This window comes from Pseudomyrmex gracilis, unplaced genomic scaffold (genome assembly GCF_002006095.1).
Source record: "Pseudomyrmex gracilis isolate BER0280 unplaced genomic scaffold, ASM200609v1 scaffold_34, whole genome shotgun sequence".
NCBI lineage: Eukaryota > Metazoa > Arthropoda > Insecta > Hymenoptera > Formicidae > Pseudomyrmex > Pseudomyrmex gracilis.
Window position 1 is genome coordinate 252057 of NW_018020618.1, and position 141760 is coordinate 393816.

The 141760-nt window shown below is 38.5% G+C and overlaps 10 protein-coding genes across 17 annotated transcripts in view; 4 read left to right on the top strand and 6 right to left on the bottom strand.

The window, feature by feature from the left end:
* Positions 1–33505: 33505 nt before the first annotated feature.
* On the bottom strand, positions 33506–43078 carry LOC109852742. Of its 2 annotated transcripts, XM_020424181.1 has the most exons (4): positions 42449–43078; positions 37773–38040; positions 35163–35240; positions 33506–34591 (listed from the first exon to the last, which is right to left on the bottom strand). In XM_020424181.1, exons 2-4 carry the CDS (start codon positions 37917–37919, stop codon positions 33524–33526), a joined length of 1293 nt encoding a protein of 430 aa, XP_020279770.1. In that variant the 5' UTR covers positions 37920–38040; positions 42449–43078; the 3' UTR covers positions 33506–33523. The 2 variants fall into 2 exon arrangements, with proteins under 2 accessions (XP_020279770.1, XP_020279771.1); XM_020424182.1 differs by lacking the exon at positions 37773–38040.
* A 3595-nt stretch (positions 43079–46673) lies between these two features.
* Positions 46674–54755, top strand: LOC109852739 (trimethylguanosine synthase). Of its 3 annotated transcripts, none has more exons than XM_020424178.1 (9): positions 46674–46970; positions 48117–48252; positions 48358–48655; positions 48741–50157; positions 51298–51604; positions 53343–53616; positions 53869–54000; positions 54067–54365; positions 54447–54755. In XM_020424178.1, exons 1-9 carry the CDS (start codon positions 46864–46866, stop codon positions 54552–54554), a joined length of 3078 nt encoding a protein of 1025 aa, XP_020279767.1. In that variant the 5' UTR covers positions 46674–46863; the 3' UTR covers positions 54555–54755. The 3 variants fall into 3 exon arrangements, with proteins under 3 accessions (XP_020279767.1, XP_020279768.1, XP_020279769.1); XM_020424179.1 differs by having other exon boundaries at positions 48358–48652; XM_020424180.1 differs by having other exon boundaries at positions 46675–46970; positions 51316–51604.
* A 980-nt stretch (positions 54756–55735) lies between these two features.
* LOC109852724 (zinc finger protein 665-like) lies at positions 55736–59272 on the bottom strand. The gene is made up of 8 exons (XM_020424159.1): positions 59114–59272; positions 57932–58577; positions 57703–57810; positions 57397–57602; positions 57149–57324; positions 56609–57061; positions 56332–56538; positions 55736–56239 (listed from the first exon to the last, which is right to left on the bottom strand). The coding sequence occupies exons 2-8, from the start codon at positions 58493–58495 to the stop codon at positions 55815–55817; spliced, it is 2139 nt and encodes a 712-aa protein (XP_020279748.1). The 5' UTR covers positions 58496–58577; positions 59114–59272; the 3' UTR covers positions 55736–55814.
* Positions 59273–59543: 271 nt separating this feature from the next.
* LOC109852733 (leukocyte receptor cluster member 1 homolog) lies at positions 59544–60941 on the bottom strand. Its single transcript, XM_020424168.1, has 3 exons — positions 60673–60941; positions 60508–60607; positions 59544–60397 (listed from the first exon to the last, which is right to left on the bottom strand). Exons 1-3 carry the CDS (start codon positions 60693–60695, stop codon positions 59612–59614), a joined length of 909 nt encoding a protein of 302 aa, XP_020279757.1. The 5' UTR covers positions 60696–60941; the 3' UTR covers positions 59544–59611.
* A 513-nt stretch (positions 60942–61454) lies between these two features.
* On the top strand, positions 61455–62244 carry LOC109852727 (small nuclear ribonucleoprotein F). 2 transcript variants are annotated; one of them, XM_020424165.1, is made up of 2 exons: positions 61455–61560; positions 61761–62244. In XM_020424165.1, exon 2 carries the CDS (start codon positions 61782–61784, stop codon positions 62046–62048), a length of 267 nt encoding a protein of 88 aa, XP_020279754.1. In that variant the 5' UTR covers positions 61455–61560; positions 61761–61781; the 3' UTR covers positions 62049–62244. The 2 variants fall into 2 exon arrangements, with proteins under 2 accessions (XP_020279754.1, XP_020279753.1); XM_020424164.1 differs by having other exon boundaries at positions 61467–61618.
* On the bottom strand, positions 62243–63082 carry LOC109852726 (chromosome transmission fidelity protein 8 homolog). 2 transcript variants are annotated; one of them, XM_020424163.1, is made up of 3 exons: positions 62866–63082; positions 62695–62776; positions 62243–62604 (listed from the first exon to the last, which is right to left on the bottom strand). In XM_020424163.1, exons 2-3 carry the CDS (start codon positions 62712–62714, stop codon positions 62271–62273), a joined length of 354 nt encoding a protein of 117 aa, XP_020279752.1. In that variant the 5' UTR covers positions 62715–62776; positions 62866–63082; the 3' UTR covers positions 62243–62270. The 2 variants fall into 2 exon arrangements, with proteins under 2 accessions (XP_020279752.1, XP_020279751.1); XM_020424162.1 differs by having other exon boundaries at positions 62695–63081.
* A 502-nt stretch (positions 63083–63584) lies between these two features.
* LOC109852722 (calcium uniporter protein, mitochondrial) lies at positions 63585–116737 on the bottom strand. Of its 2 annotated transcripts, none has more exons than XM_020424154.1 (7): positions 116469–116737; positions 99220–99415; positions 68633–68809; positions 68409–68527; positions 67904–68050; positions 67024–67227; positions 63585–66944 (listed from the first exon to the last, which is right to left on the bottom strand). In XM_020424154.1, exons 1-7 carry the CDS (start codon positions 116571–116573, stop codon positions 66618–66620), a joined length of 1275 nt encoding a protein of 424 aa, XP_020279743.1. In that variant the 5' UTR covers positions 116574–116737; the 3' UTR covers positions 63585–66617. The 2 variants fall into 2 exon arrangements, with proteins under 2 accessions (XP_020279743.1, XP_020279744.1); XM_020424155.1 differs by lacking the exon at positions 116469–116737 and adding an exon at positions 115960–116118.
* Positions 71301–97798, top strand: LOC109852721 (ERC protein 2). Of its 2 annotated transcripts, XM_020424153.1 has the most exons (8): positions 71301–71613; positions 72200–72318; positions 75237–75487; positions 91017–91238; positions 92309–92612; positions 93379–94239; positions 94748–95715; positions 96135–97798. In XM_020424153.1, the coding sequence occupies exons 3-8, from the start codon at positions 75408–75410 to the stop codon at positions 97153–97155; spliced, it is 3456 nt and encodes a 1151-aa protein (XP_020279742.1). In that variant the 5' UTR covers positions 71301–71613; positions 72200–72318; positions 75237–75407; the 3' UTR covers positions 97156–97798. The 2 variants fall into 2 exon arrangements, with proteins under 2 accessions (XP_020279742.1, XP_020279741.1); XM_020424152.1 differs by lacking the exon at positions 72200–72318.
* Positions 116738–117135: 398 nt separating the features above from the next.
* LOC109852725 (ammonium transporter 1 member 3-like) lies at positions 117136–119864 on the top strand. Its single transcript, XM_020424160.1, has 2 exons — positions 117136–117989; positions 118243–119864. The coding sequence occupies exons 1-2, from the start codon at positions 117264–117266 to the stop codon at positions 119578–119580; spliced, it is 2064 nt and encodes a 687-aa protein (XP_020279749.1). The 5' UTR covers positions 117136–117263; the 3' UTR covers positions 119581–119864.
* Positions 119865–123061: 3197 nt separating this feature from the next.
* Positions 123062–141760, bottom strand: part of LOC109852720 (bifunctional heparan sulfate N-deacetylase/N-sulfotransferase) — a 111993-nt gene continuing 93294 nt past the window's right edge. Inside the window, exons 4-13 of the mRNA XM_020424150.1 lie at positions 133180–133432; positions 131600–131794; positions 126554–126897; positions 125723–126011; positions 124920–125048; positions 124640–124822; positions 124321–124541; positions 123968–124246; positions 123526–123823; positions 123062–123430 (exon numbers count right to left, since the gene is read on the bottom strand). Coding sequence (XP_020279739.1) covers positions 123320–123430; positions 123526–123823; positions 123968–124246; positions 124321–124541; positions 124640–124822; positions 124920–125048; positions 125723–126011; positions 126554–126897; positions 131600–131794; positions 133180–133432 — 2302 coding nt within the window. The 3' untranslated portion in view covers positions 123062–123319. The remainder of the gene's footprint in view (positions 123431–123525; positions 123824–123967; positions 124247–124320; positions 124542–124639; positions 124823–124919; positions 125049–125722; positions 126012–126553; positions 126898–131599; positions 131795–133179; positions 133433–141760) is intronic.

Here is a 141760-nt window from a genome sequence, read left to right on the forward strand (position 1 = left end):
ATAAAAGAGGTACACTGTTCTGGAATAGGAACCTAAAACCTCAATAGACGTCGATAGCCATTTTCTTATTGAATGACACGGTAACTATACACGCCGTCTGTGAAGAGATCCATAAACTGCGTTCGGTGAACGAGCGCAATTATATCTCGATTAAAGGCGAAACGAGAATGCGCCAAGCTGCGCTTGAGTGTCCCGGCGATGGAAAAGCCGCGAGCGCGCACTGAAAACCGCAGGCTCGCTCGCAATATCGCGTTTCACGTTTGTTATCGTTATTACTCCCGCGCGACTGTTACTTTCAATAGCCCGAGCTCCCATCGGCGCCTATAGACGCTCGTAGAAACGCACATAAATTCCGGCGTCGATGACGATCGCTTCTCCGCGATGTACCTCGGCGTTCTTCGTCGCGCCGCGGTCACGTTATGCTCGCATACTTGCAAACGCGGCCGAGACGCTTTTTCTCACCGGCGAAAAACGTGCCGCCGCGGCTTCATCCATTACCGTGCAAATGTAATTATTATCGTCTCTCGAGCGAACGCGCAGAGAAGACCGCGCAAGAAGAGCAGTATACCTTATTCGTTTCTGCGCGCGACTCGCTAAAAACTGATTTTCAATTAGCGAACGGGAGGATAAAAAATAATACCGAAAGTTTTCGAAAGAAATCATCCGGCGACTTTGTATAAATATTTTGCTTGCAAAACGCAAACAAATTTATATTGTATACACAACAAATTTATATTGTATACTAAATAAATTTTTATTTTTTTAAATCAGTCATTAAATTAATAATTAATTTATAACGGGACCATGAACATATCTCTACAACTTAGATATCACATTATATTGCACTTTTCCCTTCTAAAGCTCGATTCAATGGATTATATGCGTCGTTACGTGCAAACATGCAAAGAAATATAAGGGTAATAACGGATGGAAGAGGAACATTTGAATATAAACGAATATAAAAAGAATTCATAATCGTGCGAGACAAGAGTGGCTCGTACACATGCGCAGTTCCAACGACAGCGATCGACGTGGTCGCGGTAAGCGTTCGTCAGGTGAAACCCACGAGAAAGGAGCAAGAAAAGGATATACACTCTCGAGCGAGAACGCGCGCGCGCGCGCGCACGAATCCTTCCCGTGCCTAATGGTCGTACCGGGCATGCGTGCGCACGATCCTGCGGGCGCCCGGCAATTACATTATTAATAGAGATATTACTCCCTACGCTCGGGCATTACGACATCGTAACGCGTCGTAAGAGAACGCGCGTAGTTCGAGATTGGATCCTCTTCTTCGAAGGAAGAGGACTGGACCGGCGAAGGGAGAAATAAAGGAGGACGAAACAACGCGTCGGCGAAGGTGAGAAGAAGAACGAGGGGAAGATGTAAGATGAAAAAGAGAGGTGGTGGGAGAGATAGACCTCGGATCGGCGCCCGTAGATTGATCGCGCCAATCTGTTTCTGCCGCGGACCACACATGACGCCCGACGGAAATTTTCAGCATTCACTCGTGACGGTGCGCGTCGTCGGATATAGGCGTCGCGAACGCTAACGCGCTAATATCGAAAACGTCGGACCGCGCGCGGCAGGTGGATGAACGGTGACGGAACGTTGCTGCCGCGAATAGAGAGGTCGGGGAGAGAATATCGAGGCGAAGCATACGGGAGTAATTGCGTTACTATAGGCGTTCGTTAAACAAAGCCGCGAGTAGACGCGAGAGACTTCCGCGTGTGCATTATGATCGATGAACGCCGATCGTTTATCAGTCCTCTCGCCCTCGAAACACTTCACGGCGTCATTACGAACGATGCGCTGTTTAGGTTTCTATTAAGTGATCGATAGTTCTCGCAATTATCTATCTCCGAAGAGAGAACTTAAGTTTTCACCTGCGGGTTGATAAATTCATCGTTTTTGAGGGGGAAGGGGGAAAGAGGAGCTTTGTAGAAATTATTTCAAAGCGAGTTATTTTCCGTAAAGATCAGCGATGTGATAACGGTGCGGTTCTTCTTCGATCGCCGATCTTCTCGTCGGGACAGATCTACGCGACGCCGACGGCCAGGGTGGTCGTTACGGCGGGGGCGGTGGTAGCGGTGATCGCGACGGCGGGGCGGGGTGGGGATCTCGCGCTTACCGAGACGGTAAGGATTATGGAAAGGAAAGGAATGGAAAGGTAAGGTAAGAATAAACTAGGCGCGGTGGGAGTGGGTCCGGATGGCCTCCATTCTCGTCACTGGCTGCGAAGAGGACGGCGCCGACCAATCGGCAAACGTTGCCTCCGGCCTCACCTCCCCTCGTCCTCCGCGTGCCGTGTGCTTGCGGATATCTCGGCGCGTGTGTACACATCACACGGAGAGGACCGTCTGAAAAATCGCGCCTCACCTGCCTCACGCGGGTCGGGGGTCACCATCGCCCGGTTACCCCTCCGCGCCGGGACGCATACACCGACGCGCGCGACGTGGTTTCGCGCACGAGCGCGCCCGTGATAGCCTGCGACGTGATATTGACGACTGTGAGACGAGGGATACCTGTGCTCAATCCGCCTATCTCCGCGCGACTACATCTTGCTGCAAAAACCGACACGCACACACCTCATTTATATATTCGCACATACGTGTGAACATTTAGTCCTCGTCCCAAGGACTTACCGCGCGCGTGATGCAGTTCGAGGTTCGGGTCATTTCTCGTTCTCTCGTGCCCTCTCCACCGCTTTCGTTTCTTCGTTTAGTATTATTGGCAAATCATCACAACAGACGTAACAATCGAAACAATGGAAAAGCAATATAATAAGTTTAATAAGTACAACGATATATCTTCGTTAACTTCGTTTTTACAACGCACCTAGAGGTTGTAAACCGCGCGAGAGTATAAGATGCGGCGATTATTTCGCTAACTGGCTCGAACACGTGAGCGCATAAAACAAAATGCCGTATAGGTTAATGAGACCGCGTTTGGATTTCCCTTCACTTCGATAATCGTCATCCTCGACGATGCTGCGAGGACGCAGTTGAGTGCGTCATATACATTGTCGTGTACATTGTCAATGTAAAAACTACATCGTGTACATTGTCAATGTAAAAACTCTTGAGATTCACGTATTGTCACATTGACTTTAGAACCAAATATTTTTAGCAAATATTGTGTTACGTGCAACGGGAATTGCGATATTGCCACTCATACTGCAGTATTAGCGTTTACTGTAATGTTGCTACACTTATTGCAATATTAACGCGATATTTATTATTTATTGCAGCTTGATCACATACTGCAGTACTGCAACTTGCTGCAATAAAATTGGCTACTTAAGAGATAAATTCAAAGCTGTGCAAATTACAAAAGCGTATGTTTTATGCGTAAATCCAGATAAAACCGATTTTATTCATCATATTAACGATAGACTCACTTAGTTGTTATCACGGTAAAATCCGATAATTACGATTTGCGAAGTGTTAACAAGTACATTACGAGTCAATCAAATCGCTCCATCGTACCGCGATAATGAAGATCGCATAATGCTGTGATGATCGATACTGAAACGATACAAAAAATCGCGAGGAAAATCGCGCCGTCGTTATAGTCATCTTTATCTTATTATACCTCCACTTCTCCGTGTATATATTTTCCCCTGCCGTATCGCGCGCGTCTTTTCCTCTCACTTCTCGCCTCTCATCAATATATCCTTCGCACCTGTGTGCTCGTCATCTTTCCTCACGATGGATTTTTTCTTCTTCCCGCGCCCGGTCACGCAGATTTTGCGATCGAGAGGCTACTTTTCACGAGAGCCTCTCGATTGCATTTCGACGGGAGAGGAATTGCAATCGCGAACAGGCTGCGATGTAAATTTCTGGAGCGAAGGAAAGGGATGAAGAACGAGAGAAGTAGATGGAGAGATTATTTATAGTCGCGCGTGTTGCGCGAAGTTTAGCGAAGCAGACGTGCACCACGTACGTAGTGATTACTTCCTCCCACACTAGCCTCATCTCGCACGCGAATCTTCGCGCGATAGACAAAAGCGCGCCACAGCGAGCCGCAACGATCCGATCCGATCGTAACCGTCGATCGATATCAATTGTGGCCGGATCGGGACGATTTTTCTCGGCCGCGGGCGCCGATCGCTCTTATCCTTCTCGTTGCCGACGATTCGTCGCGGCTCATTATGCGCACCGCGGCTTAGGCGCGACAGGAAAGTAAGAAAATGGAAGCGTGCGAGAATAGCGACGGCATCGCGAGATATTACAACAGAGATGGTTGCACTGTCGCGGCGGTTTAAATGTCAGCGCTACGCGACGTCTATTACCCCATCCACACAATGCGAGCATCACTAATTTATCTGTCGTTACCGCGCATGGCGAGTGCCCGATAGAGAGGTGTTGGTTAATCCTCCGTCCGCTATTACCCCGTCACACGTCGCGCGATAGGAAACGTATATAGTGACGCGCTGAATGGCGGTTTCGATATATTCCACTTTCTAACCGTAGTAAAAAAAAAAAAAAACAGGACGCCGCGTAACGAGATCCACGAAATTTATTTGACTTCTTTCTTCTTTAATCGCGCGCGTGAGATCGGTCGCATTGTGATAAATCGTCGGCGTAGACCCAGACACGACGAGGCGAGCAATATTTAACCGATTTATTCGCCGGCGGCGGGACAAAGAATAGTGCTTGTGTGCACGGGAATTTCGTGAAAGCAATAATAATCTTCGGGGATATCGGGACTGAATGTTGTAACGATTCGAAGAGAGCGCGTAAACAACGATATTGTTCTGAAATCACACTGCGCGGATTATCTTCAGACTTTAAGCATCGACCGGATTGAACATTTCGAAGAATAATCTTGTGATAATCTTTTACAAATTGTGTAATCCCGAGTTTCCGGACTAAAGCGGATCCTCGAAATTATTACGCTAATGTAACGCCGTGTCTATGACTTCAAATATAGCTTCGCGCGATCGGTATCAGGAAATCAACATTATGATAATCTTTAAACACGGAAGAATATAAGAAAGAATAAAGGAATTTGTGTGCGGAGACGTTCAGCCGCGTCCTCCGAGAGATCTTCTCGCAAGAGGACCCGATGGAGGTGGGACTGTGTAAGGTCGTTGCCGTCCCACCCGTGGTGATCTCTCGGTGACAGGAGCTTCGTGTTTTCCTCTTTTTATCGTTTGTCTTGTGTTTCGTGTCATTTCGAAGGGAAGCGTACGGCCGTGAAACGAGACCCCCGCGGAGACGCATCCGGGCCTTCTCTCCCTCTCACTCGCTCCTTCGCCTCGCTGCCGATTAATGGAGGGTATAAGGCTTTAATTGCCAACATCGTCGAGGGAAGCCAGCTGGTTGCCTAGGAAGAATGATCTTAATGCACGAGGAAAGCATCAAGAGAACCCGACCCACCCACCCCATGAATTTCCCCGACTTATTTAAATGGCTGCGTGCCGCAAATCGCCGCGGACTCTCTTCTCATTCCTTATCCCGAGGTCTCGTCGGAGATAAAATCGCGCCTCGCGCGCTCGCGCGCACATCGCTGAAACCCATCTTTCGAAATTCTTAATGATCCCTGGCGAGAAAGTACGTAAACAAGCATTCTTGAAATTCGACAAACATTAACTGCAGTCTTATTATACCTATCTTTGCTCTCGAGCGGTAATTTAGATCTCTCTCCCCTCTTCTCTTTCTCTCTTTCTCCGTGTAAAATTGTCGTTTGAATCGTCTCGTTAGTAAATCCGTTCTCACACTTATACTCTCAAGTTCGCGCGATCGCACAAGAAGTTGCTCCGAAATTGTTCCGGTCCACAAAGCGATACTCGATGACTAAGATGTTCGTCAAAAGGCGCCACACAGCGGGAGAAATCTCTCTCGCGGCACATCAATGAGATCGATCTGACAGTTTGGCATATCCGAGATCGCAATCGAGATGATATATCTAAATTGGTCATCGATACGAGAAATATAGACGGTGCGAGAACGTTTGGCGTTTAGAGTGCGGCCATCTCTTCGCCGATATATTCATCTTTTTTGCGGTACTTTTATATTAAATTAGCGATGGTCATCAGTTGATATTCGCTTAACGACTAGGCAAAACGAGAGGAAATCAAATGACGATGAATCGTTTTGCGGACTCTTCTGCCAATTTCGCGCGCGTATATGAGAAATAATTACATACATTTTTTATTCAGAGAATAAATATTTATATACCGTTAAAAAAAAAAACGCTCTCTAACATATTGAAATAAAAATTTTAGCATCACCTGAAAGAAACTAACTGATTTTTCACATGTTACAGCTATTTAACTATTTAATTGAAGGCGTGCGCGATTTATACATTCGGTCGATTATATTTACGACTGGAAATAATTTATTGCATCGGCATTTTTGCGAGGGGGAAGGCGCGAGAGATATAACGGTCGTTATGCCGCCACAAAGTTCAATCAGGCTTTAAAGGGTCTTGGCGGTGTGGTATTAAACCGGCATGTGTGAAAGCACGTCGTAGTCCCCTAGGTCGTGGCCGCGCGCGTATACCTTTTCACAACGCGAAAACGCGCGCGTTAACCGTCTTACAAAATTCCTAACGCACATCGACCGTCAATCAGCCGTTTGTTTTACGACTACGTTCGACAACTCGTCGTATAACGACGACGCCGCAATTCCTTTTCCTCGCATTCACTGTGTACCCGTCGTCGCAAATACTTTTCGCGTCTCTCCTCGCGAGACAGGACGCTCTCTAGACACTTTCTTGTTTGTTTCTCGAAAACAATAATTCATAAATTACGGCTACTCGCGCTTGGTTTTCACTTTCATACGTCAATAGACCCCTGCTTTAAGTTAATGAATTACGACGATTACTTTTGAATAGCGCGTGTCTGCTCTCTTTGTGCGCATAAGGCAGAGTCCACATTACAAAGTCAAACCTCGTCGTGAATCAATCGTAAGCATTCACGATTTATTTATTGTATTTATCGCAATATCACGCTGCATTATTATTGTTCACCGCAGCATCATCGATTACTGCAGCGTTATCGAATGGCGTGGTTATTTTGCGATGAAATTCGGCTTGGTTCGCTAATGTGAACTCTGCTTAACAAAGAATGATTAACGCGCCTCATGGAAACTTATATGTTTATCTAAATACACGTGATCGAATGCTGTAATAGGAAAAACGATTTGTTGCATCGTTCGATTATTCTTGAATAATCCTCTTTAAATACGAATGCGTTTGATTTATACTCGCCAAGTTCGACCATTAATTAAGTACTGTCAATAATATGTGTGAGATGTTTATCATAGTGTACTTGTACACATATATACACACATATATATATATACATATAAGAATACCTGTGTTCAAGATCTTTACCATATTATCACGAGCTACATCCCTTTCTAATTCCAATGTCGCTACATTGTTAATTTATGACAATGAGATACAATCCCCACACTCGTGCGCGGTGATCAATCTAATTGTCTGAAGTTGGAGCCGCATTTTTGTTGATTTGGTTTCTCCGAAACTTGTGTGAGATTTTATCGCATCGTACAAAATAAATGACCCCGACCCGATTTTCTTTCCCGATTACAAATTCTAAATGTGTATCGGTCTTTTGTGTCTGATTTCTCGATAGCATGTTCGCGGGCAATCGGTCTTCGCGATGCCGTCGTTTCATACCCGGTACCGACGTATATAATTTGGTGCCGGCTAATCGTACGCCGGCACCGAGCTTAATCACTGCTAATAAAACCTCGAGCACGACAAACGCCGTAAATCCCGCCTTCCGATCTCCGAACGGCGAGCGCAACCCCGACAAGCGATCGAACAAACGAACGAAACCGAACTCGCCCAACAACGCCGATTAACGTGGAAATTAATAAATCGTTCCGTTGTGGCGAACGAAAGGCGAGACGAATGAGAGATCCGAACCCGCTCGTTCGTATCGCGACACGAGAATGGCGGAGTAAGACGGAAATTTCTTTCGAATCCGCGCATAAGCTTTCCCCGGCGACGTTATCCTCTCTATGCGCGTTTCTCCTTCGAGGAAAGGGAATAGAGGAGGTGGAGGGTCGATTCTACTTCAAATACGAGCCACGCCCATCCTCCTCTACCCCGTTTCTTTCTCTTACGAGGTACCCGACCTCTGACCCGCGGGTGGTAACCCGTACTTCTCCACGCACTCTCAACACCGACCCCGCGCGCGCGCGCGGTGGTGGCACGCTCATGCGCGAACACGCACGTATGCACGCACGCACGCACGCACCGTGGAAGAGAGCGAGCGTTGAGCGAGGACGCGAGTAGAGGCGTAATTGAAGAATAGCGGATTTGAGCGTATATTATGCGCGCGCCGAGGGAACCTGAATTTTTCTTTGTCGTCGTAAATACGTTACGCGAGAATCCCATAAGCCGTTAATGCGAGTGAACGTCCTGCCTGTTGAGGCAGGCCCGCGAGAGGCCTGGATGCGCGAGAGACGCGAAATCGCGCGGGTGCAACGCGCACATATTGCGGCCGGCCGAGCGATAAGCTCATTACGATTTATATCTCGACCGAATTAATCGCGCGTTTCTTCCCTCTCTCTCTCTCTCTTCTGCTTAACCCTCCAGCGGTAGAATTAAATTCCAACAATAATGTTAGATCGAAGGATATTTTAACGGCAAAAAAACTGACGCTCTTAGATAGATTGTTGTTTTATTACGTGTATATGTACATAAAGTTTGTAAATATTTACTATATATACACTATAAATGCAGCAACACTTCGTCGTATAATTAATGCAACGCGTAAAAGCGGCGAATGGCTTGGAGAAAAGTATATTTATGGGCCGTAAAGAAGAAATTAATTAAAGCTTGCGTTGAGAGGAGTTGCTGCTTGGCCGCACAGAGAAAGTCAGTTTTTCATAATTACACGTTTACACGTGACCTTTCTTTTTCTATTTCTGCATAAATATTTCCCCGCAGAAACAAGAATGATCAAATCTCGAATCAACTCTTTTAACTTCATGGCGCAGCTATAGAGTCGGACTTGATTTGCACCGGCTCCTCAAGTCAAAGTTCACACTGACGTTTGATCGCCGGAGCGATGATCAACTTCGTGCGTGACTTCTGCCTATACAATTTTGTAGCGCAGCATAACTTCAAGTACCAAGATTGTTCTTATTTATGAGATGCTGTGTCTAGTTTACGAGAAGTAGGCGCGCGCTGAGATCGCGAAAAGTAACGCGCAGCACCCTCAGGCATTCGCTACATCGACGAGCTCAGAAAACGTGATCACGAGTAAGAGACACTTTCGCGGAAAAGGTCACGTTTACAACAGGGGAGGAATCGTTGCGTTTAAGAAGCGTGGCTACGTTTATTACGGGTAAATCGTCGGGTCCCTCGGAAGTACGGCCGTTAATCTCAACGCGTCCGACGCAACCGTCGATGAGACTTCTTACCCAGTACGCCTCACACTTTGTCTTTCTCTCTCTCTTCTCTATCTTTTTCCTTTCTCTTCTCGCTTCTCGTCTCCTTCACTATTCCGCTCTGCCGTTCTTTTTCCGTGTGGTTCGCGCCGGTCGAGCGCGGCGAAAATTAGCTTATTAAAATAACAATTATGGAGTTCCGTCCGGCTATTGTGCGTCGTGTCAGGGGTTAAGCGCCAGTCGCTGTAACTTAACGGAGAGATGCGGATACCCATCTCTTTTTCTCTTTCTTTTTCTCTCTCTTTCTCTCACGCGGACAGTACGCCGCGTAGGACTCGCGGAGTACTCTCGAGGGAAATCTTGAAAGCGAGACGCCTCTACGCGCCGAACCGCGCAGCATCGGCGACGACACGTCAGCGCACACCCGTGACGGGTGCTCTCTTCACGCGCACGAGTACGCTCAATCTCGCGCCGCCAACGTAGTATCGACGAGGTGATTTTTCGCTAGAGCTCTCACGCGGCTACTCAATAGTTTTCTACCGTCGATGGTAGTCGGTCACAGACTCTTGCCGCCGTCGCGACGATGATACTTCGCAATTTCACGGCGACATGACCGCCGATATTTCTGAAGTCCGGAAACAATCTTCTGCGAATTGCACACACATATATTTAGAATAAAGTTTTTAGTACTTTATATCTAGTATATATATGTATTTTATTTTTATTTTTATTTTTATTTTTAGCATTATTACATACATAGACACAATTAATTAATTTTTTTAAAATATTTTTATATTATATTATAAGCGTTACTTTGTTTCATTCTAACTGAACTCTCGGCGTTACCGTAATAGTATCGCATTTTTTAATCATCGCATGTGTGGATTCAGGCATGAAGAAGCTCCAGAGCGCGAGAGATGTGCGCAATCGTGTTCTGTTCCGTGGATCTTATTGATTTTTATCGAATTAGTTCGAGGTAATCGTCGACACGTAGAAGTCACTGGTGCGCAACAGTGTGGATATCCAGGCACGGGCTGTCCACTTGTCACGTCGGAGTTATGGAGAACTCTCGAGGAAAATCTCGAAGACGAGACGGCGCACTTGAGAATTCAGTGCGTAGAAGATCTCAAGGGGAGGTGAAACGGGGATGGAGAATGAACGAACTGCGAGAAAGTGCGTCACGAGAACGAGACTCGCCTTTTACGCACCTAATTCCATCCCGCCGACTGCGAGGTATAGATATATCTTTGACGTGCGATTTTTGATGAGCTGACATTCAGACACTAGAAGTTTGTTAACCGAGTACATTATTGATTCGTAGGTGTGTATTTCATTAACGAATAAATTTAGCCACGGTGAGAAAGAAGAATCTTAAACGGGCGATAAAATATACGACTCTTCGTGTGTTAAATACAATAAGAATTACTAATTTCTTAAATCTATTATCAGTTTCGGCTGTGAGCTTATTTTCAATCAAATGCGCGCGGAATAAATAACGGACACGCAAATGTCTAAGTGAAGTGAGATATTAGATATCTAAAGGGGATATCGAAATGAAAAAAATGTATTGTGCGCGCGCTTGTGAAGCACGTCGATTCTAGGCTCATGCCTAGCAGACTATAACAGAAGTATTGTTCACACACGGCGATTATCCAATTAAGCGAAACGTTGCGTTCTCCAACACGTATATTCGTGATATACTGACACACGCGTCCCATTGAGCAGGCGCGACGTTGTTCCGCTTTCAAGACGAAACTTTCGTCACGCTCACCTTTCTCCACTTCCCGTCGAACAATGCGGCTAACCGTCAAGGACCTCGTAAAAGCGTCCACTTGTGAGCGAACGAGCGGGATGAAATCGAGCCACGCGGAACTCGCTAATCGACCTTCCTCTCTTCGTTTCAGCGCCGTATAAGGTGGAACACCTCACGCAGACTCGCGCGTCGCTCTCGACTTCTTAAAGACGCCTTTAAGGAGCGTCTTTTGGCGCGGGCGCTGCTTGCGGTGTGGTCGGATGAAGGTGTTAAAAAGGGCGCTAAGGAGGGCGTGCCGTCTCGTCCATTAAAGAAGCGCTCAATGCATCGGCGGCTCTAAGTGGCGACAAGTCGCGAGCATTCGCGTGTAACCCTCGCTAATTTTCCGCCATAAAGCTACCGGACTGGCATCTCGGAATAAATAAACACGCGCGCGCTCGCGGGACACAGTGGGCACAGTTTATGCCGAGGTGCGAAGTGGGGCTGCGCGCGAGACCCGGTCGGACCCCGGCACGAACAACCCGCTTTACATGCCGCGCCGGACCGAGGGGCCCCATTGCCAATGCAAATTTGCGCGCGGCGAATATAAACGATAATTCATTTTGCGCCCGTTAACGCCCGGACACTGCCTCTGCCTTTTAAGTCCGTTTTCACCAGCCGACGATGAAAGCGCCCCCGAATTACTCCCGTCTTTCTGTGTCGCTAATTGGCAAATTCAATTCCCGCGGGACTATCGTCGCCGCCGCCGTCGCTGATACGGTATCCATTCACACACACGGGCAAAGGCTCTTTCAACCGTCTAATTAACTCTCTTCGCTTTGGAACGTGTACGATGTACTCGCGGTTAACGTTATTTAACAGGTTTTAGACTTGTAACTGTTAATTTAATGTTTTCTTTTCTTTATCTTCAACCGACTACGTTTAAGAATCTTCGGAATTACGACAAACCTATTGAGCACATATCTCGTGTTTATAGAGAACCAAAATTTGCAATAGAAATCTGTTTGCTCGCGCGTAATTGTATTATCATCTCTTTGTGATTAAAAATATAACGAAAATTGATCCTTTTACTTTGTGTGTATATTTCTCACAAATTTACGTTTAAAATTTTATTTATATCTTTGTAATGCAAACACGGAATCCGCTTATTAAAATCGCGCACGCGACCAAAAATGAGCGCCAAAACTTTCTCCACGCGAGGCACAAATGAATATAAATACGCTCGCATAATTGGATCTTCATAATCGGGTAGATGTTTTTCTGCGGCATCGCGTGTGCGTGATGTTTATCGGTGGTCGGGTCTGTAATTTGAGGGTCCTTTTTAGCGTCGATTACACACTGCCGCGTTAGCGCCAGTTCGGGCGCCAATGGATCCGATTAAACGTTATTCACCTCGACATTGAGTCAAACTTGGGGAAGAGAGTACACGAATATTCTCGTTTTACGATCTGTTGTCTAACACAATCATCTTAACTCGCAAAATACTTTCGATAATATTTTAATAGAGAATCTGCTCTTTTTTTTGTTTTAATTTAAAATGCGCAGTTGCAGAAAAGAAACACGACGATGAGATCGAAACGTGTGTTTCTTCGCGATGTTTAAGAATCATAAAGTATTCGTCGTGAGTACATTTGACGTAGGGTGTTCGCCAAGACTTTTTATATTCCAACGGCAACAGTCCATAAATGCCGTCGCGAAACGCGAAAAGACACGCGGTCCCGGCCATCCTCTTCTCCGTTGCGCGCGCGGCCTCTCTTCTACTTGCTTTCTTTTTCATCGGCGTCATCGCTCGTTTCCTTTCCCACCTTTCCTCATTATCCATTATCCAGGGCCGCCGTCGCGAACGGGGGCCCCGTAGCTTTTGATCCGCGAGATCTCAGGCTGTCCGCGAGATCCGAGCGGCGCGCGGCCACTTTCAGATATGATCGTCGTAAAGTAAATTGCCGCGACGCGCAAGATCAGCGTGGGAGTAAATTACGAGAATAAATAAAGCGTAAACGACCGTGAAGGAAACTTTGAACGTCCTCAAGTCTAGAAAATCCGAGTGTGGCCGCGGCGCCCACACTCAGGGTTCCTAGACCTTTAGATATTACGTTCCGGCATAGAACGTCGTTTTAAATGTATCGTGTCGAGAAGAGCGATCCAGTAATACGAATGAGAGACGACGCGAAGAATGCCGCGACTGAAAGCCACAAAGATTCAAGAGAGAGAGTTCAAGATTACACACATTTACATGTATGTGTACACATATAAATAAGAATTTTTTGAAAGTCGAAGCAAATAACACGAGCAAAACGTTTCGCATAAGAATGTCTTATCGTTAGAGAATGACATCGTAAAATTAAAATTTTACTGCGCGTTATCGAACGTAAGACAGAGCTACTGATAAACAATTGCTAGAGAACATCGGCGAAGCTACCACAACAAACGTCGACGCTCGCGCGCTATCTGTGCTTCTCTCGGTGTGTGCTCGATTCCCAGCGCGCCGGTCTTATCTGTCCGAAAGAAGCGCGAGATGCGAGCGATTCGGCCTCGCCATTTAATTCGCCGATCTGCGATACGGGCTGAGCGCGATCGTTAACGTCGATAGGTCGTACGGCCGCTAGATCTGAGCGACCGGCCCTGCCGGTATCGATAAAACCGCAATGATCCGGCGGTGATACTTCGGCGTAATCTGAACATCCGCGGCGAATGAGAGAACGTTCCCGAGGAGCGGGAATCGTTGGAATTGTGGCTGGGAACGGGGCGCGAGTGAAAGAGAGGCAGCGCGAAGGGAAGGTGAAGGTAGAAAAAGAGCGAGATAAGAAGTAGGGTGTTCCATCGAGTCGTCCACCAAGGTGTCGGCAAACAGGGCCGTTCGACGAGTGGTTCGACTCCGGTGGTCCACGACGGTAATGCCTTAGTTTCCATGCAAACTGGCCGTACGCCTCCATACCTTACGCATAACCGGATATTAACATGGGAAGTGGCCGACGCGGAGAGACAGACAGAGAGAGAGAAAGATTCTGCATACGGACCCCGTCGTCTCGATGTCCCCTTCTCTGCACCGTTCCTTTCCTCGGCTTTTGTGACCCTTCCCCTCTTGCCCCCGTCGACCAAGGTAGAATCGAGATCGTGATCTCGATCAATTCTACGAATCGTGTCTGCGGCACCGTTCCGACACCCGGTCGATCGCCGACGCGCGGTTAAAAGAACGGCTATTCAGATCTATTCCAAAGATAGACGTATATTCTTTAGCGATCGTGTAGATCGCGCCTGCTAATCGATTGCTGCTGCAACGGATCGATCGTGAGCGCGTTCAAGAGAGAGATATACAACGGCTGCGTTTCTCCGGGTTTATACATCGACCTATACGTGTCCGGCTGCGATGCGACCGGTGACAAATGGTTTCTCGGAATGTTACGGTCGAACTCGCGCTCTATCGAAAGAAAAGAGAAAACATCTCTTTCTTCGTTCTCAGAAAGAGACGCTAAATAAATCACGCGGGTGTGAATTTCGATCGCGCAGCACAAAGTTTACGACACTCTCACGTTCTAGATTTCCAGTTAATTTCGGCACATTTCGATCTGTTTGCTTTTTTTGAGCGCATAATAAAAAAAAATAAAATTTGAATAGAATTTCCGTCAAACTGCGGTAATATATATCGCAATAAAATTTACAGCGATAAACAGTAATCAATGTATAACGCTGCGATAAGCAACAGAACTGTATAAGCGCAACAATATTCTGTCAAGTATTAAGATGAATGCTTCAAATGTGACTTTCGACGCGCCGACGACCCGGAATGACGCAACTCGCAGGTAAAAAGATCCATCTCGGAATGGAAAAAGCCGGAATCTATTTGATGCACATGTGGCTGATGCTCCTAATACGGAGCGGGGCAACGACGGCGCATCTCCGGCCGCGTCGATTCTTTGGCAAATTACCAGCACATTGGATACGGATTCGATCGAGGCTTATCATCGGAATCGATTTGTTTCGCGAGCGTATCCACATCTCCGATCTCGATCTAGATCTTCCCCCGTGCACGGTTGTCCGATTCTTGTTCTTCTTTCTCCTCGTGTGAGCTGATGCGCCGGCGTACGGCATACGTGTAAGAAGCCGACAGGTGAGGCAACCAACGAGTTCCCTGGATCATATGTCAGAGACAAACGACGCTCACGTAACAAGATGGCGTCATGCTTCTCGGGGAATCGCTGTACTTAGCGCTGATTGCTCCCCGAACACCTCGGCTGCGGTCGTACACTCTCCATTCAGATAATGCCTGCGGAGATCGTCGATCCCGTGTTTTCAAAACACCCACAGATCGATGTTATATGACGTCCACTATTTTTCTCTACTAATTGTAAGTTTATTAAATCTTTGTTATTTATCAAGTTTATGTTATTTTGATTGTTTCGAGGTAAAGGAGCCTTTTAAAGATTCATCACTCTGATGTAATTAAGGAGATAAACTGAAATTAACTACAAAATATTACAATTTTTCTAATATTTTTGTAATAACCTGTTTGTTGACAATGATATTATAGTAATCGGGTTTTGATATTAAGAAAATATCACACAAGACTAAAACCTCTCTAGATTATATGGATGTTTTTTGTATAATGTTAGAACACTACTTTATGTAAAGGGGGATGAACAAAATACATGATGTACAGCACTCACTTCGATCCTCTCCGCCACAAGATACAAAACGATAAAATGCCTGCAACACAGGAAGCGCGTTTTCACTTACCGCAGAAAAATCTTAAAGGAAGATACATCGCAACGAGGTGGATCACGAAGGGTTTTAGACGGCAACCGACCAAGAAGGGAGAAACGGGTAATGGTAATTGTTAAAGTAATTACGACACCTTTATTTATGATCGCAATACTTTGTTCCTATCATCTAGCGGTAGATCGCGTGCTTTGCGGCGGAATACGTATCGCGGCGTAATAAAAACTTCCGAGCTCACCGCAATTAAGCGGGCTCACAAATCTCTCGGTCACGCTATTTTTTTCAGCGATCATTCTTACCGCAACTCATCGACGAGTTTATTTCGAAAGAAACGCTCTTTTCACACGTAACCGAACGATCGATTTGTATGAAAGTATACGCACTTCTTGGAGCACCAGTTTGGCGATACCGATTTTCCCACGAGCGAGATCGAACTTTTCAAACTCATACGCTCGGCAAAGGAAAAGATTTCCCTATGAGAAATGTAATCACGTTGAAGTGCAACTTTCTTACATAGATCGCGAATAGATCGGTCGATCTTTTTGTAGATCGACTGTACGTAGGATCGGCGTGTAATGTCATTCGGGAGAACGTCGGTCACGTAGCCGACAGAGAAATGCCTCGGCAAAACGAGCGGTGTTCGCAGCGCTGGCCGACATCTCTCGCCTTTTGCTTAAGTGCCCAATCTCGGATTTAGAACGGAACACTGTGATCTCGGCATCGGTAAATCGCATGCATTCGCATCGCCGCGCACGCCGCGATCTCGATTATGATTCATCATAAATTCCTTCGCGCTCTCTCACGTCTTTCCTGCCCGTGATTCTTCTCTCTGTTGAAATGTTTTTCTCTCTTATTTCTCTTCACGCGCAAATTTTATATTTCTTAAAAATTAAACAATTAAATAAATACGTTTCAAATAAATATGTATTTTTTGTTGTTTCGATAACGTGTCTGAAAGATTTAATTGCGTTTAATTCTCAAATGTTATGCTATAAATAATGTAAATCTATATATCTAGAATTAATTGCGCATTGATCTAGAAGACCGAGTCGGCTTTTAAATGAGGAACATTCTCATTACAATAAATTTTCACACGTCAAAAAACGATTGGTTTATTTACGGTAATCTTTAATCTATGAACATATATCTATCGTTGAGACGGTACGAGGTCGACGTGAGAGTAGACGCCAGTCCGCGTCGTTTCTATAGACCCATAACAGGTCATCCTTTCCCGCTTTGCGCGGCAGTTGCGACAGTTATTAGTCAAGATTAGCTCTCGTGCGCGCGCGGGAGAGTAGCGTAGCTTCACGACGCGCCTGTATTTTGACAGAGCTCATCTTAGAATTAATCGACACTCGTTTCGTGGCGCTGGGATTACGATTTATCTGCATTATCCTCGTATAAGCGCTCCCGGGTCGAGATCTCACCTTCGCACTCTCTCGTATCTCTCATCCCCTTTTCTTCTCACATCTCTTTTCCACGTTTCTTCGCCGTTCTCTTGTTCCTGGTTCCCGGTCTCGGCGCTCTCTCGCCCGGTTTTCCTCCCATTCACTCTTCCAAGAATTAAGATTTCTGCGCCGTGAAATCCTCGCCGGGTTTCACCGTTGCACAGCGTCGTACAACTCGCAGGTATTGTGTGCGCACTGTGCGGTACCACCTAGGAGCGAGAAACTCGTGAGTACACGCATCGGACCACCGTTGTGTGATTAGGTGCGCCCGTGTCGTTCGTTCGACGTGACACGTGTTCGACGTTCCGTTCCTCGGGGAATGGGTTGCGGCTGATCGACACGAAGACTTGTGCGAACGAGAGAACGAAGAGGCCGTCGAGGTGAACTCGGCACAAATGCAATCCTACCGTCTCACCTCCACAAAAGAGACGTGTGAGCGTGTGCGTCACCGTTGTGTAAAATCTTTTTTTTCTCTAAACAAATTTTAACCACAAACTGCAATGTCGATGTGATTTCAAACGTAAACTTATTGATTAATTTAGAGTTAACTGTTCTTTCGAGCGAAAAATTAATTGGATAATGATCTGCTTTCAATTTTAATGCCTTATGATGTTTATTTTTTATAATTTGTTTATATATATATATATATATATTATATTTGCATGTAAATAATTGTGTTACATTAAATAGAAAAAATGGAAATTATTCTTAAATATGATGTTTCGAGTCGGTTATGGGAATTCACAGAAGATCGACGTAGCTAGACGAGCTTTATGGTGTCGCGCGGAAATGCAGAAGCGATAGGGAACATTTTGTGAAAATTCGATAACGATGCAGCGGCGTGTAGGTTGACAAGCGCAGCCAGGTAGCCGAGTCGCCGCGGGTAATACATCGCCGTGTTACCGCCAACCACAGAACGAGCAGAACGAGAAGTAGCAGCGAGAGAGAAGACGTAGCGGATACGTCGACGATGCGTATAACGGGGAACATGATTAGCGGCTGGTTCTCTCGGCGCAGCCGGCGCGAGAAACGCGGACCACCCCCGTAGATACGTATGCGCGCGTTCGCCGCGGCACGTATAACGCTCGTGCTACCCGCTTGTACACGCGGGGATTCATAAGATAGGCTACCTTACGGCTGGGGTGTCGCACTTCCGTCGTATCTCATCTTTGTATCGCTCCTTGCGCTTCTTCGACTAAACGATAAGAAGCCGATGGAAATAGGCGAAGCGCTGTTCCAACCCGCGACGCAGAATTTCTCTTCGACATTGCACGCCCGCGAGAACTCGTGCGCCAAAAGAAAATCTATTGTGCTAATGACAGTAAAAAAAAAAAAAAGACGTATTCTTGGATCGTATTGTAAAATACATTCTCGTACAGAAGTATCTTATCTGTGAGATTCATTTTTTTATTTGCGATGATTTTCCGACATTGGCGATCCGTGCGGACTCTTTGCATCGCGGTTGCATTACTAATTATATTGTAATTACAGAATTGAGTAAATTGGGATAGTACATTTGCGCGTACATAATAAATAGGTATCTCTGAAAATAATTTGACGAGATGTTTCTATTTTTGTGGACAAAAGCGCGCGCAGCAAACCGAGACTGCTTCACGGCTTCTCTCTTTGCTGCACATCGATTTATCTTAGGCTGATTATCTTCCTAGACTTACATGTATAAAGGCGGTAAAGAGTGCGCTCGCGAATGCAGCCTCCGCGTCGCGTCTGAGAGATCGCGAATTTATCGTGGCAGTAGTGCGCGTTAGAAGAAAAAAAATTTATTTATTCCTGCCTGCTACGTGATATATCAGCGTCCGGGTAAAGTGCGCGTAGTAAAGTATGCCGCCGTTTGGCGTGTCGACCTCGGCGGATTAATCGGAGGATGAGTAAGCTACTAGATATCCGCGGGGCGACGCGAAAGTGAGATCTCAAACGCGACAATGAGGGTCTCCCGCGCGCGCGCGGCCAGTCGGCCGGTCTATGTGCGCAGCCCTACGGCCCGATCTGTTGCAAATGCGAATTAATGAGGCGCATACGTCTTAGCGGGACATTACGGGTTTGATCTAAACTCGATAAAACCGAGACCATATCTCCTCCGTCCGTGCGCGTTGCAGCACCACAATGCAACAGACGTACACAAACGCGGCGCGCGCGGCATTAATTTATAACGGCCGCAAATGCACAAGGACTCGTTATACTTTCGTCCCGTAATATTCTCGACCTTCCTAACCGATTCTTATCGGAGATTGTAATAGATCCTCCGGTGTGTTGCCCTTGCGGTGGCCCCGTCGTGATAAAGCCGAACCGAAGATTTACGACCTTTCCCGGACATTAGTCGGCACGCCGTTAAAATCGCGCGTGAATCGCATTTGTTGCGAGATGCATAACGAAATGCATCGCAAACGTCATCAAAATGAGATCCGCGTTTGACGTTTTAAGAACAGTGCGCCGTTATAATCGCGTCGTTTTATGCGCCGCGCCGCGTGATTTGTGTCCGCCGTCCCGAAAGTGTTAACGATCCCCCGGCATACTTTCGAGACCGGACAAGAGCGATTCCAACTGATATTTTTAGACTGCCAAGGCAGATCCGATATCATCGGAATAGCTCGGTGGTTACCACTCCTGTACGTCATTTGTCTCGGGCTCTTTTACGCCCCCGTCTCATACCGCGCTACGTACCGGGTGAAACCTTGCCGTAAATCTACTTGACTATTATTTAAAAAAGCAGCATTGTACGTTCTCGTAAAGCGGGATCCACATTAGCGAAACAAATCTCGAGCCGAATCCCAAAGTAAACTTTGCCGCGAGCATTTGGAGAGAATATTATTTCTATTCTTCTGGAGTATCATTGTTCTTTGCTTTTTTTTTACGTGCCAATACCTTTCGCAAGCATCTTTCGTCCAGCACGTCGAGTTCGTGAACCACGCATCGCACATGGTAGCCAGATTCTCAAGCTATATCGCCATTTTTTCTGGCGACGCCGCTACCTCTCGACGCCGGGCTCCCGCAACGACGTCATAAAATACACCCCTTTGCGAGTCGACGGAAGCGATACGCCGTGGCTGCTTTCGATACCAAGCTGGATGCATCAGCGACGATACGTCGATCCGAGAATCCGCAACGGGAATCCTCGAGACACCGGGTAGCCACGGCCAAAGAGTAAGGTTACAAGCGCGTACCCGTGGCCGAGACCACCCACGGGTTGAATCGATCAGCAACTGATATCCCCGAAGACGTGAACGTAAGGAGAGAGACAGAGGTGGAAGGAGGAGAAACGGAGGAAAAGGGAAAGGAGAGAGAAAGAGAGTGAGAAAGAGGAAAAGAGAGAGGACTTACAGGTGTACCGGGGCTGCTTATGCGCCCGCGGGACGCGCGCCTCAATTCACGATAACGGCGCGAGCGCTGCAGGGACCTATCGGGGCGCGGGAGCTTTTGAGAGTCGATTTTATCGCGGCGGAGACTTACGACTGGCGCGCGAACTCCACGGCGATTCCGGCCGAGAAACAAATCACGCGATCGGTCGTTGGTGCGGAGATCGAACAAGCACTTCTCGGACTGCCGAATTCTTTACCGCGCACACAGCATAAACTCGAAAAAAAAAACTTTTACTCTCTCCTCACATGTAAAGAGGAACGCAATACTGTTTCCTTCGAGATAAGATAACGTGTAGTAAGTGCTAACTGAAACTCGCTTCCGTATTGCTTGTGCGTGCGCAAGTGTGTATCTCCGTGGTATTCTCCACACTTCGGTCATTTAGTTCAGCACAAAATTTCCGTTATAATGTACAAGTGACGTCAAAAAAGCGACGAGTAAAATTTTCAGCAAATTGGAGCGCCGCTGAATCACGAATTTCAGCGAGCTCGCGAATTCCGGTGCGATGAGACACTGTGAGAAGAGACTGTGGCCAACCGTCCCGGGACGCGAATGCTCGACGTGAGGTCCGACGATATCGTAAATTCCAGCAATTATCCTTAATTAATAAGTATTCAGTTAATCGGAGAGGGACGCGCGCATTCAGTTTCGCGGGCGCGAGCAAGTCGGAGGCACGAATTTAATGCCGAGCGCGGAAAATTTAGGTGAGGAGCTCGAGCGCTGCCAGCTCGGCGCATGCCGTAAAGTACGCTTTTTATTGGCGGAGCAACGAAATGCGCGATTCGACTGGCACTTTTATTACTCTCTTTCTAATTGCCCGCCATTTAGGCGAACGTGCGTATCGTAATCCGAAGTTTGCTCGCTCGCGTCACCGCGCTCGGAACATCCGATCGTGAGAATCTCAATCGGAGAAAACAGACTTTGAACTGTTCTTGGCTTCTGATACACGTGTCTCCGAATCATGTTAATTGCGCGCAATTTTTCAGAACACGACTAATTTTTTTTATACAGATTTAATACAAAATATATTTTAAAAACTATCGTATTTACTTAAAATTCACTTTTATTTATAATTTAAAACAAATATGTTTTAAAAACTCTTAATATCTCATTTGATGATGAACAATGACTTATTCGCACAAAAGCAAAACTAGATTTAAAAAAGTTGATGCATCACGTTCTTTTTTTATTCGATTTTAACAATTTTGAATAAAACTACAAAATTTTAGATAAACGTAGACACGTACACGTTTGTCGTTTAACGCAATTAACACCATTCCATGTGACATTGTTCGCCCTCTGCGGCTAGACAAACACGCCGGTTTCCACGGAATCGCCAAATTACCACCAATTCTCGTTTTCACGTCCAAAATCCATACGTAGGTACAGTTGCGTCGTCCTCGTCGGTTATTCCTCCCCGCTGCCTCGAGTAGCGAGAAGGACCGGGACATCTCTCGTCGACGCGCGCGCGCTACTCATTGAAATTCAAATGTCAATCTCAAGAAGGTACACACACATACACGCACATACATGAGCGTATATTACCAAACGGGAGTGGCAAGAGAGACCCGAGGAACGGTGGCACTAGTGAATACGGAGTGCTCCTCGTGACTCCTCACGATGTCGAAAACGGTCGCCGAGTTCGCGCCCATGTTTGCTCTCAAATTCTGTTCGATGGACGAGAATCTCAAGCCCCAAGGCTGCGCCTCCGTCGGTGTTGTTTTATAGCCGTATGCCGGACAGGCAAACACGTCTAGCTTTCGGGGCAGATCTCTTCTTCTGTCGCGTCCGCTACGACCTCCACGACTGGTACTAAACGTACGTGTCGCCATCGAAGATATACAAGAACGTGTGACGCCAAAGGCTATGAAACTACAGATGTTGAAGAAAGAAGCGGACAAAAGTGCTCATTATGTGTCAATAGAATCACAAGTGGATGAGATTAGCCTTCTCTTCGATCAGAAAAAGTTTGAGAATTGAGAAGAAATGGTAAATATGAGAAGTATATTTGTGTGTAATGGAGAGGAGAATCTCTTCACACCGCGCTTCTCAATGACATAGGAGAAACCGATTAGCTAATTTAAAATGTCGACGTTTCTAGCTTCCGTCATCCGAATGAAAATGTATTCTCTATGAGAAATGAATGTCACAATAAGATGTATTTATTATAATTTATGGCCTAAAGACTTGTTACAACGCAAAACATTATAATTTAGAAAAACTGCAAGAGAGAGAGAGAGAGAGAGAGAGAGAGAGAGAGAGAGAGAAGAAGTGCGTCTGAAGAGTTTTATATAAATTTACTCACATTATTAAAATTCTTTTCGCGAAAAAAAAATAAATAAAATCTCTATCAAAAAAGTGACACGATCGCGTCGTTCGATAATAACGCGATGTTTTACCGCTATTGGTCGTAAGCGCCGCTACCGGTCGCAAAAGCGGTAAGACAATTAACTGATGAAATACACGACGTGTGGCGCAATGCGAATTTTGATTTACGCGCACATTAATTCCTGAAGCCGAAGAGGAAAACCACCGAGAGGGGAAGTATCGTACCCGTAGCGAGTTACTATCAGGGAAGGAAAGAATCTGAAAATGCATAATAATGTACGGCACCGAGTGACCGCATCTTGACCGGATAGAGGTGCGGTGACGGATTTATGACTCATACGCACTTTGCGTATAAACCAAAAAACTGCGTTATGATGAATTTTTTTACACATTTTTTAAAAACATTTTAAAAAATATATATTATTTTAAAGAAAATCGTTCTATTAATTACTAAATTGTCTAATATACTCACTTCTCCCTCACGCACATACACGCACATATTTTTTAGCATATTTTTTAACAACTGTCAGATATACAATATTACGAGATTCTAATACTCGTCTGGGTCATATTTTTTAACAACTGTCAGATATACAATATTACGAGATTCTAATACTCGTCTGGGTCATATTTTTTAACAACTGTCAGATATACAATATTACGAGATTCTAATACTCGTCTGGGTCATTTCCCGCAACTTGGGTACCGAGGATTGTGATATCCATCCACCGGGCTCTACTTCTGCGCGTCTATAAATCCGGCGTCGCCGGGGGGACGAACTCTCGCACGCGAATAATAAAGCGTCCGGCGTAATATTTCAAGATGGCGCGCTACGTGCTCGGTAGATGGCACAGCTCGATATTATTTAGCGTCCTGGGGTCGCACCCACTTAACCCCATCCCGCGGGCGAGCGAGCGAGCGAGCGAGCGCGCAAAAAGGGCGCCCACAAAGACAGAGAATAAGTTACCTTAGTCCGCGCGAAAGGACGCGCCGTAAGCATTCCCGCCGCGCGCAGCCTCGCACGGGTCCAGGACGCGGGACTTTAACGGCAGCGCATCGGTCGCGCCGCGGCATGCGGAGGGTCCTTATCGTGTGTTCGAGGCCCCGGATGTACCGTCTTATTAATGGTCGCGTTTCGCGAGTGAGAATTCGTTGCGGCGCGCGTCTCATCGAAATCGAGACCCGCGCGCGCACCCACGATCTCTTCTCTCAGCTAGCTCAAACCGACATTGGTCATATAACTTTTTATAAATATAGTAATCACATATAAAGTCTTTTAAAAATCCAATTTTTTGATCGAGAAAGAAAATAATTAATATATCTTTTTTTTTATAGCAAGATATTTGCTTGATTTGAAATCGTGAAAAATCGCAACGCGAAAGATAACTCTACGCGTCTCTGGTGCAATAATATTTTAGCGTCTCTCACGCAACCAATCGCGTTTGCATCTTCGCTTACGGAGACGTCCTCCTTTTTCACGCCTCGCACACTAGCACGCGCTAAATAATAAAATATTCCTCGGCTGTCATAGACTTTTCTTATCGTGAATACGACATCATTTTATTAATGGCCACGCACGGGCGTGCGATACCTCGAAAGCGGTACCCGCGCTCCTACGCGGTAACTTTCGATCGTGAAACTTTCGATGACGCGATCGCGCGCGTTATAAATTTAGTATCAAAACCAGAAAAATTTATTCAAGAAGATATATAAACTTTGAATTTTCATCACTGATTTCTCTACATATCAATCACAAGAATTATCTTGAACTTTCGCCATACATAGGATTTGTTTTTTCTCTTATCTCTGCTCTTTATATGTTATACATATCTTTATAGTGATATGTATATAACGTACATATGTTATATAAAATTTTAATCTGTATATCGACAAACTGCTTTATGAGAGTGCGCTCGCTTTGATCGTTAATGCGTTTTAAGCGTCAGTCCGTTTTCATTGCTCATTAAATATAGAACAAAGACAGACTGACGCCCAAAGCGAACGCACCTATAATATATTGCCAGTCGTGTAATTAATGAAGATAGTATAGTCAATAAATATTAATCGATTTTATTCAACTCGGGACATTGCAATTTGATTATTTAAGCAAAGTTATGTCCTGTTAAGTTGGAAGTTGCAATTAAGCATAAGATTGTACAAACTCATATTTTGACGGTGCGATTACAGATGTGACGTGTGTATATACAAGCGTCAGAGATATTTTGCGCCGAAGCATGCAAATGTTGCCAATAAAATTTGACAGAGCACAAATATCGTTACTAACAGTTAATTCATCCAAGTCGCGGACTCGCAGAGTCACGTTTTGAACGATAAATAATAAGATTTACCTGTTTTTTTTTTTTTTTTTTTGGCAAAATCACAGTTGACTAACTTTTATAGTCTGCGCTTGTGAGTATTATAACGAACAACGTTTTTCTCTCGCAATATTTCAGTATACGATCGATCGATTGGGAAAGACCGATGATAATTTTATGCGAAATGATAGCTCGACTCCTATCCCATTTTTCAAACGCCTACAAGTGTGTCGTAAGTTCCCTTTGGTCTAAAATAACAACTAGGCGAAATCTCCATAAGTTACTTTTATATCATAGCTGAAATCCTGAGTTAAAATACACGTGTGATATCCCATATATTTCACGTGCTAGAAAGTCTGAGAGAGTTTGAAGTTTAAAGATTTGAAGTTAAAAGATTAAATTTTCGCTCCGGGCACCTCAATTTACCATTATCACAGCGAAAGTAAATGACGCAATCAAGTTTTGCCATTTTGTGCGATTTGAATTCGATATATTGGAGACGTACAATCGCGGTTATTTTAGCGGTTCTTTTCATAAATTTTTGCAAGTGAAATCGACCGCGTAGTGTAATTTACTTTATGTTGAAATTGATTAACGGCTCCGTAACTCTCTGTTCTACAAATGAAATTTGTGTGTGCGCGATGCGCGTTATTAACGTCTACAATTCATATGAAATTTATGACGCAATGTTTTTTTAATTTCGGCAGTAATAATTGTGAAATTGGATTTTGCTGAAAACAGTCTCGCGTTTTCGATAAATAATCAATTTGACCTGAAGTAATTAATAGACGAATTCTCTCTGTTCATCAATCAGGTAGAAAATTGAATTTCTTAAAGGTTATATTGAGGTCATTAGTTTCAAGTATGAAACATATATATATATATATATATATATATATTTGTCAAGTTTCATACTTAATGACTCATTTATATGTTACGCAAATATAAATTACCAAAACTTCGAAATATTCTTGTCGATAATAAATAAATAACTGCGGGTGTGCGATATCAAATAAAAAATATAAATAAAAGCACTGATAATTACCTCATAATACATGCTACTCAGAGTAGTCTTGCAAAATTTTGAATTTAATCAGATATGCGAGACTTTACATCGCACCAGACAATGTTTCGTCTCTAGGAAAGCTGCTGCAGCGTTCGAGAACGAGAAGCCATGCATCGATGCGGAGAAACGCATCACGCCGAATCCCCATTAGAAGAGAAGAGCGACGCGTCTCTCTCTCTCTCTCTCTCTCTCTCTCGTCGCTCGCACAACGGCGACGCATCCCTCTTTTCATACACGCGGCGATATTGGGTTTACGTCCACTCAAGGATCCTCTTACGACGATGCGTGCGCAACGTACCCAATTAGCGGAGCCGCGCGCAAGAGAGCGACTTCTTCCCTTTCTCTCCTTCGCCTCATCTACACTCTTCCGCCTCCTCTACTTCCCGCGCTCCCACCGTACACTTAGGGTCAAACGCTCGTAAACGTCCGGCGAAACGCTCGCGGGACTCGACCGGACTCTCCGGCTCGACTCGTCTTGACTCCGGTAAGTCTCGACTCTCTCGACCCTACCCTCGTGGACGAGCAGCGGCGTCCGTGCGGGTCTTCTCCCGCGGTATCCGTGAAAAACGTATTATGAATTTCCCGGCGGCCAATCGGAGCGAGCACAGATAGCCTCGCTCAGTGACCCCGGATTGTCAACCTTATGCGTGCCCTCTCCTCTCCGTTTGCTCTCGCCTCTCCTTGTTCTCTTCCCTTCTTTTCTTCCCTCTCTCGCCCCCTGCGCCACCTCCTTTCTGTCTCCGTGCGCGGTCAAGCTTTTTCTATACTCTCTTGCTTCTCTCTTTCCCTCACGTGTGTCCGGCCAAGCCCACAGGCCACAGGTGTAGTAAACCTCTTTACCTCACGCACTCGCGCGTAATGGCCCCTCTTACACTCGTGCCGCGCATCTGCCGACCTTAGTATGTATCGTGCTACCTTCACCAGCCACGACTCGCGTTTACTTCTTCGTCTTCTTCTTGCCGTTCTTTTTTTCTCCTTGGTACTTCTTCTGCTTCTTTCCTTGCGATGGTCTTTCGACTATATACCTACCTATCTGACACACGCACGATCTGAACATTAGCACGCGGAATGCTCTATTGTCCGCGAGCTGAAAACTTCCTTGTTGTTCATATTGAGACAATCCCGCTCGCGGTGTAACATTATTTTCTCGTCAAAATAGTTCTAATACGATTTCAAGAAATACGCATAGAACTTAATCCTCTTAATCTTCTCTCCTTTACTCATTCCCTTTCAGATACAAGCGCGACAGTCGATGAACATTCGTTGCCAGCTCGTAGTAGATTCTCACAAATGTTTTTTTTAAAAATCGGTCGCGACGTTGTCGAGGTCGTGATATTGCTCAGAAAGAAGTGAGAACAAGTGGGAGAATCTGCTTAGAATTTCACGGGATTAAATATTAATCGGGAATCAGCTGTGCCCAAACCGGTGCGATAGATGCCGAAGAGCCGGTACCTCTGACTTGATATATTGTAAGCTTAATAGCTACTTGTTGTAGACTGAAGGATATGTTTTATCGAGTTACTGTTATTATAAATGATTTCGGAGTTGCGAAGACTGTTAGAGATTCGAAGACTCTTCTCACTTTAAAATATTTCATTCTCTACAAACAGGTCTGATGAATTAATCATCAATTTTGTCATTCAACAAATTATTTCGGTAAATGCAAAGAGAAAGCGATTTGGAAGAGGCTGATTTGTTCGAAGAAGAAACAAAAGCATTTGTTGAACGTGTGATGGTACTGCCGGAAATGAAGGCAAACGACAAAGCTGATTGTCCGTCAGACTCGATCATGATTGTCCTCAGCATCCGCGCATTAATCAGAGTCGCGAATTACAACTACGTCCTTGGCGAAGAAGAAGGGAGAGAAAGAAAGAGAAGAAGGACGACGACGTGACACAACCGTAACGTGAGTTCATGTGCACGAAAAAATTCGAGAGAGATCGCCGAGAGAGAATCCTCTTATTCTTGGCTCGTGAGTGTCCACCACCATTCACTCGCCGGGGGCCTTCGCCTCGTCAATGAACAAGCAACCGGTCCTCTTTCTCTTCCGGGCTCTCTCCTTCGTTTCTTCATCCCTTCCGCCCGTCTTCCTTCCCTTCGTGTTCGTCTGTCTGTTCGTTTCTTGCTCCCTTCCGGTTGTCACGTTGTTTTTCTGTCTCTCATTCTCTTGCCTCTTGTTCTCTGTTTTTCGAGAAAAAGAAAGAGAGAGAAAGAGACTTTTATTAATTTATGATAAGATAGAGGAGATCTCGTCGCGTACGGTTTTCTCGACAAGATTTATTGTACGTAACTCAACTAGAAGACGCGAGATAAAAAAGAAAGATGACGTTTAGCAATAGTCGAACGAGTCATTATGCTGTATACACTCTCGTAAATCCGAGAGACATGTCGTAGAAATATCGAACGGTTCTCGAGTGGTTAAAATAAAAGTGGCTAAATATAAAAAAAAAAAAAAATCAGATGCTTCTTTTTCTACCGAACGATGACGTGATCGAGACTTTTAGACCACTCGACAACACGAGAAGTGACCTCGAGACGGGGCCCATTTTGTCGCGCCGGTGTAACATCACGATTACTCGAGCAGGTGCGAATGGAAAGAGACACGATACGCCAGAATCGGATGACACGCCGTTGTCATTCTCGGTCATAAAACAGCGCGCCGCTGAAAAAAATCCGCGCAACAAAGGATACACCTGAAATAGCATAACAGACAGAGTCATGGGAATTATTAAGACGAGTCTGAATTTTAAGGCGCGAAGATTGTGCCAAAAGTGTGAATATTACGCACCATCGACGATAAAGAGCGAGTTTCTTTTTTGAAATACAAAAAAGACGAAGACATTCCTGTACAAGTAGATGTTTAATAGACGGATAAAGAAATAGAAATAAGTAGACAAATAAAAAGAGACATAAATAGATCAAAAATAAATAACGCGTCGCAGTGGCGCGTACATACAAAAAAAGCTAACACCTTATAAAAAGTTACATAGTGTAAAATCTTACTATAAAAATATACAAATATGTATTTTTTCAATACTAAAAGATATATCTAATTGAAATACACAGAAGAGACATAAGTTTCTGAGAATAATGTTGCAGAATAGAAACTGGTTGGCACATAAACCGTTGCGTCACCGCGTTAAATGCATCGTTGTACCGTATTCTGTTTATGTTTAATAAAGCAAAACTGTTTTTTTGAAGATACGAATAGAAAGTACTCGGAACAAAGATCGGTATCAGATAGAAAAGTGTGTAAGAAAAAATATAAACGAGATGTGCGGAATAATTAGCGCGTGATCCATCCTGAGAGAAGAACCAACAATTTTATTTAAAAAAAAAAGTCAAAGTAAGAATCAACACAGCTTTCAGAACGCGTGCGAATAATGCACATCCTCGAATATCACGTTCGACAAGGTGTCAAGAATGATTAAACGATCGAGTTCTTCGACAACGTCAATCCGATAGATGTGATTAATGATTTTGCCACGTGCACTTTACACGCTTTTCGATACTGTGAGCATTAAATATGATCGACCGCCTGATGTACTTTTCGGAATCGTCTTGATGATACGACATGTGTGCGTTATCGTCTTGACAAATTTTGACCGTCCACTCGACATGCGACACGCATGTCACTTCATCACTTGCCAGCGACTTAGTTATTCACTTTTTTTCTCAAATTGATTGACAAAAAAAAGATATTTTTACGTTATTTTCAATTCAAATGTAAATCTACGAAGATGTAAACAAACAAAAAACTGTTTGGATATTGATCTCAAAATATTTATGTACATTTATAAAACTAAAGAAGTAATTTTACTTACTAGCTAATCTATATTTTATACATTGTTTATTTAATCTATGAACTTGTTTGTTACGTTTGTAACATTTAGAATCTTATGTTCGGGATGTGTATGTAAAAGTTGCCCATCATTCAGATATCAGAAATAATGCGACAGTGACGTGTTGAGAATTTCAATGGAATTTGAAAAAATAGCCACGTGCGAGATCGCACACTTGTCACACTTTTTTCTCTTGTATCTTCCGAGGTCCGCCCCTTTCGAGAATACCTTGAATCGTCACGAGCCCCGACAGGAAATGCACGTGCGATGGACATCGAGTGGCCTCTCTCGTCCCACCTAAATCAACAAGACTCAACTCGCTCGGTATTTTACAGTCGCGGGGTTACGAGTGTGAGCGTGTCGCGTGAAGTCACGCAGGTGCTCGGCGAAGACGAAGTGCGTGCACACCACCCGGCATTGTGCAGTCACGCGTTACTCGCGAATTCTTTCACGAATATGCGATCACCGCGGAAAAGTCTTAAAAAATCGAAATGCGGAAACGCGAATCCCGAATAGCAGTTATTGAAAGCTCCCTCCACGAAGTTGCAACTTGTTTGTGACGGAAGAAATGGTCTCGCGCTCTCTAACTCGCGAACTGCGCGCTTAGATATGTTATTAAATGCGTAATGTAGTGATAATTGTAAGCTTCACGAATAACAGCGTTATTCTAAAATGTTCGCGACGATATTTGGAGCTTCTTATGCAAAAAATCTGTTTAACAACGCTGTTAGTATTTAACTCGGAAGATGAGAACAAAGAAGTTTTTTAAATTAAAAGCGATGTTATTCATATTATGTAAAAACTGGTATTAATAAAACGTCGTATAATATTAGTCATGTAAATTACAGTTAAAATTCGCGCGTGTGCGCTTCAAAAGGAATTGCGTCGAGGTGTTGCATTTCATGAATTTGGTACTAATTGTTCTGCACGACGAGAAACATAAATCGTTCTGTTCTTCCGCTGAGCGTATGCTAAAACATGCTCGCAATATGTATACGAAGCATTATTTGAGATTTTCAACTCTCAGGGAAGACCGAGAATATTGACAGAGAACTCGTGTCGGAACTCGCGCAAGCCGACAAACTTTACACGGATTTTATCAGACTTGCATATTTTGCTTTGCACAATTCGTGTTTTTTCAGACTTATTATGTCTTGATTTAACTTCGAGAATATATATAATCTTTTGCGATTACTCGCGAGTCTACGCACAAAGCTGCTACGCAAAATCTGAACAAATATCTATTAATATTTTACTGTCCAGTATAGTTTACTGCAGCGTAAAGTGTTCGATATGTGTTTGTCTAATGTTGAAGTCAGCTTGTCTTCAAGACTATCTTCTACACACACACACACACACACACACAGCATGCGTTATATTATTATAATAAAATTTTCAAAATTAACATTTTGTAGATAATTAAGCTGTACCTGTAAATCAAAATAGAAACGTTCCAAGACGAGTGAAAACTCTTCTCTGCAAGATAAATTTCTACAAAACAGTCGCGAATCCGACCGTGATCTCTCCGCGGCGCGGGTCCTACCGGCGACACGAATATTCATAAATTACGGGAGATCTATGCGCGAGAAGATGTTACGCGGCGACGGAAAACCGCCTCGCGAAGACTTTGCAGAGTAAACGTAATTAGCAATAAAACTTCCGCGCGCAAGAAGCACGCACTTCCTAGTGCGTAGTTAAGTACGTCGCTCGTGCGCTCGTCAAGCGGCCGTCTCCTTCGAGAAGCGTTTTTTTTTACCACGGAACTCCGGCTGACCTAGTCGAGCGACCTTAGGAGGAGAAAATCTTACGATCGATATACTCGCGTGTTTATTGCTGAACTTTTAAGAAAATTTATTGTCATGCGTTTTCGACTTGGGATAAGAATCTCGCATTATTCTTCCCCGCTAAGCGTCGCATCGTCGGCGCGAAACTATCGGGGAAACGTGTTTTGCGTAGTATATCAAACCGGACAAATTTATTGCTAGATAAATAACATTGCAGGTACGATGATACGCGTCTATACGCGCGCGCATGTATAACGCGGCGCGTCCGTAGCGGCGCGACGTGGAATGTGAAAGACGCGCCGAGACGAAAGTAATCGAATATCTTTTCGAGAGTTTGGGACGGTGTAGTAAGTAAGTACTCGCGCGAGATATCGAGGATTGATGAACGTTGAAGGGATTTAATGAACTGGCGAGCAAGGCAATCATATTCGGGTATATAATATTCTTTATTCAACTTCGCACTCCTGACTCGGACACGATGTCCGCGTCGTCTGCGCACATCGTCTGATCGTGGCTACCGCACATTTTCTCTTCTTTTTTTTGTACTTGAGCGGATCGGCACGATCGCAATGTCTTCTTCGCGCGTTCGTGTGATTCCTGTCTGTCCGAAAAGAGTTTCGAAAAATATATAAGTTACGCTAAAAGTACTTGGCATTCGCGAAATCACAATTTATATCCGACGTCCGAGTTATATCACATCAAACTCGATGAGCCGACATTTTGGCGTACGGACGGAAATGGAACCCCGTGCGGGGTTCGAGTATTACCAAATGATTCGTCGGCGCGAAGCACTCACTGGCCATCAGCGAATATTTATAATATATCGGTTAACATTAAACTATCACCGGCGGTTCATTTCGGCGCACTTTCCAAGGCACCGCTTATTAAGGCACAATTGTTCTGTCACACGTTTCTCTCCCCGACGAGAGAGAGAGAACGTCAACGTACACCTGTTGCCGCACGGGACGAGCAAAAGAGACTGTGTGTCGACTAATACCGAAAGGCTTGAGCAATTTTCATCGATCGGACGAACATCGATCGTAAAGCCGGCTGGCTAATACGTGCGGTACTTCTTCCTTTCCTTCAGCGTCTCCGGCTATTTTTTAACTCTGTTCTTTTCCTCCTCTCGTTTTTTTCACATGTCATCCCAACATAATCGTATTTGGCTACTTCTTTTTGTTCCTGGATCATCTTCTTGTTTCTCTTATGTTCCAAAGCATCTTTGACACCTGGCCTTCTCTCACCACGTTATTACAATGTATTTTTTCTCACTCTTTTTTCTGCCTTATTCTCTCTTTTTTCATAATTTGCACGTTCTTTTTTTCTTCCTTAGCATTTTTTTTTCGTCTTTTGTCACTTTTTCACTTGTTTATTTCTTTCTTTTCAGCCGGAGACTACTACCAGCCAACTACCATTGCTCGACGACACTTCTTCAGGTCATCCTTGAGAATGCTGAACAATACCGGCAACGATCCAGTCGGATCGAGTTTCTATTGAGCACCTATTGAGCACCGTCTTGCATCCGAGGTCATGTCTTCCGGGTGAGGTCCAGAGGCGGACCGGTGTCCTGCAGGAGTTCGGTTTCCTCGCTGCCGCTCGATCTATCCTCCTCCTCCTCTGCCAAGCTACCGGCGTCCACCTCCTGTCCGTCTGTTCGTGTCTCCTTCATGCTGAGGTCCATCGGTTCCTCTTGTACCGGTCCGAGAGATCGCAGGAACGCCACGCTCTTGTCGTACGCGACTTCTATCGACCCACCCCTCGGGCATCGATCCCGTTCAGCAACGTCGCGATCGATCTCGCGACACTCCCGATTCTCTTCGCTTCTCTTCGTCGGCGATGGTGTCGATCGTGGACTTACACTCTCGCTGGACGAGCTCGACAAGCCGGCGACCATCTGCGGCGGACCCACTTGATTCATGTAAGGTACGATAAAGCGCTGTTGGAACGGGAAAAACGGCGTGTTCAGCAACTGCATATGCGTCAGCGCCGGATGAAACAACGGCGGGCCTCGCCACATGGGAAACCTCGAGACTTCGGGCCTGAGCAGTTCGTGCGGACCTCTCGGAATATCTCCGGGCCTGAGGATCGCGTCCTGACTGGTCCTCGGTGGGATTTCCGGTGATCTCAGCTGCACTGGCATGTCCGGCGGCCTGAGCGCACTGTCCTCTCGTTTGGGCAATCGGTCCGGATGATGATGGTGCAAGTGATGATGGTAACTGTTCGCCGTGGTGGTCGCCGTGGTGACGATACCAACAATGTTGCCCGCGCTAGTATTACTGACATTCTCGGTGTTGTTGTTGTTGTTGTTGTTATTTGCAACGTCCAACGGGCCGAATGCCTTTTCGTACGCGGACTTGGGATCTTTGATCAAGCGATTTTGCGCCTGGTGCGACTGCTCTTGCAGCAGACAGTGTATCTTGAACCAATTGGAGCGCCGGCCGTAACGCGAGCCGGACTTGGACATGCCCACCATCAGGCACTTCCGCAAGCGACACGCCTTGCAGGCGGTGCGATTCTTTTTGTTGATCACGCAGACGCCGCCATTCTTGCACTCGGAGATGCTGCCCAGATTGTTGTAGGTACGTCCGAAGAAGGACTGTGCAACAGAAAGCGAAACAGACATGCTTCGGTCAGCGAATAAACAACTTGCACTTTTGCTCTATTAGAGACGCGCATTGAAATGAACACTTAATTAGCAAAAAGCTAGATTTAGTCGTCGAAAGTCCGCGAGACGAAGAGACTCTGATGCTAGTGGAGACATAATTAAACTTCTTAAACGCAACGACGCGCGCACGAAACTTGTTCCGCAACGCGTGCAATGATTTTTAATTTAACGGTAAATTACCGACGACTCCGATTGTTATTTTTACACGAGGATACGCTTTGCATCGCGCAACGACCAACGACGCGAGAGGTTTACAAAGGGCAAGTCGCGTCCGCGATAATGTTGTTCTTTGTCTCGACGCGCGCGATTCTACGCAATCTACGTAATTTCTCCCAGACGTAAATATCGCGCTTCGCGAGAAACGTAATGATCGTAGGTCGCCACTGTCCGTCTCATTCTTTTTCTTTGTCTTCTTTTTCTTCTTTTCTCTTCCGTTTTGTTACGAGAGAATAAACGATATGGATGAATAGCCGTAGAAGAATGGCGGCGCGAAGATACTGACCTTGCAGCCTTCGCACGTGAAGGCCCCGAAGTGAAAACCCGCGGCCGGCTCTCCGCAAACTCTACAGAGCTGATTCATCTGCAACAAAAAGATGCGACATGTGGTTACGCTCCGGACCCGAGGACGCGTTCAGAATGTGCTCGACAATCGCGTCTGATCCACGTACAATGTCTGCCAATCACGAAAAGGTTTCTCGATCCCGGTCTAATATACACGCGCTCTCAAAATGCAAGAACAACCAAAAGTATTGTGATAGAATGTAGATGTGACAGAGAGAATGATACGTGTTATTGGAAAATATGATTGCTTACAATATTTTACATTATAACGCGCGTTTTCGATACTTATAATCGTAGTTTCAAAAAATCAAGACAAGTTTGAATAAACAAATGTTTATACGAATTAGTTTTTGTACGTACCAAACTGATCGTTATGGAAAATGTGACGTATATAACACAATTTTTTCTCAACCTATAAGCTGGTTTTATATGACCGACCAGTTTGCAATTTGTGCGCACATTATAGTCGCTTGCGGATAACTCGTTTATCGGAGAAAAAATTTATCTTTCTTCATCTTTTGGTGTCCAACTACACATTTGCAATTTCAACATCGAAAAATTTTTTAAAAAACTATTCAGCTATATGTGTAAATTAGAAATTCCCAACCGTAAAATCTGTCGTCGAATATTTCGATTGCAGCTGATTCGCGCGCGTATTGCGCACACCTGTTCCGCGAAGAAGATCTTCCTCGACAATGACGTTGTGCGAGAGGAAAAAAAAAGGACCGTTTCTCGCGCGCAACGATTGGCGAGAAGCGCGCGCGGCGGTTTTGCCCGAGAAAGAGAGACCGCGTTCCTATTAAAACCTAGTTAGCCAGTCATTACCGGACTGCACAGCATCGTCCGCCGCGGCTTGGATACGCTTGGACGTCGCGAGAAAGGCGCGGGACGAGGGGAGAGATGACGTGTGTGTAGCGTGAGTGTATGGAAGCGCGGCGTGGACTCGAGCGGGTGAGCGTGCGGATTGTGCGCGCGGGCAAAGAGCGAGGATGTGACTCGCGCGGACTCGATTCCCACACGAAAAGGGTGAACTAAGGTAACGGCCTGTGCTTGAGCGGTCGCTGCTCTTTCGTAACGCGGCGAGAAGAAATTGATCGCGCGAGCAGAAATGATCGGAACTGATCACAACGCGCGCGAGCGTCGTCGCGCGGTCAATTAGAGCGCGTTTGTTCGTAAATATTTGAGTAAAATGAGAGTAATAATTATTGTAAACTATTGTTACAGGTAATTAATATTTTGATCTGTTGCGCGAATTCGTTTCGGTTACAAAATAATTATGCGATCGAACGCGTAGAGATTTTCACTTAGCGATCTGCAGTGTGAAATATTTCGACATGATACTGACAAATTACATTACATAATATCGGTACTGGTAAACGTAAAGACGGGAGACGTATCGGTACTGGTAAACGTGCAGAGAGACGAACGCTACTTTTCGAGCGTTTAGTCTGAAAGAGGTGAAATTAATCAACGGATATTTACAAATAATTTTAACGCGAACCGATTTCTACCGATCTATACGTAAGCGCTGAGACGCATCACGGACTCGCAGCAGCAGCGCGCGCAAGTATTTGAAAACGACTTTCGATCTCATTAACTTGGGAACGTATGCGCGGCTGATGACTTCTCACGGAAATGACGGCGAAAGAGCAACGACGTGCAGCCCGAGGTAGGAGGCAAAAAAGGTTAAACGTCCAACAGATGACGCGGCTGTGTCACCTCAGTTCTAATCCCCGACGGCCACAGACCGCCACACATCGACGGGAACAAAATAACGCGCTGCTCCCTCCGGTCCGTGCCGCGCTTCTTCTCGCATATTTACAAATAATCTACATCGCCGGTTTCTCTGCATCATTGTCGGTCTGAATCCTTTCCATCGCCCACCCACACGTCTCTCTCACGCGAAGATTGTCTCATTAAGCGTCGTCACGAGCGACGTTCGGTAAAAGAGCAGAGATGGCCACGTAATGTGTTTCTCTTTTTACATTACGAAAACGAGTGACACGCTCCTCCTATATTTCGGAGTAGGAGAAGGTTCTCTGTGTCGTTCTCTCAATTCCGTTATTTTCAGGTTTCAATGTAATTTAGCGAAGAATAATCCAATGTCCGCGTAAATACCAATCGTCTACAGCGCGAGCGTATAAACTCGCGCTATTTTCTGTGCGCGCTTTCAGTCCGATTCATGAAAAACACGGTAAGTTAATTGAACCGCGGAGGTCCGTGATTAAACACTAAATGCCACAGAAATATCATATATTCGAATAAAAGAAAGATCGTAAATGCCATGTGACACGCGAAACTCCCTCCGTCCTGTGTACGATGTACGGGTATTATTTCAGTCGACGAATATTGAGCAAGTGCTCTTTCGTACTAACAATAATAAGCGTAAAATGTAAGCGCGTAGTAATATGTTTTTGTTACATTATATTGTTTACTGCGACATATTCGGCGGTGAAATATAGTCATTGCTTTTAGATGAAAAAACCTCAAAGGAAGGTTCATTCATATTGCGGATCTATAATTGAACAGATAAACAGAAAGGAAGTCTCACCACGTCGGTATTGGCCGCTGCCGAGGTGATCGTCGACGTAGGCGTCCACCACCCTGGGGTGGCGGATGTCGTGTTGGCAATAATACCAACACCCGTCGCAACCGAGATGGATCCGCTCCCTACCAATCCCGCCGACAAATCGTCCATTCGACGCGCTTTAATTCCTTGCTGTCAGTCGTCCTAGTCTGATGTAACCCAACCTACCCTCCTTCCGTGTGACGTAAGTAATCAACATTTTGCGTACTTTTTCGTGTCACCGCGTTTATCACTGAAACATATACATGACAATACGTGTAATTTTTTTTAGTTTCAAATAAATACAGAAATATAATTGTAGATGTGTCACTGAGAAAAATCAATGTCTAACATTTCATTTTTATTAATAGTAGAATTAATAAGTATTTTAGTTTTATTAGAGTTTTTTTTACATCTCTGTGTATATACTTCTACTTTTTTTCTCTTTTGTGTGTCACATATTTTATGTAAATTCGACGATAATATCCTTCTTTTCTTTCTCTCGATTTTCATTCACTAATACATTGAGTGAGACAAGATATTTGTGTTGCGTACAAGTGCGTCTCTCTCCCCGAGACAGCAACGGAACACCCGAATATACGCTTAACGGTTATCTCCCACTATTAAAACGACGTTTTTACGGCGAATAGGCGCGCAAAGCTGGCGTATCAGCGCCGGTGCATAATAATTATTTCAGAAAACGAGCGCGCGGCGGCGAGTCGCAGGCGCGAAGGCAGGAGAAACGCAGTTCCACCGAAATATCGCGATCGGCGAGTGTTCTCTCCCTTGAGGCCCCCCAGGTTTGTATCGGCTCGAGATAACATGTCGTGTTTACAACGATGTAACGCCATTACCATGTTAACGCAGCCCGCCCTGCGAGGGACGCATAAATACGAGAGCTAATTACAGAGGCTGCCACGTATTAATTTTCGTCCCGTGCCCCACGTGGGAACTCCAGCCGGCGCGCTTCTGATTACCGCGAGATTTAATTTCAATTTGTCGGGGGGAGAGAGAAACTCACACACACGTAGCGTCGGCCGTGCTTACAACTCGAGACGAAACGGCTAACGTCGTAAATACGTCGAGCGAGTCGATATTTGTGTGTTATAAAATAATTCGAAAAGTATAAGAACGATCGTAATGCGCGTTCGTTTAACGATCGGTAGTCTGGAGAATCAATCTAGTGTAGCTGCGTATTTTGCTCACCCGAGCGATTCGAAAGTAAATGTTAATTGAGGATACGCACCGGGATTTTCTCAGTCCATTCACAAAGCCACGATTAGGAACGCAGTAATTGGCACGGCCACAGTCAATCTATGCGCGATCGCGTGCAGTATTATCGGCACATACTTGCAACACGCTCTCATAGAGAGCGCGAGAATCTATAGCAGCGAAGATTATGTACGAGATTTCAGATATTCATGGATTATAGGTGAAACGTATGATTGCGTTAAATATCGCGAATTTATGGTGGCGCGATATGAAAGTTGAATTGTAACATGTTACGACGCTACAAAGTTACAGCAACGTATATCGAACAAGTGAAGGCGATCTAATATGTACGTATTACACCTGTACTAATATATACAACGTACACTAATCAATAAGCAAACACAATTCATACAATTTTATTCACCAAATTGTGTAATTGTTTCGAAGTTGTCACAAAGTGCATACGAGAGACGCTTTACACCTAACAATAAATCAAGAAAACTCTTTTCTCTAAAGTTTTTTTTTCTAGCAATATTGTATAACAAGAGTGCGAATCTTGTTGAATAACCTGTGCAGTTGTATTACATTCAACCATACTTGCTGCATGCAATTGCGGAATGACATGTCGAGAATAACACACAACTCACAACTTTGTCGAGTATAATTATTACAATTAGCAACATGCCACGAAACATAAAAGTCGTGCTGGCACACAAAACCACAGATTTATCATGTATCTTCTCAATCTTTCGCGTCGTGCACAGTCTAACCTTCCTAAACAAAAGAGATACTCGCGTAAAAGTCTATAGTCCGTCACGTCGTTAACCAAAAGGCTAATCTTTATGTTTGATAGCTAAAAATTTAATCCTTTATACACTGTGTGCGCCCGTCTCTCGTTTAAAGAGTATATCTCTAGAAATCTTCGCAGAATATACCCTATTGGACGTAACCAGTAACCTTTGGTGTTAAACTCACGAGGAATTCCCGTTTATATAATTCATCATTATAGTTTGTAACGTGGGGTCGCATTCCGCGTGACCTACGATAATAATTACTATCCGATGCAGAAATGATACGACTCCCTCCTATTCAAGCGGCAATCAAGAAATCGTCACAATACGCGAATAAAACGACTGCTTTTGCGAGAGAGCGATATAAGCGCGCGTAATTGCTCTCGTGCGTGCATTAAATATCGGGACTAAAATATGTAATCGACGCAATTTCGCGACAAAGAAAAGACACGTTGCGCGGCAATGTTGCGATTACCGATAAATTTTATTACATGTCGTTTCTCTGTCTGTCTGTCTGTTTGTCTGTCTCTTTCTCTCTCTTTCTCTCTCTCTCTCTCGACTAATGACAAATTAATTAAGAAAGCTATGTATGACCGCGGAAGACCGGTTCCGCTGAATAACATCGCCGTCTCGCCTCCGCTCCGACTCCGATAAATCCTTGTTTTCATGGATTAACACGTAACGCAATTGTAACGCGGTGATAAACACGCGTCCTCGAGTTACGACGACGACGACGACGACGATGACGACAATGATGGCCAACGGTGGCGATTGACCGTCGGTGATGATCGCGGTTTTCCCTTTTTACGTTGTCGAGTTGCGAATCCACAAGCGTATATTTCATTAATCGACGCCATTCTCTTGTTTACACTTAAAACTTATTATATTACTGTCATCGCCGATATATGTTTTGACTGTCATTGTGCAACACAGAGAGATTTTACACGTCTCGGATATTTACGCGAATCGCGACATGTTTCCCCCAAGTCCTGAAAAACAGTGAGAACAAGAAATTGTTGTACCACAATAACAAGTGGTTTTGCGTAAACGATGGCTCGGATAATTTTATTGCGGCCGTAGCGAGTTTTGTTGTCGCACATAATATCGGTCGTGGGTTTGATTCGTAAAATAATTAGAGTATTAAAGCGTGTATAATTAGACACGACCGTAAGAGATAATGGTACCACGCGCATGTGGCACAGACACCATTAAATGCGTGTCGACAGTAATTTGTCCGTCGTGGCGACTATGTGATTTGACATTTGACGCTTAAGAATGTTTCTGCCGCACAGAAACGTGTTTTAAAGCATTAGCCGCGGGTCAAAGTTTGCTCGTTGGAAATCGACAGTCTGAAATTAATCACTTCATCTGGAGTCCGAAACTAATTATAAGAATAGTGTATAAACTCTCTTTTCACATTTTGTGACATCTCGCTGTGTATCTACGAACGCTAGTGTATAATGGCACGTATAATCCGTGAAAGTCCAACATACCAAAATACCTTTCGAGACAGGCAAATTTATTCTGCGGTAATATCTGGCAAATTTCTAACGACCTCCCGTGATGATTTCGTCGTCGTGTCGCTAATTTGTCTTCGCTAATTTATTGTTTTTCTGGTTCCTTTTGCTTTGCGAAAGCCACTTATTTCGCTGTGCTATTAATGATTCGATTGCGTTCGGTAATAATATTTTTTCTCCATGTGGCAGACGCGCACTGTGATCGCGTCCTCCGCTCGTCTTCGCAATAATAATGATTGAAAGATGAAACACACTCGCGTCAGAAGCATCGTCCATCGTTCTTTTTTTTTTTTTTTGCTGTTTCTCTTTTTCATCAGACGAACATTTCGATTGCTGCCAAGTCGTGTGGCAGCTAATGAATGACGAGCGAACTGCAACTTTGATGAACCGGTTATGAGCGGCACGTCACATGGATATCATACGGTTTCGGCTGCAGTCAATCGAAATCTTTTTCTTTTTTTTTTCTCTCTCTCTCTCTCTCTCTCTCTCTCTCTCATGCCTCCTCTCGCACTTGTGCCGTGACAAATTAATCGTAACTACCGTGCGAGGCTCGAATTGATTTTTCGTGTATCGGCCGTCGATCTTGCTCCGGACGCGTGTTATTAATTTGCAAACATTCGAAGTCTATTTCGACTGGCTATTTTTATATGCGAATTTGCAGGGTGAAGAGTATCTTACGCACAGACTCATAAAGTTATACAATTTAGATAATTAGATAGATAAGTCTTCGATAGTCTTACTTTATGAATTTAAATTTTGTGAATGTGTGACTAGATTATAATAAATTAATTTATTCAAGTGATAAACATCCTGTGTGATATATGTACAAAATGACAAATCTTACACGTGAGAGATATACACAATAATATTCATTCAAAGCTGATAAATGTAAAGTATTTTGATGTTACGCGGTCGATTCGCTGACTTCTTGTCAGAAGACGGTATTTTACTGCAAAGCATTGCTCTGTTTTTTTGTGCAACATTTTTACATTAACATTGATTGCTGCAAAACTCAGTGCACTTACGCACACACTGCTTATTGTTGCCGCGCTGCAGTAAAATGCCTGGGACTCTGACATTGAGAAAAAAAAAACTCAGAGAGCTACTGTGTGGAAAAGTATCTAAGTATCTCGGTACACACCTGTGTGCAATTTCTCTTCTACGCCTCCGTTTATCCCTCTTCGTTTCGTTACACCCTCCGTCTAGTCTTGTGCACTGTCGCGCCTATGACAGCGCCGTCAGTCTACCGTGACAGCGCACGTCATATCGTCACACGCCTTTTCCCAACACGGAAAACACACACGACGCACTGTTCCTCATCTACGCACTGTGTTGTCAAATAGTTTGCGATCGTCCTCGTCGCAATAAAACGTCATTTCACCAAACCATTCGTCTAACACGACGTCGAAGCGCACTCGTAACAGTTGAAAATATATCTCCTCCAGTAAAGAGAGGAAACGTGATTATTCGCTGGAAAAACCTCACAGTATCATTGATCGATAACTCACAAATATGTGTTTGAGTGTTTTCTCAATCTTTTCTTCGATTCCTCTCACCGCGCGTGTTCTGCGTCCCGGAGCATGTTGAAGGAACCACCACCGATCGCGTGCTGCTCGCTCGCGCTCGAAACTACATCGCGCGAAACTACTTTTCGACGGTTTCCGTCTAACAAAAAGAGACGACGGACGAACGCGCGAGGAACGGGAGGTAACACGGGATGATACGGGGGCGACGAAGAAGAGGACGGTATTCGTAGCTAGCTGGCTGGCTGGCTGGACCGCCGGCCGGCTCGGGGCGTGCGCTCGTGTAGCACGTGGCCGCGAGACTGAGTATCCCCTACCTTAGGCACCTTCGTCAGTCCGTTTGTCCGCCTCGTCCTTATCTCACCTAGCCAGCCGAGAAGGACTACCGCGGCCTTCTCTCGCCGTCTTTCTTGCACCTCGCGGACCGATCACTCTCGCGCTCTCGCTCCTTCTATCCGCGTATCCCTCTCGATCTCCCACCCCATTTCTCTCTTTCTCTCTTTATTTCTCCCTCTCGATCCGCCTCGGCGCAGCATCCGTCTCTGCATCGCGCACGGTGGAGGTAACACACGGTCCGCCAGCTGCTTCCCTCTCGCTCGTTCGCGCGCCTGTTTCTCTCCGTCATTCCAGCTGTTCGTTTCGTACTTTGTCCCTAGCCGTCTATCCGCGTTCGTCTCTTGTCCTCACCATCAACCTGCTCCTCTCGCAAGGAGTCGCAAATCTCTCGCGACCAAAGAGACATATCGTATGTATACACGCTGTCTTTCCCTTACAGTCCTATGCATTCAGTTTCAGCTTTTCTTTTGCTCATTCCAGCGGTAAACCCACGCAGATTATTCGCGAAACACAGTTTTATTTTCTTTTCTAAGCTTGTACAATTCTTATGAAAAATGCAAAATTATTTATGAGCGCAAATACACTTTCAGTCACGATTTTTCAGTAGTGAAGAACAGCATCGACTTGTCGCGTGTTGTCACAAGATATTTCTACCTGGAAAATTCGAGTAAGAGAAAGTACTATATTGGAGCGTTAAATTCTTCTTGTTGTATAGTATCAAGTAAATTAAATTAACTAAAAAAGCAAAAATAATAGATTCAAGAATTGTTGTAAACAGACAGGCGCGTAACGTACATTTAACGGTGGTTTGTGTAACTATAACAGTTAGCCACCTCGTAAGTGCGATCCAAGAAAGCGCTACAACGTCGTATATTAGAATACTTTATTGCCTCCGTATCTTTTTTTTTGTGCGCTCTACTGCAACCAGCTACTGCAAGCGTGTAGCTTCAAGTAAACGCAATCGCGCTGTAGCGCGGTGTAGGTTCAACCCGCAAATAAATGATTACTAAATAAGTCGTAAATTAATCAACGTGTTTCCACGATTTTCCAGAATATGTATTATAACACAGAGATCCAGAAAAATAAATGTCCATTATATCACAGAGTTTTCAAAATATACTGTTTATTATGAAATCTATGTGCAACTTTTTTCCTGGCGCATCGATAAATTTTATTGCTTTCATTATGTAACGTTAACGAGCTATTATAAGAATCAGAGTTAACAGAATTGTGAGAGCTAATCTCACACGATAAATCGGATATTTGAAGCGTATAATAAATAATAGATATATCTAATTATACTTTGCTGAGATAAGAGAGAAAAAAAGTAAAGTACGAATAAGCGTGCGTCGCCGTCTGTCTCTGGTGATTTCAACACATGATAGTGTCAGTGACTTCAATGCTCGAACGAGTAAATTCGGCTCGTCACTTGCTTATGCACAAATATTTTTTTAGAGATAAATGACGTTTTTATGATATGCATATAAAATTTATATATACGTGTACATATATAAAGAAGTAGATTTTTGCATGTATCTAATTTGTTTATATTCGGGTAAATAATCAGTAACATTGATGTGTACAATTGAAGTTACAGTTGAAGTTAATTATTACATTACTGACTTTACTATGTGCAAAATGTTTCACGATTCTAATTTTATTAATGATTACAATTAGTGAGATACATGTTGATTTTTATGGTTTTCAAAATATTATAATATATCACTCTAACGGTTTGATCAATCGTAAAATTCGCACGAGGAATAAACAAATTCAATCACGTGTGACTTAGTGATTCGTATAAAATCAGCAAAGTGGTATATCTGTGCAGTTTCGCATAAAATATTCGCATCCTATTATCGCCAGACTCCCGCCGACGCATGCAATTTGCAATCTCCGCGGCAATATTGCAATTGGTTCCTTCGTTTGTTTTGCTTCGTCTTAAGACGAGACAAATGGTATGCCGTTCTATCATCGTCGTTGTGCAAAATAAAGCCGGAGAGAGCCCCATTGTACGAAGTGGGAGGTACCCGATCAGCAACCAATAGAAAGAGCCGCACACGCGCGCTCTCCCTCTTTCCCAACCGCGAAGCAATAAAAATTAATTTATCATGGATCACACACATACACATACACACCGCCTACGCCATTGCTCTGTTCACGCATGCAGAATTTCGCAGCATCCCGCAAGATAGCGTTATCTGTCGGGTATTACACTCGTGTATTTTTGTGTTTATCTTTCGAAAATTATAACATGCTGGATTGTAATAGGCTAAAGTTTAATGATTTCATAATGTCTCTGCACAGAGATTTGTGTTAGAAATATATTTCATTTTAGAACTTTAGTTAAATTTGTTTTATCTGGTTGCATGATTTATTTGCACACCAATACATATTAATAATTAATAGAAAGTATATATTTAAAACAAGATTTTTAAGTAAATATATTGCATATTCTCTCTAATAATTGTAAAGTACCAAAATTGTGTGTATATAAATGGTGTCTGCTGTATCTTATGTAGATGACAGCACGTTCCACGTCCGTATCACCAGAGAGAAGACCGAGAGCAGCCAGGCCCATAAGAGTTTCTGCGATAGCTTCATCGACCCGTAAACAAGCGCACAAGTGGTGCACAATGGAACTACAATATAGACATATCGCACGTACCGACGTGTCGCTCGTGGACTGGCTGCGTAGTTCCAATGTGTACCACCCGTGGACATGCGCTAGTTTACGGGGCGGAAAAGTGATTACAAATTCTCTTAGGCCCGAATTCATAGTCGTCTCTCAGATCTCAGATTCAGATCTCATCTCTTTCCCTCTCTTTTTCTCTCTCTCTTTCTCTTTCTCTTGAGATCTGAGATCTGAGATCTGAGAGACGACTATGAATTCGGGCCTTATGGACCTGGCTGCTCTCAGGTTTCTCTCTGGTATCACATATACACATTCGAGAGAAACCTATAGCCTCTTGCACAATGGAAGGAATAGCGATAGCGATGAAATAACACAGTTTTAGACACAGAATTCCAACTCGTCGGAAATTTTATCGCTATTGCTTATTCTGTTTTTCTGATTTGCATTGATACATGTGTAATTTTTTATGTTAGATTTCGCTGTTCCTACCGTTATTTATAAATATAAACTCTTTACAACTGGTATTATTTCTATCGCTATCGTTATTCCGTCCATTGTGCAAGGGGCTTATTACTCGATACAGTCGATAATTTATTTTTATATATATTAATAAATATTTTATGAACACGCGAGATTTAAACCTGGAAAATAATCTACGGTTGACATTTACAATTAATTTTATATTTTATGTTATATATTAAGATAACTTAAGTTATCTTAAAATGTTTTTTATGAACTGTCTCATTGGCTATACAGACTACTTGAAGACAAACATGAGACAATCTTAAATACAAGTTACCGACTATACCGGCGATAGATTTCAATACTGGCAGTGAATATCAAAAGCCAGTGGCTGCGTGATTAGTTAATTTTTCTGTATCCCTATGGACGAAATCCCTCACTTTGTGGCAAACCTGTCAGGAAGTGAACAACCACGCGATGCTGCATGGTAAAAGGATTTGGCGGATTGTTTTTTCGCGGTGGTCGTGAAAATTCGGGGTGAGACATGCGGTATTTGTGACAATCGTCTGTAACGTAAACCGAGAAGATTCTGCTTTCGGAATGTGCGATAAGCATTGGGAGGCTTTAGCCGAAATCTACATCGCGGATAAAAACTCGTCTGATCCAGACGATTACATTTGTTGTCTGTGCAGCAGATTATATATCCGGTGAATATGTTTGCTCACTTATAAGTACGTTAACTTTCTCAGCAATGTTTGCAAAACAATATACCAACAGTGTTCACATATATAATTGGCTATAATAATTGACCATACGAAACTCCACGATAAATTAAGACATTTATTGATTAGTGTAAAATGTGATTTAACCTTGACACTTACTCTTTAATAATGAATAGGTCATGTTAGATTTTCAGTTAATCTTTTCAACATTTTTCCGTTTTATAAATTATAATCTCTTAAACAAAATAAAATTGTTGCTAAGCTGTTGTTTATGTACCAAAGAAACCAAAATAGGAAAACAAAATTTATAACATAAATATAAGAGCTTTAAAACTGACAATCTTTGATAATCTTTATTTATGAATAAATATTACAAAATTTTTGAATTGTAATAATATATATTACATTATTACAAAATATATTATATTATTACAAAATAAGAGAAATAACATGTGGTAGAGATAATAACTATATTATACTGGACTCACTTCAGTGTTTAGAAAACATTTATGTTGGAAAACAATAGATTTATTAACTATCTTTTTTTTATTTATGAACTTTGGCTAATTCTTTCTTATGTTTTTTTTTTGTTTTTGATAATTGATCATATTTCATTTAAAACTTTTCACTATTTAACTTTTTACTTTGCATTCTTCTTGTCTCTTGTTATTAATGGATTTCATAGAGTTCTATATACAGAAGTCAATAAGAAAGAAAACCCAATCGTATTGGTCAATTGAGCCAATCAATCAATGTGATTGTTCAATTCAACACAGAATGTTTGTTACTAAACCAGATTAGCATTGTTATGTAAACATAATTGATATTATTTTGTTGAATTTTTCTAACTTGTAAATAGAAGATAAAAATTCAATGTTTGTTTTGAACATTGTTTAGAATGTGAAAAGTTCTTTGACATGTAGTTCTAATAGATCTATTTGAAAGCTAAGCACAAGTATCTTTATCTTTTTTTCTCTTCTTTAAAGTAAACCATTGTTTTAATTTATTATATCTAACCATAAACTATCATTGAATTTTTTGTAATACAGACCTAAATTATTAATATATTAATAATTAATACATTAATCAGTTTTCTTGATTTTTCTGCTATTGATCTATTATTCTGTCAAGGACTTCTGAAACTCGCACAATTTTAGCTTCTGAAGATGCTAGTGAAGGGGAAGATATTGATGGGGACTGTGTGGGTGAGATGGTGGATATTGGCAAGGGATCAGGGATAGAGACACAATCTATAGAAAAACATGATGTATGATAGCTTTTCATTCACTAATATATGTATAAAGTATAGCAAATAGAAACTATCATTATTTGGTCTTACTGTGATAAATTAATTGTTAATTCTTTGATATAGGAAGAACCAGTAAGCTGTTATTGCAGTGCATCTCACACAGATAACTATTACTCTACAGATGAACATGATTCTGTACGTGATTCAGCTCACTGGCCCGCTGCACATTCCCTGACTCAGAAGCTTGGTCTGCATCAGTCTGATTCTGGTGCAGACCTATCTGAATATCACGATCAGCATGAGGCAAAAAGTATACAGAATCTTGTAGCATCTTATGGAAAAACTTTTCAAACCACAGAAACTATGATAGAAAATAATTATGAAAGTGTAGATGCAACTGAATATAAACATATATCAGGTAGTTTGTATTTTGTCATCAATTCTCAAATTGTGATCTATTTACTTTAAAAGAACAAGTTGTACTAAATTTATGTTATTTATATTAGGTGACAAGGAATCCATGGTGCAAAGTTTATCAGATAGTACTACTATATCAAATAAGGAAACACATGAAAAGGATCTCACCTCTTATATGCAATTTGAGTCTGATTCTTACACTTATCCTTATTCCGCGTTTTGCGGAAGTAATAAAAGTGAAATGGATACAGAATGGGGAAAGTTTTGGGGCAAGAATGGAGAGCAAATAATATGGAAATCTTGGCTCGAAAAATACACGGATTATATCCCTGATTATTTTCAGAATAATTCGATAGAAGATAAAAAGTCACAGGATATGGAAATTGATGAAGTAGAAGTCGTAGAAAATTATTTTGAACAAAATACATGTTTTCCAAATCAAACGCACAAGAATTGCGATAATTCTAACTTTGCAGGCACTTTCATTCAGAATAATTTGAATGACGAGTTAAAGCCAGCAGCAATATCTTCTTCCAATAGTTTTTTATTTGAACAAATGAGCAGACAAGAGAGTAGCGATAAGGATGCAGAAGAAAATAGGAAAAAAATTATTAATTTTGAGATACTGCAAGAGAATGGCGATGGTTGGAATCCTCTGAGTCCACTCAGTATAGAAGAGACTTATAATCAACAATCTAATGCAGAAGATGAAAGATTATTAACAAGATGCGATTCTATTAATGGCTCAATAGCAAAGACAAACGCAACTTCCGATTCCATGACAAACGTTACTAAAATGACGTTAACTAGTTCTAGTTGTGATTCTAATTCTGTTCATTCGTTTAGTCTCATCACTTCCGTTACTAGTTCCATCGAAAGTAGTATAACTAGTAGCAGTTCTGATCAGGAGAACGAATTTACTATGGAAGATAGTGAAAAGTGTTGGCAGTATCTATGGAAAGAAAATTTTCATACACAATATCAAAAACATTATGAAATATTCATAGCAAATTATCAAAGAGAGCACAATATAGATGGTATTAATTGTATAGATTATCCTGATAACTCTATTGAACTTCCTATGTCATTTGACTCATTTGATGAAACCCAAGAGAATGAAAATGAAACGTATTTAGAACCTAATAAAATATGTTTACAAGTTTCAGACAAATATGAGACAGATATATGGAAAGATGATAAAGACATAGATCTTATAAAACAAGATGATAAAAGCACAGTTAGTATAAAAAAAGGAAAAAAGAACTCAAAATCCAAAGAAGAGAAAAAAGCAGAAAAGAGAATTTTGACCTCAGTAGGTACACTTCTGAAAAACTTAGCAATAAGAGCAAAAGAATTGATTGAAGATAATGATGCTGACGAAAAAATACATGAAAATCAGCTAGAAATTACCAAAAAAGAAACAATAGCTTCTGTTATTAGTAATGAACAAGACTCTTCTACTGGAGATAAACTTTATGAAGATGTTCAAAACGTTCATCAACTGAGGTTAGTAGTAGTAATGAATTCTTTTTCTCGTTTTCATTTATAACAACTATGCTGCCAGATATGATAGTCGTGAGTGTTTAGGAGCTTTAATCTCAACCTTTGATTAGATATAGAATTATAATATTTTTTTGTCTTGTTCTTTTATTGTTTTCTCAATTTTTGATCTCCCATTTTTTATTTTATATATTTATTTTCCTCTGATTTTTCTTATCATTTTGTTTTTATTGTTTTTAGTGTAGTAAAATAATTTTTGTGAAAACTAAGAGTATATCTCACAGTGTCATTAATAATCGATTTGATAAGAGCTATGTTTGGGAAGCGCGCTATCAGTGTTCTTGTTTAATTCTCTTTGTTTGATATCTAATGAGCGATAGAATGATGTAAGCGTAGATGGCACGTTCTCCGAATACAGTCCAGAAATAACGATGATTTTTGCTTTCTACACTCTGTTCAATGAGAGAATATCCTCTTTGTTAGCGCAGAGGAGCAGTAAAAGATAAAGTAGAGATAGTGTTGCGCACAAGTTATTTGCTGGCAGTCAATGATGGAGTACGGAAGGTTTCTGGCATGAGGGTCCGCAGGATTTTTTTTTAGGGGAGGGCGGAGCAATTTTTCCGTTCCAAAAATTATGAGTTTTACAGAAAGGTTTCGCTGTACAGAAAATTTTCACGAATAGATGTATGATTTAATTTGTTAACCATTTCAAACTTGTTTCAAGATAAAAAACACAATTTGTGAAAAAAACTTGCCTCTTTAGGAGAGAGTTAAATGCCGGGTTTGCTCCCCCCCCCCATACGGTTTCTGATATGGTAGGGTATACGCGGGAAACAGACGAGTGTTCGTTCACTCCAAAAATATTCTCTCATTGAACAAGGTGTAATTGTTTATCTTAATAATAATTAATGACGTTATAAATTAACTATTATAGCTTTTTTCGTAATATATATATTTTAATTTAATGTAAATTCTTTAGATAAAAAGGTAGTTTTTTCTTCTATTCATCACATTCTTTCTATTCTTCTATTCGTCACATGCTTTCTATTCTTCTATTCGTCACATTCTTTCTATTTTTCTATCCTTCTCGCAGTCACTGTGCTTTACAGCTACAGTCACTTTTTTTGAACTTTTTTGTACTTTTAGTCACTTTTGTCCTGTTAGTTGCTCAGTGGACTTCGAAGAAGACGAATCGAGTAGCGATGGCTTAGAAAGTGTGAAAAAAGCTTTTTGGCAAATGAATTACGGCGCAATCATTGAAAACGAAAACCAAAGAAATATGCAAGGCGAAGTTGTTTACCGAAAACGCAATATCAGGCGATATACCTCAAATGGGCTTAAGTATTCCCAATTCATAACAGAAATAAAACGGAAAAATGTGAGAAATGTGAAATCCAGTGATGTCGACATACTAAAGGACGCAGGAGAAAAAATCATCGAAGATACAGCTGAGGTAAAATTTATTCCTAAACAAAGTTCCAAATTTGCTGTTTCGATATGATTATTCAATAGTAAGATCTTCTTCTTTGCATATATGGCGCACGCCCCTGTGTGTGAGGAGCAAAAGCCAATTCAATAGTAAGAACATCACATTGCATGAACGAAAAAATCAATAGATTTGTGATCACATGTTGACCACGTGGTAAATATATTTTAGGAACTCACGTGCTTAAACGTTTCAAGCTGTGGTCAAAGTATTGCTACAATAATTTGAAACATTATTTTGAAGTTTTATTCTATATTTTATTCTATATACAAAACGCTGAATTTTGCAGTCAATGATGTTTCGAAAAATTTGTAGCACTCTGTTCAATAAGAAAATATCGGAGCGGAAAATCATCTGTTTTGCGTATGCTTTTATCAAAAAGCCTCATACTCTACAATCTTAAGGCGATGTTTGGCGATCATATGGTACATATATCAAAGTGTACCAAACTATAATTTGAAATCACTCGAACTATAGGTTTGGAACACTTTGGTATATGATTATACCATATGATTGCCAAAAATCGCCTTTAGCTTTCACACAATGAGTATTCCGTGCGCAACGCTGTCCCTACTTTAACCGTTTTGGTTTTCTTATGCTCAGACCGAGGATATTCACTCATTAAACAGAGCGTACATGCAGTTTCAATCTAATAGTTGCGTTTAAAAATTCGTCGTTAGTACTAAAAATTTATAGGTTTTTTTTTTTTTTGACTATATTAAGGCTTCGTTCCAATACTCCCTGCCAATACTGGAAATCTATAGCATGTGAAAATTATATATCTTTAGTACTGCTTGTGAATATCGGAACGCAGCTTGAGTTGCACTACATAGAACTATGATTGGTTCGTGCAAGGCTTAAGAACTTCTACAGACGCTTCAACGCGTTACGCTCATAGAAAATTACGCGACACAATAGCCAATCAATATGCTGTCTTTCCGTAAGAGCAAAATGCTGGATGACTATTGCGTTGTCATATGTAACGTGTTGATTCGTTGTTTAGTTGCATTCAGGGAGCACGTTATATGCGCTGTTATTCTATTTTTATCGCTCATCAGATATAAAACAAAGAAAATGATGCAATAGCGCTGATAGTGCGTTCCTCGAATGCAGCCTTTGCAGATCACATAGTTCCTGCCAATAGGACGCAATAACTAGAGAATAACACGTGAGTTATACGGTAACCAATCAACATCTCCCTTTTCTTTAGATACATCAACTTCCGCTGCGCGTAAAATGTTAAACTCGATTCAAGCGTGTTTTGCCGCGTGCTGAACGTTGCCGCGTTTTCTGTATGCAGGAGCCGCTAGAAAGTAGCGCTACAAATGATTCGAAACATCATTCCATCTTTATACTTTATTTTTTTATGTTTTATTATATGTTTAACGCGCACTAGAGCCAGTGTCCATCTTATATGTTCTACATTCAATGAGGTTACGTTGATCACAGTTTTAGTTTATAAATCAATTTATTTAAAAAGTAGTTAGTATTTTAGTAAAAATCAAATAATAAAGCAAAAATAAATTCATAAATAAATAAGTGAACAAACTATTTTGTAATTTATAAGAACAATTATTTTATTATTTTAAAATTTATTGAATGGAGATATAGTTATAAGTTTAATTTAGAACTGACATATATTCTTAGATATGCCATGCTTTAATTATGCTGAGCATAATATTTAACAAAGTATTTTTAATTACAGTTGAGAAAATATTTATCTTATGATTCACTGTCAGTACCCTCAGACAATGTACAGCACAATGATAAGGGTTCCTATACAAAAACACAAATTACATCTAGTTCTGATGATGAAGATAGTGTAAGAAACATGCAAAAGAAAAAAAAGAAGAAGCAGTTCAGAAAACAAAACAAAACCATTCCAAAAGAAATAGCTAATGATCGGAGGCTATTTAAGTTTTATATCAGACGGCATGGTTTATTTAGCAAATATGATGAAGGAATTAAACTAGACCATGGTATGTATTTGATTTTATTTATTTTGTCTCTTGCACAAGTGAGGTTTGCTAGTTCCAACATTATGTTTTATATTCTCTTAATGTACTTTTATATAGAGCTGCAAAATGTAAACCTAGTGTTTCAGTTAGGCTAGCATCACAATGCCAGCACCGATATACCTATATTCTCTAAAATTTTATATGCATTTTATATTTCTTAAAAAAAGATAACCATTTTTGTCTAAGAAAATAAATAATGTACTCTTTTTGTAGAGAGCTGGTATTCCGTAACACCTGAAGAAATAGCAAAAAACATAGCAAAGAGATGTAGATGTGATACTATCATTGATGCATTTTGCGGTGCTGGCAGCAATAGCATTCAATTTGCATTTACATGTGAAAGAGGTATGTACATTTTTTCTATAAATATTTAAAGAGTAAAACTACATTTTATTAATTTATTTTTTATAGTGATTGCAATAGACATCGACCCCAATAAAATAGAAAATGCTCGACATAATGCAAGAATTTATGGCGTGGAAGATAGAATAGAATTCATTATTGGGGATTTTCTGAAGTTAGCACCATCTTTGATCGCGGATGTTGTATTTTTAAGTCCACCTTGGGGCGGTCTTGATTACAAAAAACAAAAAGTATTTGATCTTGAAAGTATCTTGCCTTTTGTTGGCGGAAAAGGTGTTTTTGAAGCAGCTAGAAAAATAACCGATCACGTGGCATATTATTTGCCCAAGAATTCAGATCCCTTACAGGTAAATAATTTTTATACTTATGATCAAAAGATGACATGTGTTTTATCTTGTGTAAGTGATCAAACACAAACAATATTACAGATGACTATGTTAGCTGGACGGTACGGTGCAGTGGAAATTGAGCAAAATATATTTAATGGGAGATTTACAGCTTGTACAGCCTATTATGGTGAATTGGCGAGAATATAATAATTTAAAAGAAGAACAAAGAAGATTATACGATTATTTTCCACTTCAATTTTTAGTTTAAGTTTTATCAGTATTTGTAATGAGATCAGATTCCATAGTCTCTTTTTTACATTTCTGGTCAGCCGAGACTTGGACTTTTATCTTACAATATTATACTTAAAAGAATAATGTAATTTTATAAACACTTTTAGTTATTTTTTATTTAACATTTTATACTCTTATATAATTTTAATTATCAATAAATGTATTTCCTCATGAAAGAGAAAGAGCAATACGGTTTAATAGTTCTTCCAACTCTCAAAGAGTATATGTACACTATACTATGATTTATTATTAGGAAATCAGTGGATCTACAAGTTTTAGGTGGAATCCAAACCACCATTATTGCAGATTACAGCAGATAAACAACGGAGACCCGATAAGTTCGATGAAAAAAGGATCGGCCCGAAAAAATCCTTAATGATGGATTCGAACTCGGGACTTCCAGATTGACAGTCTCACACTGTGGTTGCTAGACCAGTGGGCCGATCAGAAAGAACAAATATATAATGTGTAGACTCAATTAAACTTTTTATATCATTAAGAATATATTTTCTATGAAATTAAACAAGAAAAATACAAAAAATAATAATTATACGTATTATTTATTGTATTTTTATATTGTAAAGTAAAAAAAGACCAATTATTTCACAAAATAGTACAAAATATTCAAAATATATAAGCCAATATTCATGGTTCGTTTTTATACTTAAGATAAAAAATATGTGTCATTTTAAGTTGCTGTATGGACCTTGTCTAGCTATAGAGCATCTGAAGATGACCTTAAGACGATCTTAAATATAAAATTTGAATACTACCGTAGTGTCATTTTTTCGAAGATTATTTCAGGATAAAGTATAAGCTACTACATGTGATTCTAGCTGCGTTCCGAAATTCATTGCCACTACTGGAAATCTACAGTACATGTCAAGTGAACTTTAGATTTTCAATACTGACAGTAAATAACGGAACACAATCTTTGTTGCATATTCAAAATTAGATTTACGAAAAGTCGAAAAAATTTGTAATTGAAACAAAAGTAATATTAAAATAAATATTATCCTGATAAAAAAGATATTGACTAGATCATTTTATTTTTGTCTATCTTTTTTGTTTTTTACATCACTATAAAATCTGTAACATCAAGTTTTTATTTGTTTTGAATAATGTTGAAGTTATTTTATTAGTTTTTGATAATTAAATATAATCATTTACATAATTTCACGAATCAACATCAATGTGCGTCACATTTGTTTCTTCAATATCACCGGTTATCACGCTCGTTTCTTCAATATCAATCGTACTCATGTTTCTCTCTTCAGGTTCTGCAGGTATTGTTATACCACCAGTGTCTATACTTTCCTCTTCTTCTTTAGGAATTTTTAGAAAGCAGTGCATTGTTTCGTCGTCTTCTTGTTCAATTGTAGAATCAGGTCTGTGCAAACTGTCTCTTGTAGATAATGAACCTTCGAGATGTTTAGATGGAATTTGTATCGTGATTGTTTGTGAAGTACCATCGGCTGATGTCGAGGAAGACATCAAATTAGCTTCTAACGTATCCCCGTCTCTCGAAAAGGCACCTAAGCAACTATAAACCAATTGTGCTGCCGCAATATTACCAGGAAAGACTTCGACGTTCTCGCTATCTGTAATGCAAAGAAAATTTAAATAAAAGACGTGTGTGATTTTATATAGAAAATAAAATGCGATACAGTTTAAAAAATTTTAATATTATCACCTTTCTTTTGCATATTTGGTTTTATTAAACCTTTTTCGTGATCCTTTGCATGTTGAATATAACTTTCATGTTTTACCGTTTTAAAAGGACACAGTTCACACGTAAATAAACCAGACAACAGAGGATGTCTTGATTTTAAATGATTTTTATAACTACTACTTTGAATTGCGGTATATGAACAATGAGGGCATTTATAGGGTCGAAATCCTGTAGCATTACATTGTCATTTAAACTCTTAATAATTCATACAATTTCAATACAATAAGAGAATGCTTACCAGTGTGTTGCATAACATGTCGTCGTAAAGTGTTATGATCTCCAGTTTTATATTCGCAAATCTCACAACTAAAAGGCTTATCTCCCGTGTGTTGACGAAAATGCATTTGCAGCATTGCCTTTCTAGCGCTGGCATGGCCACAAACATTACAAACATACGGGCGTAATTTCGAATGCACCGCTTGAATGTGATTTTTCAAAGATTTCGAGTTTGCATAAATTTTACCGCAAATTTCGCATTTTTTGGAAGTATACCATCGAGTTACATCCAGCGCTTTGCGATCTAAATGCATCACACGATGATTGCGCAATTGGCTAGATTGTTTAAAACATTTACCACAGTCTGGACATGCGTATTCACGAGTCTCACTGTGCACTCTCATATGTGTCAAGAGTTTGACCATAGTCGCGCTTTTGTAGGCTTTGCATATTTTACAAGTGAACAAGCCTATATCTATAAAAGTAAAAATAGTTACAAATATAAATTCTTTCTTAGCACTTTTTACATAGTAATAATTTACTTTGTATCTAATTTACAAACCAATTTCATGCTTCTTCCATAAATGTAAACTACATTGACGCCACTTTGTAAATTTCACGTCACGACATACAGTACACTTGAATTTTGTCACACTATCAATGTCCGCATGACAAAGAATATGTTGCTGCATAACTTCTTCCGAAGGAAACTTATAAGGACAGCCTTGATACGAACACCTTATAAAAGTTATATACCATTAAAGTGGCAATAAATAAAGTTAATAAAACATTTCTTGTACTATTACATACTTCACATTTCTTTCTGTTAATTCTATTATTTTTCTGTTGCGCATATATTCCGAGCTTAATGTTTTTGGAATTTTTACAGAACGTTCTGTCTGGTTGCTTTCGATATGTTGATCCATATGTTGAATCAGTAAATCAGGATTTGTTAGATCGTTTGTCAAATTTTCCTTTCCAGCTTCATCACTTGCAATGTCAGTCAATTGATGATCCTAGAAAAAAAATGATATATGTATATATTTTACCATACTGCACACAGAAATATATATTTCAGGTTAAATTTCAGAGAATTAAAATCATCAACGTAATCACATTAATCATATGTTCTTTGCAATCTTCAGAAGAAGGGAAGCAGGTGGAACAATCTGCGCACATATAAACTACTCTTAGTTCATCCATGTTTTTAGGTTCTTCAGTTGACTATACATAAAAAAGTAAACCAATTTATATTTTTTAAGTTCTAAATCACAGATTGATTTTAAAGTATAGTTATTTTATTAAAAAAAATTATGGGTTATATAATTCAAGTCTAGATCGTTACCTCAATATCGACAGTTGAATTCAAATGTATTTTTTGAATGTGATCTAGTAATTGTATCTTGTCTTGATGTACATAAGTACACATCTTGCACTTGAATGCAGTCACAACTTCCATGAAATCATCAATATTAACATTATTATCAATATTAACATTATTTTGTACAACAAGATTTTTTCCTTGTTCATCTGCAACAACTTCGTATTGTTCGTCAGAATGCCCATATGCATTTGGCATTATCATACTTTCATTTTTGATAAATTCATCACTACAATTTTCCATATCTTTTGATACTAATAGTGTATTTTCATCACAACCCATTTGTTCTAGAAACTGACTGGTACTTAATTCGTGAAGAAGCCCATTTTGAAACGCATATACTTGTCCATTTAAATAAACTAAAGAAACTGGTTCTTCTTCTTTTTCCAGATCATTTTCTTTGACAATGTCGACTGTATTTGTTTCTTCTTTAAAATCTGTTGAATATGGTGTAACTTTGTAAATATATTGTGAGCCATTTACGTCATAACTTAGATAGGACACATCTATATTTGCTTCTTCAGTCATTGTTAAAACACTTGTAGAGTAATCCAGATAAATATTTAACAAGACTTTTAAATTCCTAGTTATTTACATCAGTTCATAGTACCTGCAATATAAATACATTTAAAATTAATAGATAGCAGGAGAAAAGGAAAGAAAAAGAAGAGAGATGCTAGATATATATATCTTTTATAATTTACAAAAATTATTTTGTTTTTATTAATAAAGATTTTATACATGTTGCATTCTCATGCAACAAGTACAGTAATTAAATATTCGATTGATGAATATGAAATTTAAATGTATCTCACATTATATATGTATATATATACATACACACACACATATATATATATATATATCTATATATATACGAAGAATGAGGTTATTTTAATGATTTGTCAATAAGTGGGCGATAATTGAACTCGAAGTAACTCGAGTATCTCTGACAGATTCACTTCTTTATGAGCAATGATACTTATAAAAATAGTAAAAGACAAGTTATTCGAAAACATTCAAATTCGAAATTATATTTGGCGAAGCACGCATACGGGCGTCTGGTTCGAGACTTCCAAATATTTTCGTTCGCAAAGTACCGGACAAAGATTGCCGGTGCGGCGATGGATAAGAAATTTCACTTACAAGCGATGAAGACTATTTCAAGTGATATACAAGAATATAGTGAAAAATAATGTCAACGTCAAATTTCAGTACATTATCTTAGATCTAAGACATTCTGCCATGTTGCATCACGTGAGCGATGCACAATCGCTCGTTCACTACCGGTTTCTTTGTACCGGGTTTACATATGTTTAATGTAGGTATATCAAGCTATTTTTTAAAACATTTTTTTCGATAGTATAAAGAAAGCAGTTGTCATATACACCCAAATTAGAATTTGTATTAAGTTATTTTTGTATTACATTATTAAGATTTATAAGGAAAATTAACGGAAATATTAAAAGAAATTGAAGAAAAAAATGAGAAAATTAATTCAAATTCCTTAAATAACAAATCTCTTATTTTATAGTAAATATTTTCAAATTACAGCTTTGTATAAATAAATGTATAAATATTAAGTAGAGAATACATAATCTATTACATATTTATAACAAATGTTTTTAATTTACAAATTGCATATCACATTTTGTCTAAATTATACATGTGTTTAGGTGTTCTTTCTGCATTTTGTCTAGCAAGTTCAGGAAAATATTGCGAGTTATATTTCTGTCTTATAGTAGGTTTAGGAGTCTCTGGTATAACACCCACTGGCTCTCCTTTTACTTTGGCCAATAGAGCTTCTGTCCTCAGTTTTTCACTTTGCTCTCTAAGCATTCTCTCTACTCTTAATTTTTCTATATTTATGTTATTCTGGTTCTTAGCTTCTTTCCTCTCAGATTCTTTGCTTCTCTTATGCTTCTTATGTTTTTTATCTTTCTTACATTTTTTAAGTGTACGGTGACTTTCTTGGTCTGAATGAGAATTGTCAGAGTCGCAACGTTTTCTAACACTTTCAATCTTTATTTTTGAACAATCTTCAGGTTTAGAACGCATAATATTCAGATATTTTCTCATATCAATCATTGGGTCATCTAGAACTTTTTTCCTTATTCCCACCTCTATATCTTTCTCTGTATCTGTTAATCTTTTTGGTAATTCTTCATACCAATTCTTCTTTCCAGTTGCTTCATTAGTATCTTGACCTAAATATGTCAGATATCCAATTTGCTTTTCATATTTTTCTTTCTCTTCTTTCTTTTCTCTTTCATGTTCCTTATTTGGTCTGTTATAATCAATTTTGCCTTCTTCAAGCTCAGCAAAAAAATTTACATGCTCTAATTTTTCGCTGGTGTTGTCAGTCTCAGCACGACCATCATATTTGGACCTTGCCTGATGTCTTAATATATTTATTCTCGTTTCTGTTTCCTGATAAACAAAATATAAACAATATATTAAATTAGCAAAAGAAAAAAAAAAGAATGATAGTGAAATATTCTTATAATTAACTAAACTACAAAGCACAATTTGTTACATACAGCTTTTTGAATTCGAGCTTGTTTGATTCTTTCTTCTTCTGCGGCATTTGCTTCATCCCGTCGTACACGAGCAATATTCGCTTTTGTTCGAACATGCCAACTAAGAAAAAAATTTGTGATTAGACAATCCAAATGCAAAAGATGATCTGTATAAATAATTCATACCTTTTATGTGGTAAAATATTCATTGTCAACAAGACCCACTACAAAGCAGTTCGATACAAAATCTTGTATTTTTTGCTTTAAAAGTTTATAAGGGTATAGACAATAGCGATAAAATTTCCGACGAGGTGGAATTTTGTATCTATCACCTGTCACACTGGAGGCACGCACATAAACGAAACCGTGTCTGTGTGCGTAACGTCCAACGACATGAAGTGGAACCCAGCAGTGATGAAAGTTTTGGCAGGCTAGCACCAAGAGCACCAAGGTGGTGGGAGCCACTGGGAATACGCACACAGGCGAGACCGCCGTCCGTGTGTGTGACGTCATGCACACGGACGGCGGTCTCGCTTGTGTGCGTATTCCCAGTGGCTCCCACCCTTGGTGCTAGCCTGCCAAAACTTTCATCACTGGAACCCAGCGCTGGAAACCGTCGTAAAAAACAACAATGACATGGTCGTTCTCAGTCTTCTCTCTGGTGCAGACATAAAGCCCGTTCTACATTGATCGCAAGCGCAAACGCAAGAAATAGATCTCGTAGAATTGACCAATCACGCTGGTCAATTGGCTGATTTGATCAATACGATTAGTCGATTCTACCAGACCTGTTCCTTGCGTTTGCGCTTGCGATCAATGTAAAACAGGCTTAAGAGCCGTCTACAATGGAGAGTTGTAGACGGCTCTTTAGGTCTATAACAACTGAACAGTCTGCTGGACGCAGCTATTGGTTATTCGTTAAAGTTATAAAAACATATATTTAGGACTTAATTTTTTTGCAGTTGGCAGCTCTTATAATAAGCAAGTGCTCAACGTGTTCAACTGCTCCAGCCAGTGAACTGAGAAATACAAATCTTTTTGTATTTCTATATATTTTACCCGGCAACTATCGAGGTTAGTTGCACGTGTTACTGCAAGATAATTTTTTGATTACAGTTTATTCTCTTTAGAAGTAAGTAAATACACATGTTTTACATATTTGTAAGAAAAATTATACTCAGCAAAATTTAATTTTTTGCATATGTACTGTACATTTTCTCTAATGTGGACTAATTGCGAGAACAAATTTACATGTGTTGAATATGTTTTTATAGAGATATAATTTTTTCTTCACGATGGCAGCAGCAATGCCAATAAATCCTAAACCATTCTTAAATGGATTGACTGGTAAACCAGTGATGGTCAAATTAAAATGGGGTCATGAATATAAAGGATATTTAGTGTCTGTAGACACTTATATGAACTTACAACTTGCTAACACAGAGGAACACGTCGACGGCACTTGTACAGGAAATCTTGGAGAAGTCTTAATTAGGTGTAACAATGTCATGTATATTAGAGGAGTGGAAGAATCAGATGAAGAGGGTGAAATGAAAGATTAATTTGATTTTCATTTCCTTGACTTAAGTTGTATTTAAAGTATATAAAAAATAAGTATTGTAATAACTTACATTAAACGTTTGTTGTAATAAAATATCACACACACACACATAAATACTGACAGATTGAGCGACAATACCTCAAATACAAATTTAATGTATACAAGTACAAATAAAATGTGATGTATATATAAATATATATATATATATATATAATTATTACTTTTACATTACTTTTGGAACATTAGTTACTATAGGTTTTGGTCTTGATTTGAACAATAGTTTCTTTCTTACAACAGCTTTCACAGTATATTCTGTTCTTATAGTGTCGTTTTCTGTTTCACTCTCTGTCTTGTCATTGTGCTTTTCTAACACAACCAAAGGTTTATCAAGTGCCACTTCTTTCCCGTGTAATACATGAATCCCAATAATTAAAATAGGCACACCAGCTTTTGTGAAATGAAGATCTCCAACCAATTGAGCATCTGGATCTTCCACTTTTTCGAAGTTTAAGTCACCTTGAAGATCTATAATGGCCCAGTCTTCTATGACTCCATCTCTAAAATATAATCGCAAAACCATATTTGTAATACAGTCAGATTGTAATTAATGAATAAAAGAATCATAAGTTTACAAATAAAAACTTCACCTTTTGATCGGTATAATCATTTTTGCGAAATTAGATAAATTAAAAGTAAGCACTATAATCTGCTAGTCAGGTTATTTTCACGCTGTAATAAGGATGATAAGGTTATTTTTATTATACGTGAGAAACTTTTAGTTAAATATTTTCCAGAATGCTGGTTTGTGATTTGCTTACAAATTATACAACAAAAATTTTGCTACATGGCTTTAACAGCGCCTCTGTCGCCTAAATGGCAGAAAAGTAACCCATAAAACTGAAATAGCTTCTTCTTCTTTGCTTATATGGCGCACGCTCCTTCTCGAGAGGAGCAAAACCCAGTAAAACCTGAAATAGCAATAGTACATACATGAAGTAAGTAAAAAATGGAAGAAAGTCATACTTTGTCTAACTATAATTGGTTTTCGAATTATTATGTAGACACTTCTCAGAGATTCACACATATATTTCAAAATAAGATTTGTTTTTGGTTACAAACGTCATTTTATAAATTTGTTAATTTTATGTACAAAGAGAATCAGATTTTTAATTAAATTTCTCAAATCGAAGGCGCACAAATTCCGACATGGTTTGGGCATTAAAAATATTTAATATACTGATATAAAGAGATATAAAAATTATTTTTGACACGTTGCAAAATGATTAGACAACAGATTAGTTTATACAAAATTATTAGTTGCGATTGTTCTTTGCGTGATCTGATGAAAACTCAAATAGTGGATTGGCGAGTTTTTAATTAGTAGATATATAATAGTTCCCTTTTTTCTTAAAATTTAGTAATTCGGAATATATAATTATATAATTCGGGAATAATTACATATAACGCGTACATAAATATATACATTAGTTTGTAGTTTATATACTTAATGTAATAAGTATATATATATATATATATATATATATCTTAACTTTGATTACATCTAATTGATGCACCAATTGAAAATTAGGCATTGAAGCTTATGGAAAAGCACTAAGGCAATATACATGTGTGTTTACATGTGTGCTTTATGTTATGTGTATATATAATTTATATTTACAAAAATTCTATATATGTATATGACATACTTTCTAGGAATAATACAAAATATTTGAGGAAGATAATCAGCGCAGTAATTAGAAAGCGATATACTTTTGTTTATGCTAAAATCTGGACAATTATGCTTCCTATCCGCTCTATAAAAAAAATATGAGTATCTCAAACTCTTTGTCCAAAATATCTTTCCGAGAAATAAAATAAAATCTTTACTAAACAGTGAACATGTTTTATTTAAACTTATGGGAAATTGTAGTTTTTATCTTTATTACTCTCACAGTTCCAAATTTTCTATAATTCTATATGACAGTCTATTTTGTCCCGATTTGTTTCTATGTGTTAGATAAAAGCGTACTTGAAATCTTAGCGGGGATATAAATCATGATGAAGATGAATTGTGTAACGGTAACATGAAATATAATAAGCGTATAGAACTCTTTTAAATATTTAACATATTTACGAAATACAAATGAATTACAAATAAAAGACCGGTTATAGCTTCAACAAACTATCTATAGCGGACGGATAGAATTTTACGAAAGCGAGAAGTTTCGTAAAAGTTTAGGAAGAATTTATGATCTCTACGTATAGATTCTTATTTAGTATACTTTCGCGTATGTGGGAACGATCTAGAATAGCATAACAATAATAGTGGCATTATATTTTTTTGTGCTGCTTTAAGAGTAGTAATGCGCTCTAAAGTGATAGTCGTAAAAGTGTTTTAATTTTCTGACTATATATATCGATTATTCTATATAACGCAAGGAGTTTGATTACAAGCTAGAAAGTTTTTATGAGTGTCTCGAGAAGGGACATTAAAAATCGTTTAGTTTTGCATTGGTATTGTGTGAAGTAAAACAAGAGAGAAAGAGAGAAAGAGAGCGAGTAAGTGCAAATATGCACTTTTGGATGGACTTTTATCCATGTTAATGATTATGTACGTAAAATTAATAATAGATAATGATGTTTACATAAATATTGATATATTTACAAGAGTGTGACAGTCATTGAAATGCGTTTAATTATATTTCTATTACGATAGTTTCGTTGAGTTTATATGAAAAATTTGTGTATATACAATTACACCAACGTCAATATATAGAATGTCGATGTATCATATCACTTTATGTGAACAACCAACAGCAGCGCTATTTCGAATATTATGCATGACCTAACATTTAACATTTGGTATCAATAACTTTTACTCTTCTTTCAACTTATGTAATAATACGTCACAAGCTATGTGTAAGATTTTCGCAATTAAAGACAAAACCGATACTGTTCAAAATATGCAGAATTAAGATCTTGCGTTTTATCTTAAAGAACTACCGTGTAACAACTGAAATAAATGTGCTGTTACTCTGTATATTATTTTATCATTTGCAACTTGTAATCATACTCATATTTTTGTTTCAATAGTTTATACAAGATCTTTATAATACACTCTATTTTCAAACAAGATGCTTTGTACGTCATACATTTTTATGTACATATGATTTAATCTTTATTGTACACAATTAGAAACACAATTTACACTTGACACGATTTTATTAACATTTTCGTAGAGTTTTGTCGAACTTTTCGGAGAGATATTAAATGATAGTGACAGAACAATTATAGGTATATTAATTACTTTCTAAGTTGCTATTTATTATTTAGAACGAATTTTCAACTGAATGCAGCACCATTGATACAAACTGCAAATTGAAGACTGTCACATATCCAAAGTTGACATAGAGTAGAGTATTTGACAATTATATAAAAACTAATTAATAAGTTGTAACACAGAATATAGTCACACATATATTCTGTATCAACTTTTTTACCTCTTACGATGCTTTATGTTATTTATTTAGATACGCAAATAAATTTGTGATGAATAGTTTTTCCACTGTGCACTAGTGCTTATAATATTGTGTGCTGCATTGAGCTGACATATTCTATATGTATACGTACATATTATGGACATTACAAATATTGTAACAATAATATAAAATATCAATCAAAAGTAAATACTAAAGTTGGCCGGCAACGTAATAACAGTAATTCGCAATGATTTGCTGACTTAGTTGAGAAGTAGATAACTTTCCGACTATATTAACAAGAATAATATGCGCAAAAAAAGTTAGTCAAAATTATATATACATATATATATACATACACACACACACACATATGAAGTATTCACATGTGTATATATATATAAATCATATTAGATAAGTATGTAAATTTTGACTGACTATATATATCATAAATCCCTTAACAATTGTTTTATCACATGTATTTTCGAAAATAACTCGTTATGTAAAAATATACGATCGTACATCATATTTCAAATAAATGTTTTTGCTATTTTTATAAGATCTCTCTCTTTGAATATTACTTCTATAAAATCGTAACAGTTTTGAAGAGTAATCATCTAGTAACTGTTGTTAAGGTATTTACGATGTCTAATACATAGTACTTTCTCATTCTATATCTTTCTCTAACGTCTTCCAAATATCGACAGCATTGAGCATTGGATTATCGTCACACTTTGTGATGTCTGTGAAATGCGCGTGATGAAGATCGGTTGCCGTCGTTACTACGTGGAAGACTACGTCGAGATCTGAGATATCACTGCGGATTTTTATCATTTATGTAAACTCACACACAAAACACAAAAATAAATTATAGTTTCCTTTGCGTCGCAATTCAATTCGTTCAGCACCGAGACTGTGCAGACTTGAAGATTACCCTGAGTTCATCGTTTTCACACATACCAAGGAAGTCTCTTTTTGGTGTATCCAATACTTCGTTGGAAGAAGATGAGCGATCATAAGTTGACATAAGCGATCTATATATAATCGTTGATTTTATTCAGCTTCGTCGCATTTTTCTACGTTGAATAACGTAACTAAACTTTATACGTTTCATCGATATACTTCTTCGGAACGTTGCTCTCCGACGTGACTTTAGGAACATCTCTTTCAGGACTAGGACTGGGACTAGGCGAGGAACTCGGTGACCTTGAGCTACTGGAACTGGATCTTGAGCGTTGTTTTTGCTCCAATTGAGTTTTAAAGTCGTACAGAGGACCGCGAATAATTTTCAGCGTGGTCTCTAATTCATAGGCTCGGTCCTTCAACAAATTGTACTCGTCGATGTTAAGACCGATTTTTCGTGCTCTTCTGTGAAGCACTATGAGGTGACGCCTGTTCAGAACGTCCGGCAGCATATATTCCTGTGCAAATACGTAACAAAAAACAATGAGTTATGTTCAAGTTTTAATATCTAGTTTGCTAATTTATTTTAATTAATACCTGTCTGGTAACGAGATAATAAATAAACCACATCATAGTAGTGCCGTAAGTGACAAAGTAAGTGACGGGCTCCATTATGTCCCACGAGTATTCCCACCAAGTTAGCCTGGCTAATGCCCCGAATTGGACAGACATCATGACTAGAAATGTCCAGATAAAGAAATTTGCTCTCTTGTAAGCGGCATTTTGTATCTCTTGTAATTTCTGAAACAATTTAAAAAAATATAAGTCTTGCGTACTTACAATCAATTCTTTCTACTTTCTTTCTTCGTTTTTCTTATATTATTCCGATAGTTTTCTTCAGAGAAGATTAGTATTATTCAGATATGAAAAAAGAAATAAAAAAATATACATAATAGAGAGAAAGAGAGAGAGACAGGAAAATCAAGAACAGAGAAGTAAAAAATGGAACATTTATCTTGCTTCATTATTTCACAGAGAAAGGAAAAAAAGAAGGAGCAAGAAACATTTTATAGAAAATATCTTCGCGTTGCATAATAAGCGAACATAGTGAGCGCAGTGCGCGCACAAAGATGGGATTAGAAAAGTATCGCTGCTCTTGTGTTCGGTCACGTGTGCGAAGTACACGACACGAGTGTGCTAATTAGAACACTCAAGAATATCGCAATTAAGAAGACTCTTAACGCTACGGACGCTTGGACGTAGTGAGAGAAAATGAACAATAGAGTGTGTTTAAAGAGTAACTACTTCTAACGCGCGTTAGAAAGCCAAGTCGTTCGTGCGCTTAATTACCATCAAATAAAGTAACAAGTCTAATTATTATTTGAAATCTTTATGCCGCCAAAACATTGCGTAATCCGCAAATATGTGGCAATTTAAATAATATGAAGTTTAATAGTTATTTTAACAACAATTTTACCTGCTCCATAGGTACCAGTTGTAATCTGATATCTTCGAGCTCCGCGATAACTGATCGTTCCATGTCGACGTTGTATTCTCGCACGTGAAACGCCTCGTACAACTGTCCGATGAGTGCTCGTACATCTCCAAGCTTTCGCAGATCTTCCTGCAAAACGTGCAATACGCACGTCAATACTTGTAAGACACGTTTTTACAGTATGTAAAATACCTACAACTTGAGCCAAACAATATCGCTAAAAAGCGATTTATGAAACTAGTGAAACGAAACAAGGGAAACTATTATATACAAGAGCGTGTACATCAACAGTAAAATTTGTATTTTACTGTTTGTAATTCCAAATACACACTAGATGTTTACTGGCATTCAGTACACAGATACGGTATAAATAGATACGTATACAAATCATTATGATTGATTGAAACATCAACACGCATCTCTTACAATCAAACGTGGAAATATACAAAGTGAATGGAAAACACATGTGCGTTATGTGATAACTCACTGTCGTGCACCTTTCTTGCAGTGGCGGCGAGACAATAAATTCGTTATCGTTTATTATTAATTTAAATTCTTCCTCCAGAAGAGATTCTATTGTGTTACTGGAAGCTATCCTCACGCCATCTGAAAACCAACGATTCGATCTTTTATCTGCCATTTAAAAATCTACACTTTATTAATCAGTATCATAATAAAAAATAATTTGTACGATATAAACGTTTGCCTCACCTAGCGATGTTATGCATGCTCGATCGATACCACGATCCTCCGCTTTCAACATGTCTAAAAAATTGCCGACTGTGTGTGTTATCGGTTTCATGGTGAACGAGCAATGTTCTCTTCTCGAGGGAAGAGGTACCGTAATCCTGGGAAGTCCTTGATGATATACCACGGTGACATCCGAACCTAGATTCATAAGTTATGTTTTTATTTCATACGCTACGGTTGTAAAAATATGAAAAACCGATTGAGTTTTAGGTTTGATAATTTTTATTGCTCTAATAAATTTTATAATTTTTATTACTCTTTGGACTGATAAAGTATTTTTATCTTTATGACGATACAGTAAGAAGGTACGCAGTTAATTTGCTCGTAAACCCAAGTTTTTTACTCGCGCGCGTATGTGTGTGTGTATGTGTATAGGTAGTGATTCTTTTTATTGTAGTTTCTAAATTCGTTTGCACATCGAGTGCTCTCAATTACTCGTGCTATATCTTGACTAACAAAAACGTAATACGGATAATGCGTGAGAAAAGCAGGCGTGCGTAAGTACGCGTACAATTATATCGCAGATATTGCGTACTCGTTAAAACTTCGGATGAGAAATGTTGAGATCAGGCACTGCGTAAGTAAAGCACGCTGAGCTTAAAATTGTATGATAGTAAAAGTATCAAATATCGTTCAATTAAAACATAACATGGTATTCAGTTTAGCGTAAAATTTAACAATGTTGTAACACAGAATCAGTTTCAATGTAGATTTAATTAAGTTGCTGGTTATTAATTAATCAATATCGTGTTTCAGAGAGAGAGAGAGAGAGAGAGAGAGAGAGAGAGAGAGAGAGAGAGAGAGAGAGAGAGAGACAAGAATCAATTTTTTGGTAATAATACTTGATAATTTTATTAAATAATATATCAAAAAGAAAATATAATAAAAAATAACTTGAATGTGCACAACTACAATTACAACGTAGTCAGAACGGAACGTTCTGACGAGGAAACGAAAAATATGCGAACATGCGCAATTATAAAACCAAGCATCAAAACATTAGTTACACGCTACATATTTGTTTCATCATCATTTTTTATATTATATAAAATTACATTTATAACAAGGAAGAGGGAAGATATAAAAATTCTGGAAAATATTTGATCATAATGACACAAATATTAATGAAGTTTTTATTTTGTTTTCTAATCAATTTATGTGACTTCTGGTAAGTAATATGTTGCATATTAAATAATATGTCACATATTAAGTTACAAAATATTATATCAGATACGCAAGTTTTATGTTAAAATCGAAAACCAAATTGTTACGGAAATTGCTTAATGTATTTCTGTCTTTATACTTGCCGTATAAACACATGAAAATATATGTTCATTTTTAAATAATTAAAATTAGAAAAAGAAGAAAGAGGATCTGTGTGGAATCGGTAAAGTGCACCGTTTCCGCGACTTCGTTCGCGTGATAATCGCGCAATCGAGAGCTCTAGGCTGTATTAACCTGGTTACGAGCCGTTGATATGAAAAAGGTATTAGAGTGTGGAGAACGGAATGAGACGACGGGGATCTTTTCGCTGTAAGCAGAACGGAACCGAGCGTTAATCCGCTTGCGCTAACAATCTTTGAAAATGTATCTTCAAGCGCGCGTTATAAGCCACTAGGAAGTTTTTCAAAGTTTGCCGTGTGTGTTGACACCAATGTAATAGTAAGGAAATAAGTTGTAACAAATTTTTCTCACCCTTAGAATACGCATTAAAAAAAATATAAAGAATCCTGTGGATAAAATGTCATGATGGAAATGTGAATTTCTCACATTTGATATTGCTATAATGCAACGATGTGAGAAATTGATGTGTACGACAGGTGGATTGACTGGCGGAAGAATTTATGCTGCCGATCGAATTGCTGACGTATCTTCTGTAAATGACACAGGTGCGTTATTTGCGTTCTTGTAAATCTGAATAACAATCAACTAATGGCTTGAAAATGATCTATTAAAGCGCTTTGTTTGTCCAAACAAAGTACGCTACGTAATTATACTTTATAACAATAAAAACAAATTATATTTTTTTAAACAAGGAAGTAAGTTAAGTTTACCTCGCTATTAACAAGTGAAACAACAGTTTAATCGTGTATAAAAGTGTATATATATATATATATATATGTATATATATATATATATATATATATCTACATTTATTCGCAATATTATCCACACTTGTGCACAATCGAAATCGTCCCCTTCTCGAGGAAACTGGAAGATAATCGGTGATCGTTTGTCATCAGAGAGTTCTCGTCTCGAAAGGGAAACGACGGTGGCAGGGATCAAGATTGCTCGATCGTTCAAGATGCGATCATCCGAAGATCTCTCTCGATAACGATTACGGCGCGACGAAGTGTGTAACTCGAAGGGTAAAAAATATTCGATGCCGCGATAATCGCGTGTTTCAGGCAACGTCCAACAATTAGTACGCCCCCACGCACATGACGGATGGTACGTACGGTTGATGTGCATTGTATAGGTGTAATAGGTTGGCACACAGGTGGAAGTGGCAAGAAATCTACCACCACCTCCGAACACGCGTCTACCTCCCTTCTTCCATCATCCTCGTAAATTCCGCGAGACGGTAAAGTTTTCTGTGCCGCTTCAGTCTATCGTAAGAATCTACTCAATTAATAAGTGACGTGATCGTAAAGTTAATCTTAACGTGGTCGATTCTTTTTTCTCTATGACGTACCGTACGTATCCGAACGTACTCCAGCTTTTCTCTAAGAATCAATCTCGCCTATTCTACGGGGATGAACGATTGAAGATCACGGAGAGAAGTCTCTGAGGATAGAGTAGGTGGATATTGATGAGACGGTCAGATTTGACCGACTCTTGGCTTTCTCAAGGAACCATCGTCTTTAACACCTAGTAATCGCATGAGGATCACCCGGATTTCTCGACTTGGGCTATAAATTGAAAGATTGAACGGGAGGAAGGTAGGGGAGAACTACATACTAATTGATTGACTTCTCTACATCGTGTGGAAGATGCTTCGAACGAGTTATAGATTTCTCTCATTTCTTTTGTACTTTTCAAGTTAAATATAGCTGCTTGTGCATATAGGTTTGATACATTATTAAATTAGTTTATAGTTGCTTTTGTGAAATCTAGTTTAGTTGAAGTATTACACGCTCCGAATACTTTGATTATAGACAGACCAAACACGTGTACGTTTAAAACAATAAAACATGTACTTAACTTTTGACTTTTGTTAATATAGTTACTGAACTCTTTGTGCCGCAAAACGCGTATAGAATTCAAATAGTTTCGTAAATATTAAAATAATTAGCATTCAGTTTTTACATTATTTTAATATTAGCTGCACTAATGTTTTCCATGTAAGTTTTTTTATATGAGTATATCATCATATAAAAACAAAGTTTTCTTATATATATCTTGTTTACTTTTAAAATATTCTTGTAAGTATTGCGTAAAAATAAAAAATTATAAAAAAGTTCTTTGAACGCGTTCTTCCTTATGCGTTTTTAAACTACGTTCAATTTTCAAATTGTAACCAAATAGTGAAGAAATTTACGCATCGATGATCAGCTAGAAAGTTACTGAAATATTAACACGTGGTGAAATATATTACCGGGATGGACGACGGAAGAGGATATTCTTGTGTAATTAATAAGCGTCGTGTGAGTGAAATTTCCTTCTATTATTAAGAATGCACAGAATTATTTATTCTTTTATTTCAATTTATGAAATAGAAACTTATAAAGTACTTACTTATAAATCAAAACTAACTAGCATTTGTATATTTATAATCTTGGTATGTTGGTCTCTCACTTCCTTTTGAAATAAAAATTGCACAGCTTTCTATAGTTTATCAAAAGTAAGTGTGAATGGTGCTTAAAATATTTAAATGATATCAATTCTAGAACTATATACGTGTAATTTTCGCTAATAATATGTATTCCACTTCAATTATAACACAATATTAAAATATCTGGTATTTATGTCTTAGTTTAATTCATATTAATAGATAATAATTCAAATTAATAGATTAATAATTCAAATTAATAGATTTAATTCATATTAATAAATAATAATTCAAATTAATAGATAATACATATAAAACTGAATATAGAATATTTTTAGAGATATAACATTTTATTTTTTTTCTCATAATTCAATTTTTAGCTTTTTTTTTTTTTATTATACACGTAACTTTTTTCCATTTCCAATATTTTACAACAAAAAGTACATATATTTGTAGTGGTGCAAGTGTGTGTATGTGTACTTTACTTGAAAGCTTGTCGTATCGTATAAAATGAACGAGATGTTATGTAAACAGATCGAGTTTTTGTAACACGAATGTTTCATCGATTAAGATATCTGAAATACTATCGCCTATGTGTACGCCACATATGTGGTACATATAGTACTAAAAATGTTTTTTTCAAATACTTGCAACACACACACACATATGAATAATTTTATTGTTCAACAAAAGTATTGCACTATCACTGTTCTATATATTTTTCCATGTAAATAAACACAAACAAAAAATTACAGTATTAAAGTTTGTAAACTTTGCAAAAGTTTTCCAAGTAGAAATAAAGTGAAAGCCTTGTTTGTATATTATAACTCGAGCGGAAAGGCATTTTGTTGTAATAAAGATCTCTTTTTCTATGTTTGCCTATTTTATTCTTATATATTTATTAGTCAAGCATTATTTGTCAAGATTTGTTAGATGGCACTACTAGTATTTACATAGCTTTTTTGTTATCTTACATTTAATTCTTGTGTATATTTATAACTTAAAAACTTTATAATTTACTTTGAAAATCAATAATTTAAACAATAATTTAAGAATCAAGCTGCTCTTGAAACCCCAATAAAGTAAGCTGAAATGTTCAAGAAACGTCGGTATAAAAATGACAATAACGCGGTTCAAACCCGTAAAACATCTTCGAATGTTAATAATTTAAGAAATATTAGTATCTACTTAATGAGAAATATAATAAAAATCAATTGTAAATATAACGAGTTTGAATAAAAAAAAAAACTTTTTCCTTGAAAATTGAATACTACTATACTAGAATCTTACATGTGACTTGAACAGTTTGTGTATGTGTTAAAAGATATTAATTTTGGTTTTCGATTAATTGGGTCGAAACCTCGCGGCTTGACCCTTTCCGGAAAAACTCAACGTTGGAACATCTCTCAGTTCGCAATAAAGATAACGTATGCTTACCGTCGTCTCGCATATAAAACCGTTCTCATCGATTTTATTCACGAGAAAGCCGCTTACTAGTGCCATCTAGTAACATATCTTAATATTAACAACGCACAAAGCCAGAAACGCACGAAAAAATTTAAACAGTAAGACTTAAATATCAAGCAAATCAACCAAATGCAAGTCATTTTTTTCTTAAATGTAAGTTACGTTCAAAAGGATGTCGGTCTGTGATTGATTAACTTTCATAAGTCTCACTGTTTAAGTTTTTTCAATGTGACTTAAGTGAACATACGCGCAGAAATACGTACGCAAGAGTGAGTGAGAGAAAAAGAGAGAAGAGATCAAATGCCTTCTACTTTATTTCTCTACTCTTCTCGAGTCTCTTTGATCAAATATCGGTTTTTCCAGACGGTATCATGTACTACGAGACTATCTCGAGTGCATGCGTTCTTTACGGTAAATTCCGCAGCGCTATGCTCAGTCTTTCGACAAAATTAGATAATCTTCTACATTCATTAAACGCTGAGCTCTAAATATGTTGCAAACAAGGTTGACAATGTACTCTTAAACGTCTTTCACGTTGTTACATATGCTTCTATTATGTAGCTAAACAGTGCAGAAAAACAAATCGGTATGAGAGAGAGAGAGAGAGATGATTACATCATTGTTCTAAAAATGTGTGTTGTCTGGAGTTTGTTTAATAAAGACATATAAAACTGTATATCAACTGTTTGTATTAGATTAAAATCATAAATTGACAAACATCGCTTTGTTGCTAATGCTGAGAAAGCATCAAACACGTACAAGTGTAATTGTGTATCATAAACTTTAACAAAGTCCTAAACGTAAATTAGTAACTGAAGACGTCATTATTAATCATGTCGTAAGAAAGTTATGTACATTTATTCAATGGTAATTGCAGTTTTGAATCTTTTATAGCGAAAGTTCTTGTTGTGCGAGTCTTGACGCTCTTGTTAACAATTTTAAGTGTGTTATAAATAGTACTACTTATATTATAAATGATATACTACTTTTTGCGCGCGCACGTTGCGCACGAAATCCTTATCAAACTTTACAAATGACTTCACTACAGATAGATTTAACGATCTGTATCGATTAGAGTTTCGGGCAACTTTCACCACATTGATATTTAATGACGTATCATTTCTGGCACAATCTTTTTTTTTTTTACGCTATAACTTCGACATTTTATTTCGAATAGAAAAAAATAAAGATAAATAATCGATTGTAAATAGCAAATAGCACCGTTTGTTTAGCGGCATCATGAATAATGTATTGCATCGCAATGACATGTATTGTTATCGTTTCCTCCTCTATGGTGTGCTCACCAAGATTTATCACTCCAAACAGGTCGGACGGACAAATATGCGCGTTGCGGAACACTTGTGCATCATCGCGGCATCTAAACATTCGCAAAATATTTCGCAATGAGACACCAGCATCGTGGTGCCATGTGCGCGACGACACCTCGCTGTTAAACGAGTATTTGCTGCACCGGGTCTCTTCTTCTCGAGGTCGGCAATGGGCGGTGTGCAAAGTGGAACTCATAATCTTGGAGAAGCGTTATGGGCGCAGGAACGACAACGGCAAAAGTGCCATCGGTGAGTAAAATTTTTCAATAATGCATGCACAGCGCGCTCGCGCAGTATTAGATATTAAAGCGCGAGATCAACGAGCGAAGACGCTCGAGAGATAATTTTCCGACGTTGAGCGTCGAGTGACAAATTTCTTGATAAATATCAAAGATCCGTATTAAAGCTCTATATAACTCGAACATCACGCAGTTCAATTAATTATGCTCGCGCGCGACGTTTCGAAGACTGATGAAATACTTTAATGACTCCTCTTTTGCAACGCAACGTCGAACTATATTTTTCTATCCGAGCCGACAATTCTTCAATTATTCAAGCGTCAGAAAAAGCCCCGGTAATTACGAGATTATTTTCTCTCACAAAAATACGGAATTAAATCTCATTTCATCTTACTACTCGACGAAACTTCTTTTGCAATCGAGATAATTACGAGTTGTTTTCGTCGTATTCATGCAGTTGCTTTTACAACAGCGCGGTAGATGGAATTTACCTTTTCAAATATCCTCTATGATCGCAAAGACCGAAATAAGATAGCTGAAACCGGGACAAGGTTGTCGTGAATAATTTAAAAGTTGAGAAGTTCTCTCTCAAAGATGTTCGCGCGCGTGTCTCTCTCTCCTCTCTCTCTCTCTCTCTCTCTCTCTCTCTCTCTTTCTCTCTCTCTACCTTCTCGCTTCGAATCCTGTTGGCCCCCCCGTGGTTTCTCGAGACACGATGCGTCACGATTAGTAATGATTAATAGTTAATTACTGTTGTATTATTGCCACGCATCAGGCAACGCTTATTAACACGGTTGTGGTCTAATTATCGCGACTTCGTCCAGACCAGACTCATTCTAACATGAGGAGAAGGAGCCGCGGAACGCTATCCGCGAATTCCCGTTTTATTTCAACGAAACAACGATGAAGTGAACGTATGCGCAATTGAAATAAAAAAATACTTATAATATCATCCAGGTATGAACGATTTTCGCCAATTACGCTGTGTGTAAGCTGTTCTGATTAAATCGTATATTCTGTAAAATCTCATAAACGCGGCGTAATTCCAAGCACTTGAATAAGCTTGATTGTTTTTTTTTTTTTTCACCGTGTACAAATTAACAATTTTGCCGAGGATTGGAACAACACTCCCGCAAACATATTGGTAATTTAATTAGAACGTAAATTCAGATACCGTGCGGCGTTAAGACCAGAACTCTAGACGATAAAATCAATTTCGCAGACTAAAACCCAAGTAAATCGTCCTCCGATTACATTCAAACATCGGCTCTCTCAGATTATTGCATTTACGTCAAATTCTCATTAATTAAGAATCAGAACCGTGAGCTAATCCGTGTTGCGCAATAATAGCCATAACATTGTGCATCGATAATTTTAGCATCAGGCGTAAAATTGAAATAAATATTGAAACATAATATTGAAACACATTATTGTTGAATAATGCAATGTTCGTTAAAAAAACATCTTTTGTTGCGGAATATCGAACGTGTGCGAATGTATTTGCGACACTTGTTTACAACATTAATGCAATTCTGAAACCAAAAGCACAAAGCAATGAAGGGTAGGTATACATCGGAATGATACGATACGCAGTTATTTGACGAGATCGATTGCGGATTAACCAATCCGCGCGCGATACCGGAATATCGCTAATTAGCGCGAAGCCCACATAGCGCTATCGTATAGCGTGACCGTACCAGCGGAACACCGGATATCCGTCTTTGCGTTCGAATGTTTCTTTCTCTCTCCCTCTCTCTCCGTTTCTATATGCGTCTCTCCTTTTCCAACGCTTTCTCTCTCTCTCTCTCTCCCCGTTTCTCTCGCAACGCTTACGCACACGTGCGTGCAAAGACACAAAGGGCGTTTGACAAACCGCGTGTGTCTCCTGCATATGTCGGAAATTACTCGTGAGAGAACCGACAACGCGGAGTGTCATCAGTGCGAAGTGCCGCTGCGATTCGAACCGCGACACACGCGTCGCGATGTACGTCGTCAAGATCGTCTACTGTCAAGTGACGATGGAGTTCGTCGATCGTGATTTCAGAACATCCAGGTATAAACTCGCGCGGATCCATTGAGGGGTTCACTCTGAAAAGGGCAGCTGTGACGCACGCACATACACATACATACACACACTTTGGCTTATATATGTATATAATTGAATCTCCTTTAAGATTTACAAGAAAAGAGATTTTCTATTTTATATGTAATTCAGATTTTATTTAGAGCGTATGCAGAAGTTTAAAAAATAAGGTTTAAAAAATAGACTGAGACAAAAAATGAAAATGCATAAATACAGGAAATGCCATATCGTCTTTTCCAGTGAATTCTTCGGTTCCGCTATTATATTTCTCTACTGAGTAATTCAGTTTATTAATATAATGAAGAATATAAATTAATAAATTATTGTGGGAAGTGCATCAGAACGCTTAGTGATTACAAATTCCGATAATTTATAACCGTACTTCACTATAAATTGCATTCTATTATGTGCGACTCAATTTTGTGTACTAAATAGATCATTAGAGATTATCTCAACAATTTGAATAATTATTGTCATGTACATTCGATCGCTCATGCTCCTCGACAGTAGTGCAGCAGCTGGTATTGCTAACGACATCTGATCGAAAAATTTATAAGCATCTCTATCTGAATCTGTACGTTAAAAAATTTGCATATTGTTTATATTCCAAAGGTATTTTTTACTTCCATCACTGATGCAAATGGCGTCATAAAAAGTTAAATGAAAATTTATACCTAATAACTTGCTAATCAGCTTTTGCACGCGACTTTGAGATGATTAATCATAGACTGTACAAGCCTCGATTCATCGATAAAACGAGATTACAGCGTGACGTCGCTTCGAAATATCGCCGTATTATTCAGAAAGCGCATTGCTGTCTCATTTGTTTCAATTTTTTTCGTTGAACTCTTCGTTAAGGTGTGTTTACACATATTGATTTTGTTGATCGACTGTGCTAATTGATTAACAATTGAGAGCAAATCAAACATAGCGCAAACATTTAGTTTATCTACGTAAAATAATATTTTCAATATTTTTTATCAACATTTCATCAAGGTGGAATAGTGTTTACATTGTTTAATTCGCTTTCGGTTGTCGATCATCTAGCAGCTGATCAACAAAACACAAAAAAGTCGAAACGCGCCCTTAGAAAATCCGCTTTCGATGAATAAATCGGCAAGCTCCATTTACCGCGTGTTTACTTAAGACCATCCCATTGGGCGAGTACATTTCTGCAATCTCGCGTTAAGGGAGGCTACAAAATACCTTCTCAAGCTGTAGCTTCAATTTCTTTTGCAACGCGAAACCCGACTTTCATAAGTCAGAATTGCACATAGAAAACCCAAGGTTTTTTTTTATATGAACGCTCCGGTAGACGAGAAGAATCCGTCGATAGGTATAACAAGGGAATTGAGTCCTCATTAGAAGTACCATCACCATGTATAGTATATATATATATAGGATTTCCTCTGTGAGAATAGGAACGTGCTCTCTATTGTATAACTTCCCGTTGCTTAGTGGCCTCGTTTCCTGACCTTTCCGCGAGCCAGCGATGAAAAATCATATAACTCGCGGAAATAATCGGTCGGTTTTCCGTCTTGTTTAGCATAAATTGCGTTTTTCTTCTACCGCAGATCCTCGGGATCCTACGAATACACACGCTCGTCAAAAAACAAAAAAATTCCGCGCGTCAGATCGAGATACTGACGCGAATGTCGGTCAATACGAAGACGCTTCGTATTATTGACGATGCTCGAACTCTAATTGTGTTTCCTCCAACTTAGACACAATCTACGATCGCGCGCGCGAAGATTCTCGTTTATGTAATAATAAGTTTGTTATACACGATGTTGTTTTAACGACGAGCGTGACGTTACGTAAAGGAAGCAACCATCCTCGAAGAGTGCGGTAGCATGGAAAATCGATGGTCAGATTAGGTAAGAGCGATTCCGCGATCGCGATATGATTTCCTGGTCCATCAAGGAGTTTCGTAAAGCGCGCTTTGTTCACGCGAATTATCATATCGGAATCGTATCGGAACGAGCCTTTAATTGGCAGCACAGGCGACAAAAATATTTCTCTGCAGAAAAAATACCGTTTATTTGTCTAATATTACAAGGTCTTATTTTGAAAGTTCGATAAATCTTTAAATATATATTCTCAAACTTCAATCTATTGTATATCTAAAAAAAAAGTAACGACATTTTAATCAAGGAAGAATTAACTTCGAAGTAAGTAAACTACATAATTAGGAATATGAAGAAAGATGAATATGCAACGTAGCAAAGATCATAAAACTTAACGATACTCGAGATATTCTTGCGCACCGGCGCTACAAAAGAACGGAAAGTGAATCAGTCAACTCGAAATATTGTCGGTGTGTTAGTGACCCGGGATTAAGTTACACGTACATATTACTATCGCATTAGCACTCGCTTTCACGCCGCCGTTTCTGTTATAAGCATCAATTTCTCCGAAGTTCTCCTGCAATAAAGTGCGGATCACCGACCGCGCAGAATTCCTAACGACGTTTCGGGTAATCGAGCCTAATTGATTTCGTTGTGCGTACTACCGCTTAGCTCTCCGTAATTGCTTCTGGAGATGGAAACCCGGTGGATTGGTGAAACGATGAGAACAAGAAGAAACAATGGAAAACGGTGAAGATCGACTAAGAGACCACTTTGTGCGCGCGAAAGTTTTTATCTTCGAACGCGACTATCGCATCTTCATTTATCATCGACAGTGATTGATCGCAATAATTAAAAAAGGGAAAATACTGAAAAATAATTATCGGCAATATAATCACAAATTGGGAAACAAAAAAGAATTATTTCTAATACGTGTGTAACCTGCAACAGTTTTGTACAAAGAATTTCTATACATGAAACAAATACGTATCCCTACAAAGGTATAAACGAAAAAACCAATTTCGACAACAAAAAGGATTCCTTTGGATTAAATTCCTCGAAATAAATCCCAATAAATCAATAATAAATACGAACAATACAAACAATACGAACCAGTCGGAGAATAGAAGAGTGCAGAGTGATAATGGAATGACATTATAATTCCAAAACGCGACAAAACTTTCGAAATTGGCAAAACTTCCAATTCAAGCTTTATTCAATCGGAAAAAATCGCACGAAAAAGAAATACATATAATTTAGATAAATTCGGGAAAAAATTATTGTGCTTCGTATTTGCTGCAACTGTTTGCGCACTGCATGAATCATAGTGACCAGGTGGAGTCGAGGGGCTAAAAAGGCAGGTGACCTCTAGAGATTGCTTGTGTATATACGCACCTACAATTGTATCTAATATATATATATGTGTGTGTATGTACACACACATTTTGTTTCACATGGGGCGAAGTGGTTTCCTCGACAACCATGTGATTCATTGTAGTTTAAAACTGAGCGGAGGGGATGGAACGATAGCGGTGGTTGTTTCCACCTTTTTTCGTCTCAATTTCCCAGTTGCATATCGGCTACATTCAACGACAAACCGGGGTGTCGTTCGATTTCCATTGTGTGAACGCGTATCCCGTGTGTGTGAAACGAGATATCCTTTACAGAGCTCCGTGACCGGATAGATCATTCAGGAAATTGTCGTGCAGCGGGTCAGGTATTTATGACAAAAGCGAAGACGCTCTTGTCGATTTGCATTATCGATTGTATCGCCCGTCAGTTATCTACCTATTGAAATCACAAGCGCACAAAGAGTATCAGAGAAATGTGATCCTCATTTTGAAATTTTATTTTGCGTACTTTCGCGACGTATTAATTATTGTATTTTAGTTTAAATATTAATTAAAAAAATGGCTTAAAAAAAGTTCAGTTAATTAAGGTTTCGCGACATTATCCGTATGTGTGTGTATGTCACAAGTCTTGTAGAGACACACAAACACATACACATCGTGTACATGTTTAAATTTTCTCTTAGAAAACTTTTAGTTATATTTTCTTGTATAAAACTGAAGTTTTTTAAATTCCACATTTTCTCGTCATATTTTATCCTTATTACATATTTCATATCCGAGCTTTACATGCTATTTACATATTATTTCTTCGGTGAGCCTGATTACTTTTTAAAAAAAACCGAGAGGTAACATGTTGTAATTATTATTCTCGCAAGTTTCACAGATTGTTCATTAAGAGAAACACGAAAAGAACTGAGCATTGCATTAAGACGTCAGAGAAAGCGTGCGATTCGCTGAAATGCCGCTCAAATCGTTAAACTTACATGCCACGAAACTCTTTTGCCTTTAAACGTGATAGCTGTTCCGTGTACAAAAATATGATCGGATCTCCGCAAATGCGCTGCGCCTCGCAGATTCATATCAGGTCGTGAATAATAATTTTTTTTTTGTTCAGCTTGCTTTTTACTAAACCTCGACTCTCACACTGAACTTAAGTTATTCTCAAGGAGACAACTTCATCGAAGATTCTTTCATTGGAGATTAACCGATAAGAACCACACTAATGGTCGTTCTCACGATCGATAAAGTATTAAAAAATATAATTTATAAATTTTTTAAATATCTAGTACTTTTATTCTAAAAAAAAATAGTTCAAAACTTAGTCGATAGTAAATCGACTTTTATATAAGAAATTTTTATATAATATTGGATCACATTAAATATGAAACTTGACGTAAGTTCACGCACGAGAAGTTATATACTTAATGACCCAATAATAATAGTGACAAGATGTACTTTTATGTGACATCTCGATTATGTGCAAAGTACGAAAAAACAAAAATAATACACAATTCTTTAAAAAGCTTTTCGATGCGGGTTTTCAATTAAAACTTTATTTGCTCGGGATTCTAAACTTCAATAACAGTTGGATTTTCCGGATATTTGGCCTTGCCGCTCCTTTTTTACTTTGCAAAAGGAATTAATCGATCTTCTTCAATCCGTTCTCACTATATCGTTGAAGTTAATGAAACTCCACGAGAGATCGTTTCGTGATTCTCTTCGACTTGATGAGAATTACATAGATTGAAGGTTCGTTTGTAATGGTAATGGCACGAATTGCGACGTGCCTTTTTCCAGTTTCGATTCAAATATATAGCGTAGAGATTCTTAATCTACTAGTCCATAGATCTTTAGGAAGTTCATTCGGAAACGCGTTTTAATGAATTTGCGAGACTCTGTCTTGCAAAATAAATAGGATACGCGAGTAGTTGTGTTCAGTCCGAGATGTTTGCGAGTCACGCATTTGTTCGCGCCGTGGTCATTTTGGCGCGTGCACGCGATTGTACTTAATCCCCGTAGAGAGATTAAGTGACAAGAAAAGGTCTGCGGAGAAATGCGCGCTGGAGTGTAACACGCGTAGAAGTGTGAATTACGAAAGAAGAAAACCGAGAAGTCCGACTGTCAACAAAAGTGCTCGTGTATTCCAACAACTGTACGTGTGTAAATGGCACCTTGGCCAAATGCCACATGGTCACTTTCTTCTCTGCGGTTTCACGCGACGTGGACTCGAGACACAGATCCATCACAATGTTGTGTTCTTTTTTCTTTCTCTCAATTTTCCCTTCCACTTCTATGATACATCTCTCCCGAGGGGATAACCGCGACATAGAAAGTGAATTGAACGATAAACAGCTGTCCATTTTGTCGTTTTTCGTGACTTCTGTAGTTTTATATATACGTTATTAACTTTCATTTGCATACATGAAACGTGATATGTATCGAATTTGTGAAATATGAAACGATTTTACTAAAAGTATATGTTTTTTCACTTCACACGCGACTACTCGTTTGCGAGAAACAATATAGATTTCATTAGTATATAAAATTCTGTTATTAATAAAACACTGAAGTGCAAAACTGCATTGTTAGAATCGTTTTGTGGTGTCTTGTTAATTATCTTGATGTTGTCTTTCTGTGAGGATGTTTCTAGAGATGTTCTAATTGATGGTAACTTCGGTGGGTTAGGTCTCACAAAAGACCCGCATCAACCATTGTCTGAAACAGTGGTTTGAAAACTATCAAACTTCTGTACACGACTGTGTGTGGGCATGTGTTTCTGTTTCTCTGTACGCACTTTAATTGTCAAGACCGCATAACAGCAAACTAATTATTTTTAGCAACTTAGTTAAGAGCAACGTCTCATGATGTATAAATGTTTAAAACGTGTGAAATTATTCGTACACACATGGTGATAAAATCTGAAATCTCTCATTATTTTACAATGATCACGGACTGGAAAATTTAACTGCTTATTCAGTTTAATTGCTACCTCTAAACATTTCTGTAACGTACAAATGTATTAAACATATTGCGTTTAGTGTTAGTTATTGCAGTAATAATAGCAAATATAAAACGAATATCATACCTCCCTTTGTTGCAATACGAAAGATATAACAATTAGTTGTTCATACACATATAAAGCAGACCATTCGAAAGCAATAAAGAAAAAAATGTTTTAAAATAAATAAAAACTTTTATATTTAATACATTGTGTGTGTTATCGTCTTTTTGTAAATAATAAAAGTAATTATTGCCGAGAAAAACGCTCTTCTCTAAAATAAACCAACAAAACCAATACGAAATGGCTAACGAGAGAAACCTACGCTTAAATATGATTTTATCTCCATTTTTACATCGTAAATCGTATTCTTTAATAGATGTTGTCACGCTTGAAATAATAGCTAATACGACCAGTTGACTTTAACTCGCTGGCTGACGCAAATCTGTTGTACAAAAAACTGTCTTTCGCGCTGGATATAAAAGCAATCATTCTGCTCAGTGTATTTTGGCCTTGACACAATGTCGCGAGTCCGAGTGCCCTGGAAGTAGCGAACCGAGTTCTACAACACGCAAGAAACGTAGAATAGAAATGGAACTCCGTAATGATAACAAAAGATAACGAAGAGAATATCTTGAAGAGATGTTTGGATAGATCTATGCGCGAACTTTCGACATATTCGAGATAAAGTATATATTTCTCGTCGTTTCGGAGAATTCCAGAACCAGATTCTCGTCATTTTCAAAGATTACTTAGCACTTTGTGAATCGAAGGGATTCGCATTTTGACGTGGGTAAAGTGAATCGTTGAAGAATGCTGCAACGAATTAAAATGGCAAAGATAAAGTTGTCACAAGAAATAGCCCTTTGTGCGCAAATTGTGATGTCAAATAGAGTTGTACGCTTTCTCTTATATTACATTTTGCAGAATTGCAAAAGGTTTTTTCTATCAAAAAAAGTTATCATAAAATGTTATCAGCAACGTTATCGTGTAAAATGTTCTTTTATATAGTGTCCGAAAATCGCAAAAAAATAAATTTATTACAGATTATTTTTAAAATATATTAAAAAGTATATTAAAAAAATTCTAATAAGAAAATTATTAATCAATTCATTATGTTAATTTATAAAAAGTATCTAAGTGAGTTTGGTTTTTTTAACATATTAATCCATGATACTTTTTTATTTGAAATATTCATTAAAGTGTACGTGATGCATTTTTTTGAAGAAATAATTGGCAAATATAAAAAATTGCAAAACTCTAACAAAACTGAAAATAATATTTGTAAAAAGAGATATTATAAATTTGTATATACGTTCCATTGTATATTTTGTTTGTCTATTTTAATCCATCCGAATTAATAATTCAATGTTCGTATCGCGCGTATTTACATTATAAAGTCCTTGCTAAATCCGGCACATGGTCATTGACATCTGACCCTCGCTTACATACGTAACATATCTAATCCTTCGAGATTCCTCGTAGTCTCGACTAAACACCTCCACGTGTCATTCATGTCTCTCTTCCACCTACAGTTTTTCATTAAAATGTAACATACAGAATATCGAGAACAGAATATTTTAATATCTGATAATTATTTAATTAATTATTAATATATATTTATGCAACATATTGTATACAACAGCATAATTACATAATTAAACAATAGAACATTAATAAAATATCTCTGTACTTGAATTAATAAATAAACAAATTAAAGGTACTAATAAATGAGTCAACTAAAATCCTTTAGAGCAAACTGCTCTAAAATTATGTCAGTTTATATTCCCAAATTAAAAATAATACTAAATTTCTAAAAATAAACATTTTATACTTTCCGAGTCAACTGAAAAATTTATGTTATAAAATTAATCGAATCTCATCATAAATTTTTGTTCCAACAAACTCCTAAATAACCTTATTACATAAGCGTACCTCACAAGCGATGGCTTACGAAGCTGGCTACTTCCGAAGTCTGTGGCATATCCGCGTGACTGTACTTTCATAACACCGCTTGTATTTGCGAGGACCAATGACGTCATTGTCTGGCTGAAATATGTCTTACTCCCACTACGAAACAGGACGGGGTACACACCGGCGGGAACAGGTGCACAGTGGCGATCGGTCCTCAGGTACAACAATACTTCTCGCCAGTCGACGAGCAAGCGAGAAAGTGAGGAGCCGACATCAGACTGATAGAGACGTTACGCGCGAGATTACCAATCGCCCGCTCTCGATCAGGTTCAACGAGTGCCAAAACTTAACATCCAACACAATCGTGAAATCGTAGTGTGTGAGTGTGCGCAAATTAACTTTTTCAGTTACCTCTTCACTGACAAACAGAGAGCTTAATTTTCATTAAACACGCCCAGTTCTGTCGTCGACGAAATTGCGTGTAGGAAATAGTAAAACTCGTTATCTAGCAATCAGTGATATAGATTCGTTGTTATTCTTTTTTGCGTCAGCTTACTGTACGTGGGTTACTCAAAGATTCGTGAGTTATCAGAATTAATTTATCTAATGTGATATCGCGTGTACAGCTGATATAATAGGTGTCTTTCATGGCAAATGTGTCAAGTGGGAACTCTCGTGTGACAAGGGTTTTCAGTAGAAAGTAATAAACTCGATTCCATACATTTTAGCTGACTTATGACAGCTATTAAATTTGCAGTCGCACAACGTGACAAGATTAAAATAAAATATTTTGTTAAATTAAACTTTTTTGTTAAAAAAATATATATATGTCCAAGAATAATATTTCTGTTGAAAAATTATAGTGGGAAAATTTCTGTGTTTTAAGTCTTATCACGTTCTATCATACTTCGCCCACTGTAAACTTTTACATTTGAGAAGACTTAGACAGCATTAATTAGTCATGGTTTTGTTCTGGGTATCTAGGTTACCCGTGAAATTGCATAATCATTGTTCTCGTCAGCAAAGTCCAAAGGCACAAGTCGCTAAGGATCAAGGTTGCGATGTTTCTCAATCTAGATGAAGATGAAAGAGATTTTACGGAACGATTCAGTTACAAGCTTAAGTCCCGTCCGTAAATACACTATCAATTCAGATTATTTCTTTCATCTCCGGAATAATCAGTTACGAAGTTTTCCTCTCTTCGCTCTTTCTAGAAAAACTCGCAATTTTAATTCGACGATGCTGAATAACGAAAAAACGAGAGAATTATTTATTTTTAACGCGAGCTTTTTCAGCTAAAAAGAAAGAATCGTAAGGAACACAAATATTCCGTCAAAGATGAGCAGCAATTTTCGTTTCGAAATTTGAATTTTAAAAAATGCAAAGTTAGAAAAATATTACTTATTCTAATTTCACGTTTAATTCATGTCACATAAATTATTTTGAAATAGAATCGCAGTAAAAATATTCCGTCGAAGAGATGAACAACTTTAGTTTCGTCGAAACACAAAAATTAGAGAGAAAAAACACAAAGTCAGATAAATTACTTATTTTACATACACAATTCGTGTCACATAACTTGACTTAATCTTAATGCGAATCTCTCTCCAATACCGTGAGTAATTTTAAATGTCGCGATGTGACTAAGACAATAAGCCTCGATCGGTGAAGTCTTACGAGGACAAGTAACTTTGTCGTCGGTCGGATGTTAACCATCGACTGTTCATGCTGCGGAACTTCTTCCGGCCTGGTCACGTAGGATATTCTCGTCGCGTTTCACTACGTGCTTTGCCATTTCTTTTTGCGATGCAATCTGAACGCAAGTACAACGACAACACGTCGCAGTCTGTTGACCGGAAATCGCGATTGATTTTAATTCTATTGCAGCCCGCGCACACAAGACAAACGTTCGATTATGCGGAAGCTCATGCGGTACAAAAAAACCGAGGCTTCGATTTTTCTACCAACTTACACTATATAACATACACGATTCTCTTGATAAAGCGAACGTCAATTGCGGATCGGTAGCGATATTGTGTGTTCTACCTTTGATATTCTACATCAAAGAAACTTCTAGCTCTGATTCTGACAAAACAATATTGCACAAAATATCCAGGGCGTTTATTTTTTTTCTCACTGTTTTTCTCTCTCTCTCTCTCTCTCTCTCTCTCTCTCTCTCTCTCTCTCTCCTTTACACGTCAGAAAAATAAGTTATCCCGTTCGAAGAAATATTATCAATGTTTTTCCTCTTCCAGCTATTTCATATTGTTTCTGACAGAAAGTACACCCGCGCAATAATTTCGTTTTTCATTTAAAGTGATTGATTCTCTAGATTGATGATACAATATTTTGCGTACATACAACAAGTGAAACGCTCGAATAACTCGTGCATTCAATATTTTCTCAATAATTTGATTTTTTAGTTTGAATACCTTTGTTTTTGCGCAAAACACTCAGTCCGATATTAATTGTTCGACGATTTAAATCAAGGCTAACAAAGGAGATATTTCTTCAGTTTTCGCAAACGCGCATGTAGCGCCATTTCAGATTTACGAGCGCCAACGAGTTTTCACGAGTAATTAGAGTAGCATGACAAGCTCGTTAGCCACATTTCGAGTGTATATAGGTACTGTCACGCTGTCGATTCCTGATCACCTTTCAAAGAAGACGTGAAAGAGAATGAAGTTGGTTCAAACTTTAAGCGATTATCAGAGAACACAGAGAAGTTTCAGCTATAAATTGTACTTTGTAAATCTGTATAAAGTATCTTAAATTATATCCAGATAATTAACTTAATAATATTATAAGAAATTTTATATTACAAGAGAATTTTATATATTGTTTTTATTTGTATCAAATAAAAAAAAAGACGCAGGCGTTTGGAAATATTCTTTTTATACAGACGTCCATAAAATAATAAAAAATGGCGTGTAAAGTTATCCGAGATAACTCGTGATAATCTTACGTAACCAGTTGCCGTGCTCAGACGAACACAATGAGACAACGATACGCCATTTGAATTCGAACCTCAAGGATTTACGTTCGTTAAGACGAGCAGTCGGCCGAAAGGACACGTTCTGTTTTCACTACGTTCACGGCTATTTAAGTACAAAAGCCGCACACAATACCCAGAAAATTCTACGTTTTATGACATACTTACATTTTCTTTTCTTCGTTTTTATCCGATATTTTGTGTTTTATTATGTGTGAGATTTTTTTTACATCAGAGATTTTTTTCGCACTTCATTCGGCTTCTGGAATCTGTTAGCAAGACTCTTTACATATTAACTGAATTTCAACGCGTCAACCTTGTCAACGTGTACCAAGTATCAAAATAACGAGGTAATTACATGTCAGTTGTATATCCGACATCAGTAGTTAGTGGCAACAAATAGGTCAGAACGGCGTTTAAGACGATGTAACAGCGAGTTTAAGAGTTTACTCGCTATTGATTAAGAGAACTAATGATTACGCAGCCTTTTTACGGATAGTTGACATTAAGCAAGCAAATTAATCGTAATGATCGTCATTTTCACATCATGCGAAGTTTGCGTAACTATGCATGAGTAGTTGTGATGCAAAATAATTGACGATGTTAAAATTTATACTTAAAACTTGAGTACAACATGCTCAGGCATCGAAAAAGCGTTATAATTTATAAAGTTTAATTAACTAGAATCATTTTAGTTTGAGAACCTATAAAATATTATTTTAGAATTATAGCTTGTTCTTATCTTGCGCTTTAAGAGGAAAAAAAGCAATCAAAACTTCCTCTTTAAAATCACAATGGCTTTAAAAACACAACAAAAGAATAAAAAAATACCTAGCGCAAACATCAGCATGATTTTCGCCTTGCCTTCGTATGCAAATAAAGTTTGCTAACAAAAAATTCGCGCAGTAGGAACTGTAAATTGGAGCAAGGTGAGCGATTTAATTCCACGATTTGTTCGAAGGACTCTAATAGTTGAAATTATTATTTTAAGACAAGATATTTTTTATTTACTCTAACGCAGAGAGTCATATTTTCTTTTTTAAAATTTAAGTGTGTTTTTTGACATGTCTTTTATTGTAAAATACTTGTCTCACAAAGATACGATTTATTTTGTAATAGTTATCGTACAAACTCGTATGATTATTATACAAATTTATATTAAAGATAGATAGAAATTGGATGTCCTAAATGATCAATCTCATTCCGAAATAATTATTCCTTAATTATTAGGGGAGTTTATATCATTGTTGAAATCTTTCTTCTTTTCATTCGCAATAAAAATAACTTCTTCCAGTTCTCGATAAATAAAAACATAAAACAGGAAATACGTTTAATGATAACAATATAATAACAAGCTACTACTTAATTAGAACTCATTATAGGTGCATCTAAACGTACATTCACTCATTTGAATGTCATAAATCATATCAAACGTTATGCAAAGAAAACGATAACGACGGCGGGAGGTTTAAACCGACTAGCGTTGCACGATAAAAACGCAATATATTTTTCTTTTAACGTGGAAAAAAACAGCTAGAACAATAAATCTCATTTTAAGAGATTACCTTGAAGTAAAGTGACACGTGACACTCTTCTTTTTACGGGACAAGAAAATTTGTCGTTCAATTACAGAGAAAGAAAGGAAAAAAAAAGATGTAGGGAAAAGTCTCTTCACAATTCCATTGTATTATCATGCGTATATTTCCCTCTCGTTTAAACCGGAGACATTTGTTCAGGTTCTTCCCAATACTGGTATTAAATTCACATTCAGATAATATATTCTACCAAACGATGATGATATCACAATTTTCATTTCATGTAATAGGTGAATGCATATCGATATAATCTCACGGTGCAAGTAATGAGTGTGGTTAAGTGGTTTACCTAAATCGCTTATGGAATATTATCTCTGTAAAGCTCTCGCTCTCTCTTTCTCTTTTTAAATGAAAATTTTGGTTTTATTTAAAGTTCTAAAATGAAATTAACTGATGAGTAAAATTTTTTACGTTTCTCAATTGCAGTAAATTAAAAAATTAATTAATAGCACTTTACAAATTTGCTTGATTTTCAAAACTAGAAAATTACATCACATCACATAACTTTTTACTCGCGTTTTCATGGCGCTTGTACTAAGCGACAGTGACTTCCAATTCGCTCGGCTATTTGCAGACTCGGTGAAAGCGCGCGACTTCTGAGAGATGCAGCCTGCGTAATGCAAAATATATGTATATACGCTAATTACGACGCACAGTATATATTGTTACCCGGTAGAAACCTGTCACAGCGTATGATTTTATTATGATTGCGTTTCCGTATGATTTAGGCTTGTTGCCACGCAATTTTTTAATTACAGAGAGGGCAGTCGCTACGACTCCCACTCGGCACAATCGACGCAGGACCGCAGGAAGCTGCTGAAACGCACGAAAAGCCTTGCAGTGATATCCGAAGACGAGTCCCGTCAGGATCGAGAGGCGGCGCATCACTTTCGACTCGGCCAATCGACCTTCGATCTGCCGAGAAAGCATCAATTGATACCGAGAGCCAAGCTGATAGATCGTAATTCCCTCAAGGGCAGGTGAGTCAATATTAAGTATGAAAAATAAATTCGATCGTAAGTCGTTCTTAACCTCGCTACTTTTTGATTAAACAAACCACATTAGCTTTCCAGAGAAAATAAGAAAATAACGAAAGTTCGTTCTCCAGATTGTGTTCTATTTAACATCTGCCTTAGACAAGGCGGTCGTATGAATTGTTGAACTAGGTCGTACATTAATTAATTAATTTGACGGCTGTTCACTACAAAGTACGTGAGAGGTGTTCCATTCTAACAAATGAAGATCTGTACTAAACGCAGAGGATCTTTCTCGCTTTACATCGGTTTCATCGTATTCATAAAAAGAGCAGATAATTATACTAAATAAGCAATGTTTATGAACCATTATCTCGACAAGATAATAAAAAAGTGCTGACCATTAACAACGACAATTATGGCGATCTTTAAGGAGTTTCGCGACGAATTTGATCTCCCGGTCGTAAATTTGCATTATACGAATTAATCAGTCGATTATCGGCGGCAACCGATCGGTCAAGCGCGACGAAGCACTCAAACGACTTAAAGTTTTCTCATAGCGACGCAAAAAACTTCACGACGAAACTTTGCTTAAATAAAATGCCCCAAGCTGCGATATCGATTTTACGGAATCCAAACGAACTATGGTCAAACTCACAGATTGACGTGAAAAACTTTCTTGTTTCCATCATCTTTTTACGCTGAGAGCGATTTAATTCGTTGCACAGTCGCTCGCACTATCGGAGAGAAAAAATAATCACCACGTCCAAAATTAAGTTTTATGCAAAACGTGGAACATCAAAGTGACTGAACTTTTGTGAAGCAAAAATTATCTCGCGAGATAAGAAAACTGAAAAAAATTTCCGCGTTGTTACATGTACGCACACTAACTATAAAAAAATGAAACATGCTTTTATGTTGCGCTGATGTAAAGTAAAAAGTGTTGAAAAATTTCTATTTGCTCTCTTTCGTTCTAACACATTTTGGTCTACATTTTACATTTTTGAGATTAACAAATGTGGAATTTATTCCACGTGCGAATTTGATAAAGCAATTTTGCACTTTGCTTGTTTCAGACTCTCCAAGAGTCAGCAGCATCTTTCCGACTCTTACGAGAGATTCAACGAAACCAAATCTTATCACTCGCGGTCGACGTGCGGTCTTCACTCAATTCCTGGTCTCGTGTCTCTCCCAGACCCGCTACCTTACACTCGAGGAAATCGCGCCGATCCCGATCGGCTGAATATCCTCGACTGGCCGGATCCTCCAAGACGATATCGCAGCGTACAAAACTTAGATACCGTAAGCGGATTGGTAGACATCGTCGAGGACAATTGGCCCATTGAAGGCAATCGAAGTATCGACTGTATATATACACAGGTGAAACATTTTTTTCTCAATAAAGAAAGATCTCTTAAATAATAAAGCTATTAATTTACGTGTGGCACAAGCTTTCCGTTTCCATTTGTTACCGATGTAAAATGTTGATGAAAAACAATTGTTTAATCAATCATAACGCGCGCTGTATTATTGAAAATAACGCTCGCATATTGAAAATAATATGTCGCGTTTAATTAAACTGTTGGTTTTGTAACAATGTACACAATGCAAATATAATTTGCGATGCAATAATATATAACGTACCAACGATTGCTGTAATGAAATTTTAACATAATTATTATTTTGATCCAAGTTGACTCGATGGTGTTGACGTATCATCTTTGAAATTAGTTAGTCCAGAATTATGCAATATGCCGACATGATTAACAAGTTTGTTGATAATTCCTCGCTAACACTAATTAAAACAATAGAGATCACGTCTTCGCTAAGTTTCCTGGTCTCATCGTTATATTTAGCAGCAGCTTGATTAAATTTCAACTGGTCGTAAGTTCTAAATTTGTGCTCTACATCTAAAAGCAAGATACATTTTGAAGAGCTTCTTGAAACCAAAATAAACAGACAAAGTTATACAAAAGAAACTTCATTTAACGGCAAAGAAAAAATTTGAAGTGCAAAAAGACAATGAATAATATCAGAATCTCAAATGTCACTGAATACATTTTATAACTACTTTTGCGTAAACAACGTGTTTAAAAATTTATAAGACACTTGTCGATACACGCTTTTAAAGCATTTTCTTATTCAGGTAAAGCGCAAGCGTAAGGAGCACAGAAGCTTGGATAGTATTCTCTTCGAAGACGACGCGGAGCTAGAATACTTCGATGTACTAAATTTACTGCCTCTCTCTAACATACGCCTAGAATACGATAGGGCAAACTCGTCGAGGGATGATAATTGTGCGCAAAATAAGGAGCGAGCGCATGTTCTGAGAGATTTAAGAGCACTCGAGTACAACGAGCCGAGCAGCGCAAACGAAGAGACTTCGCCGTCGAGAAGCGGCAACGCGACGGACGAGGAGAAATGCAAAGAACACACAACGAAAGAGAATAATTCCGCTCGAATAGACAGCGATCCTATACAGGACTTCTGCCAGGACCTCGATTCACCTAAGAGAACCAGCTCCAACCGGCAAGGCTTGGCGGAGCGAAAGCGCCGAGAATTCGACGAGAGTTCTGAGGAAGACTCGGAGATTAGCTCGGCGAACAAGTTCGTGGATCAACGTGCTTCTTCTTCTTCCTCTTCCTCTTCCCCCTCGTCCAAAACCGGTCAGGACCAGCAAGGATCTGCCGATGTCGAACGTTTCATGAATCTTTGCGAGGTGGATCGCAAGATCGAGGAGGTAGAGGACTACAAGTCGATTTGGATCTCGGGTAAGAGCCAGGACGAGATGTCTCGAAGGCCGCAAATCCTCAAGGTTGTCGATAATGACGTCACCAGAAGACGTCATCGACGTTCGGTCGTGGAAATCGATGCAATCGTCGAGGACGTGCCAAGGGATAAGAGACCGCAGGAAATTGCAAAGAGAGCAAACGAGCGCGTGGATGCATCCGTGATAAAGTTAAATAATGCAAACAATGAAGACGAAACTCATGGGAAAAGTGTGCAGGTCAGTGCGGAATAAATTATGTGTATTATATGAGAGAGTTTTCTTGTTGTTATTGTTTTTTCTATTTAAGTATATTGAGTAAGTTTTGTGGAATACTAAAACTTCTAACAAATTTTGATTTTAAGTGACAAGAGTTTCATTACCATATAATGAAAGGTAGGATCAATAAAAAACGTCAGAGCAGGAAAAGGTTTAGAGAAAAAGAATGAGAATAATATTTTTCTAAAGTGAGAACTTTTTTATAGAGTTAGCTAGATATTCTGAATTCTTTGCACGCGCAAGCTACACGAGCTCGTTAGAATTTTGAACAGCTTCTGCGGTTTCCTGCTACGACTCTCATACACATTCATAAGAGGTTTAATTAAATACTCAATACTCAATTTTATTAAGCAATTTATACAATTTTATACTTTGCAGTTACTATTTCATCTCTCAGTTTACGTTAGTACAAAACGTTTCAACATCGAAAATGGAGCGCAGTAAGTAAAATGATGAATGAATTTTACAGGACGCTAAAACGTCGGAAAATGCGGCAATGGTGGAAAACGTGAGGAATTTCTTCGAGCGGAAAAGCACGGAGAAGGAGACTGCAAGAAATAAGCAGAACGAAGGGAGGTTTGAAAGAATCGTAAAAGAGACGTCCAGTATTCTCGGTAAAGCATGCAGTGTCGTAAAAGGCAGTTTGGGTTTTGAAGCGAGATCGGAGAGCTCCGATCTTGGTCTCGGTTCTGAATCCGGAAGTGATTCTCGCCGGAGATCAATGGATGACGGCGTCGAAGACGATCGGCCGTCCAGAAACGCGGACACATCCTCGTCGAAAACCGGCGACGGTAAAAAGCCGCACACCAATCTTACCAGGTCGAGAAGCTGCGTGGACTCGATAGAGTGCCAGGACGACGGTCCGGAGTTCGATCACGTGCGCTACAAGATCGTTAAATCGCATATGTTCAGCAAAAACATGTTCAACACTGCCAAAGGCGACGTCACGTACGAAGGGCTGATGCAGTATCTGCGCGAGTACTCGTTCCAGGAGTTATTGATGGACAATAATGTCGTCATCATCGAGCCGGTTCGCGCCGAGGCGGTGGAACGGAAGTCGTCACCGATGGCAAGAACAGAGCCCACGTGCAAGATCGCCGGTGCGATCCAGAAGAAGATGGAGAAACGCGAGAAAAACGGCGAAGAACAGTCTGAAAGCGGCACTTCTAAAAGTTCCAAATCGACCATCAGAAAACATTTCTTTTATCATCCAATACGGGTGAATCGCGAGTTGATTGATGAAGAACTACCGGATCCGGATACGGTCCGAAACGTGAGACGCATGTTCGAGAACACGCTTGAAAAGAAGAAGAGCACGTCCGACACCGAGTTTTCCCGGGACTGCAAAAGCAGACGAAGCATTAGCATGAAGGATCTGACAAGCATCGATGATAGTCAATATGACGAAATATCTGACAAGACACGTGAGGAATCCAGGTAGTGTAATATTGAACGTCGTCGACTAACAAAGCGTCGGTGACGCTTTTAATATTTGTTAAAAAAAAACCGAAGCGTGTGTTTTAAATCGTTTATAGTTTTATCGTGTTAATTGTGATAAGTGAATGAAATAACAAGGCAGACAAAGTATTGTAGATAATTTACCGCGAAATAACATCTGGTTTAATAGAATTGCAAATTGTGAACGGAATTGAAGCGTCTGCATCTGTTAAGATAAATTGCAATTGAATTACTCCTCGCTGAAATAACAGTGTTTTCGGAATTCCATTAAAGTTGCCGATGTTATCTGCAAGTTGTTAGTTCTCACGCTGATGCATGTATAAGCCAAAAAACAATTCCCTTTATATTCTTCAAAGTGTATCGTGAAAAGCTGAAACAATAAAATGTAATTTGCCCAGGTCCAGATGTTCCAGTAGAGCGAAAGATCTCACAAGACTCTTCGAGACCAAATCGGCGTCATCGACCGCTTCCGTCACCAAAGAAGATCCTGGAAGCCCGCGAGGCGAATCGAAGACGAGAATTCTCGCGCAGACTTTCGAGGCCAGAAGCGGAAATACGTCACCGAGTGACTCCAACTGTTCGAAGAACAAGGTCGGCCGTTATCATCACCACCACCACCACCATCATCATCATCATCATCACCAAACTTGGGACTCCGGCAGCGTAAGTTCTGGCGTGTCCAGTGATTATCCCGATACCGATCCAGGAAGTGGTGCTCATTGCACGTCGTCCGATGACGAGGATGTGAATTGCAACGAAGATGACGGCACGGACAGTCCAGGGCATTACGTGTCTCAAGACGTGCTGAAGAAAATCCGCGAATACGGCACTTCGGTGACTTACTACGGTGGCAAAGTAGTCAACACCCACAACGGACCGCTAATATCGCCACTGATTGGCAACGGCTTCAAGCAAACCGATCGATCGAACGATTATGTAAAATTTAAGTTGGTGAAGAGCAACTCTTGCGACAGCAGACTAGAACTGACCGGCAGATTCGTCGAAGGACAATTGCTGCGCCATAACCGCGACAGAAGTATCGACCTGAGACAGTGCACCATCGCGGAGACACCCAGTATCGAGATCACGACGATCGACAGCAGACAAGAGGACGAGAAACAGAGAGACGAGGATGTTGAGCAGATTGAGCAAGTGAAGAGAGAACCACCGGTGGTGATTGGTCTCGAGCCAAAAAGAGAAGATTCTCAGGAAACAAAAACTACCTTCAAGGCTGAATTTAAGCTGGGCGATTTGAACGACTCGAATTCCAATTATCCAAACAGATTCAGATCGAGCGCGTTAACAAGGTGGGAAGTAAACACAAGCAATTGGAAGGTTAGCAATGATTTTGGTAAAATGGAGTTCGAGGAGTTTGAAGTGCTCGAAGATAGTCTCAACGGGATCGAAGGCCAAAACTAATACACAGACATATTGGTAGAAAAAAGTTCTTGTGTATATTTATCTCTTTTTGCAAAAAAAGATTATAACAACGATTGTTAAAGGATATATCGTGATTGTTATTTTTAATAAACGTAAGTCGTGAGAATATCTATTTTATGAAAAAAACAATTTTATTATGAAAAAATATTTATAAAGTTATTAGGATCGTGTTGTGGTTGTTTTTTGGTTGTTTCAATAATAAAAACGAACGTAATGAGAATGTTAATAGTCAAGATAATTTATTAGACTTATACGTAAATATATATATAATATCACATTAATCCGTTAGTCTATTGGAGGTGGATAAGTCCACATGAGTCATATTTTATAGCAGATGATAAACATTGATAAAGAGTGGATAAAGTTTATATATTGTAAGTATAGAAAATCCAATGTAATATTATATAATGCACAAAGCGTACACGAATGAGCGACACATACATATATGATTAAAATGCGTAATAAATAATACCATGTATTATACTACCATTAGTTTTATTAAATATCCTATATTCTCTTTGCAACTCGCGGAAAATTGTACGATCGTTAAATATTCTTCCTCAAAATTATATCATTACAATTAAAAATAAATTTAAAACAAATCTTGCAGTAATTTTTATTATATTACGTACGACGCAAAACAAATTGCGAAAAAAAACTTTGTAATTACTCCTTCACTTCTACTTAAACTTCTATCTTTAATCTGAGAATAAACAAAGTAAACTAGAAGTAAGATAAAATGTCAAAGTTATGAAAACTGGCTACGAATAGACGTTTCGTAATGTGCATCTTGGACTGACTGATATATCGGAAGATATCCAGACGACGCGACGTTATTTTCGGCATTATATATTCTCGGACCGTGTTGATTTTATCGATTCTTCTGTCGTGACTTTCATCATCAAGCCAACTTTTGAGGAACAGGTTACAGTCAAGAATGTTTAAGGTGAATTCACAGTGACAAATAGTACATATTGTCGCGGAATATTGCACGTAAAACTAGTATAATGATGGTTTAATAATTAATATTAATGGTTCTTTAATTAATATTAAAATATATAAAAGTTTTTAAACATCTGACACATTAATAAAAATATCAAAGTCAAATATTATGTCGCAGTTTATTAGAGCTAGCGCAAACCGTGATTTATTTTACAACACCACAGTCGTAAATGTGCGTCGCACTCGTAAATGAGAACCGTAAAAACTTTCGGTGAATCCAACATCAAGCGTTACCCAATTTTGCAGGCCAAGCAATATATATTGCGAGCTTTGTACAGTATAGTAAAAAGCGCGACCTCTTGGATAGTTGGTAATTTGAAGTTAGAGGAAGAAACATTACGGCGGAACACTTTCGCAAAACGTGTCCAGAAAAGAATTTGTTTTCTATTAGAGTTTTTCTTTAGTCGCGGAGCTGGAAAAACTTGCGAGTATTTCGTGATTCTGCTACATCGTCACGTAATCGCACCGCGTGATACGCCCTGTATAAGTCCTTTAGCCTTTAAGTTCGATAGCGCGAGATGTGAAGATTTAACGTTTCAGGTATAATACGATAAGAACCATTTGCATATTTTGCACGGCACAAGCTATACAATTAATGCACCAGTGCCACGAAACTGTCTCTATGTACCGAGAGAACATTAATATTTGTATATACATATTTACATATTCCTGCAAAGTAGTATTGCATGCTGTAGTGCAGGAGATTATCAAGTTATTTAACATTCAAACTTATAAAATTTTTCAGTAACGAGAACAAGACGCCATTAGATTGAAACATAAATTGTTTCACGTGTACAAATTATTTGTATTGTACACAATTTAAAAAAATACATTTTGGTTCATTACAATTTTACGTTTTTCAAGTTCGTGTTTGTCTTCCATTTTTTTGCTGGCGAGAACTTAATAGATAAATAGATAAGAACAAGTTTTTTTTTGTTTGCTTTAATCAGTCTTCCACCCTCTCTAAAAAACAACGATTTTATCTACGCTTGTTTGCTCGATTTTAATGGACTGAGGTACATATAAGGTACATATACTCACCGGATGATTCGCCGCTGTCGATCTGCATGTTTTCTGCCGTCGACGTGGTTCTCGCAGTTCTCTTTGCTTGTTTTTCCGTGGCTTTAGGCTCTTTCAGTTGCTTCATCAGAAGGGGATGTAACTTCGGCGAATAAAATCCGGTTGACAGGGAGAGGCTCCTCTGAGAGATGTGCCACCATCGTCTGCACCACGTTTCCTGAAACGTGCACCAGCAATTTCCGTTCTTACTTACGGGTTATACTTTTCTCTTTACGGACATATTGAACAAGTATGTGTGTGTGTGACGCGGAAATTTGAAAACGTATTGTCGAAATACTCGGGATCGTTAAATATAGCTAGAAGTGAACATGGTTTTTCAATTATTCCGTTTAGCGAAGCCTGTAATTATCGAAGCCCACGGGCCGGTTCAAGGCCCTTCAACGCCTCGTATCTATAGTTTATCGATTATCCAATATACCGTAGTAATAATTTATATACAAACCTTCTTCGTTAACAGACCGACGATTCACTTTAAGCCGATTAAAATGTTCGATAACGTTCATTTACTTTCAAAAATTGGTATAATTGTCTCAAAATGAAATAAAGATGTTTGCGCTCAAGGTTATATTTAAACTAACAAATTTTGTATATTCAAACATTAGATAATATGTTTAGTTTTGATATTAGAGCGATATATTGTATTGTAGCAAAATTAATGAACATTAAATATGTATTAATAATAATAAATATGTAATTAATAGTATTAAATATATCACAAACAAAGCTGCTGCACAATGAGTAATTTCCATTGTATAGAACGCGCGCTGCAATTCCATATAACAATTTTGTTTATATCCATGTCGTATCTTTTGTAAATATTTTGTCAAAAAATTATTACATCTGGTCTGGATGTCTTTGTGATTATGTATATCTTGCGCATATAAAGAGATATTCGAAAACATCAGTAAAGAAATCTCTATTTTTCGAAAACATGTACAATATTCACCCTGAGGGTGAACGCGCAATATATCGACGTTGAAAAATCCCGCGTGCTACACAGGTAACGAAGTTTGACGTGAAAGTACAATCACGCGCGGATTGCCACGCGACAACATAAATAGCAAAATGTAATTTGTGTAATGTAAATATTTACATATTACCGCATAAATTGAATTTTACATTCGATCAATTGTGATTCACGATAATGCGCCGCTTATGTTTTGCAATGTTTGTCAAAATCCGCGTATGAAACAAGATTCTCAAGAGAACGTACATATCCGTATTCTGCATTTCGATGCATCCGTTCTCCAAGGAGAATCGGTATTTTTAGATAAACGCAGGTGTGAGAAGAATCGATTTCTCAGAAGGGAAATAAATAATACATGAGAATATTCAATTCAGGGGGCTGCAAATCAAAGCGCGTTCTTCCTTTAGATTTTATCGCGAAACTTTATAGATAGTTTTTTTTTACAAAGTGTAATCATTAATTTCGCGAAAATCGTGACGATGTTTTTCACGAAAATACTGAACTGTTATCTTAAATGCTGTTAAGTAATTGATTATACATCGTAGTTATTCATGTCTCTAGACAAAAACATAATATTTTTTTCAATTGTTGCACCTTCTATATATATTACCAATTTCTCGATGCAAGATTTCTTGCAGGAAGGCTAAGCTCTTAAAATTAGATTGCCATCCAATCTGCCAGAAATTGAGCAGAAACATCATCTCGGAAGCTAATAATATTTTTTTTGCACGTGCTATTTGCCCGTCACTTGCTTCTGACACTTTGTATTGTGTACCTACTTTCTTCAATGATAAAGTGCCGTACAACAAGAAGCCAATATATATAAATAAAACTATATATATACATATAAACTGCACAGTATAAAGCAATGCTTCGTACACGTGTTATATCACAGGTTTTGTCTTTATTTCGTACGAAATGATGAACGACCTATACTTACGTGCGGAAATAAAAAAACGTGTTCACGCGAATAAATTTTCTAGCAGTCAAAAAGAAAAATGGATAAAAAAGTTCAAAAAACTACATCGATATCCTTTTATGCCTAAAAGCGTTCAACACATAACATTTTTGTGTATCCGTTTCGCGCGCGTTGTTTGCTCCAATGTCCTACTTTCTTTATTCTCTATGTCTTCTCCGCGTTACTTCCGTTGCGTTTATTCCCGACACTCCCCGTGAACTCTTGCCATCGATTCCACTGCGGCGTTCGCACGTTGCAGAAATTATGTTTGTATCGCGCGGCATCAAACTGTGACCGGACAACTTTGAAGTTTCCAAGGATTGCAATTTCTGTGCCAGCGCAGCACGTTTGGCAGCACGTAGGATATTTATTATTATCTGTATTTATCATTGTGCAGCGTTTCGACCGCATAGAGTCATTACCCATGCATAATCATTGATTTTGAATAACATTAATTTTTTAAAGTGCCGGGATGTCTATAGAGCGAGAATTGTAAATTCAATCGATATGTATGTACACACTCGGGTGTTACGTTAATGCAAATCATACCATCATTGATTGTTCAACAACTCTGGAGTATTTTTATTATCTCAAGAAAACATATTTAACGGTGCGATTGTAGAATTATTATTTTATAAAAAGAATAGAATTGTAATTGAAGAGCAAATAAAAAAGCTTGACGCAATCTAGAAATAAAAGATTTTATCAATATTTATTTTCAAAAGCGTCTTATCGTGTTTCTGGATTTATCAAGACACTCGATTCAATTTTATTTACCAAAAGGAAAATATAAGCTTTATAAATTTTTTTCACATATTCCGCTCTCCGATTCCCATCGATTGTTAAAAATGTCTACAACAAGGCGTATCCGATTTCCAGAGGTCTGAATTGAAAATATTCAATGCGAATAACTCTGATAAAATATGGCGAAGAAACACGATCGCTTTCGTGACGCAGACGAACCCCATGCACATTCGTAAGTATAGTACTTCTAATTATAATCTAAGGTTTATGAGCTTTCTCAGCGTGTGCGCATTCTACTTATATATAAATAATTGTACGATTTGGTCACCAGCCAAAATGTCAAGCAATTTTCAAGACATGCTAAGATTGTACTGATAATTCATACGGTCACAAAGAGTCCTTTGCAGTGAAAAATATATTAACTATAATAATACACAACTATAATATTACACAAATATCACACATTATCTTAAATAGCGAACAACACACAAAATTAAATAAAAAGAGAGAGAGATTATTTATATAAACAAATTTCCATCGATATTATATTATATATATTAATATAATTACACACGGATTGATTTCAATATTTTTCTGTATCAGATTTCTGGAAAGGATGTAATGTTATTTCCAAACTCTCTGAACTCTCTATACTTCAACAACTCAATGCTCGACTAGCCGGAGTGGCAACTTCTTAATTGGCAAGCACCAAACGATGAATTTCACACATGCAGTTACCGAGCGCGAATTTCCTAGCAGTATGTCCAATTCCGTATTAAATATGAGCTCGGGAATGTTGGAGGATATTAAATAACACTACGGAACGTACATATTCACTGTTGTAATCTTTCTTGTCTCATGCATTATTAATATGATCCAGTCAGTTTTCGTATTATCCGCTCGTAGAAATATTGATTGAATTTACGCGAAACTTTTATATATTTTATACGATTGATGTATTTTATATATTTATTTGCAATATTTAATTCACACACATCCGCTATTACTTAATTTCACTCTCAATTTTATTATCCATCGACTCTCGTAGGTTACGTTCAAGTTGTAATTGTGTTACAGTTTCAAAACCGGGTCATCGGTTTTCATCACGTCACGTTGAGAAAAACGTGCAACATATATATTTTTTTGTATACTGACAGCTTTTGGCAAAAGAAGCGACAGGTAATTTGCCACTATTATATCATATTACAGAATATGATGTAGGTCTATCGAGATATATTTTTTTTTTTCACGTGTGTGTGACTGACGTGAAATTGTGAGGCTATAGAAGAAGAAATGGAGTAATATAATGGCTAGGTGGAAAATTCATGACAGTGGATTTTTGCACGCACAACGAGAATCATAAAAACAAAATGATGGAAAAAGACATTTCTCTCTTTCTCTTCGAAGTACGTGTTTACGACGTAATTTTTTACATCATTAATTTTGATTCATTAATTTTTACGCAATTTAAACAGTACAATCAAACATCATTTGTCGATAATTTAATGTCGAAATATGCTTTGTCTGTGTGCGAGAGAAGCTATATAAGCGTTTCATTATTTCGCGCCCTTTCAACGTAGGTCCTTTCGATCAACATTGTCCCAACTACCATTACACGGGCTGAAAACATTTTCCGCGTCCTGTCCAGTGGACATCACCAAATAGGATCGATGGAGTGATACGGTAATGGTAAAGCCAAATGCGCGTTTGTGTTCAAAATACACGCTAGCGTTCTCTCCTGTATTAATCCGTCCACCTCTCGCGGCCTTTTCCACCCTCGATATACATATGTACGCGAGACGTGCCACAAGCGGTCTGTATATCGCGCGGATTAAATTTCACTCTTCGATTTGCTCCACAAAGCGAATCAGTACTGAGTAGCAAAAACGCGCGTTGATTTTATTTAGGTTCGCTTTGACCGTGCGTTTCGTCGAATTTCAGATTTCGCAAAAAAAATCGGATACCATGACATATCCGACTATGTCGTCGTAACATTTAGACATTTATTTTTCCACACGCCTCTATATATGTATATGCTCTCGCTCGATTTATCTCGAATAGTCCGAATGTTAGTGCTCTTGCAAATTCGAAAAACGATTTTCTGATGAAGCGAGGCGTGAAGAGAATTTAGTGACAAGTTAGTTCCCGCCGCATGCGGCTTCCGAGTACTGAAGAAATATCGACAAAGCCATTACTGGGCTAAAACTGGTGCCCTTAAGTCACTTTGTAGCTGTTAACGTTTATCAGCTGACATTACATAAAATCGCTATGTATGCAACGTTGCAGCGATTTTATCTACATAGGTATAATAATTAAAAAAACTTAATAACAGCAACCTCTGTTGCTATATATATCGGTAAGGTTTATAATATATCTTAAGAAAAAACTCTCAAAGAGGTTTACAACGCATGCAATAACAACTAGATCTCTCTACCAATATATTGACTTAAATCTTTTCTTTTCGAAACAATATTTTAGATTTATCTAATTATACTTTCACTGCAATGTTATTTTTTCGTGACATTACTCCATTTATCTTGTATGAAAAATTTCGTATAAAATGTACGCGTGTGTGTTAGTAGAAAGTATACTGTGTACACGTTATAAGCCCCGTACGAGACATACTTAAACCACGGTTAACCGAGAGAATAATCTGGCGAAAATAATTTATGAGAGTAAATATGGCGCGAAAGATAACGTAACAAAGCGTCCGTAATCGAAAGAGGATTCTGTTCTCATCAAAGCAAATCATAATCCGCGATACACGTGAGACAAACATAGTAAAATATGCAATAGTATGCACTCGGAGAGAAAGAGATGCGTTCTCTTCACAGTGACGGGTTGCGACTTTGTATCAAAATGTATATTGTATCTACGTTCCGTCCTTTTTTATGAATAAATATTTTTCCCGCAATATTGCGTTGACGGTTACGCCACACCGCACAATTAAATATCCTCCATGATCGACAAAGAAAAAACACTAAAAGAAAACAAACGTGAAAAAATACGTCATGAAAATTCCGCGCGCGCACGGAAGTTTGTTCGCACGATATATATGTAAAATCTCTATATTCCCCAGGTTTACGTACCAAATACAAAATAAGGTTACTCGCAAATCAATCAGTTAGTTTATTTTCTTTTAATATAAGAATTGTCACGTGAAAACATTGACTGCTGTACGGATGTGCTTTTGGTTAAGAGATGAGAGCTAACTTAATATAGATGTTTGGTGTAATAATTTCAGTGTGAGAACAATATCGTAAAACTTTTAATACTTTTAATATAAGTATAAAACAGATATGTGTATAGATAAAGTTGATCCGTTCAATGGAATACATGATACTTGTTTGTCTGCAAGTTCATACAGAAAACTCCCCGGGGAAATTAGAATTTCCATTAATAGAACGAGCTGTGCCCGGTAATTCTTCGAGATTTGCAATTGAATGATTACTACACTTTCGGTTTTACAATTTCCTTTGACTGTCACATCGCTTGGAGACATTTTGTAAGCTTTCCTTTGTTAAGAGAACTGTGTCACGGAACCGAAAAATAATTCTGTTGACGTTGGTAAATATCATCTGATATACCGGACGAGTTACGGAGTCGAGGGTTGACAGAATTGCGACGCATTTCCAGTATTTGTCACTAATTGTATTCGCGACTAGTTGCAAATTGGGTCATCGCAAGACATAACCGATGCGCGGCTAAAGTTTCGACGAATATAACAGCTTTCAACACATTGCAGAATTATCAGCGTTTCATTCCATTATACCTCTCGTTTGTCCCTCATTTATTATTAGGCGCAAGCGGATCAAAGCTGTTTATTATCCTCTCAACGGCAAAAATGGCATCGAGATGCCCGGTAGACATTTCACGTAGTTATTTGCTGACGCAAATGCGCATACCACAAGAGATCTTTGAGATAACGTTTGTTTCTTTTCCATGTTTATCTCAAAATACGTTTTCTACTTAAGACGTAATTCAAAACCCCGTAATATTTATTTGTCCTTTTAACTTCCAATTTATTATTGCGCAAAAATATCAACAAAATAAATTTTTATATGTTGACATTTCTTGGTTTTATATATATCTGATTTCCAAAAAAAAGTAGAACAAGAACCGGCAACTCTCACGTGTGGGAGAAAAATATAACTTTTGCTCAAGCTCGGAAAAAGTATTTCTGAGAAACCAACTTTTCCAAGATACTCTGAGAAATGATAAAGTCGATCACTGAATTTGTTCTCAGAACTATCTGCACGTGCATGTATTTGCAAAAAAACTTTGTGATGTTCACGTCACGTTTGTAAACTCTGGAACGCGTCATGAGATTTAATAACAATAAGCTGTTTGACAGTTTGAATTTGTTTTACGTATGACAAAACGTTTCTCAATATCTACTCTCGTTTAACATTCTTAACAATTGTAAATGCTCGCTAATCGCTTAATACTTGAAAAAATCCGAGACACTCGACTGCACGAAGCACCCGTGCTATTTCAGTAGAATTAAAAATTTCAATTACGCAGCGGGGAATGAATCTCGCGTCCTGTTTCAATCTCGGAAATTACTGCGGTCGTTTTGTTCGCATCCTGTAACGTGCCACGGAATTTACAGTGAGACGTAGTTTCTGTGTCGCAAACGAGATTCATTTGCATGAACCAGTCAGTGCAGCAACATCGCGCGCACGAATAAAAGAAGTCGCGACGAAATGATTGACGAGCAATTCCCAATGATGATACGAAAAGATCATTGCCATTGCTCATTATTTTTTATGATGTGCGGAAAGAAAGTATCGGGTGTGCTTACGCGCACAAAGGCAGCAAAAATCATCCCTGTAGTAAAGCTAGTCGGGACGGAGGGTGAGTGCAGTGGAGCAGATCGATGTTCATGGCGCCCGCTTGCCGCAGCCTCCGCATAGAAGGAGAGAAAGACAGAGAGAGAGAAAGAGAAAGAGTATATTCCTTGAATAACCCCGTAACAACCATGTCAACTCGTAAACGGCCAGTGCCACAAGGTTTCGCATAATTATCGCGCTTCGGTACGCTTTTCGTTCGAGATGGAGAATACGTATCCCTAACATTTTCTGTTAATTATTCAACAAAGGCTAACGACTTGCACTGTGAGCAGTTTTGTTTTGCACTTAACGCAGATATAACCGTGTGCTCAAGAGCGCATTTAGCAGACTTTTGTTTTGAAAGAAACTGTTCAATAAGTTTCGTTAATTGCTCGGCAACAAAAAAAATGTCTTAGAGTGAGTTTCACGCCAAACGAGAAAAACTCTCGACACAAAATGAATAGACATTTCCACTACCTCCAAGTTTTGAAGTGTATTTTTGTTTAAAGTACAATTCACAGACACACATACTGTAAGAAATTTACAGAGGTTGCTTTACATAATTAACAAATGCTAGAACAGTTGTACTAAAAATTCGAACACTACCAAATAATCTGTTCTACAATAACAAAATATTGATAATAATGCATTTTCAAACTATGAAGCAATTACATTTAGGTAGCGCGCGAGATTAATTAGAAAACTAATGATCCCGTAATATACAACATGACTTTGTGAAAACATTCTAGAGCAACTTTAATTATCATTTAATTGAGTTGAGCGAGAAACAATCTAGTTATAACTGAGAAAGTAGAGAGAAATTGTAACGAGACTGATGAAGTATTTAATTAAATTTATGACATTGCGAACACTTTTTTTATTTGGCTGTTTTGAGATCGAATATCAGATCAGCGCTAGGATCTTTTCGGAATTTTACTCTTAATGCGACTGAAAGAGTATTTCTCGCACCCGCGACGTAAAATTTAATGTTTATTGACATAATGGAGTAAAAGTCTTAATCCCTTTTACCAGCAACGGTACTTAGTTAATTTCGCGTTTCTCTTTGGTTCTCAACTTGACGTATTCTAAAAAACTAACATTGCAAAAAATAACATTGTGTTTTTCTAAACAATAAAATACGTGGAAAACATATAGATAAATAATAAACAATATATATTTTTGTTTGTAGTAAAATATTCAAAAAAGTCAAGATGTTTTTTAAAGATCAATACATGTATCGAATCTAACGTGATTCATTTCATTCTACACTTATCACGGATATTTTATTTTCGTTAACAAATAGTACTTATCGAAAAAAATGACAATATCCTTGTTTGTCAAAATATCACGAGAGATAAGTGAGATTTACTGGTTTTAACAAGACATTGTTTGCTGAAGTGTTCATGTCGGAGCACAAAGCTGAATATCGCAATTAGAGGATTAGCAACCCGTGCGTGCGAGACAATGACGAGCGACAAATGTGAAACGTTTCGCATGAACGTTCCTCTTCAGCAGAATCTTAAGCTCGAATAATAATTATTCAACATCTAGGGTACACTTCCCTACCATGTAACTTTAATTGCTTAAGTTGTGTTCGCATCTCTCTTGTCTACGCGCAAATACTCTACACATGTTCTGGGAAAAAACTTGAATTTTTTTTTAACTCAATTTCTCAACTGCAATATTGTTTATTTTTTGAGTAATATTTTTGCAACATTATTTTTGTCTAAAAATCTCAGCTCGTCTTAGTTTTTGCTCTACAAGAGATAACGGAACTTGAAATATTGACAAGCACACAGACCTACTTGGCAGTGTCTGAATAAAAGCTGCCAAGGGGAATGCGTACTTTCGTATACGCGCAAGGATTGCAGTGCAATAAAATATCGCGAGACACGGCTTTTTTTTAAAAATCGCCCGGCGCCGATATAAAAAATACCACGAAAGTAAAAGTGCCAGGGAGAATACGGTTCTTTGATATAGTTCGTCAAAAATATATTACGTTCACATTCAATGTGAGCTAGTCAGGTAGCAGAGTATTTATCACGCGCATTCGTATATCTATATATATTATATCCGTGCGAAAGAGAGAAGCACGAATAAAATACAGCCCGAACATCGCGTTCGTGTGAAAAGAAGAAAATGTGTCGAGAAAAATGCGAGACCATGTGGAACAACTTATATAAATCATGAACGTATAAACTGTATGGAGCAACAAAGTGCCGGCTATTCTGCGTAAAACTTTAACAGAAACGAGAAAATGACACGGGAGTATATCGGTGGGAAAATAGACTTTTCACTACAATGGAAACGATTGGAATTTATCTTTTGTTAAATGGAGATTAATGTTTTCGTCGATCCGTTGCATACAAATAGCAGCCTTTTCTTGTTACAAGAAAAGGATAAAAAATATTATTTCAAGAGAAGTTGCAACATTTTTGTACTTAAATACCATTCAAGTAATTAATGCTTATGTGTGTAAACAATGCACACCACACTCTATTTATTATATTATTATATTACTTACATTTTGTATTAAAACTAAACAAGACAGAGAGCAACACGCGCTATCGATTTTATCAATACATATTTCACATACGTAGCACCAAAAGTACACATTTGACAACAGCTCAAGTATCGCGAAGAAAATCGCGAAAAGAATCAATCGTTGTTGTCGCGAAAATAAAAATGGTAATAATTAAATCAAATTGTTTGAACAAACTTCGATGTGAAATATTACTATTACACTATTCGAGAGTTAATTTTACTTGGTTTTTTTGTAAGAAAAGATAGACGTATTATTGAAGTGTACAAAATATTAGTTACTTTAGTTTCACAGACATTGATCGTTTCTATATCAAAATAGTCGTACATGGGAACACTCAAGCACTTTACGAAGATTTGATGACTTCTTCAACTTTATGTAGACTCTTTTATAGCATTCTATCTTCATAAAGACTGAGTTATTACTACCACGAGTGAGAGACGTAATTTCTCTAAGGTGAGATATCTTTTGCTTATATCGCGTAACAGAAACAAAACAGGCAGACCGAGAATTTCTGATGAAAAGAATAGTTATATATACGTACCAATCTATGCAAAAGTTCGAGGATTTCTAATTAAAAGCATTACTTTCTTGAGAAAACTTCCCATCTCTATTTCTCAATCTAACTTTTAAATATGCAACAGACTTCAAGTGGATATTCCCACTGGAACTGATAGTGTTATGAAAACTGTGGGCTCCGAAACTTACAACGCGTTATACCAAGTTTTCGCCGAATCATTTAGTAGCTTAATGGAACTTGGCAAAATATCTCTCGCTGCTTTATAAAACAAAAACTTTGCATTCAAACAATTTTAGTTGTAGCTATATAAAAATATTGACTCGTATTTATTTCTCACTTTCTGAGAAAAAAACAATTAATCTTTGCTTACACAAAGCTATAGAAAAAGTTTTGGTTATTGATAGAATACATTTAATCTAAAAAAATGGAACAATATTTTTTCAGTAACTTTTGCGCATTCGGTTTGACGTTATTCAAATATATAAATAATTCTCCGCGTTTGGAACGTTTCCAAAAACAAATTTTAGATCGCTATACGTTTCCATGAAAATCTAACTCGTGGTCATCAACCTGCACAAAAGTTAACGACAAACATAGACACATATTTGCGCGTATTACGTGTGCCGTGTTTGAGTTTTACAATAAAATTACATTGATTCTCCTCTCTGAACACACACACACACACACACACACACACACACACACACACACACACACACACACACAGAAAGAAAACTCAGCAATGCTATTTGTCTACTATCCATTGTAGTGCTATCATCATTGTGAATCTTGAATAAAGTATCAAGACATATTAAGAGACATAATTACGTACTGCGCACAGAAGCGGAAATCCTTCTACATATTTGATTTGCAAATTACTTCACAAATAGAAAGCTAAAATAATAATTTAACATATCATTCCACCAATACTTTATAAACACGGTTATTACGATGCTAAACCCGTGTACACACACACACACACACATTTTACGTTCATTAATCAAGTGAGTCTTATATAAAATTAAAGTAGCCATTTGGAATTTCAATAGGTAGTTACAAAAATTATTATATTGTAGACAATTAATGCATTTAGATTCGTCACGTAATATTCTCGCGAATTACAATCAACAATTGTTTCATCTCTCTTTGAGAATCAAAAGTAAATAAATAAAACAAACATCGTTACGTTAAACGATCATTGTTGCACGACTCGTAAGTCTCTAGAATTTACACAGAATTTATATTATCGCGTGCGTGCTCCAAAAGCCCGTAAGTTTACATTTGCGAGCGCAAATCGATTAGCACAGAAAATCAAGTTATTTCAACAAATAGAGCGAACGACAAGTGCCGCGATCGACCCGCATCTACATACGCGAGCTCAATGTCAACGACATTGTGTATGACGCAGCGTCTCATCTTTAAGCATACTGTGACATATTGGATGAGTCAATAAGTTCATGCAAAATCAGCTGTTGTGTCAAGCGCGGCGCGTCAGCAAAGAACGGACTACAAATGTAGAATCGATTTAAAGTTGTCTTTGTTCTCTCTTTTCACGAAATGTCGGGTCGAATATTGCGCAATATTGTACGTGAAGTAGTGCCACGATTGATCTGGTTTGCCAGCAATTTTGCTGAGGCAATCCACTTCGAAAACTTTTTTTCCAAATCGAAAAATAGATTGACACGGCATTCGTGGTAATCAGGTCGCGCATTTTTCCGCGGTGTATCAATTAACGGAACTTGTTTTTCTCTCTCATTCTGATTTTCTCTCTCTTTCTTTTTCGTTGCGCTTATTTCTCTCTACTCGGTTACCTTCCCCGGAGATGGAATTGCACTCTCTGCGGGAAACGATACACTTAAGATGCGCGATCACTCTAAAATGTCAAGTATCGCATAACTGAGACTTATGAGAGATCCGTGACGTTTCTCAATGGAATACCAACTAGATGAGATCAAAACGAGCTCCGCGTCTCTCGTAATGACGTAACGCGCGTAACAACAGATGAGTCACTGATATATCATTCCGTATTCACATTTCTTCTAGCGGACTTGTATTTCATGTATGACTGAAAGTACTACAAAGTACAACGGTGCAAAAAAAGTTGAGAATGATTCTTTTGAACTCGCAATGCGGATACACTACAACGCGCGGCGCTTCAATATTGTTAAGAAAGAACAAGCATAAGAGAGGAGAGCTACACAAAACTTTTTACAAGTCTCCGCGCGTTTGGCGTCATTAGTTAAATAATTTTTCATCATGAAAGTTTAAGAAAAGAAGAAGATTTATATTGCGCCTGTCGCGCGCACAGATTTCGCTCTGAGTCATAAATCCACTTCACGTTCTCTGAATTCTTAAATCCGCAATGGTAAACTACAGTCGTACGTATATCAATTAATGTCGCTTGTGCAAGACCGTATTTTTCGATCTGAACGTTCTGCTTTGAAATTCCTCGAGTTCAGCAATGACTTTCGCGCGTTGTATTTCTAGTACGATGACTTTCGAGAACATCAAATAAAAACGTCGCGTACATCCGTATGCGAAGACTCCACTCGCGGCTAAAAGTTAATGGGGACGAAAACTTCAAAGCTATTCTAAGACCAGATACTGTCTGTGCAAGGTCGCTCGTCGACAACGAAACCAATTTTAATCCTGTCTGTGTCGCGAGAGAAAGAAAAAGAGAGAAAAAGACAGAGACAGACACACGTGGTTTAGGAATATATTTTTTGTGTTACATGACCCGAAGGAACCCTGAATATTTATAAATGCCGCATGTGAGTTCCAGGAATATCGGCAGACTTGATGACAAAGTTATCTAACTGACATTTAACTATAAAGTGAGACGTCACATCGCACAAACGCGCGTTATCAACGCACACACAAGCTCGTGAAGCACTTTCGGTGCTTCACACGAACATCCGGGATCCTGAGATTCCCGGAGAATTATGGTACATCAGTCGCAGGATCTGGATCCTCGCCAGGATACTGACATAAATTCAAATCAGTGAACTACTACTCAGCAATATATTTAATGCCGCATATTTCAAAACTCTCTACATTTCTGCGTTTGGTATATTTTATCGTTCGCTTGATTTTGTGTATTTGTTTTACACAAGCTGTTATAATGCGAAATAAATGCAGAAAAAATATATTTTTACGTATGTGCATTTAACAGTTTTTCGTTTTTACATATCTCTCATACGCGTAAATTTCCATCTTTTTTTTAATTCACTTTACTTTTAATTTACTCTTTCAATTTATATGTTTCATATCTTCTTTCTCGGTTATTTCAAACTCCATGCAATATTTTCACGCGTAATTATTTTGTACTACTGTAATAAATTGTACGTCACTCTTTGGAATTGCTCAGGAAAGATTTTATCTCTTGTGTCAGAGACACAAATATTTTTTGTCAACGCTTAATGTTTTGTCCACGCCTCATTTGTATGTTATTGCGCAAAATAGAGATGGCCCAAAATACCGGCAGTGCGGGTGCATTATCATACTAACAGAATAGTCGTGTCGTATCCACAATGTCCTTCATTTAGTCTCGAGAAGAACAATGACTTGACCTATATCTCTCCTGTCCTTGTAAGGAACCCGTTTTAACTACTCACGAACTTTTTGCTGTACATCCGAATCCGTGCACATCCGCAAAGAAATGGAGAGGAACGTAACATATACCGCTATTAATCAAATGAAATACTCGCGCGACGTACGACGGTAAAACGACAATGTTGTTTAATTTATGCACACACGTAGTGTGCAGAGATAATATCCATTTTTCGCCCCGGAAAGTCTCGTCCTCCTTCCAACAATGACATAGGAAATGAACCTAAAACCGTTTAGCGCAAACTCGAATAGAAGCGACTCGAAATTCATCGAAAGCTGGCATTATTGAAATTGCAACGTCTATATCGAGGTAGATGGTATTGTTCCATTCAGGCGTTCTATTAGTTAGACGGTCTTACATCGAAGCGTATAGTTTGCCGAATGTCAGAAATTGAATTTTCGCTGTAATAACGTGCGACTGGTTCACAAAACGAGCGTGTTTGCGGACCGTCAAAAATTTACTGGACAGTTTGACGAGAAAATAGAATTGTTCGTGATCACGCTAGATACATAATAATTTACCGTGAACTTGAATACGATCCGATATTATTTTGAACAAAGATCCAGTCTTTTTAGATTAAACTTTCACTTTACTTCACTTATACTAGCATATGTGTCATTCAATTACTAGAAGCAACGGAGCGTCGTGTTCTTCTTTGCTAGCTCGTTGGAATTTTGCGGGAAAATATTTTATTTTAAGCCCGGGAAAAATGTTAAAAATCGATTGAGCATGTTATAAATATATATGAGGTCAAAGCGAAGGTCTTAAAACTTTAAAAGTGTATTGACTTTAAATTTCATTTAATTATATGTGATATAGAAATTATATAATATTTTTGTGTTTTTAATTATCTGTCAACTTGTACACTTCTGTGTTTGTTGTAATTTTTATCTTAATTTATTTTCAAAGTGACAAGACCACGATGCTTTGTTGCGCGCGTGCAGTAATTATTTTTCTCAAGAACAACACGGAAATAGTGTTATCGGTGTACCATGTGCTATATTTAATGCATCACAGCAATATAAGCTCGTATGTTTGCTAGGAGAGAGATGCTGGGGATATGGCGTACATTCGTCACTTGTGTTGAGAGTGGAGACATATGTTGTTAGATTGAACCACTAATTCTGAAACAAACACATGTCTCATACACGTTTATGATGTGCCTCAGAGGTTGCAAATAACGTGTGCATTTACCGTGTGTGCTAGTGTTTACTATTAAAATAATATAATTTTATGTGTCATGCTATGTCTAGCGTTGACATAAATGTTCTTGAGAAAAACATAAAATTATCAGATAATATAAATAACAATTAAATTTTCATTAGAACAAAGATTTTCATATCTCTTGTACAAAGACTTGACTATACAATAATATCGAATGGTTTTGCATTCCGTGAGATATATCAGAAATTTATAGTGTTTTAATGAACACATACGTGTAAGGTTAATTGATGCTGAGAGACGCACGCGTATTGCAGATACAATCTGCGCAGGGAGGACGCGCGTAGGACACGCATTAGATGCACGCGGTTTGGTTTTTATCTCGTAACCGCACACGATAGCCGAAAGAACGATAACTTTTAGCGTGGAAACGGATGGTTATATTAGCGTTTAATATTATAGTGGTTTAATATATTTGAGACTTTACGCGCAAATCACCCAAGTGTTATATATCTTCTGCAGATTTTGCAATGACAAAATATCAATATTTATTCACTCATATTTCGTCATGTTGCAAATACGTTAAATGATGTATTTGTTTGTTTGTGTTTATCATTATTATATTTTCTGTATACGTTTAAATTCCTGTGTACGTTTATTTTTCTTGGAGAAAAAACTTTAAAAAAAATAAATTATGTATATTTCCTCATTTTTCCATTAATTAGGAAAAAGGAATTAGCTCAACACAAGTCTCTCTTACATGAAAAGATAGATAAGTACTCTTCTTTAGCAATTTTCAGAGAAACATCAGACTTTTCCAAGGAAAGATAACTGTTTTTTTTTAATATGTAAACATTACGTCAAGATTAAAAATAGTTTGTCTATTTTCTCTGTAAAAATACGAACGTTACTAACGTATCGCGTTACTTGAAAAATACATGCCTCGTTTACGTAGTATTATTACCGTATCGTGTTTCTGCAAAAAAAAACCGAATTATTCAGAGCAATTGCATTTTCAATTATACTTTTTATATAATCACTGTTCATGTTAAAGAAGATTAAAAGAGAATTATTTCTCTTCAAAAAAAATAAAAGATATATTTCATATAAATTTTTAAGATTAACTTGATCTTTTAATAATGTTTAACTAAGCTGTTGAAAAATTATAAATATATTATTAAATTTATTATATCGAGCGATTTTGTCAAGCATAAATATAATCACCAATTATTACGAAAAATTACGTACTTTGATAATAATCGTATAACTTGACTTACAAAAAGAAAGAGAAGTATATATATATAAGTTCTGAAAAACCTGCAAGAAGGATTTTCTTTATACGGAAAAGCAGTCTGAATTCTACTCACGTATATTGCTTGAATTGTGATCTTTCATCTCTCTACCAGATGTATTTGCATTACAAGAGTTCCCGTGCAACGGTCGTACTCGGAACGAAAGTGCAGTGCCGCTAAAGGCGTTGCGTGTCCTTAGGAAGGCACGCATACGTGTCAAAGAGTTCGTGAGTAGTGGTAGCGCACGAAGAAGGAAAATAGATTCGCATCGAAAACTACTACTACTAGCGTTGATACGCTCGCTCGTGTCAAAGTGGGAGAAAAGCGTGAATGCGTTGTATATATTGTCAGAGCTATCGCGCTTACGCGAGTAGTACGCGGGGTAACGCTTGAAGACGAACGCGCGCAATTTATCAATCCGACCTAATCCCACACGTGTCGAGTGTTAAAACCACCCGATATCGCGCTTTAAAGTAACTAACGCCTCTTCTTCCAATACTCGTCGAACGTGAACTCCATGCATGGAGAAACACTAAGCGCAAAGTGCCGCAGGTGCGGCCCATACTGTATGTCAACATACTCACCTCTCTGTACCTTCTGGTTGCGGTCAAGCTGGAGGAGGCGGTTAACATGCGACTCATCTCGCACCACCTCACGACGAGTATTGCTCGACACGATACCGCTGCCATTTCGTCGCTGTCACCGAAAAACGGAGCACCGTGTATACAAATACGTTTAACGTGACGCGATCACTCGCGCAATTTCGGCTCTTCTCTCACAGAGACAACGAACCACCACCTACGTCTATCCAGCACCGTCACGAAGACCAACGACCGGCTTCGAGCGACTGCTACCCGCGAACGCGACGGGCGGCATAGCGCGCGCCGGCTCGTCCCCGCGCGCCCAAGACCGCGACCTTGCAGCGGCTGCTTTCCACGTGACATGCGCGCCGCGTTGCGCTCTCTACGCGCATTGGTCTGTTGGTGTTAATCGCGGCACTTTCGGAACACTTCAAAGCAAGGAGAATATCTCTTTTTATGAGAATTTCTGCAGATCTTGTTATCGCAGCCATGCTCAAACTTTTATATACTTTTTCAAGTGTTCGTGTAACACTTTCTCTCGTTTTTCATGCAACAAGAAATAAACATGATGTATACATAAAAAAAAAATGTTCTATATGTGAAATCTGCTCGACTCAATAAAACATCGAATAATCGAACCACATTCTTTACGTCGTTCAAGTCTCTTCTCTTGTTTTTTTCCAACCTTAGAAATCACTTTTACAAAATGCGTGGAATTTTGAATTACGCGATCACGACGAACGATATGATAACGTGACACACCGAAGAGAGAAAGATTCATCTTCTTTCAAAGAAAAGATGTCATCCGTGTCATCTAGAGACTATTTTTACGCCGAGAACTATTATGATTACGCAATTCAACCTCGTCTGTTCAACAATTATACCGCAATTACAGCGACACAATTTCACTGGCACTCACAGACTCGTCTCGTCTTGACGATCCTGCTACGCGTCGGCTTCGTCCTCGTGCAGATCGGCAGCGTGCCGGCCAACAACGTCAACTTAATCCTTCTTCAAAATGTTGTTGACCTCAGTTGCGTCACCGTCATGTACTTTCTCACGGGTTATCTCATCGCCTATAACGGCGATATCGCCGGTCTGATCGGCGAAGGCTATTGGATTGGCGATCCAACGGTTGATAAGAGCGAAGCAATCATCGGCTGGCAAGCGGTGGTGATCGCGTCGGCGATTTGCACCACCGCTGTGGCGGGCAGGATGCACACGGCCGGATACCTGCTGATGGGTGCTGTCTTATCAGGTCTCGTGCAACCGTTGCTAATCCACTGGGCCTGGACCGAAAACGGATGGATGGCGGAAAACGAGTTGAGTGGGAAGATGGTAACTTTCAAGGATCACGCTGGCGCGGGGGTGGTTCACGTTGTCGGAGGACTTTCTGGCCTGATTGGATGCGTTGTTCTCGGCAGGAGGATATTCAAATTAAGAGATCTGGATGACGCGAGCATCACCTCGAGCTCCGCTGGAACCGTTTTCGGCGGTCTGCTATTGATCTTCGTAGGGCTTCAAGTAAAAATAACTTTCACACAATAGAAATAGTTTTTTATTTATATATGATATAGAATAATAAATAATTTAATGTAAATTTAAGTTGGAAAGGAAGAAAATCAAAATTGTTTTCGATATATACCGCACAAGAATGGAAAATATAAATAAAAATATGTATATTAGCGATGTAAAAGAAATTAGACTTTAAAATATTGTTAACGCTATTTTTCTCAATTTCATATTAATAAGAATATAGTATTGTGTCTTTTTATAGGGTTTGTGCATGAATACAACATATACGTACGATCGTGCGAAATTCCGAATGATCGCACGCAGTCCTTCACACGCGTACGTGAACAATTTGCTGGCCGCGTCCTCGTGTACATTATTAATCGTGGGTCTGCACTTCATATTCAGTCGAGAGACCTTCAATCATTGGACAGTAATGAGATGCGTTCAGGGGACGATCGCCGGTGTAGTCACAGTGTCAGCCGCAGCGAACGAGTATTCACCGCAAATAGCTATTGCCTTGGGTTGCCTGGGAGGTATCGTTTTTTATCTGGTCTCCAGACAGATTTTTCACAACTCCCTGGAAGATTACTGCAACGTGATAGCTATACACCTTGTTTGCGCGATTGTTGGTAGTGTCGTAGCGCCGTTTTGCACCCTCAACACCGACGAGGACATTGAAACGATATTGCTGAACTTCTCGTGGCAATTAATTTGCCTGATCGCATTGTTGGCCTTAGTTAGTGCAGCAATGTCGCTGATCTTCGGCATGCTAAAATGCTGCGGCATACTTCGCAACAGATCGGAATGCCTGAATCACGAACGAGCTAACGCGGCCGTTCAGAGAGGCCCGCCGAGATCGTTTTTGCAGAGACTTTTCTTTCCTGACAGCGGTTGTCTCTACCTGCAACCGAGCTCGACTTCCGCAACAAGAAACGATCCGAGCATTGGTTCTAGATTTCGACAGTATCAGACGGAGATAGATAAACTCGAAGAAGGAAGATCTACCGCCGTGACTAAACCGAATCCCAGTGTCAAAATCGAAGAAACTGTCACGAGGGTTCAACCTACAGAAACAAGAGTGAAAAAAGCGAGACAAGTGTATACTTTACCCGGCGGTTTTCCAGCGTCGATAGAAAACAAAGGTGGTACCGGTGAATCGATCAACAACAATCTTTTGGAAATCGAAAGAAAACAAGTTCTTGGAAGAGAAATAAAGTGTATCTTGGATCCTATCGAGGAACTAGACGAAGAGATGTCACAAGAACTCGGGGAAAGTGAAGTTCAATGTGATATCGAACGTTACAATGCTGGAGACAATATCTTGAAAACGGAATCTTTTAAGTTTACAGGCTTAAGCGATTTGAATGAATCGAGTTATCAGCTTCGAAGAACGGTGAAATTAATGAACTTGCATCACGAATTTATCAAGGACGAATTGAAAGTTGTGCTAGAACCGAAACGTATAGATTCTTCGTCTAGCGATTCGTGCGACGAGGACATCGTTTTTGCAAGGCCACCTAATTTGAACGAATCTATAAAGGATATTGTAACGTACAATCATTCCATTATGGAAACTAATCTCGAGTTATCACAATGTTGACTCAATGTTGACTTTTCACTGCGTGAAAATATATATGTTTATAACATAAAAACAAAACAGCAACATAGTCGGATCAAGTTTTTGAAACTGGAAGAACTAAGAACAATGTGTAGCTTCGAACACAATAATTTCAAATATTTTCACTGTGATACGCTATTGCGCTATATTATATTATAGCGTTTCAAAACTTTTCTATTTCTAGTCCCAAAAATACACACGCAACAGTACAATAGATGTACCTGAAAACAATAAAAAAACTTATATGTATCATAAAATAACTATAAATAAAACGTGACTGTTTTAAAAATAAAACAACAATATAATTCGATGTGATATGTGTGTACTAGACAAAAAATGTTTTACATTGCGTTATTTCCGTAAATTGTCACAATTTGCTTAAGATTTTTAGTATTTCTTTTATTAGAACTTACAGACTATTCTCTCATACAGTTATTACAGTATTTTACAATAGGATAATTTAAATAATCAAAGTTCCTATTAAAGTGTCGTACACACATTCTACGCGCGGTTTTGTTTTTATTCGCACAACAATGGCATCTTTTGCTGCGTGACAGTCTATCTTGAAACAAAATTATTTACAAGAATGCTCACCACTTCTGTGCGTTTATATGCGGACAAATGCGAACCCGCGAAATTTGTGATAACAGTTTACACAATACTCCATTACTATTAACAAAGATTAATAATAATTGTTTCATCAACTGATCTATATAATCTTTTGTACTGTAAAGAATTGTGAAAGTAGGAAAAGTCAAATGTCATTTATCCTGTGACTTTTACATATTTGTCTTTCGTGTATATATATTATAATATATCGGTGATTCTCTGTGAACGCGTAAATTTCAACTCTCATTTTTGATAAAAAATAATTATTATTAAACTAACGGATAGCGATGAATTAGTTTTTTCATGCCATTTTAAGTCACCATTCGTAATATGAATACGTAACTATGCAATATAAAAAACTTATCTGTTTTTTTTTGTTTTTTATATTTTATATTTTATTAATATACCATGGGGATTACAGTCCACGGAGATCACGTTTTTTGAGAATTGCCCATATATATTATAATATATATCATACATGTATATATAGTATATATATATATATGTATATTTTTTATTATATGTATATATACTATATCTTATAGAAAGCGTGCATAGAATATAGAATTCAGCAATGAAGTAATGTCAGCTGTTAATCCATTTTGCATTTTCATATGATATTGTGATAAATTTCGCGGTGTTTATTACCTACTTTTGGTAGTCGTCAGGTTATTGTCAGGTAGTAGCAAGCTGGACAGACGCTGCTCTACCGCCATACCGAAAATTAAGAATTATTGACTGTGAAAATTTAATGCCGCAATATGCTACGTTACACATTAATCATAATCATATATACAACTTAATAAAATGGCACGATTCAATGAAACAGATCAATTGTTCAATATTATCATTAGCAATTACCATTAGAATACTGTCGCACCTGCACCGTACCTAGACTTTTGAACAAACAATGTTTTTCTTGTTTCATTTCACGCTTTATTTAACACACTGATAGTATAGCAAAGTTTTTCGTAAGAATAAAATTTTGTAAAAGTCATCAGTCTTTCAATCGGCACAAATGAAACAGTATTAACAATATAAACTTTGTACATGATCTTTTCTAAACATTATATGGCATTATAATTTTATAATTTTAACGGCAGTATACAATAAAAATGAAAACAAATCCTATACAAACGTAACAAAAACTTCTCTTTCAATATAGATATAACACGATCAAATAACTTTAATGTGTAAAAAAGTTGCATAATATAAGTAAAATAATAGATGTAATGATCTTGAAACTGTTAACAGAAACGTTTCTCTGCGTCCTGACGTTCGATTGCTCGTCGTTGAAAAACTCTTTTCTAAAACGGATCATATATAACACGCTTTTCTGTGTAAAAAGTATGGCAAGCAGGTTATTACACGCAGATAATCACGAGATCCTCGGATCTCATGAAAGTCGTTACAATGTACAGTTAGTTTGGTCACATAGACAATTACAGTATTATTAAACACGTTTGTACATACAGCTCACACGTTACTGGAGATAATATATATATGTATATCATATATATATATTCGGAATAAATGATAAATAAATAAAAAAGATATATGTATAATACAGTAATCAGATCTTCTTAATCGCTTTTCTGACCAGCAAACTCTCATTTCGGCTAGTTTAATGCATGTATTTTTTTTTCTGTGAGGTGTAGTAAAATAGATGTTACGTGTGAATATTTCCAAAAACGAGCAATTAGATATACACGTTTACTCTGTACATATCAAAGATGAAAAATATGCCCGAAAAATAATTTCGAAATGTCACTATGATCAATTTGTGTTGGACTTATCCGCTGAAAGATTAGTTCTAATCTATAGTTTTTACAACATTTATCAAATCCGTCATTTTTATCAATGTACAATACGCGACAAAATCCTAATTTCTCACATATACACGCATAATTTCATAGAACATGTCAGCGGATAATTTGTATATAGTATGTCAAATATAGACGTTCATCAATTTCTAATAGTTTTGAGTTTACAACTCTGATAATGTCAATTATTGCAAATAGGTGTGTGGTATGTTCATCAATTGTATCTGAGATTACATCTGAGATACGTCTGGTCTACCTATTTTGAGGTTTGCATTTATATGTTACATCTATATTAACATCAAACTATGAATGAATTACATCAATGTACAAACGGACGCGATCACACAGCTTTTGTTGGCGTTTTCGTCGCCAGTACCAAGAATAGTATTGTCAAAATATACATAGATTCCTCATCAACATCGTCATTATTATCAACCTTAAATGTTTTACATAACAAGACTCAATATACACTGTATCTCCGAGAACGTTGGTGGACTCTGGATAAAAGCTCGAAGCCCCGAAATTTTACGTGGACGATACGACAATTATTGTAAGACAAACAGTCGAAGAATAAATTTTCCAAAACAACACATACACAATGTAGACAAAATTTTGAAAAATTTTTTATCTTAATCTTTTACGATATTGTGTTCTATCAAAAAAAAGAAAGAAAAATTTTTGTTTACATATGTACGTTTTTTATATCATTACGTTTAATAATAATTTCAAAGTCTTTTTTTGGAACGATATAATTTACTTTTAAAGTAAATTTTAATTCTCTGAATGTGCGAAGCACGCACATTGCTCGAATTATCTTTGGCCCAACATATGTGTTGATAAAAAGGACAAAAAGTGCCTAATCACATATTACTGAACAATGGCACCAGTGAGCAAATTAAATGTTCCTAATGTCCTTGATTTCTACAACGCAATAACGATGATAATAATGACAGTAATAAAACACCGTATTAAAAAATTATTATAAGAATAGTAATATAAAAGTAAAGTTAAAAATTTACTGATATTTTTTGAAAGCTTAACAATAGTCGGCAATTATAACTGTGGCTTCACAAAGCCGCTTAGTGACTAGCTTCTGCAGGCTTTCCATTTAGAGTTTAGGCCAGTCCACTGAGATAGGCCAGCATGGTCCTTTCCTCTGAAGATGTAGAATTCAGTGGAGTTACGAATGTACAATTAATTTACAGGTCTTCCGCTAGCAAATGATGTATTTCGCTGATAGCGGAAGCGAGCAGTCGGGAAACATTTATGTTTCACGTAATCGGCGTTTGCTAGGTCATCACCGTATCTGTGAGATCTTCCTTCAGCCATTGCGGAATTGTTCTGGACCCAAGTCGTTTCAATAATTTTACTAAAGCTGTGTTGTGGGACAAGTAATATCTCTGCAAAAAATACAGCGGTTAAAATACAAATGTTATAATTTCCTTTACATGCAAAAGCCAATGTAAAAAAAATATATACAACCAGAAAACATTACCTGCAATAATTTGTAAGATCTGTCTTCCATCGGCGGATATTGACGACCTTTACTTTTGCCGAGACACTTAGTGCGATCCTCGTTCGTCACTTGACAGAAAAAACCCTTTTTCGGATCGTATCTCAAATGCGAGGAGTAATTAAAAGCGGGTGTTATCTTTAAAAATCGCTGCAACTCGTGCATTGTTTCCACAGGATTCTGTCGCAACTGCTCGCCATCGATAATGTGCAATTGTTGCGGCAAGAAATGCGACAACCACCTCTCTAAATGTTGGGCGTACTTCCCAGGATTTAGACATCTGCAGTAAAATTAGGTTAAAATTTACTATAAATATTGTTTTGTTGCTTCTTTATATCACGTATATATACACATTTTATTAAAATTGTAAACGCGTATTACAATTAAGTTTTAACACATATACAACCAATTTGTCATTAGTTACCTATTTCTGAGGTCCCGTAGGGGTTTTGGTGCGGAATCGCTCGCCGTGATTACATCGTGGAAAGAGTAATTGTTCGCAATCGGGTCTCCGTGAACTCTGGTATGCTGGTACCATGAGTAAGCACGTCTGGCTGGAGACAGCAATATAGTGATCAGCTTAGCTTTTGGCAAGAGTGCATGTACCCTTCGAGGTACCAATTCTCCATCGAAGTAAGTAGCGGATTTCTCGAAGAAATATCGGGAGCTCTCGTTTTTTGAAGCTGGGAAGAAACTCATATACCTAAAAAACAAAGCAATATGAATTGTATATTCTTTTACATTGTAACAATAGTCACAGCAATGCCGGTTATATACCAATCGAGTCCTTTGTAATAATTCTTTCCGTTAAAAAACTGTATCTCTTCGAAAGTATCAGGACTTGGCAAATTGCTGCTTATTGCTGGATGAATAGATAGGAACGTATACAGCGCAGTGGTGCCGGTTTTTTGCGGTCCAATTACTAGAAACCTCGGTAATTGGTCGCAAGTTTTATTTCGGGACCAGATCTTTTGATGTCTCTGATCATCACACGGATTCTGTAACAAAAAACATTAATTAATAACGTGAAGCTTGTAAAAGCTGTAACTTTTACATCAGATTAGTTAGAGTTTAATTATAAATGCAATTTACTTACTCCCCACACCGGATCGGCTTCCTCGGGATATAACTGAAAATAACGTTCCGCAAGCTCAAGCGGCGGCGCACTGGACAGTTTTAAATTTGTCCAACATTGAATGAATTTTATAACCGATTCGAAAGTGTACAACGCCAGTCGATCGTTTCCATAATTCGACATATGCGTCATAAAAATATTTATCTGAAAAAACAATACACACAATCACATAAGTCACTTAAATAATATTTATTTATTTATTTTTCAAATTAATACCTGATAACAGTTAATTTTTACTCACTGGATTGTATACAATCGTTTGAAAAAGTTCACCGCCCTGTATCGACTCGTCTAGCTTCTCTCTTCCGCCTGGGTACCTCTCGATAAAAATTGTGTGAGTAAAAAGACCACAAGTTTGCCTCGGTAGGACCTCGAATAAAAAAAGGAAATATTTTTATCTCTGTATGTATTTAATTATTATTTATTTCAACATGTGCTTCATTTATTTGAATTAAGTACGGTTCACACACGTTAGCGCGAACCAAACTTAATTTCGCCGCAAGCGTTTTGTCAGAAGACGATATTTTATTACAGTATTACCTTGCTGCAATAAAGTACCGCTTTTTACCGAAACTGCCGCGAGTTGAGTCGCGTAACAGCAAAATATATATCATTCCAGGAAAAACTCAGTAAAAATATAAAACAAGTTAAATAAAATACACTTTCCAATAATATACCTTTCTTTCAGTAATAAACATTTAATTTTTAGCGAAAGTTTGTAGGTACGATTTACATACACGTCATGTAAATAAAACAACACAATCCTGCGTTTCGCGTACATATCATCCATAAATAAACAAGTGCGCAATTAATTATTGATAGAAGTTTACGACCGATTACGAGTTTAATATTTATGCAAATTAGCGCGCAGTAAAATCGAGATTTTCGGAAATTGCGGTTGAAACTAATATACAATTGCGGCGCATAATCGATAAAATTAACATTTTCAATATGTTTACGCGCAAAATCGTATGTCAATATTACTTAATTCAAGACAAGCTTGATGAATATCGAGCGGTGTGACTTATATATGTGTATGTATACCATAATGTTACGATGAATGAAGCCGCGTCTCAAACGTGCCGGCCTCAAGTGCGGATACTCTTCAGTACTCGTGACCTTGATGTTCCATATCCGCTTCCATGCTTCGTAGAGGCCTTCATGGACCGGGTAAACGCCGGAGTGATGCGGACTTACGCTGTATCCGCTTCCGGTCGGTATACCATGGTCCTTTGCGAATTGCTTGTTCAGCGCCATATCCAGTTGTAGATGAGTTACATTCTGGTACAGATGTGGTTGTTGATGATTCCACATGTGGGAAAACCACGTAAATCTAAAAAAGATTGTGATGATCGCGTGATATTTCGCATCAATTTACAAAAAGACATATATAAACAAAAAGCTATATACAAAAACTAAATTTTTACAAAAAATGTTTTTAACGTGTTAGAAAATATTTATATAATCGCTCGTATTTCCGCTTCAAAGGTTGCAATTAATTGATGTAAATGAGGTTGTGTAATGTTTTGTCGTGGCGCGACTATAGCTGTAGTATTATAATAAACTGTTGCATGACGTATGATAAAAGCTCTATATCTATACACAGTGCGATAGGTGAGACTATAAATTTAGTTTATATTATGCGCACTCTCTGTACATGTAACATAATAACAAATTTGATTAATGACATGCACTAATGCACGTCACAATTATCTATATTTACGGGGATGCAAATATTTCCGAGATTAATGACGTATTAAATACATATATAATCTAGTATAGTGAATATTTCTATGCGCGCGAAACACACAACATGTAATATTTATACTGCGTTTACCGCAGTTTCAAACGACAAATATTTCTATAATGTCATACTTGTTTGAGTTCTTCAGAAGCATGTCGTCTCCCAAATTCTCCATTGCCGTTCCGTGATGAAAATATTTTCCGGAAAACCCCAAATTGAATTTGAACCCCGGTACCAGTGCTTGTATTCTCTCCTGAGTAGCCAGCAACGCCATTACGTCGTCTCTTTTCAACCTGGTGCCCTTCTCGCCAACAAATATATCGTCGATGTCCACCAAAATCATACGATTTAAGCTGAGACTCAATTGTCCGTGCGACAAATAGGACAACGAGTCTAGAAGTAGCAACTTGTGCAGCCAGAATCGCAGTCCGCCGCCGAAAAGAACTCTCTCAATTCCATCGTATCTGCCATGATCCTATTAAATAAATATATACTTTATAAACATTCTCTGAATCTCTCTCTCTCTCTCTCTCATCTAACAAAAAATTTAATTCATCAACTAATCCATCGATATAAAACGGTATGTACATAATTCGTGGATCGAAACTGTTTGCTCTGTTCTGCATGGTGAATATATCCTGCCCAACACATAATTGAACAATCCGATAATGCACCAATGTTTAATCCGTAACCCCAATTTCTCCTCCCGATATTCCCAGAACGTAGCGCCGGCTGTTTGCCTCTTAGCTATTTATTTGTAAACGCGAGAATTTCGAAAACACCCCCGTCTACGCGAAAGCACAGTCGGTAGTCTCGGCGTAATCATTGCGCGTTAACGAGCATCGTTATTTTTCTTTTAATGGACGAAGAGGAGAACACAACGCGTACGGCAGCACGACGAGTAATCGCGAACGTCCGACGTGTTAATTGCATTGTTCGACAGAAACTCCCCGGCAACTCCGCGCAAGCTTCGACTATGAACCGAGCTTGTTAGCAGTAAACAACAATAATAATCTCACGGATAATTCCATCGTGCGAGAGAGCGGACGTAGATACGCGGATCGCGCAGGTAGAGCCAGCTGATTAAATCAGGAGCCAATCAGCCGTAAGCTCATTCGATTAATGAGCGACTGCGCGGCGCGCTTCATTTGCTGCCATTTGAGCCGCCAATTTATTTCGTTTCGGAGCTCCGCTCCTCGAACAGGTCAAACACTAACGGCTCCGACGGTTGCAACGCGGAGAGAAGAGAATGATGAGCGGAAAGGGCTGTCGGGATATTTACGGACCGCTCCCGAATGTGAAATGCGCTCCCAGTGATAAAACCAGCTATGGGAATAGCGCATGACGCATGAGAGACGTCAAAGAGAGCTTTTCCAAGTTTACCCCATTATTTACGACGGACAAAATTCACCGACCAATTAAACGAAGAATTCGAATGCCGGGCGAGGTCGTTGTATTTTTTTTTTTTTTTTTTTGCCTCATCCTGCTATTGTCCTGTTATATACTGTAAAGATTCGATTCACGGCACGCCGCAAGGCACTTCTATTTAAAGGATTTTACTATTCGACCATTCACAATTCGTTGAATAGGACTATTCAAAATTCGTATTCGCCGCTTAACGAAGGTCATTAACTAATTGGAGCTCCTGCTCGACAAAAACAGTCAATCAATAGCTTTTTTTTGCCGATATATTCGTATTAAGTCTAAATTTCTGCACATAGGAATTGAAAAGGAAAATATAAATCATGTTTTATTTGTTATTGAATAGTACAATAAGACATATACGTTTTAAGATAAGATAAATAACTGTTCATTACATGAGAAAATTAGCAAAACATTTTTACGGTTATTTCATAAGTTACATTTAATCTGCTGGTCGATGGAGAGTCGCGAAACGATCAAGTGCAAAATATACATTCTGAATCGAAACATCAATATATGGTGCATTCACATTTTTTTTCGTTATATCCGCTGATATCTCGCGTGTTTGCCGTGATATTTGACGTATATGAGCGCTGTTTCTTTTATATCATTTGCAATTCGTCGCCTCTTTTGGCTGTTTGCATCTCCGCATTCTATCGTCCTATCGTCTCTTCCTCATCTTCTCATCTTCTCTTCCTCTCTCTCTCTCTCTCTCTCTCTCTCTCTCTCTCTCTCTCTCTTTCATGTTATGTCCGGAATCTTGCAGTGAATTTCTGCACAAATGTAAACGCTGGCCAGGACGGCTTTACGAATTGTTTCAGTTTACCTCCGCCAACAGCGGATCTTTTCTACTTCGCCGTTTCGCTTTTTTCCTGTCTCTGTCCTTTTCCTCCTATTGCCTCGTCCCTTTTTCTTTGCACTCCCTGTTTTTCTCTTTCTCTTTATCTCACCTTCGTATATACTTTGTGGCTACGAACCGTATCGCGGAAATTCCACATTTGTTTTCGTTTTCCGGCGCTACTGCTGGCAGTCAGGACAGAACAGGAAGAATCACCGGGATGGGAGAAACGGCAGAAAGAAAAACGTAGGAATAAGAAAGTTGCGTGCAACATTTGTGGTTTCTATTACTACAAAATTGATCGATGATAAAGTCGTACAAAGAAACATACATGTGCTTCTGTTATGCGAAAAAGATAATAAGCTTATTTAGATTTTTGTATTTGCAATCAATAAACAAATTAGAGTTTGTATAAATTCATAAACAGATATTTTGTTACACTCAATACTTTGTCATTAATATCATTACTACATTTTAAATACACTTTAAAAAGAAATGTACATTTTTAAAAATAAAAGTAATAATATAAAAGCTATATTTTTAATATTAAGTTATTTATTGATTTAATATTAAAAACGTATATCTTAGTATTAAACTTTTCTTTTTTGAATACTTCTATATATATTATATTATTCTTATAATAATTACAAGTACTTTACTAACATAAATTTATACATAACAGTGATCATTTATATTTAAATGACATTATTAATAGTTTAATGCATATGAATCTAACTTGCGGAAAATATAACGTAGGTCCCTGTGGTCAACCGGTCAAGAGCAGTGGTCAGTAAGCGGAGGATCGAGAGCGAGGTTCGAGTCCCGGTCAGTCGTCGTTGGAGAAACTCTTCTTTCGCAGCTTCTTATTGATTCTAACAATTTATGTTTGTCTTAGCTTACGGGGAGGTGTTATCACCCCCCCACAAACAAAAATTATAATGCCTAATCACATCACTAGATGTATTAGCAGATAGGACATTATATCAACTATCTGGGGTACCGCCTTCTTGATCACGGTATCTCCGCATCTTAAGTAAAATTTGATAGTAAATTATTTTTGCTTTGCCTTTATATAATGCCAAATCTACAATTTTGCTATCGAGAAAGTAGATATTGTTTCTGTGTATTTCCATCTAGTGGTGAAAATCATAAATAAAGTAATATACACGTGTTTGTATGTGTAGGTATGTAATAAAGAAGGAAATTGTGTGTATGTGTGTGTATAGAGAATTGTTTTCGTATTCATTCCGTGTGAAGTATACCTCGAGAAGGTATATAATATTCCGTAAACGGAAACAAATATAGTATTCTGGGTTTACATTTTTCGTGTCAGTTTAGTTGAAAAAGTAAAATTATATTTTGTACAAATGTATTATTTCAACCACAAAAGAATAAAATTATAATACTTTTATATAAAATAAATATATATAGAGAGAGAGAGAGTATTTTTTTTAACCGTTTGAAATACTTACAATAAAATTATAAATATTTGAGCAAGGTAATATGCTTTTTTTTAAATAGAAATCCTATTTTTGTTAACAAGATATAGTAAAAACATATATAGTTAAACACATATATATGTATATAAATAAATAAATAAATAATATATATATATAACAAACAGTAATCAATCTCAAAAGATCATTAAAAAATCTGCCATTTAGTAAATATTTAAATATCATCAAATTACTCAAAATAATACAAGAGATAATAGCTTGTAACAAAAATAATGCAATAAAATTTCGCAATTACTCAGTGCTGGAAACACAAAATCTTATTACATTGGCTAAGGATTAACGTAGAAACAAAAATTTCTCTCTTCTTATCGCGCAACATTCGAGAGTGTCTGTAGAAGACTTTTCTTTTTTGCACAAGCGCGCGCGGGATGAAATCACACTGTGCCTATTGTTCGCCCTTCTTTTGTTCTACCCCTTGCTGCGAGAATCTTACACAGCCACTCAGCTTCTTGTTTCTCGCCCCTTCTTTCCGCTCCGATCGTCTTTCTTCTTTTCTTTCCCTTCGTTATACGTAACCGCAAAGTGAAGTGGAATATCAGGGAAATTTCGCGTGTCAGGCCAATTTTTTTTTTCGGCGCCACGGTCAAGAATCACGTAAGAGTAAGAAATCGCTCTTTGAAGATGCCCGCCTTAGCGCAAAAAAAAGATAAGTGCATAAGCGACGCATCTTAAGGAGAATTCACTTTTAGAATAGCGTCGTAACGGCTTCGTTTGTACGTTCATTCGCTCTGAATTTCTTACCGACGTAAGAGAAGTCTAGAATCGCCATTCAAAATTATCGTACCCGATTTGAGCTAATACGAAATGTTGAGCATAATTCGCGAATTCCTTTTCTTTCTTGCCATTTTCACGGAAATTTAGTTTTGTGTACTTTCTCAGAGCGGGAAATTATGTCTCGAGGAAATTCCGCGTGCGTTTTTGTTATTTTCTTTCTCTCTCTTTTTTTTTTTTTAAATTATTCTCGTATCCAAGAAGATGCAAGCCGAGTGCAGCGAGCCGCACGAGTTAATAAGGTATGCCCAAAGGATGCGCTCGAAGCTTTATGTAAGTATAATGGGGATTGAGATTTAAAGCTGATGTTCCCCCCAAGATGATGTAACTTTGACTGAATAGAACATTGCGAGTTCACCACGATGTTTGTTACAGAACTATCTTATTCTTGAAATTTTGCCGAACAAACTTTTATTAACGAGAAGAATTTTCAACGCAGCCGCGTTAAATTCAACACGTGCGCGAACAAGGAAAAATGATCTAAAGGAAAATGACTTTTCTTGTTCGTCGGCAGTACGCATAGACGCGCCGAGACCAGTGCATTAATTCCGCGCGGTCGTTCGAGTTTTGTCTGTAAGGAAACACATACGTGACCGGAATGTCCAGCAAGTAGAGAGTGAACGACTCACTTGAATGACGGTGGCCAGGGGACTTTTGTTGGCCGGATAGTCGTCGAGGCTGTCTCGATGCGCCCAAGCGAGCGGCTCGTAGGTGCTGTGATTGGCCTGAAAAATAGTCCAGTCACCGCCAGGAAGTGGTCCCCAGGCCGTTTCCCCCGCTCTGGTTAATCGAAGAATGGGAGACGCCGCATTCAGCTGAGCATCCTGAGGGAAGAAAAGAGACGACCTGATTCTATGCGGCCCGGCACAAAAGTTGTGCGCCGCCCATCGTGCCGGAGTCCCTCCGCTTTTCCGTAGAGAAATCAAATTTTCAGGCGTATCACGCGCGTTTTAATGCATTGTTAAAAGAAAATTGCCGCTCAGGGCCGAGACGCCGGCACGACGGGAAAACGCGGTTATATATTCAGAATGTCACGTGCAATAATATGGTCTCTCTACAAGAGACTGAGATATAATAACGTGATTGCGATATTACGTGGAAAATAATATTATTCACGTAAGCTAAACAAATATAACAAAACGAGTAAATAAAAAACAATTCATCCGCGAGAAAATTGTTTAAAATATTTACAGAATAAATATGTTTAAACACACATTGTATTTTTTTATGCTTGGTTACGTTCTTGAATAAAAAGAAGTAGTACGCGTTTCTTTTTTTGTTTAATGTTTTTACAGTTCATATTTGATAAAAATGTGAACTTGTAAAATCAGCTAGTTAAACTCGTCAAAAAATGTAATAAAAATAAATGATACGATCGCGTTACAGAGTTTTGCGTGATACTCGAAAAGTATAATGATGTATTTTTCATACTACCCTGCTGCTCGATGAGCATGCATAACATTAATTTCGCGAACTCTCTACTCTCTTCATGAATAGCGTGATTATTACTTGCGAGACATGCCGTGCGTCCAAGGCACGATCAATGCTGCGAAGTTTGAAGAAAGTTCCAACTTCACGCTACGAACGTTACGGTAATAAGAAGATGCAGATGACTGATATCGCAAAATGAAATACATGAGCTATTAAAATGAGTTAGGAGACTGTACGGTTATATAGCGTACGGAATTAGCACGAAATGGATCCGGAACTGTATTTTCCAAGAAAAAGAAACCATACTGTCTGTCCCATTATTGCGACTAGTCCTAATGTTACGTGAGAGATAGCATTTTTTATTACTTCCTTTTACGAGAGTTTCTTCCTCGTTTCAATACCGCGATATAAACTTGATTGCAGTCATGAAAATTGCCACTCAAACTTTTTCTATGTGATCACGGCTATTTCGAGTAAATTTTAATAATACCAAGAAAAAAAACATTTCTTGTCACACGAAACAAATAAAAATATTTTTTTGTTTTAATTCTTATATATGTTTTTCATTGTTGACAAAAAACTAACGTAAGAAAACTAACGTAGAGAAATTTAATGTAAAAAGTATATTATACATAAAGAAATATGTAAAAATGTAATGTATGTTTATTAAGCAAATTCATAAGTTTTCAAATTTTGTTATTACTAAAACGTCGCTCATAAAACATTATAAGTAATATAAGTAATAAATGTTGTAGAGCGTGAACATACACAAACTTACCTTCAACCTAAGATTTGTGTGTATAAAAAGTGGAAAGCCCTTGAGCTGAGCACCAACCAGACTCTCTTCTCCGGGAGGAGCAAAACCCACGATGCCAACCGAATATTCTCTGCAATACTTGTCCAGCAGCTCGCGATTCCATTTGTCCATATGCAGGTACTTGTTTAAATTCTCGAAGATGAGCACTCCATACCGACCTTTATCAAGATTTGTTAACACAGGTAAAGACTTGCCAGTCACCTCCACTTTGTACCTAAAAACATACAGAATAGTTTTTCTTCATTTAATATACTCCGTAAAATTGTAAACTTAAAGTCATGTTTTAAGAAAATAGGTTTTTTTCTTTTTCTAAAATTATAAAAACTACGTATGTTTATAAATTTTTTTTTTAATGTGAATTTTTTTAAAATGTGAATAAAGATTTGCAGTTACAAACTTTTATATAGCGCGAATATTGTATCTGTAATATAAAATTCAAATAAAATTGTAATGTAAACGTTATAACACCGCTCGCGAGAAAGTACTTAATTTTTACGAATACGCGGTAACGTTTCGCATTCACAGTTTCCGGATGCCATTAAAACTGCAAGCGACGTATATTCTGCTAATCGGTTCCGAGTCTCTTTACTTAAGAATAGAACATAGAGGGAGAACGTAGACTTTTGCAAACTCCACTTAGGTTCGCATTATTCTTACCGAGATTATATATAAGGCAAGCGCCTTGCGCTCCGGAGTTAACGTGTTCTTTAAAACAGAATAAATTTCTCCGTCCTTCACTCTACGTCTTTCTTCCGCCGCCTCCGCGGTAGCCGATACTTTATGCGGTTTCTTTCTCCCGCGTTTTCTGCCAGCGCAAATATTTAGACGCGAGCGCTACTCGTGCGTGATACAGCCGTCAACGTGTGTTTTGACAATTTCAATCCGATGGTATATGTATCGGATGTTCAAAATGGGGAGGGAGCCGTAGTAAATAGAAGTAAAATGGAATATCAATAAAAAGAAGTCCGACGAAGACTGCCGGTTATTGTTAAACGATAAAACTGAGACACTTTATATCGAAATTCCATTTATGTAGCATTCAAAATGTTACGCGAATATAATAAAGCAATTACACTATGATACACACCCTCTCGACATCGTGATATTCAAGAGATTTATTGCGCATTCTTGTTTTTTTTTTTTTTTTTTGTATAAAAATTGCACATTCCAAAACGCCATGACAGGCGCGCGTCCTCCGGGCGTGTTTTACCCTTATCTGAATTTTTTATTTCCACCGTATCCTCTCTATCCCTATCGCAAAAAAAAAGGATCGACAGGCCATACTTCTGTCCCGCGCGCGATAAAATGATTTTATTGCGGAAATAAACCGGCGAGGCTTCTCTCGTCGATCGTACCGATGGATTTCTCTCATATCCTGTCGCGCCGTAAAGAGATGGCGTGGATATCAAATTTATTGGAGATGCACTCCGATTCGAGAGAGAGAGAGAAAGAGAGAGAGAGAGAGAGAGAGAGAGAGAGAGAGAGAGAGGGAGAAAGGGAGGAGAGAAAAAAGGTAGAAAGACATATACGCTCTCTGCCGATTGTAAGTCTGTGTTCGATTTTTTAGCAGATTTCGGAGAATGGAAAGCGTGTTTCGCTCGTAAAGTCGCGATGAAATAAATATTCAACAAACGAAGTTGGGCTATCTATTATTTGTAGCATATCGAGACTAACACCAAAATTTATTACTCTCAAGTGAATCATTCCGTTCGTTTACTTTAGCCGGTAGTAGCTCAAGCTCGTGATTATCATGTCAAATCATCGGCAACAAAGTGCGATGAATAGTGAGAAAAAAGCAAAAGAATATAAATAGTAAATATATATCATATTATACTGTATGATATATATTTACCATTTATATTCTTTTTTTAATATAATACGCAAAAGTTAATAATAAATATTTTGATTAAATCTGGAAAACTTCGGATAAAACAATATTATATATTAGCAAATAGTCCGGACAATATAAAGTTTCGATAAATGGAGAGAAACAATGCGGACGTGGTCAAACCACTATTCGCGTAACATTGCTATTAAAAAAATGGCAAACAATATCTAGAGAGTGCAACAAACAGTTGTAGAATTTTGTATGCAGACGTAGATGCAACTAAAAACTCGCTGGGTTCACGCAGATCAATATCAACCATACAGTTGCGCGCGTATTTGATGTACAGAACTGTTGATTTTAGTATCGAATCTCATTGTAAATAGTATCGGATAGTCTTGCTTCCGATGTAACAAGCGCTATGGTTGTAGTCCTTGCGGTTAATTCACCGGTTTCGCCCACAGGGAGGATAAATAACATCAGCGTGGCGTGACTACACGGCGGCAATATCGACGATAGTCGTTGAATAGAGTTAAGAACCAAGAGTAATCCGGTCAATCTAATAGTTTTATAATCAGATGACAGTTTATTGAGTTACGCGCGCCGTTTAGCCAACTTTATTTTCGCGTTAACGGATTGTGTCGATGTTTTGCACCCGCCAGACGATTCGGTGTGCGCGCGGGACGACAGAAAATTCAAGTTAACTAATGAATGTCGGATAATTTACCGACGTAATCGATTCGATAATTGGTAACCGCCCATTAACGGCGAGTTAGCCAATTTACGGGGCTAACGAACTGTCATAACGAACCACCCCCTTCCCACCCCCGATGCGGCTCTTTTGTTCTTCGGCTAACAATTGAGAGCTCGGTTGGCCGCGCGCGCACACGTCACGCGAAGAATCCGAAAGCGAAATTCAGAAGTATCGATCGACAGTCACTCTACACGCACATCCACACACACATATACGCGGTACCCCAATCGCGAAACGATGAAAGGCGCGCGTACGTGCCGGGGATGATACCGGGGATTTCGAAATTTGTACACGACGCCGACAGTTTCGTTAATTACATTTCGAAGTTCGCGTCTTTAAAAGTTCACCCCACTTCTGCGCGACAGGGAAACTTTCCTGTCCTTTTTCCGATCCCGACGGCGTAGATTGAATTAAGTTTAATTAATACCGGAGTGGAAGATAAAATTGACGCGCTCGTCACACACACACATACACACACATATACACACAGCGCCCCGATATATCGCGTCGTGCTGAATATATAATGTAGTCGAATGGCGTTATTGACCCGGAACGAGATCGGCGTTATCGGACGCTTTCGTTTTCTAAGCACGCTATATCGACTTAAAATGCGTTATATCCGATGTTCTATGTACAAGAAGTTTTTCTCTTTTATATAAAACTGTAAAAATCTTCTAATATTGAAACTGTGAGATTTTATCATTCGCGATAAGAATAAAAACTAATTGAGCGAATATTATGTTAAAATGTGCGTATAATTCACAGGAAATCGCAAAATGGATATTACTGACACAAAGTGTGTCGCGCGATCAAAATCATAACGGCATAATAGACCACAAATACGTTTCCGTTAAAGAGAATAATTTAATTAGATGAATTAAATGACAGGATCGCGGATAACCACAGCGTATGCGAATTTAGCACAGAAAGGCAATCACAGATTGTTCATGGCAATTATCTCTTTCTCTTTTTTTCCCTCTCTCTCTCTCTCTCTCTCTCTCTCTCTTTCTCTCTCTCTTTTGTCCTTCTTTTTTGTGAGTTATTACGTCAAATCAAAACGTTAAGAGACGAGACTTTTTGAGATTCACGTTCATGTACGCAACATCGAAAAGCAACGGTAGTTTCTCCCTAGGGAGAAATAATTTACCCCCGGGGCGTGTTCCAAAGAAGTCGTACTCGGCTCGTAAATTTCTTGGCCGACGCGTCGCGTGCCACCCTCCGGTCTGCTATCGTTACTCTTCTCATTCTGTGAGCCAGTCGCCGCGCACTCCCGCGAACGAAAAAACTCGCAAAAGCGACACCGGGGAGAGTTCCCGGGGAAAACAACTTCATAATTTTCAGGAAAACCTTTCCGATTTGGCATACGCGTGGGTCAACGACGCGCGAGGGAGGGCGGGTTTCAACGACCGACAGGCTCATTACTTCCGCTGCCGGGTGGCAGGATCGCCTCCTTCTCGGACTCGTTTCGCTTTATGCCACCGGGCGAAACTTTTTAAATTGCTCCTTGAATTAAATTACGGCGCATAGTTGACGCAAATTGGAGCAAAGGCGCGGACGACGTTCACAATGATAACACGACAGTTGCGCAACGCTTCACAAAGGCGCGGATCTTGAAGTAGAGCAGTAACACATAAATTTCAAGAATTCATGAAGAATGCCGGGAAAATTTTGTACACCAGACAAAAGAAGTGATAAATTCATGGGCGGCGTTATTAAAGCTGTGTATGTGAAAATATGAACAATTTGTGAAAAAATTCGAGTTCACTCTCATTCGAATGAATTCGACGCATTATTTGCGTACTACGCTAAATATAGCTTGCGAAATATGTATGCTGTAATAAATACACGTTGTTTGCTCTCTCAATGTAAAAATATATTAAAAAACGACACTTAAGAATATTACTTTGTGAAAAATTAACCGGCAAATGCCATGTGTAGGATCGTGATATACGCGGACGAAACTATTTCTTAATGTCCCCTCAACTTTCTTAATCTCGGAAGTTGCGCGCCGCAATCTGCAGTAGATCTGCAACGGGATTGCCGAGGAATCCTCCAGTTTTGCACATGTGCTTTTCACCGGATGTTACGAGACGACGACGACGACGGCGACGACAACGACGACGACGACGGTGTGCGGTGGCCGAGTGAGTGTTTTTCCTCTCAGGCGCGGGATGTTTCTCTCAAAAATAAATGTCTGAAGTTCTTCCCGCGTCTCTCTCGGCGTGCCGCCGTCGGAGTAGTTTTCGTTGAAGATTTACAAGGACGGCGACACGTTAGCATTGCAAAATATTGAATTAATCCGGCGCTCGCGGACTTCCTGAATCTTTCATTCCTCGCTGCCGGTGTTTTCGCACCTCCGGATTTAAAGCGAGAGTCGGCTTTTACCTTTCTACCCGGCTCTCGCGAAAAAGTAAAAGAAGCTGCGATTACAATAAACGAGCGGACGCGTAAGCCAGTAACTAAACAGAAAAATACAGGATACCGTGCAAAAATAAAAAAGAAAAAAAAAAGTATAATAGCACGAAAGAACCGTTCCGTTCGTTACGCGTTATAAATTGCTGTTTACCGAGACAATCCGCCAACGGAACGGAAACACCACCCGAGACATAGCAAATCATTACGTACGGCAACTGTAACCTGCCGTCATCTCACATACCCCGCGAACATAAAATACAAAGATGAAAGACGATCTCGCGCGCGCGGTAACCTCATCATGAGGCTCTTGTAAAAGACATCCGATACTTTAACATGACCCAGATCCTCAAAAGTAACGACTATATGGTTGTTTTTAGCCAGTCGTTTCTGTCAGTAGTTTCAACACAGCGCTCTACCAATATTATATTTTATAATATCGATAATTCGTAAAGCTAACTTATTGTGAGCGTTCTACAGAGCAAACGATCACCCAATATATTTCAAAAAGAAGCGTCGAATCGCGTTTTGATATATTTTTCAGATAACGATATTTTCGAACTCGTCGATCGTGCTCTCGCGTGGAAACGCTTCATCATCGTCGTCGTCGTCGTCTCTATAAAACTCGCGTATTTTCTCTTTAGAGTTTGCGGATTGCGCGACAGCGTGGTACACGACAAACGTCGCTACGCTTATTCTCGCGCGATACATCGCAGTCATTGTCGTTTTTCGTCTCGCGGGAGGACTAAAAGCAGGAAGTGGCGGAGTGAGACCGGAGTCAGGGAACAGGTTCGAATGAAAGAAGAAAACCGGTCACCCTTCGGCGCGCAGCGACGCGTTTTCGTAGACGAGGTAAGCAAACACGATTTTACCCTCGTGCACACTCCCGTGCGGCAAGGACTTGTCTTCTTCCTGGCTGGCGGTGGTCGCATCCGGCGCAAAAGCAAGGACGAGACGGCGAGAACCGAGCGCAAACGAGAAAAGTCGTCGCCCGAACGAGCGGATTTGCCGAAAGTGCATTCCGCGGAATGAAGAGGAACGGCGAGGAACGCCGGGCGTGTATAAGAAAATAAGGCGCTTGTCGAGCTGGCAAAGCGGAAGCTCAGCCCACGCGCCTCGCTCGCGCCTCCGAAGAGAAATACAAAAAGCTGTTTTCGCAGATATAACAGAGTTGTCTCAGAGACACCTCTGCCGAGACAACTTCCGTCTGGAGATCTCTTGATCCGTTTAGAGTTCTCGTGAATAAAAACAGAGAAATCGGTTGTTTTCACGTTGTAAAATAAATAATTCACACCTATTCTAACCACTTAGATTTTAAATCTGGACATTAAAAATGCAATTCCCAAATATACGATAAAACTATTTGCAGTAATCTTATTATTGGTTTACGTTCAAGTGAGCAAACACTAAAAAAACAACGTGACGAGAGTGTAACTTATGGTTTAGCCGATCTCTGTCACGAGCGCATTACGATCAGGATTATTTCTTTATCGGATCGCAAAAAGCGTACTTGCATAAAATCTAATCCACTCAAGCGCGCGTCTCTCTTGCCTTTTATCCTCGCGGAGATTACGCACGCATACAAAGACGTTTTATTAGGATGGGATTTAATTCGAAAGGATCTTTCTCTCCGCCGCAGCTGGCTCATTGTGCTCGGACCGGGACGGAAGAAGCGGCGGGATCCGCGTTCGCGTATTGTCGAGATCTCCGCAAATTCTGCGAGGTGGGTATAGTACGTATATTTATTCTTTTGTGCCGCGTGGCGCAGAATGTAAAAAGGCGAAACCGGAGCCGCGCCGCGGCGAATGAAACTGCTTCTGGCGCGCGCGCACGGAGCAGCATACTATTTCCCGACGATCTTTCTATCATGGTTCAGACAGCCGCGCTGATGATCCGTATCTGGATAAAAATCCAATTATCCCGCATAATGGGCACGTAGCTCGCGCCGATGCGAGCGGAATTAACGCGACCGTTATGGCACACACAGCGCGGAATTAACTCTTTGGCCGAACGTTGAGGCTGTCACTTTTTTTCTCAAATTTGAGAGTGAAGAGAGCACTTTTTTCCACCAACTCGATTATGGATCGCGAAAGATCCGATATCAAAAGAATATACAGCATGTGTTAAACTGTCACTTTATAAGTTGGGTTATTAGATTAAAAAGTGTGTAATATAAGACAAAAGTACTGTTGTAATAAAAAGTATTTAATATAAAATGTGATATTAGGATCGTAAAATTAATGTCTTTTACGACTTTTTTGATTGGTCATATTTTTCGACTTTTCCATTAGGTATCTAATTTATTACGTTAATTAGCGTTTTTTTATTAAGGAATAACGAGCACCACCAACGCTTTTACTGCATTTTGACAAAGCTTAAAAAGCGTGTCCTTGCTTGATAATAATCTTTAATTAGCAAAGGCACATATTTGTGATGAAATGAATAGAGAGAAAGACAGAGAAAAACAGAAAGAGAGAGATATTATGGTAAAAAAATTTTCGTTCGCCATCACAATGCCGAGATAGCCGCGATTTCCCTACAGTTGCACGACGTACATTTTATTCTTTTGTGCAACGTCAGGCTGAATCGTGAACGGGTCGCAAATAAAATCACGCGGTTGAGGTATGTCCTTTACGCATAGCATTTTTCAGTTTGAAGGTGCCCGTGTCTCGTGAATTCCACAGTACGTAAAGAACAGTTTTTACATATTTTGATATAACAGAAAAGAAATGTGAGAAAGATAGAAAAAAAAGAAATCTTTTTTTATCATATCAATGTGTATTCCTTCAACACACATTTCTTGATATATACATGATGTTTAGATTTTAAATCATATAGACGCAACAGTTATTGCAACACGTTCCGTAATCCGTTTTTGTTGTCTCTGACTGTTCTATGTTCCTCCACTTATATTTTTCTTTGCTCTTTGAAACAACATCTCAAACATGCGTCAATACGACATGCTTTAGTTTAATCGCCAACAATAACTCACCGTAGCGAGTTACGAAGTTTAACAGCTTCGATCATGGACTTTGCGGTCTTCGTGGGCGATTCAAATTGACTTCCAAGTTTCCTAATTCCGTCGCAGTTAGCTCTACCATTAATCGGCCAACGGGTTCAGAATTTTCGACTTACATTATCACTAACAATAAGATGTATCACAAGAAAACAAAAGTAGAAAAGACATTAAAACAATTATCTTAAAAACAATTTCTGTTGTCTACTTTTCCTCGTTTTTAATAATTTAATATTTTTATTTTTTGTTGAAATAATGCATCTGCAAAATACAATTTTGCTTTTTTTAAATAAACCTATACAAAAGATATTTGTAAAAACAAAATATCTTACTTATAATTTGTTGACGGAAAATTATATTTTCTCGAGGTATACTTCACGTGACGGAATACGAAAACAATTCTCTATAAACACACATACACACAATTTCCTTCTTTATTAGATTTTTTCATGTCTTAACATTTCACTTTTTCTTATGATTCAGTAGAGCATTTTATAATACTGTGTATCTCTCGAGACACATATAAGAGAAAAGA

Coding starts and splice junctions, on each gene's coding strand:
- LOC109852742 (XM_020424181.1), bottom strand. CDS start 37,919: ATGGACGATTTGTCGGCGGGATTGGTAGGGAGCGGATCCATCTCGGTT. Junction 35,241..37,772: donor CAGCGGCCAATACCGACGTG/GTGAGACTTCCT, acceptor TTTTTGTTGCAG/ATGAATCAGCTCTGTAGAGT. Junction 34,592..35,162: donor TCACGTGCGAAGGCTGCAAG/GTCAGTATCTTC, acceptor TCTGTTGCACAG/TCCTTCTTCGGACGTACCTA.
- LOC109852739 (XM_020424178.1), top strand. CDS start 46,864: ATGTGCGATAAGCATTGGGAGGCTTTAGCCGAAATCTACATCGCGGAT. Junction 53,617..53,868: donor AGGAATTAAACTAGACCATG/GTATGTATTTGA, acceptor CTCTTTTTGTAG/AGAGCTGGTATTCCGTAACA. Junction 54,001..54,066: donor TGCATTTACATGTGAAAGAG/GTATGTACATTT, acceptor TATTTTTTATAG/TGATTGCAATAGACATCGAC.
- LOC109852724 (XM_020424159.1), bottom strand. CDS start 58,495: ATGACTGAAGAAGCAAATATAGATGTGTCCTATCTAAGTTATGACGTA. Junction 57,811..57,931: donor ATTCAACTGTCGATATTGAG/GTAACGATCTAG, acceptor TTTTATGTATAG/TCAACTGAAGAACCTAAAAA. Junction 57,325..57,396: donor TTAACAGAAAGAAATGTGAA/GTATGTAATAGT, acceptor AACTTTTATAAG/GTGTTCGTATCAAGGCTGTC.
- LOC109852733 (XM_020424168.1), bottom strand. CDS start 60,695: ATGAATATTTTACCACATAAAAG. Junction 60,608..60,672: donor AATATTTTACCACATAAAAG/GTATGAATTATT, acceptor TTTTTTTCTTAG/TTGGCATGTTCGAACAAAAG. Junction 60,398..60,507: donor AAGCTCGAATTCAAAAAGCT/GTATGTAACAAA, acceptor TTTGTTTATCAG/GAAACAGAAACGAGAATAAA.
- LOC109852727 (XM_020424165.1), top strand. CDS start 61,782: ATGGCAGCAGCAATGCCAATAAATCCTAAACCATTCTTAAATGGATTG.
- LOC109852726 (XM_020424163.1), bottom strand. CDS start 62,714: ATGATTATACCGATCAAAAG. Junction 62,605..62,694: donor ATGATTATACCGATCAAAAG/GTGAAGTTTTTA, acceptor ATTATATTTTAG/AGATGGAGTCATAGAAGACT.
- LOC109852721 (XM_020424153.1), top strand. CDS start 75,408: ATGGGCGGTGTGCAAAGTGGAACTCATAATCTTGGAGAAGCGTTATGG. Junction 75,488..91,016: donor CAACGGCAAAAGTGCCATCG/GTGAGTAAAATT, acceptor TTTTAATTACAG/AGAGGGCAGTCGCTACGACT. Junction 94,240..94,747: donor CTCATGGGAAAAGTGTGCAG/GTCAGTGCGGAA, acceptor TGAATTTTACAG/GACGCTAAAACGTCGGAAAA.
- LOC109852722 (XM_020424154.1), bottom strand. CDS start 116,573: ATGGCAGCGGTATCGTGTCGAGCAATACTCGTCGTGAGGTGGTGCGAG. Junction 68,528..68,632: donor AGCATGCATAACATCGCTAG/GTGAGGCAAACG, acceptor GTTGGTTTTCAG/ATGGCGTGAGGATAGCTTCC. Junction 68,051..68,408: donor TGCAAGAAAGGTGCACGACA/GTGAGTTATCAC, acceptor CACGTTTTGCAG/GAAGATCTGCGAAAGCTTGG.
- LOC109852725 (XM_020424160.1), top strand. CDS start 117,264: ATGTCATCCGTGTCATCTAGAGACTATTTTTACGCCGAGAACTATTAT. Junction 117,990..118,242: donor TGATCTTCGTAGGGCTTCAA/GTAAAAATAACT, acceptor GTCTTTTTATAG/GGTTTGTGCATGAATACAAC.